Source organism: Nycticebus coucang, chromosome 9 (assembly GCF_027406575.1).
Source record: "Nycticebus coucang isolate mNycCou1 chromosome 9, mNycCou1.pri, whole genome shotgun sequence".
NCBI lineage: Eukaryota > Metazoa > Chordata > Mammalia > Primates > Lorisidae > Nycticebus > Nycticebus coucang.
In genome coordinates, this window is record NC_069788.1 from 43,476,697 (window position 1) to 43,593,413 (window position 116,717).

The 116,717-nt window shown below is 40.6% G+C and overlaps 2 protein-coding genes and 1 non-coding gene across 4 annotated transcripts; all 3 read right to left on the reverse strand.

The window, feature by feature from the left end:
• Nucleotides 1–889: 889 nt before the first annotated feature.
• LOC128595101 (U6 spliceosomal RNA) lies at nucleotides 890–995 on the reverse strand. The gene has a single exon (XR_008382784.1). It is a non-coding gene; the product is annotated as a U6 spliceosomal RNA (small nuclear RNA).
• Nucleotides 996–16,506: 15,511 nt separating this feature from the next.
• MAPK14 (mitogen-activated protein kinase 14) lies at nucleotides 16,507–114,907 on the reverse strand. 2 transcript variants are annotated; one of them, XM_053603810.1, is made up of 12 exons: nucleotides 113,864–114,907; nucleotides 69,915–70,044; nucleotides 64,213–64,271; nucleotides 50,564–50,675; nucleotides 49,873–49,902; nucleotides 49,504–49,551; nucleotides 47,910–48,024; nucleotides 46,945–47,016; nucleotides 29,327–29,406; nucleotides 25,554–25,632; nucleotides 19,628–19,801; nucleotides 16,507–18,826 (listed from the first exon to the last, which is right to left on the reverse strand). In XM_053603810.1, exons 1-12 carry the CDS (start codon nucleotides 113,977–113,979, stop codon nucleotides 18,759–18,761), a joined length of 1,083 nt encoding a protein of 360 aa, XP_053459785.1. In that variant the 5' UTR covers nucleotides 113,980–114,907; the 3' UTR covers nucleotides 16,507–18,758. The 2 variants fall into 2 exon arrangements, with proteins under 2 accessions (XP_053459785.1, XP_053459784.1); XM_053603809.1 differs by lacking the exon at nucleotides 29,327–29,406 and adding an exon at nucleotides 33,947–34,026 and having other exon boundaries at nucleotides 113,864–114,903.
• LOC128594903 (acyl-CoA-binding protein-like) lies at nucleotides 19,814–24,671 on the reverse strand. Its single transcript, XM_053603811.1, has one exon. The coding sequence runs from the start codon at nucleotides 20,543–20,545 to the stop codon at nucleotides 20,204–20,206; it is 342 nt and encodes a 113-aa protein (XP_053459786.1). The 5' UTR covers nucleotides 20,546–24,671; the 3' UTR covers nucleotides 19,814–20,203.
• Nucleotides 114,908–116,717: the final 1,810 nt, after the last annotated feature.

Below are 116,717 nucleotides of genomic sequence, written 5' to 3' on the forward strand. Positions count from 1 at the left end.
AGGTAGCAAGAGTAGAGGAGATATGCTTGAAATCAAGTCTACCGTGGGGTGTCTGGGATATGGTCACTGTTCACTCTGGTACAATCTGTCTTGCGATATTTTGGGCTTTGTTCTGTTCTTGCCTTGCTCCCTGAGGCAAGGCCTATGGGCACTATGCTTGTGTGGCCATCCACTCCTAGCATGAGGCTGGACCTGTGTGGGGTGGTTAGAGAACCAGGGTGTACAATTTTATTGGGGAGGGGGTCTTTTCTCTCACCACGAACTCGCATCAAGTTTCCATTCCAAGTCAGGTCCCTCCCTGCTCCCACTAGAGCTCTGGATAAGCCAGATCCTCTCCTTTTGGAGTTGTCCTCTCTCCCTCCCTTCATTTCTTCTTCACTCTCTCCTTCCCTTCTTTCCAAGTTCAACTCTAAACTCACCCCTTCAGGGTGTTCTGAAATGAACACTCGACCTGCTCACCCCACGACCTAGGCTCACCCTTCTCACCCCACAACACTGACTGCCCCCCCACCCCCCACCCAGGCTTCATGGGATCCACATCCTTTTGGTTGCTTGTGCATCTGTGGGCCAGTGGAGAGGTGGCTGAGGATGGGGAAATGGAGCTGATCTTGACTCTCGGGCTATCAGACTGTAAGTGGAAGCAGGTAAGCAGGTGAGCAAGCCCTCTGAGCTTCCTTGTCAGGAAGATAGGAGAATACCAGCCACCTAGCTGGGGACAGCAGGAGGATTTAAGGAGAGGACACAGCAAGGCTGCAGGCATTATGCATGATGCTCCCTCTGGCCCTTCAGGACTGCTCCTAAGTCACCTCCTCTGAGAGTCCTCCCTAACTTCATCACAAGCCATGACCCACTTGCCTTTTCTGGTCACATAATTTTACAAGTCTCTCTCTCTGTAGTGGAATGCTTCATGAACTTGCGTGTTGTCTTTGCTCAGGGCCATGCTAATCTTCTCTGTATTGTTCCAATTTTAGAATACGTGCTGCCTAAGCAAACACATATAGATAGCTCTTGGTGTATTTGTCTATTTCCCTCTGCTAGAATGTCACAAGATGGATGAGGGCAGGGACATTGTCTATACTGTTCATCACTCAATTCCAGGCACCTTGAATAGTGCCCGGCAGACAGTGACTGAGCACCAGGGTTGTAGCAGGGGCTTTATAAATTACTGTGCATCTCTGTCTAGTTTGCTCCAATATGTAAGCCCAACTCACCTTCATGCCTGAAGGAATCCCAGCTCAAATGACCTGCCTAATCCAGTAGTGGGAGCACAGCCCTGCCTGGGCTTCTGTGTGGCCTGCCTCAGGCAGGGGAGGCTATGCTGCCTAGAGGCACCTTATGACCTGCTCTTCAGGGCTCAGGCCAACAGGGCTGCCTGTTCCACTCCTTCTACGTAAATATCTGACATCAGGACTCATGGATCCTGGAGCTGTACAGACCCTGGTCAGGGTCGAAGACATCCAAACAAGATCTATAGGGATACCTGTCATGGCAGAGGCTTGGGTTCAGATTCCAGCTCAGTCTGTCATCTGCTGTGTGACCTTGGGTATCAGACTGGCTCTGTGGATATATCAGTTTTCTATTATATGTGTTTAACAAACATTGACAGGACATTAATGACTTGGCAAATGTTGTTTTAAGAGCTTTATACACACGTAATTCATTTACTCCTCCCAAGAACTCTGAGAGATGAATTAATAGTATCCCCCATTTTTTTTATTTTTTTGAGACAGAGCCTCAAGCTGTCACCCTGGGTAGAGTGCTGTGGCATCACAGCTCACAGTAACCTCCAACTCCTGGGCTCAAGCAATTCTCCTGCCTCTGCCTCCCAAGGAGCTGTAAGTGGCTGGGACTACAGGCACCTGCCACAACGCCTGGCTATATTTATATATATATATATATATATATATATATATATATATATATTTTTTTTTTTTTTTTTTTTTTTTGGTTGCAGCCGTCATTGTTGTTTGGCGGCTCGGGCTGGATTCAAACCCGCCAGCTCAGGTGTATGTGGCTGGCCCCTTAGCCGCTTGAGCCACAGGCGCCGAGCCTAGTATACCCCATTTTAAATATAACAAAAATGGGGCGGCATCTGTGGCTCAGTGGGTAGGGTGTGAGCCCCATATACCGAGGGTGGTGGGTTCAAACCCGGCCCCTACCAAACTGCAACCAAAAAAAATAGCCAGGCGTTGTGGCGGGCACCTGTGGTCCCAGCTACTCGGGAGACTGAGGCAAGAGAATCGCCTAAGCCCAGGAGTTGGAGGTTGCTGTGAGCTGTGTGAGGCCACGGCACTCTACCCAGGGCCATAAAGTGAGACTCTGTCTCTACAAAAAAAAAGAAAGAAAGAAAGAAAAAGAAAATATATATATAACAAAAATGAGGCAGGCATAGAGAGGTAAACCGACTTTCCCAAGGTGTACAGGAGGGAATTCAAGCCCGGATGGTTCTGCCCAGAGTCACTGTTAGTAACCACTACCAGGGGTCCTCAAACTTCGGCCCATCGGCCACATGTGGCGGTGTGCTTGTATTTGTTCCTGTTTTGTTTTTTTACTTCAAAATAAGATATGTGCAGTGTGCAAAGGAATCTGTTCATAGTTTTTTGTTTAAACTATGAACAGCCCTCCCATGGTCTGAGGGACAGTGAACTGGCCCCCTGTTTAAAAAGTTTGAGGACCCTGCAAGCCTTGCTGGGGAATGCTAGGGAAGGGCCAGTCTTTGCCTTCCAGGAATTTGAATTTACTTCTTGTGATGGTGCCTCCCTTGTTTATCTACACATTCACCTTCCTGAAGGTGTCATTTGGCTTTTCTAAGCAAGATTCTCCCCACCCTTCTCCAAATCTAATCATGAACTCCCCCTTACTTCCAGAAGGAAACAGCTACCAGTGTGCCAGAAAATTGGCTCATTAGATGCCAACACTAATAGAGAGTTTGTTGATTGCTGTGGTGTGAATACTCCTGCCACAGCCAACTTCCGGCTACTAACCTGATGTCACTGAGCGGGCAGCTACAAAGAGATGCTCAAAGTCAGATCTCAAGAGTCACAACGAGAGAGCTCCAGCACACCACGTGGCAGCAGAGGTGAGTAAGGGGCTGTGGTGAGTACCAAGCACCAGCTCATCCCTGAACCTGGTGACCATGCTTCCATTACACACAACTTCTCCCTGCCTCACGGGCTCTGCCTGGTCTACACCCCTCACACTTGCCTGCAGCTGCCCTTCCTAAGCCACCAGGACATGCGGATCTGCTTTGGTCACCTGGAAAGAGGGTGTACCAGCTAGGCAGTTTGAGAGCAGCACAACTCTGGTGTGACAGGCAGCCGGCAGCAACTCAACTGCGGCTCATCTTCCTGTTTAGAGCAGCCTATCCTCCTTGCCCCACCCTGGTATCTCCTAGATGCTTCCAGGATAAAGTTCCAACTATCTTAGCCTGCCCCTGTCCGGGCCCTATCTTTCTTGCAGGCCCTTACCCACCAGCAACCTCCATTCTAACCAGCCCATAGACATGTCTGACTCTTCCCCATCACCACTCCTTTGCTGGAATTGTGTGCTGCCTGTCAGGAATGCCATTCCTCTGCCTTGCCGAGGATGGGGAGGACCCTCATGGCTCTCAGCTGGCCCAGTTTTTCCCTAGGCTGGCTTTGCAGGGCACTCTCACCCACAGGGCTTCCTCCCTCCCGGGCCACCTGTGGGATTTATGGCCCAGCAGGCTCTCAGACCTGGAATTTTCAAATAAAACTCAATTGTGAGTTTCTTGAGGGCATGAGTGTCTTATTTTTCCCTATCCTCTGTACCTACTTAGCAATGTGTTATAAAGCCTTAATCTATTCCCCCAAATTTTGCTGAGACCTGTGAAGACATTGAGAATACATGGACAGATGTCACAGTCCTTGTGTTCAAGAAACTCATAATGAGGGAGGCAAAAGGGAGTGGAAAATGACACTATCATCTGCAGGTGGGAGCGCAGATTGGCTCAAGCTTTTAGGAGAACCGTTTGGCAGGGTTACCAAAGCGATAAACAGGTGCACCTCATTTATCCTGATGATTCTGTAGATATTTCGGAAATAAATTGAAACAGACAAGGGAGCATGTACTTATTACTGTATTGTTCATTCTCTGTATCAATAAAGAGAATTTCCAGCATCACAGGTAAAAAAAGGAAAAGGGAAAAATGCCCAGATGGGTTGTTCCAGATTTGGAGGGTATGTTTGGGATGGCCTGGCTTAAAAAATACACTAAGTAGGGAGGGATGGGAAAAGGAAGAGCAGAGAGAGGGAAGGAGCGAGGGGGTGGGGTCTTGGTGTGTGCCACACCTTTCGGGGGCAAGACACAATTGTAAGAGAGTCTTTACCTAACAAATGCAATCAGTGTAACCTGGTTTCTTGTACCCTCAGAGTCCCCAACAATAAATAAATAAATAAATACACTAAGTGTTCAGGATGAAATTCACTTGGCTGATGGGGGTGACAGGAGGGGTAAAGGTCCTCTTTGAGGCAGGCTACTGACCTCTTTCATACCCATGCCATATCCACTTTTTATATTTTAATATTTATAGATATGAATAATCATTATAAAAATAGTAAAATTTACATAGTCCTTACTATGAGCCACACACTGTTCTACACTGGTTAACTCCAGTGTGAAGTTATATGTGAAGAAGGTACTATTATTATTATTGTTGTTATTATTATTATTTTTGAGACAGAGCCTCAAGCTGTCGCCCTGGGTAGAGTGCTGTTGCGCCACAGCTCACAGCAACCTCCAACTCCTGGGCTGAAGGAATTCTCTTCCCTTGGCCTCCCAAGTATCTGGGACTATAGGCATCTGCCACAACGCCCAGGTATTTTGGAATGTAGTTGTCATTGTTGTTTGGCAGGCCTGGGCTGGATTCGAACTCGCCAGCTTTGGTGTATGTGGCTGGTGCCTTAGCCACTTAAGCTATAGGCGCCTAGCCAGTACTATTATTATTATCCCATTTTACAGATATAATAATGGATGCTCAATAAGTAAGTAATTGCCATAGTTACACAGCAAGTTAAGGTATGGAACTAGGACTCGTCCAGTTCATACCCACGGAAGCCCTTTTGTACCCCTCTCTGACCCCATGCCTGCCCTTCCTCCCCAGAGGCAACTATTTTGTGTGCTATTCTTATAACTGCTTTTTAGTTGTGCTGTATATGTACATATCTAATAGGGGTGTCCAATCTGCAGCCCTCAGGCTTCATGAAAATTATATGAGGACTTTTTTTTTGAAGCAGAGTCTCACTATGTTGCCCTTGGTAGAGTGCTGTGGCATCACAGCTCACAGCAACCTCCAACTCTTGGGCTTAAGCGATTCTCTTGCCTCAGCCTCCCAAGTAGCTGGGACTACAGGCACAATGCCTGGCTATAATTTTGTTGTAGTGGTCATTGTTGATTTTAGCTGGCCCAGGCCGGATCTGAACTTGCCAGCCTCGGTGTATATGGCTAGTGCCCTACTCACTGAGCCACGGGTGCCATCCTATATAAGGAGGACTTTTTTTCTTGAAACAGAGTCTCACTCTGTTGCCCCTAGTCTAGAATGCTGTGGCATCATAGCTCACTGCAACCTCCAACTCTTTGGCTCAGCCTCCCAAGTAGTTGGGACCATAGGCAACTGCCACAATGCCTATCTAGTCTTTTTATTTTTTTTCAATTTTTAGTAAAGAGGGGGTTTTGCTGTGGCTCAAACTGGTCTCAAACTTGAGCTCAAGCAATCTACCTGCCTCAGCCTCCCAGAGTGCTAGGATTGCAGGAATGGACCACCGCATCCAGCCAGGACTTTTTTGCTTGTCTGTGGTAGTGGACATCATGAAAATTATGCACAGATCTTATTCTTTTTTACTCATCAGCTTTTGTTAGTGTTTGTGTATTTAATGTGTGGCCCAAGACAACTCTTTTTCCTCCAGTGTGGCACAGAAAAACCAAAATGGTTGGATCCCCAGCTTGTAAACGATACCAGACTGGATCATCCTGCAGCTTTCTTTTTCACTGAAGATTGCCAGGAAGTTCTGCCCATGCCGAGTCATCTAACCCAGGGCTTCTCAACCTGGCACTACTGACATTTTGGGCTGGATAATTCTTTTGTTGTGGGGAACATCTTGCCGCATTACAGAATGTCTAACAGCATCCCTGGTTTCCCCACCCTCTCCGAAGTGTGACAACCAAAATGTCTCCAGACAATGCCAATTACCTCTGAGGCACAGATAAAATCAGGAGCACGGAGGAGACAAATTCATTCTAGTTCATTGGTTTTACACTGTGTAATATTTTGTTGTATGAATGCACTATAAATTATTTTCTGTTGATGGACTTTGAGGTTTGTTCTCTTTTTTTTCTATTACAGTGGAATACATGTATTTGAGTGAAGATCTCTATACTCAGTTCCTTGTGAACATGAGAAAGTTTTTCTAGAATAATTATTTAAAAGTAGAACTGCAGGCTCTCAAGCTTTGTGCAGCTTCTATCCTTACCAAATCCAACAAAACTGCTTCCGATGTATGGTAGTTTTGAATTTTCAGATAGGCAAAATCATTAATTAGCCTTTTCCTGTATGGTTTCTGGTTTCGTGACATGCCTGGACATACACCTCCATTTACATTTTGATCTGTCTGGAAATGACTGTAGCTGAAGGAGAAAAGTTGCTAGCCAGATGTTTTAGCATTACTTATCAACACATCATTGAACAATATGCATTCATTCTCAAAGCTAGGTATTTTTACAGATTTAGGTACTTTTCTAGGACTTATATCAACCTGTCAACAGAACTATTTCCAGGTAGTAGAACAATGGGTGTCACCTAGTTTTTTTCACAACAAACGTTTTGTGTCATCAAAGAATAATAATAGTTAGAAAAAGTGTGTTGACACTAAGAAGCTCAGTCCGTACAAGTTACACAAACACCTGACTTGACCAGAGGCTGGGAGATCAGAGGTGTAGGGGGGATGTTTCCAAACTGTGGAGCAGGGTGAGGTTTGTTGAGGGCAGAGCGATGGGACACTCCCGCCATGAGCACTCTGTCACCAACCATTATCAGATAGTCATTGCCTCCGTGTCACTGGGCAGAGCTGTGGGCAGGTAAGCTTTCCACACAGGACAATTGGCTCTGACATGCTTGAACAATGGCCTGGGGGAAATGGTTGTCATGTAATGGCAGAGGATGATGACCTCACACCTCATGTTGCAGACAGACCATGGAACCAGCTGATCAAGTCAAGGTAACCTAAAAGCACACACGGGCTTGGACTCCCGCACACAATCCTGTTGTCTGTCAGCTGACTTCCAGGGAGAGAGATCAAAGGTACACTTGGCCCAGAAATGGCCTCTAGCAACAGGCACTCACAAGTTCTGTTTTAGGGGTGGCACAGGGAGATGGCACAGTCATTGCTTACCAATGTCTTCCCCCACCAGAACAGCAACTCCATGAGAGCAGGAATCTTTTATTCTCTCCCATCTTTTCCATGCCTCACACAGGAAAACTACATAATAGGTATTTGCAGAATGGTTGAATCACATCATGACTTCCAATTCCCTTTCTTTTCCCTTGATATTTTCATCTTAAAGTGGGCAGATAGATGGGGAAAGAGATGGATCGCGGCCATCTACTTGTGTAGAATATGCAGGGAGGTAAACTGCCTAACCAAGAGTGTGTTGGTTCTAGTTCTACTTTATTAAACTGGTGTACACCCAACTTGAATCACAAGGCCAGACATAGCAAAGAGAATCTGAGCCCAATTCTTCTAACACGCTCTTCTTTTTTTTTGTTTTTTTAACACTCCCTTCTTAAACAATGAACTTCCCCACAGTACCATTTCTTGTTTTTGGAAACAGTCTCAAGTTGTCTCACAGCAACCTCAAACTCTTGGGCTTAAGTGATTCTCTTGCCTCAGCCTCCCAAGTAGCTGGGACTACAGGCACCCGCCACAAGGCCGGGCTATTTTTTGTTGCAGTTGTCATTGTTGGTTAGCTGGCCCAGGCCAGGTTTGAACCTGCTAGCCTCAACGTATGTGGCCGGCACCCTACCCACTGAGCAGTGGGAGCCGCCCGCAGTACCTTTTTTTTTTTTGAGACAGAGCCTCAAGCTGTGGCCCTGGGTAGGTGCTGTGGCCTCTAACTCCTGGGTTCAAGTGATTCTCCTGCCTCAGCCTCCCAAGTAGCTACAGGCACCCGCCACAACGCCCGGCCATTTTTTGGTTGCAGTTGTCATTGTTGTCTGGCAGGCCTGGGCTGGGCTCCAACCCCCCAGCTCCAGTGTATGTGGCTGGCGCCCCAGCCACTTGAGCTATAGGCGCCCAGCCCACAGTACCACTTCTTTTTTTTTTTTTTTTTGTAGAGACAGAGTCTCACTGTACCGCCCTCGGGTAGAGTGCCGTGGCGTCACACGGCTCACAGCAACCTCCAGCTCTTGGGCTTAAGCGATTCTCTTGCCTCAGCCTCCCGAGTAGCTGGGACTACAGGCGCCCACCACAACGCCCGGCTATTTTTTGGTTGCAGTTTGGCCGGGGCTGGGTTTGAACCCGCCACCCTCGGCATATGGGGCTGGCGCCTTACTCACTGAGCCACAGGCGCCGCCCCACAGTACCACTTCTTAAGGCAGATAAAGCTGTACATATATGGCTGCTTTTTATTTATTTATTTTGAGACTGAGTCTCACTATGTCGCCCTTGGTATAGTGCTATGGCATCACAGCTCACAGCAACCTCAAACTCTTGGGCTCAAGTGATTCTCTTGCCTCAGCCTCCCAAGTAGCTGGGGCGACAGGTGCCTGCCACAACGCCTGGCTATCTTTTTGTTGCAGTTGTCATTGTTGGTTAGCTGGCCCGGGCCTGGTTTGAACCCGCTAACTTTGGTGTATGTGGCTGGCGCTGTAACCACTATGCTACGGGCACCGAGCCTGGCTGCTTTCTTTGTATGGTGTTTTCTTCTAAAGATTGTTGATCATAAAAACAGGAAGCAGAAGACAGGCTGATGTGCAAGGGATTAAAAGATGATCTACTGACTCGGTGGATAGAGACTGAAGGTCTTCTGTGTGCCAGGTACCATGCTAGGCAATAGGGACATAAGACACAACCTTGGGCGGCGCCTGTGGCTCAGTCGGTAAGGCGCCGGCCCCATATACCGAGGATGGCTGGTTCAAACCCGGCCCTGGCCGAACTGCAACAAAAAAATAGCCGGGCGTTGTGGCAGGTGCCTGTAGTCCCAGCTACTCGGGAGGCTGAGGCAAGAGAATCGCTTAAGCTCAGGAGTTGGAGGTTGCTGTGAGCTGTCTGATGCCATGGCACTCTACCCGAGGGCCATAAAGTGAGATTCTTACTCTAAAAAAAAAAGACACAACCTTAAGCTAGTACTTACTGAGCATTTACTATATGCCAGGGGCTTTACATGTTTAACTCATTTAATCTCACAACAACCTTATGAAGCAGGCTCTGAAAAATTAAACAATTTGCTCAAGATGGTACCAATAAGAGGTAGTGGGGCTGTGTTCTGAACTCATGCAGGTAGACTTGTTCCAGAGCCTGTGTCTTTTTTTTAGCTTTTTATTTATTTATTATTTTTAGAGACAGAGTCTCACTTTGTCGCCCTTGGTAGAGAGCTGTGACATCACAGCTCACAGCAACCTCTAGCTCTGGGGCTCAAGCAATTCTCTTGCCTCAGCATCCTGAGTAGCTGGAACTACAGGTGCCAGCCCAGCCATTTTTTTGTTGCAGTTTGGCCAGGGCTGTGTTTGAACCCGCCACCCTTGGTATATAGGGCCAGCACCCTACTCACTAAGCCACAGGCGCCGCCCTCCAGAGCCTGTGTCTTTAACCTTTGTATGTTTTTCCTTTTGAGCAGATGCTACAAACAGCAGGCAATGATAAAGCAATCAAGGACATCACTGATCAATCAACAGAACACAGGGTACACACAGCAGACCATACCTAATGCCCGCCTGGGAGTAATCAGGAAACATTTACAGAGGAAGAGAAGTCAAGGCTGAATGGAACAACAAAGAAGTTAGCCCACAGGAGTGAGGAATCAGAGGAGGGTTCTAGATAGAGGGACTATCACATGCATGTAGTGACCTTGTACATTTATAGCAGCACCCCAGAGAACCAGAGGGAAGTGTATTAACCTTCTAGGAGATATAATAAGAGCGTTGGCTTAAACCAGTGGTTCTCAACCTGTAGGTCGCGACCCCTTTTTAACAATGAAAATACATTGTGGCATTGGAACCCTTTTGGCTGAAGGGAGGGAAAAAGTGGCTTCTCTCCAGAGGACTGGGGCAGCACTTCTATCACAGATGAGTAAGGAAGGGAGAGCGCCCAAGCATATGCTCAATGAGATAAGGCTCCAAGAGCCCAGCTGTGGCTGCCACAGACTCCTCCCTCTTTAGCCAGCAGCAGCCAGAAAGTCTTTAGGGAAATGACGCTGACTATTTTTCTCAATTTTCTTTCCAAAACCAAGAGAGAAATGTCTAACATCAATACTCTCTGGAACCAGGATGGTCTTTGAACCCAGCCTCAGTTGTAATGTGACTCTGTATGAGAACGAGGCATTACTTATGTAGAATGTGCAAGGCGGTAAACTGCCTAATATATAGGAGTTCAATGACATTAACTACTCTTCAGTAGGGAGGGAGGAAAAGGAGGGGAAAGGAGGACAGTAAGTTAGGTTTGTTCTTCAATGTGGAGGTTTTACTTCTTAGGGCCCCATATATCCTGTGAGTTGTGTATAGTCTATATGGGCAATTTGCAACAGGTGAACTTTGGAAATCTGTGGGGTCATTTTTGGTTGTCCCAATGACCAGGGGTATTGCTGATATTTACCACACAGGGGTTACTGCACTGAGTGGGATTCTCAACAAGAATTGCTTCATATCACAAACATCCTGCTGTTGAACATTCATGTAGTGAAAAACCCTATTTATGATGACCTGAGCCTAGACTGTAACTTGCTTTTACCTATAAAACACAGCTATTTTTTTGCATATTGATATACTTAAATTTCCCAGGATCACAACTGAATAAATTAAAAGACCGTATATTTTTTGAAATTTTACCAAGAACTGTATGTCAATTTCAGAAAAAAGTCATGACTGGCAGCCGTCATGGTACTGAGTTGCCAACACAACTGTATAGCCTGCATTACCCTCAGGTGACTCTAAGTATAGGTGCAAGTACCCAACTGCTTCAGTATGTCTGTTATGTGGCTATGCTTGAGCATTTACATATGGAAATGTTATATGTATTTTCCCTTTATGCATCATTTCTATTAGCTCATTATACGTTCTTTGAAATTGTATGCATGTTGATTATCTATGATTTTCACTTCAGGATTACAGAGGGAGGCTATAAAATATTTATGAAGCAAAGGGTGTTGGATCTGATAAGAGTTTAAAACTAATAATCAAGGCTGTGCCTTGTGGTTTTACATCTTTTTATCTTTTGCTGCAACTGACATTTGAAAGGTGGTGGTGTAATTTTTTTTTTTAAGTTACAAAATTAGGCTTAAGGTTACTTCCTCATTTAACATGTAGTAACTTCTAAACAAAGCACTTTCTCTAAACTGAACTAATCAAAGTTGGGGCACCTGTGACCCCAGCACATTGGGAGGCTGAGGCGGGAGGATCCCCTCTAATATAGCGAGACCCCCACCTCTATATAAAAAGAAAAATATGGGCGGCGCCTGTGGCTCAGTGAGTAGGGCGCCGGCCCCATATGCTGAGGGTGGCGGGTTCAAACCCGGCCCCGGCCAAACTGCAACAAAAAAATAGCCGGGCGTTGTGGCGGGTGCCTGTAGTTCCAGCTGCTCGGGAGACTGAGGCAAGAGAATTGTGTAAGCCCAAGAGTTAGAGGTTGCTGTGATCCGTGTGATGCCACGGCACTCTACCTGAGGGCGGTACAGTGAGACTCTGTCTCTACAAAAAAAAAAAAAAAAAAAGAAAAATAACCTGGCATGGTGGTACACAGCTATGGTCCCAGCTACTGGGGAGCCAGATGTGGGAGGATCACCTGAGCTCAGGAGTTCAAGGTTACAGTGAACTGTGATTGCACCACTACACTCCAGCCAGGGTGACAGAGTAAAACGCCATTAAAAACAAATAAAGATAGCCAGGCGTTGTGGTGGGCGCTTGTGGTCCCAGCTACTTGGGAGGCCAAGGCAAGAGAATCGCTTAAGCCCAGGAATTGGAGGTTGATGTGAGCGGTGATGCCACGGCACTCTACCCAGGGTGACAGCTTGAAGCTCTGTCTCAAAATAAATAAATAAAAATAAAGATAATCTTGTCTTATCTATTTAATTACTAGATTTTAACCAAAGAGTTTCTGGGCAAGGACAACTTAAGTCACTTAACATCCACCTCTGCTGTTTTTTTTCTTTTTTGAGAAATGAAACAGACTTCATCCAGTCCCAAACTTACTTTTTTTTTTTTTTGAGACAAGAGTCTCACTATGTAAGACTCTTTTGGTAGAGTGCTGTGGCGTCACAGCTCACAGCAACCTCAAATTCTTGGGCTTAAGTGATTCTCTTGCCTCAGCCTCCCAAGTAGCTGGGAATACAGGCACCTGCCACAACACCCAGCTATTTTTTCTTGCAGTTGTCATAGTTGTTTAGCTGGCCCGGGCCAGGTTTGAACCCGCCACCTTGGATGTATGTGGCTGGCACTGTAACCAATGTGCTATGGACACCAAGCCTAAAAAAAGCTTTCGAATTTGTACTTACCCTCTGAAATACCAAGCTGTGCCTTTAAGTTGGTTGGTTAAGTGTTAACATTTATTTTTTCAAGAGAAGAGGCTTTGGTATTCTGCAACACCAGGAGGGACAGTTTTAGATTTGTGCTTTTCAACCCTGAATGATTTGGCCCCTTAAGGGGCATTTAGCAACATCTGGAGACATTTCTGGCTGTCACAAGTGGAGGGAGAACGTGTGCTACTTACATCTAGTGGGCATAGGCCAGGGATGCTGCTCAACAATCTACAGTGAGGAGTTTCCACAACAAAGAATTACCTGGTCCTAAATGTCAATAGTGCCAAAATAGAAAAATCCTGCTTTAGGTCCTTAAAATATACCCTTCTACAGGGAAGAAACTACCAAGTCATCCCTGGTGGGTGGTGAATTCTGCTACAAAGTACTGATGGAGCTCTGTTTGCCAGGCCGCAATCTCTTTCCACCAAATGTTCTTTCGCCTTGAAAAGTTGGGCTCTACTCTTAGGAAAGCTGAAATTTGAGAATAAGTCCCCATGGTATAAAAACTTTAAAAATCTTTCTTATCATGGCCGGGTATGGTGGCTTGTATGTACCTGTAATCCTCGTGTTCTGGGAAGCCGAAATGGTGGATCACTTGAGCTCATGAGCTCAAGACCAGCCTGAACAAGAGTGAGACTCTGTCTCCACTAAAAAATAGGCAAACTAGACAGGTGTTGTGGCAGGCATCTATAGTCCCAGCTACTTGGGAGGTTGAGGCAAGAGGATCACTTAAGCCCAAGAATTTGAGGTTGCTGTGAGCTATGATGCCATAGCACTTTACCAAGGGTGACAAAGTGAGACTCTCTCAAAAAAACTAAATTTTCTCAACAACAAAAGTTTCTGATTAAGAAAAAAAGATATTGCATAAGAAAAGTAAACATTACAGAAATAGCACAAAAAGAGCCCACAATCCCACTTCCTAGAATTGGGCTGTGTTCCTTTAGGTCAGTGGTTCTCAACCTTCTTAATGCTGTAATGTATTTTCATTGTTAAAAAGGGGTCGCTACCATAGGTTGAGAACCGCTGCTCTGGGTTCTAGAGCCATATACTATCTATCATTAAGGGGGACAGTATATTACAGTGTGCCACTGTTTCTCCTTCATTTTTTTTTTTTTTTTTGAGACAGAGCCTCAAGCTGTTACCGTGGGTAGAGTGCTGTGGCATCACAGCTCACAGTAACCTCAAACTCTTGGGCTTAAGCGATTCTCTTGCCTCGGCCTCCCAAGTAACTGGGACTATAGGCGCCTGCACAACGCCCAGCCATTGTTTGGTTGTAGTTGTTGTTTGGCAGGCCCTGGTAGGGCTGGCACCCTAGCCGCTTGAGCTACAGGTGCTGATCCTGTTTCTCCTTCATAACGTATCTTGTGTATCTGTCCAAGCCTAGCTATCTGGTATTCCACTCTACAGATGGCCACCTTAATTTAAGCCCTTATTGATAAATTTGTGGTTTTGCTATTACAAAGAATGTGGCATTGAACAATCTTTTACTTTTTTGCTTGTGCAAGTGTGAGCTGATTACTTATAAAATCAGTCCCTCCTTGCTTCTTAAGCATCTGAATCCAGAGTATCCATCCTGTCCATTGTATTCTAGTCTTCTGTTAGTCTCTACAATAATCACAAATCTTGCAAATGATGGTGGATCTGATGAAGTTGATGAATAATCTAGAAAGCTGCTCAAATCTTAAGTCACTGAGCAATGTGGATCTGACAACCTCAGACCAATGAACAATAAAAAGGTGATAAGGTGATCACCAGTAATATTTATAAAAGAGGTTGAGTATCAAAAGTTTGAGAAGTTCTGGAAAAACTAACAAAGCCCTCAAATATTTTTGCAAAATTTCCCTCTATGATTAGGTTGCAAAAAATCAAATGAGAAGGATGTTCTGAGATACCAAATCAGTTTCACCTGAAAAACTTTTATTCTTTGTTCAAGAATATACATTTAAAATTATGAACATGCTTTTATAATTTTGTTCATTTTTGTGATTAAAGCCTCAACTGGACTTCCCTGATCCCTCCATCCCCACCAAATACTATAAAATTCTGGTCCCCATTTTAAGGGACCTTTCTCTGGTCACCTTAGGGGAACTTTCTCTGGTGTCAATTCTTGAGCTAAGCAGAGAATTGACTCGCTCAGAAGCCTAAGAGAAAGGCTGTGCTCTTGTCTGGTATATGAAGGCAAAATATTCCATGCAATAACTGTCTGATCCTTACAGGAGCTAAAGTACCCCATGTGACAACTGGGGCTCCTTTTTCTCACCCTGTTAAGTCACAACAGGAAAGAAGCCTGTTATTGGTCTGCCTTCTACCACTGCTATCATTTCATTCCCAGCTGCCAGCTGGGGACCAGCCAGTGTAGGACAAAGCCCATGCTGCAAGCTCTCAACATCCTCACAGGCTGGGCCTCACGATCTACTCTGGCACACCTGTCAGGTGTCATTTCTATGACACTGAGAAAGGAAGCATACAGCACAGTCCCTGAGAATTCAGCTGTGAGACCTCATGGCTCTTTAATCTCATGATGCCATTTAGTAATTCTGTTTGTTTGAGATAGCATCACCCTGTTGCCCAGGCTAGAGTACTGTGGCATCATCACAAGTCACAGCAACCTCAAACTTCTAGGTTCAAACAATCCTGCTTCAGCCTCCCAAGTAACTGGGACTACAGGTGCCCACCACAATGCCCAGCTACTTTTTCTATGTTTTAGTAGAGACAGGGTCTCGCTCTTGTTCAGGCTGGTCTTGAACTCCTGGGTTCAAGCTATCCTCCTAACTCAGCCTCCTAAGGCTGGATTACAGGTGTGAGCCATCATGCCTAGCCACAATTCCGTAGTTTTGAAGAGTATTTTCAAGGCCCATAGCTAGCTAAGACAGAACAGTCATAAAATACATTTGCTTAAAGGCTTATAAAAAATGTAAGCATATGTACATACCCAACCTTCTTTCTCTCTGGCAATTAATGGGAAAAAAAATACACTATGCATAGTCAAGAATGTCAAAGCTAAAAAGAACTTTATATTGTTGGTTTTATTTTTTTTTGGCCGGGACTGGGCTTGAACCCGCCACCTCCAGCATATGGAACCGGCACCCTACTCCTTTGAGCCACAGGCACCCCCTAAAAAGAACTTAAATATTAACAGATGAAGAAACTTAAGCCCTAGGCCAAGGGTCGGCAAACTGTTTCCAAATGGTAAACAGTTTACATTCTGTAGGTCCTATAACCTCTCTTGTGACTACAACTGTGTCACTGTAGTACAAAAGAAGCCACACACAATATATGAACAAATGAGTGTGGTCAAGTTCCGATAAAACTTTATTTATGAACATTGAAATTTGAATTTTACATTGCTTTTCACATGCTGCAAAAATACCATTCTTATTTTCTCTCTCCCAATCATCTAAAAATATAGAAAGCATTCTTAGCAGGCTACACAAAACAGGTGGTAAGTAGGGTTTTGCCCTTGGGCCACAGTTTGCTGACCCCTGCCCTAGCCCACTCCCACACCACGTGCAGTAACACAGACCCTACCATGTAATACCTTGTTTACCTGCTCTTTGCTTTACCCATTCACACCAAAGACTGGGTTCTCTTCACCAGAAAATGTACAACTAAGGAGCATTATAAACTTTCTAAATTTTAAGAGTAGTATTAAGATCTATGAGAAATATACGCCAGGCCACAGATGAAAGAACATGGATATAATGCCATAGTGTGCATTAAATAAAAGCAATCAAGGAAAAAGTATAATAAATTTGAGAAACTCACTAAATTTGAAAAATAGGCTTTATTTTAACCAGTGGTATTGTCTGACATCCTATATGGCATAACCGATGACAGCCAAGTTCATGAATACAAATAAAATAGCAGTTTCCCTCATTCTCTCCTTTGTTTTCTGTTCAGAGAAGTCAGGAGATGGGAGCATTATGCTCAGAAACCAAAGAGCTCTTCCAAGAGCCCCAGTTTAGAGTCCAGGCTCCTGGAGCAGGCAGTCTCCTAACACGTATGTGGCCACATGTGCAAAGACCTTTATTAAAAATATTCAGAGCAGTATTTCTATAGAAAACCACACTAGCATTGACAACCACACATGGCTGATAAAAGTCATCTTGCTCTGGATGGTGAGGATTTGAAGTGCATATAAAGAAGATGAGGCCTTTACATTCACTTTCCTTGAAAGAGGGGAGAATCCCCAGTGATGTGCTATCACCCTCAGCCTGCTTCCTTCCTTCTTGCTCCAGTTGATTCAGGGGTCCTACCCTGGCCTTCTGGAGTGCATGCATCACCGCACTGATAAAGAAATGGAAACATCTTGGCTCAAATACAAGATTTTGTCACACAGCCAACACTGGAAGCGGCTTTACACTTTCTTATGACACAAAAGACTTAAATACGTGGGCCCTCATGTAGCACTAAATACCTAAAATTCAGAAAATTATGAAAACAACTCTTCTCCACCCCTGAGGATATTTCACCTTTACAAAATTGAAAATACAAAATATTAAAATAATTTGCCCTTTCTCCCCATCAAAAGGAATCACATTCTCAAAAGGATTCCTACACTATATAAGATTCTGAAACAAAATTTATTTCTCCCCAAACCAAGAAGTCAATGTTAAGCTGCCAAGAGGAGTGGAAATGATACCTCATTTCTATTTTTTTTTCCTTTACATAACTACATGTAGAGAAAGATAGCAAAAGGAGTTTCTGGCTTCCCATGTTTATTTTTTACTTTTATTTTCAGTATTTCCTTAGCACTGATTAGTGGGAGAACAGAGAATAACTTGTTTTCCAAAGTTTGGGATATTCTTAAGGAAAAGCCCTGATCTTTCCCCTGATAGCTACCCTAAAACAGTTTGTTGGAAGATGGCAAGAATGAAAACACTGTACATCCATCTGTTCCATTTTTCATGGGTTTTCACTTCAAAAGCACCTGGAATATCAATTGTGTTCAACACAAAATAGCACTGGGGGCTAAAGAGAGGATGATGCCACTTGCCCATAACATCAGCTGAGGTGACACAGGATCTGAACTATCCAAGAAGTCTTCACTGGCAAACTTGCCTGGCACCAGGGCCTCCCGAAGAGAACAGGACAGGCAGCTGTGCATGCTCAAATAGCAAGACGTGCAGAACACATCCTCACTCTGCTAGAAATAAAGAGCACATAGGATGCACATTGGCAGCAAGGACCTGCTTCTGACCATTAGGGCCAATACTCATGAAACTCTGCACTGAAGGTGAGAGGTAAGCAGAGAAATGGCAACATCAGCTGGGGGTGAGGAGAGGGAGATGCACACAGAGGCATGCGCACACATGGCTGCCCAGCTACTCGGGGCCCACAGCAGCCGTTCAACAGCCCTGGCTCAGAACTTCAGCAGCTGTAATCTTTTAACTATCTACATTTTCTTCTCTCCTTTTAAGGCACAAACATATTTACAATTTCAAATATACCTGTCAAGTTCTGAGAACTGTATTAGGCAAGTTAACATAGGTTAGTGCAGAGGCCAGTTGGTCTTGGCTGTATGCACTGCTGAGGGTGTGAAGCAACCAGAAAGTGTGAGCCTTCTCTCTGCCACTGTGGGATGTGGGCAAGCCTACTCCCACTGTCAAGGTGGGGGTCACAGAAGCCAAAGTGGCAAAGCATGACTGAAATAGGGAACGTTCAATATTTTTTTACTTTGCATTTAACATTTTCCTAACAAGGCAGCTCTTATCTGCCTGAGCTGAGTCTCAAAATGAAGAACAAGTGGAGGCTGCCAAGGAGCATCTGCAATTCCATGTAAAGTCACTGTGATCATAGTTTACTCATATTCTCTCACCTTCCCACAAAGACAGATACACACATGTACATACACTAACACATACACACACACACACACACACACACACACACACACCCCTCTTCCACCATGAAGGAAATCTTCGTAACAAGAGGCACTTGAATGATATTTGGAGAGTTCCTATGAAAAGGCCTTCCCCTCACAGTGAAATGGGATCAACAGAACAGAAACCAGGTGTTCAGGACTCCATTTCTTCTTGGTCGAGGGGTGGTGGCACGAAACTGATGACTTCGTCATAGGTCAGGCCTAAAAATTGGGAAGGAAAAGTAAGATGTGAGAATTCAGATTATTCTCTTTGCTGGCAAGCACTATGACTTCTAAGCTCAAGAATCCTCCTATCCAGGATAGTGGTATAATGGGCTACTTCAAATAACTGCCACCTTATTAATTGTGTGTGATATTCTAATGGAACATGATTACACAGAAATTCAAGGATACATATTAAAAGAGTGCTTTTCTCATTTCTTTCATTATTTCCTCTTTAAAGCCCTCTGGAGAAAGTACTCAGAATAACAGAGCACTCTCACGGGGGCCAACACATAGTCCTGGCTTTGGAGACGTAACTGGAGTTCTGAACTTGTGTTTTATGTAAAGAATAGGATGAGACTGGACATAGGAGACATGGGTTCCATTTCTGGCTGTGTCCCCAACCAGATATGTAACAGATAAGATATAAATTCTCTTTGCCCTGGTTCTATCAATTGTAAAACTATAAAAAGTACAATATTTCCCTACTTATCTCAGATGTTGTAAATGCAAAAATTCTGAGAACCCCAAAGCTCTATGCATATTTGTGAGGGGCTATGCATAAAATCAGACCAGACATAAGCATCCAAAAGGTCCAAAAAGTGCCATCACTTACAACAGTTTCTATCAGAGGAGCACATTGATTCTGCATTAGCCACCACAACTGTAAGCTTTAGCAAGTTGGTTATAATCATTTAGTTTTTATTTTATTCTTCCCATTGCTTTTGGTTAGTGGTTCATCTAGGGAAGATTTTAAAATCTAAGTTCTCAAGCTAGATGTTAATTGACCTTAGGACTTACTTTTCCACTCATCTATGAGAAGGTCCCTGCTTTCAAAGGACTGATCATAAGGGTCGGCCACTGGCTCATCATCAGGATCATGGTACTGAGCAAAGTAGGCATGTGCAAGGGCTTGGGCTGCTGTAATTCTCTTATCTGAGTCCAATACAAGCATCTTCTCCAGCAAGTCAACAGCTGTTAATATTACACAGCCAGAGGAAAGAAGAAGAGTCAACAAAAATTATGCCTTATCAAGCAAACATAGTTTTTTTTTTTTTTAAGTAACAAATACACTTTTAATTCATCTCAGATAAAAACTACTTGGGGGGGGTGGACGGCACCTGTGGCTCAAGGAGTAGGGCACCAGCCCCATATACTGGAGGTGGTAGGTTCAAACCCAGCCCCAGCCAAAAAAAAAAAAAAAAACTACTTAGGGAAGGTCAGTAATCATTTTAGCCCCTAATCTGTTGGAGCTGTATCCGCAACAGCCTTGAGGAACTGGGTTAACTGGTTATTTTACATCATCCACAGTATTAGAAAAAACAAGGCATCATATCAGTTTAGGTTAACCACATGGCTGCAACCAAATCCAGTCTCTTATATTCCATATTTTTTCTTTAGCTCTTCGACTTCATTGATGTCAGCTTTCATCTTGTTAGTCCCAGGATCTTCCTTGTTAGTCCCTTTCAGCTCATTCCAGGCATCGCACTTGGCCTTGCCTTTGAAGCCCAACATCCCAGGCTGTTCTGTATTCACATCTCCCATAGTCGCTTGTTTGTAGTGGCTGCAGATGAACAGCATCTCATCATCTGCAGGCTTGGTCTTGAAGTGCTTAACCTCCTCTGCGGCTTTGTCAAACTCAGTCTGAGACTTGCTGGCAGGGTGGCAAAGATTCTTGGAACTGGCGTAGGAGGCAAGGAGCAGGAAGCGACAGCCCATAGTTTTGATTCTTCATACCCAAACAAAGAATTCTACTCCAAAATATATTTTTCTCCTTTATATGTGTATACATATTTTGTCTACTTTAAGTATACATTACTAAAAAAGAATTTTAAGAATAACTGGGATTTTATTTGAACAAACTTTTATGGAACAGCAATGTCGAACTGCTACCAAGTAGTCGAACTGTACCAAAATAGACTAATTGAGGGTTTTACATGATGATGAGGGCAAGATGTGGCATTTGGAATACAGAAAGTGAGAATATTTCACTATGAAAAATTTCAAATATATATAAAAATAATAGTAAAGTGAATACTCACAGGCCCCCATGCAGATTTAGCAATAAACAGTATATTTTTTTATTTGAATTGTTTTAAAGTAAAATTATGAACATGACATTTTACCCCCTAAAGATCTCGTACAAAGACATCTTCCAACATAATAATGCTATTATGATATCTGACAAATAATTTTTTTTGTTGCAGTTTGGCCGGGGCTGGGTTTGAACCCACCACCCTCGGCATATGGGGCCGGCGCCCTACTCACTGAGCCACAGGTGCCGCCTGACAAATAATTTTCAAATATCATTTAAAATACAGCTCATGTTAAAATTTCTCCTATTATTCTCCCATCCAAATACTAACCAATACTAATTCCGACCCTGCTTAGAAAATTTCTCCAATTATTCTATAGTTGTCTTTTAGAACTAGTGCCAGGATTCAATTATGGCCACCCATTTAATTTGATAAGGTTTCTTTAGTCTCTCTTAATTTAGAATAATTCTAATCCCCGTTTTTTCCTGATTTTGATCTGAAAAAACCCTCTAGTTGTCTTGAAAATACCCATCCTTAGGAACTGGTCTGACTGCTTCCGTGTGCTAGTATGTATCTATCTTGCTTTTCTCCATCCTCTCTACTTCCCCCAAACCAGATGTTAGATCTAAAACTTTGGTAAGAATCAGGTTAAACATTTTTGGCAAAAACATTTCATAGGTAATATTATGTACTTGACAGTGCATTAAGGCCATTTGTTCCATGATTAATGATGCTAAACTTGATCACTGGATTGTTTACGCTTTGCCCCAAGCAAGTTATCTGTGGGATATTTTGGTACCAAGTGATTATCAGTTCATTTTACTTCTGGCTTTTCACATCCATTGATTCTTTTTCCCCCAAAACAATTATTTCATTAGGGGGGGTTATAAAATGATGATTTTTCTATCTTTCAAATGAGGATGTTTTGAGTTTCAGCATGGTAATATTTGGGAAGTTTGCCATGAAATGTGCCATGACCATAGTTATCACTGTGGTGAAAAAGAAAGGCTTTGGAAATTTTGCTAATTCTTCCTTAAATGTGGAGGGTCTGGGGGATGAATAGTGGATAGCTTTCTGAAGAGATCTGCTGTGTACACTGGAGGCTATAAAAAACCTGTCTTGTGGGGCTACGAGCCAAGTACACCGAGTCACTCCACCCACTTGTCCTTTGGGAAGGTCTGAGACTAGGGCCGGGAAGCAGCCCTAACAGGGCTTTCATGAGTCTTGAGGAGGTGAGTTCCCGAGGGCGGGGGGCTCTGGGCAAGGTCAGACTGGGCGGGAGATGCTGTAGACCCCCCTTTCCACCCTGGGAGGGGCCGGCAGATGTTTCCTTAGCCAGAGCTTGGAACAGACTCATGGCCAGCCAAGTGAGTTCAATGGCTGAGATGAGGTATTCCGCATGGGACTTCATGACCTGATTCAGACTACTCTCCCCTGTCCTTTAATGAAAAAATGAAAAAACAAACAAACAAAAACCCCCAAATCCTATCTTGCAGCCTGAATTCCAAAGTAATCCAAAGAGGGATACAGAAACAAAATGAATATTTGTGTGTTGATTCAAGTTCATAAGTTTACACTTTTTTTTGAGACAGAGTCTTATCATGTTGTCCTCAGTAGAGTGCTGGGGTGTCACAGCTCACAGCAACCTCAAACTCTTGGGCTCAAGTGATTCTCCTGCCTTGACCTCCCAAACAGCTGGGACTACAGTGGCCCACCACAATGCCTGGCTATTTTTTGTTGCAGTTGTCATTGTTGGTTAGCTGGCCCGGGCTGGGTTGGAACCCACCAACTTCAGTGTATGTGGCTGGCGCTGTAACCACTGTGCTATGGGCACTGAGCCCATAAGTTTACACTTTAAAACAAAGTACTGGGAGAAATGCATGGATATATATTCTGATGGTACTCTCTTTTTAGAAAATGAAATCTTACTAGCTCTTTGTTTTATAATAGAACATGGGTTATATGAGCCTTTACCACCTCTAGGATAGAGTACCACTGTCCTTATAACCATAACTTTTATTTATTTATTTTTTGAGACAGTCTCATTATCTCACCCTTGGTAGAGTGCTGTGGCGTCACAGCTCACAGCAACCTCAAATTCTTGGGCTTAAATGATTCTCTTGCCTCAGCCTCCCAAGTAGCTGGGACTATAGGTGCCCACCACGATGCTCGGCTATTTTTTGTTTTGTTGCTGCAGTTTTTTAGCTGACCCGGGCCAGGTTTGAACCCTCCACCCTTGGTGTATGTGGCTGGTGCCATAACCACCGTACTACGGGTGCCGAACCTATAACCAATAACTTAATGAGGAATAAGGTCAGGGGTAAGAAAAAGATTCCTCAAGGATTTTGACCTTTATGTGCTGACATAAAGGGCAATTTAAGTTTTAATTCGTGTTTTGAAAATAGCAGTGAAATGAAGTTAGTGACTGAGAAAACAGAGATGTTAATATTTATATTGCTAGTGTACTCCTGTTCAGTTATTGTGTTGGGTGTGAGATCATAATCAGTAACACTGTGTTCTGTCTGCCAAGAAGGAGATTTTTTTATGACATTGTTTGGCAATGGGCTGTTAGCCTTGTTTACATTCCAAGTACAGCACTGAACACTAGATGGACTAAAGTCTCCATTCAACTCATTAGTAGTCTCCTTTGCAATGTAGTATCTAGTTCTTTAGACTGTTTAAAAAATGTCATGATTCTAGAGAATGGGGAACCTGTCAGGAAGTATGCAGCCTCAATAAGCTGCTGGGACACATACATTTCCCCTATCCAAAGAAAAACGAATTAACAAATTTTTTGCATCTATTAATAAGAAGTTAAGCATAAAATACCACCATGCCTAAAACTTAGGGCTGATAAGATGAAAAAAGTTCAAATAGAATGAAAGACGCCTGTGGCTCAGTGGGTAGGGTACCGACCCCATATACCGAGGGTGGCGGGTTCAAACCCAACCCTGGCCAAACTGCAACAAAAAAGTAGCCGGGCATTGTAGCGGGCGCCTGTAGTCCCAGCTACTCGGGAGGCTGAGGCAAGAGAATCGCCTAAGCCCAGGAGTTGGAGGTAGGTTTCTGTGAGCTGTGTGACACCATGGCACTCTACCGAGGGCAATAAAGTGAGAATGTCTCTACAAAAAAAAAAAAGAATGACAGACAAGAAAGCTATCAGCATACAACATATTTTCCCAACATCCTATGGTATGCAAAGTTCAAAGAGAGCTTCTCCTAGATCCTCATAGATCCTTGAACTACATAACACAGCTCAAATAAATTATAGAAAACCAATGAGAGCATGCTGGGGAAAATGAAAGCCTAAACCACTAACAATAGAATACTACATTCCTTTGATGAGTTTGTGGATTCATCCTTGGACATGAGAGTGACCCAGCTGAGATCTGACATACTCCCATCTCCAAGGCTGACATGAACTCACCCATAACTGCCTAATGCTTCAAAGAGCATGAATACCTCTGTTATTATAATAAGTATTTCAAAAGGTAAACCACCTAGCCCTCTACTTCTGAAGAGGTCATCATGGCTGTCAGCCCTCAAAAGGAAAATACTAAACCTGAAGCACAGCTGCTGGGACTCACGGCAGAGAGATGACCCACATAGATTTAAAGAAATACAGTGAGATTTGAAAATATGCTACTATTATATAATACAGTCTTTTAAAAAGTGAGAAGGCTAATTATACTAGTTATCATAGCATCACTCCCTTCCTGATTGTAGGGAGGTCTGGGTCTGAACCTTCTGTGTTTGTGTTAAACAGCACTGTTCACTGCACCTCCTAGGGTCAGGAAATTCCAGCCCCAAGCAAAACAGCCTCAGGGCCTGTTGAAACAGGGCCATATGAAGCACACATCAGTCCCCAGTTTGCAATAATTAAGCAACTTCTTTCTTAGCCAAGGCAATAAATATCTTCAGCTGCCACAGCCGCTTCCTTTTTTCTTTCTGCCACAATCATAGACAGCCAATGAGAGCACGCCTTCAACGATCCTGAAGTTGATGTGGCAGGAAGAAATACGGTGCACATTCTTTAAAGTCTGAGGTTAGCAAATTAGCTCCATAAAGAAGAGAAGATGGCTAAGCCTCTGAGGGGCAGAGGAGGAAAAAGGGAGGGGAAAAGTATGCGAGTGTGCAGGATTCACTGGGCAGCTACAGGCTGAGCAGAGCACCCTGCAGGGAGCTCCTGGGCGGGTCCTCTAAACACCCATCTGTCCTTCAGTTGTTTTTACCCTCAACTTGGGACACCATAAATCAGCAGCAGCAGTGAACAAGCCGCAGGCTTTCTTCTCTCTTTTTCCCTGCCTCTCTAATCTTTCCTCCCAACATTCCCATTACTTTCTTTCCTTTCTTCCATGAATCAGTCCAGAGGCTCCATCAAATGCTGTGATCATACAAATATATAAGCATATCATGTAATTTTTTTTTTTTTGTAGTTTTTGGCCGGGGCTGGGTTTAAACCTGCCACCTCCGGCATATGGGGCCAGTGCCCTACTCTGTTGAGCCACAGGTGCTCCCCTTATTATCATGTGATTTTTGAAAATCTGGCAATACAAACATAGATAATAAATCTTTCAAGATTTAATTAATGATACCCTATTTGGTCAAAAGGAAAACAAACTCTTCTTCAAATTTCTAATTTACGTCATAATCCAGTCAATATCCATGAGATGGGGATATGATCAACTTACCCAAAGGGTTGGCACCAATAAATACATTTGCAAAGTTCATCTTCGGCATCTGAGTCAAAGACTGAATATAGTTTCTTGCCTGTAAAAAGAAGAGTTTTCAGAATGATTTTGTTTAATAACATTATTGCCCTCACAGTGTTTGGTCCTGTTAAAGAACAACTGACAATGTTTATATTAACTCCAACGTTTATGACTATCTTAGACATTCATTTAAAGACTTACCTAAAGGGTTGATTGAAAATATGATTATCATATTTATTTATTCCTGCTATCTCTCACGGTTATATTTCAAGTGAATGAGAATGATTACCGATCAAGTTACCTTTCATTAGCTTTCTGTTCATAAGATCAGCAGTTTTAAAATGGAGGCAAGATATCTAAGATGTGTCCTTTCTGAGAAAGTTTTCCTAAACAGCTTAAAGTACAGAGGGGTTAGTATTCCTGAAGGATGTCTAGGACTAGCAGTCTTTTTTTTTTGGAGACAGAGTCTCAAGCTGGGTAGAGGGCCGTGGCATCACAGCTCACTGCAACCTTAAACTCTTGGGCTTAAGCGGTTCTCTTGCCTCAGACTCCAAAGTAGCTGGGACTACAGGTGCCCACCATAATGCCTGGCTATTTTTTGTGGTAGTTGTCATTGTGGTTTTGCTGGCCTGGGCCGGGTTCGAACCCACCACCCTCAGTGTATGTGGCCAGCACCTTACTCACTGAGCTATGGGCGCTGCCCAGGACCAGCAGTCTTGATGGTACCAACCTCAGTAGGTGCTTTTGGTACATCAATATTAATACTAAGACTTGCTAGCAAAGTAGTACTTCTAACAAAAAAGTAAACATAAGTTTAACATTTTCTAAGACACTCAAAAATATTTTAAAAGTATTAAAAACAATCTAATCAGGAGAATGAAGAATAGGGGATTAGAAGTTACATGGCCTAGCCAGAAATCTCTCCCTTATCACTTATAAGCAACATCTATGTTAGGATAGTCTCAGCTGGCACATCAATACTTCATCTATAAAATATTAATATTAAATAACAATATTTGGCTTGCCAAATCATATGGTTATTGTTGACACTTAGGCAAGATAAAACTCATGATGGCATCTCAAACTAAAATTCTGATATAAGTGAGATTTATATCACCAGCAAGCAGGTCATGCTGGTGGTAAGAAAGTTTTGAGACAGACTGTGTTAGGATACATTATTTCACTCCCAAGAAACACAGTTGACAGAATCCTTTCTGATTTCACCCATGCAAGTTTCAACTTGCTCAGCTTATTAGCCTTGCTAGGAGGGCTTCATTTGTTTCTGTCTGCATGGATTTGATGTCTCTTTTTCTTTCTTTCTTTCTTTTTTTTTTTTTGAGACAGAGCCTCAAGCTGTCACCCTGGGTAGAGTTCTGTGGCATCACAGCTCACAGCAACCTCAAACTCTTGGGCTCAAGTGATTCTCTTGCCTCAGCCTCCCAAGTAGCTGGGACTACAGGCACCTGCCACAATGCCTGGCTATTTTTTTTTTTTTGCAGTTTTTGGCCAGGGCTGGGTTTGAACCCACCACCTGCAACCATACGGGGCCAGGGCCCTACTCCTTTGAGCCACGGGCGCCGCCAACGCCTGGCTGTTTTTTGGTTGTAGTTGTCATTATTGATTGGTGGACCCAGGCTGGATTTGAACCTGCCAGCTCTGGTGTACATGGCTGGCACCTTAGCCGCTTGAGCTACAGGCGCAGAGCCTTCTTTTTCTTTTGTTTTTGAGACAGAGTCTTATTTTGTCGCCCTCAGTAGAGTGCCATGGCATCACAGCTCACAGCAACCTCAAACTGATGGGCTCAAGTGATTCTCTTCCCTCAGCCTCCCGAGTAGCTGGGACTACAGGTGCCCGCCACAATGCCCTGCTATTTTTAGGGATGAGGTCCTGCTCTGGCTCAAGCTGGTCTCGAACTGGTGAGCTCAGGTGATCCACCCACCTTGGCTTCCCAGAGTGCTAGGATTACAGGCCCTAGCCACAGTGCCCTGCCTGATTTTATGTTTCATGATTTTTGTGTATCACAATACTTTCGGAATGACCTACATATAGTTGTTAAAAGTTCAGTCTTTGGAACTGGCCAGCCTTGGGTTTGAATCTTGACTTTATTACTCTGGGTAAGTTACTTATTATTCCTTTGAATACTTGGGTTCCTCATCTGTAAAATGGGACTAATCACAATGCCTACCTCATAGGGTTGGAGTGAAAATTAGATATAATGGAGTACTTTCTTAGCACAGTATTTGGTTCCAAGTAGGAGCTCAATAAACATCATCTACTATCACTGTCACCTTTAGAAAGGTAAGTCTGCTTTCTATCTTAACCACCTCTTTAGAATTCCTGTTTTAATACAGTTCCACAGTAAAGATGTAGATGTATATTTATGGATCTACCTACACAAATACATATAAAGTTATAAAAAGTTCTGGTTGCTGGAGTGAATTAGGGAGGTCTGCTTTGAAAAGTAGTTGAGATTCTTTCTGATTTATTTATTTTTAAATTAAATCATGTAATGCATTTATGGGGTACAATGTGCTGATTTCATATACAATTTGGAATGCTTACATCGTACTGGTTAATATATCCCTCACCTTCTTTACTTAATTATTGTGTTAAGACACTTATACTCTATACTTAATAGATCCGACATGTACCCTTGCAATACGCACCATAGGTGTGACTCTTCCTGATTTAAAAAGAAAAGTCTACACTCTGGTTTCTCTTCAGATGGCATAAATCTTTTGCCTTTTACTAAAAAGAAAGGTCTAGGCTGTAATGTACACATGGCTGTAATCCCTTTCTGTTTGAACATATAAATAAATGGATGAAAGGAAACAGAGGTAAGAGAGAACTGCTTCATCCATAGAATGGTCACCCCACTTTTAGTAAAGATAAATAAAAAGAATACCTGAATATAGCTGAACCAGAAACAAAGCTGCTAAGAAGGGCCAACCTGGTCCCCCAAATAATTAAGGATACCTTAGAAAGAAGAGCCCTAATCACCTCAGAATAATAACACAAGAGTTAATCTAGCCAAGTGGTCATATTTATTTTACTCTAAACATAGTACTTGAAAAACTATAGCTGGATATTTTATAGCTTTTTTTTTAAATGAAGAATCCTCTTTTGGGGCTGGGCATGGTGGCTCACGCCTATAATCCCTAGCACTTAGGAGGCCGAGGCAGGTGGATTGCCTGAGCTCATGGGTTCAAGACCAGCCTGAGCCAGAGTGAGACTTCGTCTCTAAAAGTAGCTGAGTGTGTGGTGGGAGCCTGTGGCAAAAGAATTGCTTAAGCCCAAGAGTTTGAGGTTGCTGTGAGCTACGACACCATGGTACTCTGAGGGCGACAAAATGAAATTCTGTCTCAAAAAAAAAAAAAAAGAAAAAAGAAATGGACTTGAGGTAACTACATCTCTGACCAAGGTCATCAGAGGGCAGACTACCCTAGCTACAGGCGTAGTTCCTAGAAAGAAAGAGGCAGCCACATGAACGTTAAATTCACAGAACCAAATATAAAAGTAACATCATTTTGTGTTTACAAACCTATAAATTATAGTATTCTCGATCTCACAGGACTGGATGACATTTTATCCCCGATCTTGCAACAGAACACAGGCAGTTATTGCCTCAGTAGCCCTCAAGGCACAGGCAAGCATTCAGTGATATTAAAAACTGTTGTCAGGTATACGGTAGCAATAAAATGAGACTGGGACTTTCTGAATTAGACATCCCTGCACAGTCTGTTTGTTCTCACCTCATGGCTTGGCATCCTGTTAATGAGATAAGCAGGGGGTGTCCCCGTCAGACGCATAATCTGCTGAAGCTGGTTAATATCTTAGATGCCTAGTCAAGGGCGTTATTAAACATACAGTGAAAAAAATAACTTTCAAGTTGAATTTTTAAAAAGGTCAACAAAATTCACGCCAAAACTAAAAACCTTCTCCCCACCCACCCAAGAGCCCCAAGCCTGTATGTTAAAGTATACTTCTGTAATTGGCATGAATTATTAGGCATGTAGCCACTGACTGTCTATGCGGGTTAAGACAAGTTGATTTTCTTTGGTTGTAGCATGATCTTTAACATTAAATATTTAAAGTTCCCTGGAAATAGACCACCCCTTGATTCAGGATGCCAGCCAGAGAACTATTTTGGTACTGATGGCCAAAATCTGTTTGCCCATGGGGTAAATACAGATGATTTAAAAATTCTGACTCAACTTTAAACAAAATAACATATCCAACATATCCATTCAGAGAAGAGACTAAACTTTTGTGGCCCGGCTTCTCTAAGGTACCACCCCTCCAAATTAAGACACCATGCCTGTGGGTGGATAAGCAATGCTAAATTTCAAAGACATTAGTAGTGGTACATTTAAAATACTTGGTACAAACACAAACTGGTAAATGAAGAAAGGAGACACAGGGAGAGAGTTAGAGGCTAATGGCAAAGGCAACGCAGAAGTTACAGGCCACTGACAGTATTATTATGGCCTGCCACAACGATTTCTCTACAACTCCCTTTAACAAGAGACTAAATTCACTTAACAAACAGCTAGAAGGAAGTTTTCAAAATACTGCCATTACCAGACAAGGTCAAAACTCCAAGGTTTTCCAAATGTACAAGCACAAATGGATGTTGTAATCCAAATTTCTCTTTTAACTGTTCAATGTTAACAAAATTCCCCCTTTTCTAAAATATGAGAACTATCAGTCTATCATGTGTTCCTAAGAAAAGCAGAAGTGGTAGCCTTCTTAAAATCCTCAACATAATTCAGTAATTACCTTTTCTAGTCTCTTCTTTTTAACTATCAATCAATTCCTTCTTTCAGTAGAAACATCATTTTCAATGAGCACCATGGCCAAGTAATTTCACTTCTTTGTGACTTCTCTGAAGAATTCTCTGAACTGAACTCCCTAGTAGTCAGATTACTTAGCAGTAATCTATTTAATGCATGTTAAAGGTTGGCCCTGGGGTAAGAGGCTGGGGCAACCAGTTCCTCCCCGCCTTTCATGCTCCCTAAGCCAGAGATAGAGGCCAGCAAATCGAAGAGGTCATATAAAGTTCTTTTAATAATATGACAACAGAGTTAAGATTTACCTTTAACATGTTAACATTTACCTTTAACATGTAAAATGGTACTTTGCATACCAAAAGAAGTAACAAAAAGGGATTACAAAGTCAACCAGCAAAGGGCAGAATACCAGTTGGGTTTAAAAATGTTAAAAATCCTGTCCCATCTGCCTTAAATTCTGTGAATAATAACCTGGGCAGTACATTTTATTTTTCTGTCTCCTTTAGTCAAATATGGCCTTCCTGTCAAGAGGTTAGGAAGATGGTTATTTCTAGAAAAAAGAAGTGAGAATGAACTAGGCTTCTGTTTTCTTAATATGATTTTTTTGTACTTTTACTAATTGCTACCATAGGTACTGTGATATAAACCAAATAAATTCACTATCATTAGGCCTCCATCATGATCCATTTATCCTCTTTCCTATGCAATCCTAGCATGTTCTCCATTCATTACTGCCTTCTCTTACTTAGAACATCCTATTACTTATTGAGTGAATTTCTTTCTAAGTGGGGCGGGCACCACAGTGCTCTTCAGAAGTAATGAAAATAGCTGTTGGCTTTCTGTTTACTACTTTCCTTCCCTAATACCTTTTCTTTTTCACTTTTTAAAGAATAATTTTACTCACCTGTGTCTTTGTCACTTTTCCATTCTGTACTTCATACACCATGTGCTTTTAAGATAAACAGGTGTCACTAACATCAAATCAAGCTTATTTACCTTTTAGAATGTTTAAACTACTTTTGTCTACTCACCACAATTATGTAGGAAAAAAATCCTTTCTTATTCCTACACTCAAAACCAATATTATTTAAGTTCTGTATTCTGGTACTCAATTTCATTGTGCCCAATGTTACAGTAGAGCTGTTGAAATGTATGATGTACACACAGTGTTGTTTCTTTCTTTCTTTCTTTTTTTATTTTGAGACAGGCTACAGTACAATGACAATCATCACAGTTCACTGCAACCTCCAACTCCTGGGCTCATGTTATCCTCCTTGCCTTGGCTTCCCAAGTAGTGGGTGTTAAGGACCGAAAATGAGAAATTATTCCGAGACATGAACAGAAGGAATCAGAGTCCAGCACTCATTCCTTCCTGGGCGGGACATTTCTTTTGGGGCAGATCCTTATCAGCAGGGATCACCACACCCTGGCATGGGCCACCGCACCCAGCTAATTCTTATTCATTTTTTGTAGAGATGAGGTCTCACTATTGCCCAGGCTGATCTCAAACTCCTGTCCTCAAGCAATCTTCCTGCCTATGGTTCTGAAAGTATTAGGATTACAGGCATGAGCCATAGCACCCAGCCCAGAATTATTGTTTCACTCTGTCTGTTACAATCTCTGTGACTAATAGCATGTTTTCTATAGGTCAGCTGGTTGGGAATAGAAGAGGGGACTGAAAAGGAGTTGCTAGCAGTCATTCCCAGAAAGGAAAGGGATTTCCTACCTGGGTCTCATTAGCACTATTCATTAATTAACTGAGCTTCTTCCCAGCCCTCCCACTGCCTCCAATGTCCTCTTATTAGCCAATCTTTCTAAGCAAATGCATTTTTAAAAAAGTACTGTCCTTTTTAACTATCATCTGATACGTTTTTTGGTTCAGCTTCTAATCCAGCTTCTTCATATCATAAAGTAAAAGAAAATGCTTCTTCAACTTGACACTGTAGTCAGTAATTTTGACAATTACCTTTTTTTTTTTTTTTTAGAGTCAGAGACTCACTTTGTTGCCCTCGGTAAAGTGCTGTGGCGTCACAGCTCACAGCAACCTCAAACTCTTGGGCTTAGGTGATTCTCTTGCGTCAGCCTCCCAAGTAGCTGGGACTACAGGAGCCTGCCACAATGCCTGGCTATTTTTTTGTTGCAATTTAGCCGGGGCCAGGTTCGAACCCGCCACCCTCGGTATATGGGGCTGGTGCCCTACTCACTGAGCCACAGGTGCTGCCCTGACAATGACTTTCAAAACAATGTGTAATCACATTAGATTACAGTTTTAGATCATCTTACCAGAGCATCTGAGATCTATTCTTAGCTCTGTCTTTCTGTGCTTTTCCTTATCTTAAGTAAATGAAATAACATGAAATAGGACCAGCATACCATTTTAGGTCCCTTGGAGTGGAAATCCAGCAATATACTGGGCTTCATGGTAACTGGCCTTTAAAGAAATGCACCATTCACAGGGTGCCTATAAAGTTCGTGCCTTTAAAATAGTCGGCTATTTTAAAATGCACACGAACTTTATGGACACCCTATATATATATATATATCAGATGATGGTATTTATTTTGTCAGAAGATGACAAACAGCTCAAACTCACCTGCTCATGCCTGCCTCCAACTACCAAGCATTCCTCCCAATTGGGCAAAGGTCCCTTTGGTCAGTAATGTTGGGAGGAGAATCCAGGAACACACAACTGGAGCTTGGCTCCATGGTCTTTTTTCCTTTTACCCAACTGCCTAGTGCCAGATAGAGGAGAAAAGGTGGAAAAGCCAGGCTTTCATGGCTTCTCTCATGCCTCTGGCTCAAAAAAATCACCAACAGCAGGAAATCATAGTCAAAGAAAGCCAGAGTCACATTTTCAAGGCTTCTGTCTAAATCCCTGCAGGAAAGCATTAGCTCCAAAGTCTTTTCTCAAGTTATTCAACTTATAAAGGAAGGCTAAGGGAAGAATTTATAACCTCACTCCTATGGTTCTGAGGTATCAGGAGTGAAGGTGTTTCCTCTGAGTAGTGTGGGGATGGGGTAGAAAGGTACCTCTGTTGGGAACAGATACCTTACATAGGATATGTGACTTGTCTGTTCTTAAACAATAACGAGTAACCTCTGGAAAAGGGTAATAGCATGCAGACAATGCCCATTTCATTCCTTCAGTGAAGTTAGATTATTAAATGGTGAAGCTCATGCTCTGAGAACAAATACTATAAAAAGTGAAAAGAGTTCTTAAGTTCACGTGAAACTCTAAAGATGAAATCCGGGCTTGAGAATGGAGACACAATTTCTCTTAATCTCTTGGAATGAATTTGAATTTCAAATCTTATTGTTTTACTGGGATTCTACTGCCCAACAGAGGATCCCGTGATCTAAGTCCCCAGATAAAGAGAAAGCAAAACACTCACACATGCAAGCAGGCACATGGGCATTCACGCACGGGCACACACACACACACTCTCAAGTCTCACCATGGAAGTCAGCACACAAAGGGCATGCATGCTTACAAACACACACGGGTCAAAATACAGACTGATAGAAGGCAAGTGGCAGAAGCTCCCAGCAGGGCAGATAATTACAATCAAAGTATCAACTCACAGACTCTGAGGAGATTTTCTTCAAAAGCTCAGCCCCTGGGGTTCCAACGAGTCTTAAAATGAGCTTCAACTGATCAATATCTAATGATGGACCATAAAGGAAAATGTTGGGACAAAATAAAAGTGGAAAACAAATAATAACAAACAAAACAAAAACAAACCAAATATCCCAAGAACAAAAATTAGAAATCCCAAACCTAGCTAACATGATGAATCCATCCATCTAGGTCAAGGCTTCCAGAAGATGGCCTTTTCAAGTAGGATATGCTCCTCCTGTACAAAGATTCAAAATGCTTCCACACACATCTCCGATTTATGTTTATTTTGTGCACCTGTCACATATCAGTATAGTGAAACAACTTTAGCTGGGTACTTAGCTGCCAGACAACAGACGAAAACACAAAAGCTTCATTCAGTCCAGGTACTCAGTCTATACCTCCTTACCTGCCATCTAAGCATGAGGAGCCAATCAAGCAAAAAGCACTGGTAGTCAGAGGGCCACAAAGAAGAAAAAAACAGCAGAGCTTAGTAACTAGGGATGTACATGTCTGTTTGTGAGTATTTCCCTATGGCTTGACCTAAAGAACTTGTGATATGACAGTGGGAGATCTGCTAAGATCCCAAAGCCTAAGTGTGTCCTCTAGAAAACCTTTCTCATACTAGTCGTTGGAGGCAGAGAACAGGGAGCAAGAGTTGGCCAGCAGAGGGCACTCTGCCACTGCATGTTCTTTCAGGAAAGCTGTAATAAAGAAAAACATAGGAAGTTTCAACCTTACAAATGCAAAATGGATATAGAATGCTTAACAAACTTCACACATCCTAAAGACTCTAAATAACAGACCACAATGTCCAAACCTTTATTCTAGTAGCCAACACTTCAATATATACTCAGATGTATGTATGTCTATTAATCAGAAGACAAAAATTTCCATTTGTTCTAATTGCTTTTGGTCTTAACCTAAAAAGGAAGTTAAAAAGAGAGAAAAAAGGCTCGGTGCCCTTAGCATAGTGGTTACAGCGCCAGCCACATATACCGAAGGTGGCGAGTTTGAACCCGGCCCGGGCCACCTAAACAACTGCAACAATAAAAAAAAAATAGCCGGGCATTGTGGTGGGCACCTGTAGTCCCAGCTACTTGGTAATCATGTAAGCCCAAGAGTTGGAGTTTGCTGTGAGCTGTGACATCACAGCACTCTACTGAGGGTGACATAGTAAGACTCTGTCTCAAAAAAAAGAGAGAGATAGAAAGAGAGAAAATGTTCTAAAACAGTTTATAATTTTGTCTATGAGAATTCGAATAGTTTATCCATTATACTGACACTTGGGGAGGGGAGTAAGGAAGGATGACTGTCTTCTGACACCTGTCATGTCTGACCCCTGTCAGGTTTTTTACTATAATACTTCAAGTCTCAACTTCAACTTTACCTCCTAGGAGAGGTCTTCCCCAACACTCTACACAAATTAACACCCCACTCCCTGTTCTTTCTCTCAGGATCAAGCTTGATAGCATCGCAGTGCTTATCACAATCTAGAATTTGCTTACTGTCCGTCACCTCTACTGATCTGTATCTCTAGGAGGGCAGGGGCCATTCTGCCTGTTCAACACTTATCTCCAGTGCTTAGCCTAATATCTGGCATATGGCCCTTGAAATATTTGAGGAAAGGGTAGAGTAGGATGAAGAGAAAAGATTTCTGTGCATAATTAAATATATAAAGGCAATACAGTATAACTTAAAAATAATGCCCTCTGCAAGGCACAGTAGCCTAATTACAGGAATTACTTATGCAGTAATATGATTGGCATCTAGTCACTTTTTTTTCAGATATGAAACTGGCTTAAATGAAAGAATATTCTAGACAGGAGTCAGCAAATCCCAGCCACTACCTATTTTAAAAATGGTTTTATTACAGCACTGCCCATTCATTTGTGTACTATCTATCCTTGCTTTTACACTACAACAAGCAGAGTTACATAGAGTTACATAGAAACCATAATTCCTAAGGCCTAAAATATTTAATAGTTGGCCTTTTAAGAAAAGCTGTGCTGAATCCCACCCTAGACTCAAACAATTTGTATTCTACACAAAACAAAGATAAATTAGATTACCAAGTCCACTCACTTAAGTTATTTCTAAATTAAGAATAACAAGGAATTTTGTCCTCTACAAATGGCAAAAATCTGTGTTCTAAAAGTTAAAATTTTGATACTGGTTTCTTAGTTTAAGGTATTAACAAAGAAAAAAAAACATGTTTAAGGGGACAGAGCAAAAGTGGGAGTAGGATGGATACTATTTTTCTCTAAAATAACCATATTAATTATATTATAATAGCAATCATAAAAGTCTTCTTCGATCACTTAAAATGATTCAAATTTTAAAAAATTTAGTTCTGGGCCAGGCGCAGGTGGGCAGATTATCTGAGCTCAGGAGTTTGAGACCAGCCTGAGCAAAAGTGAGACCCCGTCTCTAAAAAGCTGGGTGTTGTGGCAGGTGCCTGTAGTCTCTGTTACTTGGGAGGCTGAGGCAAGAGAATTGCTTGAGTCTGAGAGGTTGCTGTGAGCTCTAAGACAGTCTATAAGGGGTGACAAAGTGAGACTCTGTCTTAAAAAAAAAAAGAAAAGAAAAATAAAGTAAACAAAAATTTAGTTCCTACAGGGCCTGGTGGCTCATGCTTGTAATTCTAGCACTCTGGGAGGCTGAGGTAAGTGGATTGCCTGAGCTCACAGATTTGAGACTAGCCTGAGCATGAGTGAGACTCCCATCTCTAAAAATAGCTGGGCCTTGTGGTGGGCGCCTATAGTTCCTGCTACCTGAATTGCTTGAGCCCAAGAGTTTGAGGTTGCTGTGAGGTGTGACACCAAGGCACTGTACTGAGGGCGACAAGTGAGACTGTCTCAAAATAAATAAATAAATAAATAAAAATTTACTTCCCTCACACCCACCCTCTTCAGAATCATATTTAACTGTGTAGTTACCACAAAATAAAGCATATCATATATAAGAAAAACTAGACTACTTCAATTCTCAAATAGGTGGTTTTACAATACATGCATCAAAACTAATCTCTGAAATAAAGCTGAGATTGGTACTCTCATTCAAGAGACTTTTTTTCTTTTTTCTTTTTTTTTTTTGTAGAGACAGAGTCTCACGGTACCACCCTCGGGTAGAGTGCCGTGGTGTCACACGGCTCACAGCAACCTCCAACTCTTGGGCTTACGCGATTCTCTTGCCTCAGCCTCCCGAGTAGCTGGGACTACAGGCGCCCGCCACAACGCCCGGCTATTTTGTTGTTGTTGTTGCAGTTTGGCCGGGGCTGGGTTTGAACCCGCCACCCTCGGCATATGGGGCCGGCGCCCTACTCACTGAGCCACAGGAACCGCCAGAGACTTTTTTTCTAATTACTTAAAATGAGAGTTAAATTTTATACTCAAAGACGACTCTGAACTGCGGAGTCATCATACCTATCTAAAGAACATGCAGCTCTCACTAGTCATAGTGGCTTATGACATCAACGAGCTGGAAGACTCCACGTCTTTCTCCCCTTGGGCCCATATCAAATAATCTCAGGCCTAAAGAATCAAGCCCTAACCCCCAATTTCACATTCATAGCCTGCCAAATTTGGCGTCAAGTTTATTTTCTGACTCTGCTTCAAATTATTATTACTAATGCACAATGCTTCAGCTCACACCAAATATTCCAGGAACTTCCACGTTCTTATTTATGCAAGTCATGAACAGCAATACCTTCCTTCTCTCCTCCTAACAAGCCTATTCTCTTCCTATTTGTCCTTCAAAGTCCTGCTCAAACAAGAACTCTGCCATGAAGTCTTCCTGGGTATCTTGAGTCTAAATTAATTCCCTACCTTTTTTCAGTAACTTATTTATACCTCAAAGTATGCAAATCAAAGTATGCAAATCACCACAGGTTCTCCAAAAGCTAGCAAACCCATTGAAATACTGAAGCAACCCTTCAATAGCACTAGCCCCTTTAAGACCCCAACTACTTGTCCTGGAGTTAACACCAGAAGGAGCTTCAAGTAGCTAGATAAGCAGAGTAAAGAAAAAATTACAACATCATGACAATCAGTAATTTCTATAGCTACTAGCATCCTTCATAATAAGTTCAAAATAACCTTTTTATCTCCTCAGGTAGAAGACATTTTTACTATTAGTTTAAAATATGTTTTAACTGTAATGATCATAATGTCAAAATTTAAATCATAAGTTTCCAGCAATGTTCTAAAACAAATAAAGGACGGCTGAAGACTAAAATTACTCTTTAGAGCAAGTCATCTTTACCAGAAGCAAAATGTAGTCAGATTGAATAGGTAAGGAGAAAAAAAAACAAAAACAAAAACCCAAGGATAATGGGATAATTAAAAGGAAAGTAAAAGAGGGATATTCTAGTCACTTATAAGTGCACTAGCCGACTCCTAGAAAACCTGCATGGTCTAAAGCGTTGAAGATGAATAAAAAGACCAGTTGTAGTACCTACCTGCTTATGAACAGCAGTTTTCAATGAAATAAATCCACACACAGGCAAAGCAGAACACTGATCTTTGGGAGAATAGAAAATCCTTCTGTGATAGGATGAATGAGAATGGGACTTGGCCTACTTTCTTCTCTTCCAGATTGTCAACATAGTCATTTTTACTGTTGCACAAAGAAAATTTCTTAAGGTTCCCTCAGTTTGTGGATAAATCTTAGAATTCTACTTTTTCTAAGAAGATGACTTAACTATAAGTTGAGAGTCAAGCCATAGAAGAAAAGGGCAAATAATCTAATCAAGTATTTTTCTTCTTCAGCATTTATTTAGGGTACCTACTTTTAGAGTCTAGAGTGGAATTGCTTTTTAAAAATGGGAATGAATATTTGTACCAATGACTAAAAGTGAAGGGTAGATGTGACAAGAAAAAGTCTTCCAGAAGCTTTAGCTCTATTGGCAGTTTTATGTCACAATCTGGGTGGTATGTACATAGGTAATCATTATATTATTTTTTGTCTTGTAGTATGTCTGAACATAAGTCATAACATGTTTGAAAAAGATCCCCATCAACCTCTAGCTAATATCTTAAGAATACCACAATACCACTTGTATTAAAATGAAAGGTGAGGCTCGGCACCTGTAGCTCAGCAGCTAGGGTGCCAGCCACATACACCAGAGCTAGGGGGTTCAAATCCAGCCTGAGCCTGCCAAACAACAATGACAACAACTACAACCAAAAAATAGCCAGGTGTTGTGGCGGGCACCTGTAGTCCCAGCTACTTGGGAGGCTAAGGTAAGAGAATCGCTTAAGCCCAAGAGTTTGAGGTTGCTGTGAGCTGTGATGCCACAGCATTCTACCCAGGGCAACGAAGTGAGACTCTGTCTCAAAAAAAAAAAAAAAAAAAAAAAAAAAAAAGGTGTAAGAGGTTTTACATATGAAGGAAATGTCTTCAATTACACAGGAAAAGACAAGAATAGAAAGCTAAGACAAAATAGTAACTGACATATAACAGGGCTATAAAACTCACTTTCTCTCTTCTTTAAGCTTCAGGAGGTTAAGCAACGGCAGTTAACATTTTCTAACTGGCTCGCTCATTTCAAAATCTATAGTATTTTAAATAAGCCAGCACTATACCTGAAGAGACATTCTGTGTCCTTTTCCCCTTCTAACATGTCAGCTGTGTCCACTTGATATACATAGCCAACTAGACTTATAAGGGAGGGCTTCATTCTTTAAGAAAAATAGCAATACTATTAAATCAGCATATCTTAACTCTTTAAAGGACACCAGGGATTATTAACAACCAATAGGAAAAGAATCAAGAAGGAGACTAATCACCAAGCCTGAGAAAAAGGTAAAACAGGAAGACAACTTGTAGAGATCTAAAAATGTACAATCTAATCCAATACCACTAGCCACATGTAATTAAGTTTAAATGTAATCTAAGGGCATGGTGTGGTGGCTCATGCCTGTCTGTAGTCCTGGCTACTCAAGAGGCTGAGGTGGAAGGATCATTTGAACCCTGAAGCTAGAGATTGCAGTGAGCTATGATAAAGCCCCTGCACTCCAGCCTGGGCAATAGAGAAAAAAAAAAAGGTAGTAATCTAAATAAAATTTTAATGAAATTTTAAATTTAGATGAAAATATCAGAAAACTGAATGGAAGGGAACCTCCTCAATACAATAAAGAACATGTATGAAAAGCCAAAAAACTAACATCATACTCAGTGGAATGAGACTGAAAGCTTTCCTTCAAAGACAGGAAGAGACAAGGATGTCCACTTTCATAGCTGCTATTCAGCATTGCACTGGAAGTTCTGAACAGAACCATTAGGCAAGAGAAAGAAATAAGAACATCTAAATTGGAAAGGAAGAAATAAAATTGTATTTGCAGATGACATGATCCTATATATAGGAAATCCCCAAGAATCTATAAAAAGCTTCTAGAGCAGCAGTTCTCAACCTGTGGGTCATGACCCACAGGAACTGTATTAAAAGGTTGCAGCATTAGGAAGGTTGAGAACCACTGTTCTAATAAATGAACAAATTTGCAGGGTGCAAGATCAACAAACAAAAATTAATTGTGTATGTATTTACAAACAAAGAACACACCAAAAGGATAAAAAAAAGCAATTTCATTTACAACAGAGGCTATAAGAATAAAAAACCCAGGAATAAATTTAACCAAGGAGGTGAAGGACTTGACAATTGAAAACTATAAAACACTGCTAAAAGAAATTGAAAACCTAATCAAACGGAAAGAGATCTTGTATCTTGTGTTCATAGAAAGGGTGACTTGGTATTATTAAGATGTCAATATTATTCAAAGTGATCTAAAGACATGATATATAAGCCCTACCAAAATTCCAACAGCCTTTTTTTCAGAAGTGGAAAGGCCAATCATCAAATTCATGTGGAATTACAAGGGAATAGCCAAAACAATCTTGAAAGAGAAGAGGAAAATTTAAAGACTCATACTTCTCAACTTACTATAAAGCTACAGTAATCAAAACAGTGTGGTAGGGCCATAAGGACAGATGTATAAACCCACAGAATAGAATTGAGAGTCCAGAATTAAACACATACATCTATTGCTAATTATATATACCAGATTTCTAAGAAACAGATTGAAGGTAGATGAAATAATTAACAAAGGAGCTAGCACTCTGGAAGGCCAAAGCAGGAGGATGCTTTGAACTCAGGAGTTTGAGGCCAGCTTGAGCAAGAGCTAGACCTCATCTTTACTAAAAATGGAAAAATGAGCCAGCTGTTGTGGCAAGCACCTGTAGTCACAGCTACTGAGGAGGCTGAGGCAGGAGGATAGCTTGAATCCAGAAATTTGATGTTGCTATGAGCTAGGCTGACACCATAGTGTCAACACTCTTGCCTGCTCAACAGAGTGAGACTCTGTCTCAAAAAAACCAAAAGAAAAAACAAAGGAGAAATACTAGGGTGTCAAGTCCATTTAATGGAGGAAAGAATAGTCTCTTCAACTAATGGTGCTGGGACAGATTCATTTCCACATGCAAAAGCATGAAGTTGGAACCTTACCTTACCTCATATATATTAATTTTAAATGGCTCAAAAATCTAAGTTTAAGGGTGGTTCCTGTGGCTCAAGGGAGTGGGGTGCCGGCTCCATATACCGGAGGTGGCGGGTTCAAACCCAGCCCCGGCCAAAAACAGCAAAAAAAAAAAAAAAATCTAAGTTTAAGAGTTAAATAGTCTTTAACTCTCAGGACTCATAAAACTCTCAGAAAACATAGGGTAAATCTTCATGACCTTAATTCAGCAATATATTCTTAGTTATGATACCAAAAGCATGAGAAACAAAAGAAAAAAAACAGATAAATCGGAACTTCATCAAAATTAAACATGTTTGTGTATAAGAGTATATTATAAAGAAAAGAAAACCGACAGAACACATTAAAATACTTGCAAATCATATACCTTATGAGAATCTGCTATCTAGGATACATAAAGAACGCCTACCACTCAAAAACAAAATGATAGACAACTCCATTAAGATGCTCAACATCATTAGTCATGACAAACGCAAATCAAAACCACTATGAAATACTACTTCATGCCTACTAGGATGGCTTTAATAATAAAAAGAAAAGAAAATAACAAGTGTTGACAAAGATGTAGAGAAATGGGAACCTTCATACGTCACTGGTAGGCATGTAAAATGGTGCATCCACTATGGAAAACAGTTTGGTATCTCTTGAAGAAGCTAAACAAAGCAGGGCATGGTGGCTCACGCCTGTAATCCTAGCATTCTAGGAGGCTTAGGCAGATTGATTGCTGAGCTCCGGAGTTTGAGACCAGCCTCCACAACAGCCAAAAGGGGGAAACAACTCAACTGCCCAACAATAGATAAACGGATAAACAAAATGTGGTATAAACATATAATGGGATAGTATTCAACCATAAAAAGAACGAAGTTCTAATACATGCCACAATGGATGAACCTTGAAAACAAGGGACAAATACAGCATGATTCCACTTACATGAAATATCTAGAATAGGCAAATTCACAAAGACAGAAAGAACAGGTTATTGGAGGAGAGAAGAATGGGAAGTTATTATTTAATAGGCTGAGAGTTTCTATCTGTGGTGATGATTATATAACACTGTGAACATAATTAATGCCATTGGAATGCATATTAAATGAAGATGGTAAATTTTATGTATATTTTACAATAAAAAAGTTAAAACGGTAAATTTTATGTTATATACATTCTACCACAAAAATGTTTTTCAATTCAGTTTATAGGTTATGCTAGCCACAGTTCAAGTGCTTGATATACGTATGTGGCTGGTGGCTACCAACCATCATACTGGACAGCACAGATTTAAAAATCTACAAAATGAAAAAAAAATCTGTAAAATGTTCTAGTAGATAAGTCATTACTTAGAAGCTAAAACCACCAATTCCAAATGCAAAATGATTAATTCAGATAAAGAATACTCTTTTAGGTACAAATGAACAGTAGTGCACGCCTTTCAGCCCAAAGGAAGAGGTATGGGACCAAACACATTCTACAAAGGTTTTGAAAAGAAAAATTCTAGAAATCAGAGGAATAGTAGAAAACAGAATATTGGTTGTGGCCTAAGTGACAGTTTTGGATCTATCTTCTCTGGGTCTTGATTTCCTCATCAATAAAAGAGGGGATTTGACTAGATGCTACGCTTTCTAATTCTTAACTTTCTGGTCTCATTGTTACTGTTAAAGAAATGAGAAAAGACTATTAACTAAATAACATTCATGATAAGTCAAGGTTAAAACTAAAATTCAGCTTGGTTAAACTCTGACTGTATTTAACACTGGCTGTACATCAGAATCACATGGAGACTTAAAAATATACCAAAGCCTGTCCTTGGCCCCACCCCAATGAAGTTGGGTCTTTGGGAGTGATGCTTAGGTATCTAGTTTTTAAAAGCTTCCCTCAAAAATCCTGCCACACAATGAGGTTACAAACTACTATGAACATAGTGACTGTATAGTTCAGGCAAGAAAAAAATAATGGAGAACACTTCCCTCTTAGTGCCAGGCATTCAAAGCTCTATCTATAGAGATAGCAAGTGACAAGAGGCAGGTTAAGTATTTTACAAATATAAATCTTTTACATTTGATTTTTAGAAACTAGGAGAGTATCTTTTTCTTTTTGATACAGTCTCATGTCACCCTCGGTAGAGTGCTGTGGCAGCATAGCTCACAGCAACCTCTAACTCTTGAGCTTAAGCGATTCTCTTGCCTCAGCCTCCCAAGCACCTGTGACTATAGGTGCCTGCCACAATGCCTGGTTATTTTTTTGCTGCAGTTGTCATTGTTGTTTAGCTGGCCTGGGCCAGGTTCAAACCCGCCAGCCTCAGTGTATGCGGCTGGCACCATAACCACTGTGCTACGGGCACCAAGCCTCTTTTATTTTTATTTTGAGACAGAGTCTCACTCTGTCACCCTGGGTATAGTACCGTGGCATCATAGCTCACAGCAACCTCAAACTCTTGGGCTTGAGTCATCAGGAGAAAATCTTTTCTTAAAAAACTCAAACAGAAAACGATGAATTATTAAAATCAAAATTTTGAGATGAATTCTTGTGTATTAAAAAATGAATCTCCTATTAAGAAGTTTAAATGCTGGGTTGTTTATCTAAAGTTCATGGAATAAAAAGAGGTAGGCATAAAAGGAAGATTTCCTATAGCCTGAAAGTTAGCATTCTGAAAGGGTCATGCCATCAAGATGTCTGTGAGATAGAACTTTAAGGACACAAGGCCCACATTGCTTCGAAAACTTTCTATCCTAGCCTTCCAAGGAGATCTATCCTTTATTACCTGTCACAGAATTTAAAATGATAATAATAACCATTAATGATTCATAGGTGGACAATAAAGGGGAAGGGTGAAGTGGGAAACTGTTTCCCAAAGGCCATTACTAAAGATGAAGCTGACGTTTACTGGGAGGCTTCATTCAGCCTCCGTAATTTTCAAAAATTATCTCACTGAATTCTCACAATAATTTTGTGAGGTACATACTATTATCAGCATGTCATTGTTAAGAAACTGAGACACAGATGATAGAAAACTTGCTTAGCTAGGTGCAATGGCTCACAGCTATAATCCTAGCACTCCGGGAAGCTGAGATGGGAGGACCACTTGAGGCCAGGAGTTCAAGACCAGCCCGTGTAAGAGTAAGACCCTATTTTTACAAAAAAAAAAAAAAAAGAAAGAAAGAAAAAATTAACTAGGTGTGGTAGTGCATACCTGTAGTTCTAGCTACTCAGGAGGCTGAGGCTAGAGGATCACTTAAGGCCAAGAGTTCAAAGTTACAGCGAGCTAAGATGAGACCATTGCACTCCAGCCTGGGCAATACAATGAGGTCCTGTCTGATGGAAAGGGGAAAAGGGAGGAGAGGGGAGGAAAGGGGAGGAGAGGGAAGAAAAGGAAAGGAAAAAAGGAAAAGAAAGAGGGAGAGGGAAAGGGGAAAGGAAAGGAGAAAGGGAAGGAGTGGAGAGGTGGAGGGAAGGGAAAAAGAAAGAAAACTTGCTCAAAGTTATATACCTGGAAGTAAAAGAACTAACATCTAAATCTCAGAAGTCTGATTCCAGAGAATGTGCTCTTAACCAGTATGCTATACTGTCTTTCTCTGCCACTTTGTGCATCTATGGAGATGTGAGTGTCTGTGACTGACTGAATGATAGCTGGAAATACAGATATCAAAAGAGGAAGGGAAGGAGGAACAGAGAATAGCATCAGGATAGCATTTATTCCAAAGGAAAAATCAAAGATGAAAAATCAAAATCAAGCACTGTTACCACTGTGCTCAGCGCCCGTAGCACAGTGGTAACAGTGCCAGCCACATACACCGAGGGTGGTGGGTTTGAACCCAGCCTGGGCCAGCTAAACAACTATAACAAAAAAATAGCCAGGCATTGTGGCAGGCGCCTGTTGTCCCAGCTACTTGGGAGGCTGAGGCAAGAGAATCCCTTAAGCCCAAGAGTTTGAGGTTGCTGTGAGCTGTGACGCCACAGTACTTTACTTAGGGTGACATTGTAAGACTCTGTCTAAAAAAAAAATCTAAGATGCGACTCTGGGATATGTACCTGAAGAAAGGAAGAAACATGAATTTTCCCTAATTCTCTGAAGTTGGACAAAATATATACCAAATTTCTAAGAAACCATTGACCACCTCCTTAAATTGACCTAATTTTCATAGACCAGACATGAAACATATGTACATATCAGTACAGCAGGCCTAGTTGCTTATGCTGACCACCACTGTATGTTGACTAGTTGGTTACAGTCTCGTAGGTGTTCAACTTACAGAGGTTCTACTGTATAGAGTGAATGAAACAAAGGATAAAGAAGAAACACTAGTTATTAAACTAACTTAGAATCCAGGGGTAGGGAGTAATAAAATGAGTTAATATAGGGAGAATGAATTCTGTATCAATCCAGCAATATTCAGAGAGAAATAAACAGCTTTACCTGAGAGAGGTTTTTCAGTTCACAAGGAAAGTACATTCTCTCTAGAAGAAGACAGAATACATGGACAGAGAACACGAACGTCACAGTCACTATAGGAGTATACCCCAAACTATAAGCAAATGAACTAACATTCTGGTGTATAAATTCAACAAATTTGTTTAGGTAAAGGGCTAAAACAGTTTTTAGATCTCTAAGCATGACAGAACAGAGAACTGTGGCATATCTTAAAGCCCAACCAAACCATTCAAAAGCTAGTCAGCTGAACTCTACAAAAATCCCCAAACTAATTCTAGGCACATAATTTAACAATCCTTCTCATTTAAACATGTTCCCCAAGTGGAAGTGATGAGAGTTCTAACAAACCACATTTTGATGACATTATTGTTAAACTATGAAGCAAGCATATGGCAGAAAGGAAAGGGACTAAAATAAAGGGGCTACAATAAACCATAATCTAGACAGTAAGTCTGGGAGCAAATTAAGGTTTGACTGCAATCAAGGATAAGGTTGCGCTAGAAAAAATAGTACATGACAGGTGACCTTATCACTTCTTGCTTTTACTATTTGTTGTTAAATAACAAACAGCCAAGAGTCAGCAGGTATATAGCCTTACAAGGACCAAACATAGCCTTTTTAATACATAAAACAAACATAACAGCAAGATACCTTTGATTTATAAATGGGTATCTTGTGCTCATTAAGTGTTCATACAAGTAGACTAAACCTGTCATTGGGATCTGGAGCTTCTCATGATGAATACACTTGGGTCTCAGAACGGCTGTGGGAAGATTAATAAGAGACTTGCTGCAAAAGGATCACAGATGAAAGATTTAAAGTGTTTTTTAACTTATGGGGAATTTTTCCAACTCACAAAAGTAAATTGAAGCTACTCAGCAAGAAGGAAGAACTTGTAAAGCATATCTGGACTACGTAGCTGAGAGCCTTCCCTAAGTAAAGGTAGTACACATTCACGGATACTGGAATACAAATAAGAAATAAGAATCCAAAACTTTTTAAAGGATACGGTCTGTACCAGGAAACAATGTTCTTCCAGTCAACAGCTCAGCCATTATGCATCCCACTGACCAAATATCAACTGGCAAAATTAAAGAGAAATAAAAGTACATGTAATGTCACTATGATTTTACTTAGCCACGAATGGAACCATAACAAAGGGTGAAATTTTCAAATTAATACTTAAAAGTCATCTGAGACTCAACAATCATACTCATTTTTATAGAAATAAATAAAAGCCTTTTCCCCCTCTAAAAATCTATTCTTAGGCTGTGATAGATAAGTAAAAACACACTTAAATTAAGAAAAATAAGCTGTTCATAAGGGCAAAAATTTCTTATTGGTAGAATAATGGATTATCCCAATTAGTATTAAAGAGCTGTGATTATAAACCTATTGTCTACAGATAGAAGTACTCAAGGAATATGCTGAAAATCTAAATAAATAAAAATCTAATTGCTAAATCACAGAAGTTTGAAAGTTGTGTATAAAAACTCCACTTCCCAGAGTGGCACGTGTGGCTCTGTGAGTAGGGCGACTGCCCCATATATTGAGGGTGGTGGGTTCAAACCAGACCCCGGCCAAACTGCAACAAAAAATAGCCAGGCGTTGTGGTGGGTGCCTATAGTCCCAGCTACTCAGTCACAGGCTGAGTAGAGAATCGCCTAAGCCCAAGGGCTGGAGGTTGCTGTGAGTTGTGATGCTACAGCACTCTACCGAGGGTGATAAAATAAGACTCTGTCTCTAAAAAATAAATAAATAAATAAATTTTTAAAAAATGAAGGAAAAAAAGAAACTCCACTTTCCCATCTAAGTAAGAGAAATATTTTCTATCTGTAGGTTCTAAAAGGATCATTAAGGGAGGAAAAGCTACTTCAGAGTGGGAGCACTCCAATCACGTCTACTTTAAGAATCCCAGACATACCCAGCATGGTGTTAGTATGGCCCTAAATAGCCAATGCAAGCAATACCTACCTGTCTGGTTGTAATGCATCCAGTTCAGCATGATCTCAGGAGCCCTGTACCACCTAGTGGCCACATAGCCCGTCATTTCATCATCTGTATGCCGAGCCAGTCCAAAGTCCAGGATCTAAATGAGAGAAGAGAAATAAGGCACTGAAACAAACTGACTTAGAAAGCAGGCAGGAAAAAAAAAAAAGAAACAAAAAATATAAACAAACAAACAAAACCATTGCTTTATAAAAAACGAGAATGATACAGCACTTTCAGAAAAGATTCCTGGTCCATGCTTAGAATATAAACAGGTAGTTAATCAAGAGCAATGAAAACTTTTGTCCACACAAAGTTTGCGCATGAATATTCACAGTAGCTTCACATAGCCTCAAACCTGAACTGAAGCAAATGTCCATCAATAGGTGGATAGGTAAATAAATTCTGGTATGTTCATAAAAGGAAATACTACTACAAAGCAATAAAAAGGAAGAAACGATTGACATACAACACAAATGAAAAACATTATACCAAGCAAAAGGCAGACACACAAAAAACATGCATTGTACGATTCCATTTATGTGAAACTCCAGGAAAGATAAATCTAGTCTATAACGTCAGAAGACTGAAAGCTGCCTGGAGCCAGAATTAGGGGTTAAGGGCTGGGGACTAAATAGATAAATGTGGTAGTTACAAAGATGTATAAATTTGCCACAATGTACACTTAAAATGGGGCATTTTAATATGTGTACATTATGTTTTTTAAAAGTTGAGTAAAAAGAATTAAATGAAACAAAGAAGTTTCAGAGCTACTTGCTCTTTACAGACAATTAATTCACTTTTGTTTGAATTATTTTTTTTTAACACTTCTGCTTTTATTTATTTATTTATTTATTTATTTTTTTGTGGTTTTTTTTTTGGCCGGGGCTGGGTGTGAACCCGCCACCTCCGGCATATGGGACCGGCGCCCTACTTCTTGAGCCACAGGCGCCGCCCATTGTTTGAATTATTTTAAGTGAGTGGGTTTCTGCCATTTTTGCTCTTAAGAATTATTTAATCTACTAATTACCACTTCAGGACTGCTTATTTAATATTTAGACTTAAGTTTTAGTCGCATTATGTCACCCTTGGTAGAGTGCCGTGACATCACAGCTCACAGCAACCTCAAACTCTTGGGCTTAAGCGATTCTCTTGCCTCGGCCTCCCAAGTAGTTGGGACCACAGGCACCCGCCACAACACCTGGCTATTTGTTATTGTTATTGTTGTCACTGTTCTTTAGCAGGCTCAGGCCGGGTTCAAACCCACTAGCCCCCGTGCATGTGGCCGGCGCCCTAACCACTGAGTTACGGGTACTGAGCCGGACTACAATTTTTTATTGTGATTAATATATTAATTTTCTAATTTAATTATATTTTTAAATGAAAACAAGAAACTGGTGTCACTTTCAGCCTACTCAGAAATGATTTAAATTTCAAACTCTGATATTCCTAGGACAATATGGATTTTAGGACAAAAAGTCATGGTTTATAAACCTTTTTCTTATAAAAGTTTGCCTGGTTAGTCAAACATATAATCTTGAGAGGAAGCAAAGAAACATTACTTGTCTCTTCATTTTACCTTCAGCTCACAGTCTTCATTCACAGCTAGATTACTGGGTTTTAGGTCCTACGAAGCAAGTACAGAAAAGACAGGATCAACTTTATGATATATGACAAATTCTCTTCCTACAGGTAGTAAAGAGGTTCCAGACATAAAAGTTAGACTTCATCCAACTCACAACAGATAATCTACATCCTATAGGCAGCATCTAGTTGAAATTAGCCTTAAATAGGAACTATGTATCTTCTTTAATCAGTCTAAATATAGAACGAAGTGGCAATCAATCAATATTTCAATGGCTAATGTAAGTCTAGATTAGGATCTTGGCTAAATGCCATTCTTCCACTCCCCCACCACTCCAAAATACATCAAAATCATGATACATACCCTGTGAATTATATCAGCTGAATGTATGTACTACAAAAGAGAAAAAAAGTCAGTTAAATGAAAGTTGTCTCCAACCTCCCATTGTCATATGTATTTGTTTCACATTTTCAAGAATCGTAAGAACTGTTAGTATTACAGTGGGATTAGAAATCAGAACAAGTACCTGTCAATATTCTGTACATTTACCATATCTTTAATTTCCATAGCCATAGTTCCCTCATTTGAGATTTGAATCTATTTTCTTGTTGGCACTCTAGAGCTCATTAAGGACTCCAAACTGCTAAATATCAAAGATGGTTTAATTACAAGCCTTCCTTGAGGATTTTTTAAAAATCTCAATATTACACTAACCAGGTTTCAGATTATATGAAGAAATTATTCATTTTTAGATGTAATAATGAAGAGTCCTTATCTCTTAGATATGCATACTAAAGTATCTATGGGTAGTATGATATGATGACTGGGCTTGTTTTAAAATAATTCAGGGTTTGGGAAATATAAATACAAAAGAAACATGATTGGCCATATGCTAGAAATAGTGGTCACTAAGTGAACATGGTAGTTTATTGTACTATGATCTTTATTTGTGATTTTGTGGGTATTTGAAATTTTCCATAAGTTGTTTGCTTATTTGTTCTTAATCTTTTACAAGGGAGGGAAAGGGAGAATTCATTTCTGACATTGTCTGTACCTTTAGACCTCGCAGAATTTGGTAGATAAGGAACTGAACATGGTCATCTGTAAGCTTCTGACATTTCACAATGTTGTTCAGATCTGCCCCCATGAGATGGGTCACCAGATACCTAGAAATGAAAAATTACACAATGTCCAGAACACCTAAAAAAAAAAGCTTATCTTGATAACATATTTAAAGTTTTTAAAGAAAAGGCCACCTAGTAATTACCACAATGATAGATAAAAGCTCAACTATTCATTTGTGGGGTAGAGAGCACCGCATTTTCAATAACACTATTTTAACTTTACTACCTGCCATCTGTTCTAAAAACTTCTATACTAATTTCTACTTGATATCTTTTCCTAGGTTCTCTCAAGAAAAAGAAAACAAAAAAGCAAAGATGGAGATATTAGTTTTCTTTCTTTTCTATTTTTATTTATTTTTTGTTTTGTTTTTTTTAGAGACAGAGTTTCACTTTGTTGCCCTCCGTAGAGTGCTGTCACATCGCAGCTCACAGCAACCTCCAGCTCTAGGGCAATTCTCTTGCCTCAGCCTTCTGAGTAGCAGGGACTACAGGCACCAACCACAATGCCTGGCTATTTTTGTTGGCAGGCAGTTTGGCCGGGGCCGAGTTCAAACCCACCACCCTCATTATATGGGGCTGGCACCCTACTCACTGAGCCACAGGCACCGCCTATTTTTTTTTTTTTTTTTTTGAGACAGAGTCTCACTCTTGCCCAGGCTAGAGTGCTGAGGTGTCAGTCTAGCTCACAGCAACCTCAAACTCCTGCGATCCTTCAAGCAACGTCAAACTTCAAGTGATCCTTCTGCCTCAGCTTCCTGAGTAGCTGGGATCATAGGTTCCGGCCACAACACCTGGCTAATTATTTCTATTTTTGGTAGAAACAGAGTCTTGCTTTTGCTCAGGTTGGTCTCAAACTCCTCAAGTGATCCTCCTGTCTTGGCCTCTGAGAGTACTAGGATTACATGCGTAAGCCACTTTGCCCAGCCATTTAGTTTCCTTAAAAACGTTATTCTGGGTGGTGCCTGTGGCTCAGTGAGTAGGGCGCTGGCCCCATATACCGAGGGTGGCAGGTTCAAACCCAGCCCCGGCCACACTGCAACAAAAAAATAGCCGGGTGTTGTGGCAGGCGCCTGTAGTCCCAGCTACTTGGGAGGCTGAGGCACGAGAATGGCCTAAGCCCAAGAGCCGGATGTTGCTGTGAGCTGTGACGCCATGGCACTCTACCGAGGGTGACAAAGTGAGATTCTGCCTCTTAAAAAAAAAAAAAATCATTCTTTCAGCTTTTATTGACGGCTATTTTAAAAAATTTTATTCTTGCATGAGAAATATACAGTATAACTTAGTACATGGCCGCAAAAGAATATTGTTCACTGACAGTATTCCTACATTTACCTTAAATGAGAGAGGAATATTTTATCTCTAAGCAAGATGAGACATCTGAGAACTTCTCAAAGGGTGGGGTGCTGGCTGTTAATCCCATCTTTATGTGCTAAGATTAGAGAACTATTACATTCAAGTCCAACAGGTTCAACACAGATGTTCTAGATACAGTGCCTTAAAGCACTTATTACTGTACTACACAGATACAGAAACATAAAAACTAGATCAGTTTTTTCTTTCAGGGTAACAAAGAGATTTTATTTAGGAAGAACAAAGAGAAAGTCTGCAACACTTCCAAAGAGAATCGGAAGTGGGTCCCTCTCATGGTGGAGAGAAGGTAAGAGAGATCTAGATCAGTATTTAAGAGGTTGAGGTTGTTTAAATTAGGGTAGGTTTTATCTACTAAGAATCATTCTTGGGCGGAGCCTGTGGCTCAGTGGGCAGGGTGCCAGCACCATATACCGAGGGTGGCGGGTTCAAACCCGGCCCCGGCCAAACTGCAACAAAAAAAATAGCCAGGTGTGGTGCGAGCCTGTAGTCCCAGCTACTCAGGAGGCTGAGGCAAGAGAATCGCCTAAGCCCAGGAATTAGAGGTTGCTGTGAGCTGTGATGTCACTGCACTCTACAGAGGGTGACAAAGTGAGACTGTCTCTAAAAAAAAAAATCATTCTCACTCTTGAGGTTGAGTAATAGTGTACATATCAGTTGAAGTGCAAAGAATGCTGATTGTACTTTATTTCTGTTTTTATTTTTTATAAATTTTGAGGGAAAGCAGGCTGGTACATTTACATCTTTTTTTTTTTGTAGAGACAGAGTTTCACTTTATGTCCCGTGGTAGAGTGCCATGGCATCACAGCTCACAGCAACCTCCAACTCCTGGGCTTAGGCGATTCTCTTGCCTCAGCCTCCCGAGTAGCTGGGACTACAGGTGCCCACCACAACACATGGCTATTTTTTTGTTGCAGTTTGGCGGGGGCCGGGTTTGAACCCGCCACCCTCAGTATATGAGGCTGGTGCCCTACCGACTGAGGCACAGGTGCCACCCTTACATCTGTTTTTAAAATACAATCAATGGATATGTATAAATATGTGTGACCTCTCTTTACAGACACACACACAGAGCCAACACATGATATTTATTACTTTCTTTCCTCTGAGAGGAATTAAAGTTTTTTCCTCTGTCATAATTTTCATGTAGGGCTGCCATGATCAGTTCTCAATTTCATGAAGATCAACAGGACTTAGCTTAGTCGTAACCTTTAGGTAAGCCTTTAGCATTTCCTATTTAAAACATGCATGTTTATGTTGCCTTGAGCAAAGGGTGGACTCTAAATGTAATTTAAATAGTAAATTAGACTTTCTGAAATGTTTTTGTAAAGGCAGTTTGGATCTAAAAGATGTTCCAATCTCAATACAACCAAAGGCAGGCAGCGCTCTCTCTGTGCCTTGCATTGCAGTAAGCAATTTAACGTGTCCATGTCTCGTGTACTTTCCCAACAACTCTTTATAAGTCTGCCTGTCCCATTAGTATACCATTTCATTGATGAGGAAACAGGTCAAGGGTACGTAATCTGGTTCAAGGTCAGAAGTAGTAGTGTCAGAAGTTGAATCTAGAACTGTTCTACCTCAGAAACTATGATCTTTAACACAGCAGTACTGACTCCAAACATTCTTTCAGTTGACAAGGAATTTACACCAAAAGACTGACTTAAAAAAAAATTTATAAACATCATAATAACCAGGGAAGCATTATCTCTAATAATGCCCTTAAATTCTCAATCTTGTACTTAGTATCAAAGTTAATCTTTAACTAATAAAGAAAAAAATTTGCTGCTAAAAGCACAATATCCTACCCTAAATATAGTCACTATATTTATATATATATATATTTATATATATATCTTTTTTTTTTTTTGAGACAGAGCCTCAAGCTGTCGCCCTGGGTAGAGTGCCGTGGCAATGCAGCTCACAGCAACCTCCAACTCCTGGGCTCAAGAGATTCTCCTGCCTCCACCTCTCAAGTAGTTAGGACTACAGGCACCTGCCACAACGCCCGGCTATTTTTTGTTGCAGCCATCGTTGTTGTTTGGTGGGCCCGGGCTGGATTCGAACCTACCAGCTCAGGTGTATGTGGCTGGCGCCTTAGTGGCTTGAGCCACAGACGCTGAGCCATAGTCACTATATTTTTAACCCTAAATTGGTACATAAGTTGAGGAAGAGAGAGAATCCAATTTCAGTCTCTCTTTTTTTTTTTTTTCCAATTTCAGTCTCTTAAGACTGCTTTGTAAATAATTACATTTTATGACATCAGATAATAAAAGATAAAAGTTCTTTCAACTTTTCTAATTATAAGGAAAAGAGGTAAACATAATTTATTTTGAAGTAAAACCTGAAAGTTCTATGTAATATGTCCGAACTTTTCACCAAGGTGTTAGGTTCTATCACTAACCCATAGCAATTTCAGGTATAACTATTGTATTTTACTGGTTACCAGTGACTTAAATCTTTCACAGCCAGAAGACAACTGATGGCACAGCCTAAGGAAAAGCGTATGCTTTTTTTTTCTTTCTGAGACGGAGTCTCACTCTGTCACCCTCAGTAGAGTACCGTAGTGTCACAGCTCACAGCAACCTCAAACTCTTGGGCTTAATCCATTCTCTTGCCTCAGCCTCCCGAGTAGCTGGGACTACAGGTGTCCACCACAACGCTCAGCTTTTTTTTGTTGCAGTTGCCACTGCTGTTTTAGCTGACCGGGGCCAGGTTTGAACCCGCCACCCTCGGTATATGGGGCCAGTGCCCTACCCATTGAGCCACAGGCACCATCCCAAGAGTATGCTTTTAATTAGAATATTCCACCACTGTGTAATTCCTCTCAAACCACCTCCCTGTCAGAGATCACATCCATTTTATCACTAAAATTTCCAGAGTTAGAGTCAGATTGCCAAAACATTACATAAATATATAAGATTTAGTTAATTGATATGAAATAACTATCAAGAATTGCTATTAGGCTATAGTGAAACCAACTGAAAAGGCATTATTTATGGCAGAAGTGTCTTGCAAGAACTAACCTAATCACTGTGTGTTGCTTCCATGCAGCCCAAATACCAATTCATGACCACCAATTGTCAAATTCTAACTCCCATATAGAAAGGTTTTCAAAATAAATCTTGCAACAGAGGACAAAAGCAAGCATGATGAAAAATACTTTATGGAAGACACGCCAACTTCTAAAAATAGTCAAAAGGATGGGGAGTGGGGAATGTAGATAAGTGCATTTTAAATAAGTCAATTCCCCAAAGGGGCATTAAAGGAGAGTCACAAAATGTCTACTGTTTCTGAAAAGCATACTTAATTATAATTTACTTAAGGCACACCTAATATTGTCAATATTCATAATGCCAAAAATAAACAAGAGGAGATTTAACTTGAGTACAGTTGGAAACCTATCCTAGTTCTCCCACCTTTAAAAAGGAATTAAGTAAATTGGCCTTTATTAGGCTAAAGACTGAAAAGATGATTTCTTGGTGTGATACAAGTCTTTTCACTTTTCTTGTGAAGATGGTCTCCTTTAAATTGATCCAAAGTATAAAGAGCATAAATCATATTTCTCAAAGTAACCCCTGTAAGTAAAATGTATTATACTGACAAGAAGACAGAACTCTGTAATAAATGGTTTTCAGTACTCTAGACAGTGCCCCCGTTTTAGAGCTCATTTATTAAGTACTTCTTGGATAACACTCAATTGTCAAGACCCCCTCCCCCAATCTCTTGCTTCTTTAAAGCATAAAACAATCAGAAAGAACCTACGTAGAAAAAAATTTTTTCTGTATCTATAGATTATCATCTCTACTACTATCAGTCCTGTTCAAACAATTACAAAAGGCAAAAAAGTATTTCTCCCATATTTAAATGGAATATTTGAGGGCGGCGGCTGTGGCTCTTTGAGTAACACACCGGCCCCATATACCAAGGGTGGCGTGTTGGAACCCAGCCCCAGCCAAACTGCAACAAAAAATAGTTGGGCGTTGTGGCGGGCACCTGTAGTCCCAGCTACTCGGGAAGCTGAGGTAAGAGAGTCGCCTAAGCCCAGGAGTTGGAGGTTGCGCGAGCTGTGACGCCATGACACTACCAAGGGCAACAGTGTGAGACTTCGTCTCTAAAATAAATAAATAAATAAGTAAGGTATTCAAAACCATCATGGGGGGGGGGAGATTGATAATTTGTAACCACAAGCATCTGTAGCTTATCCAATGATCCTTGGACTTACACAGACTGCTTCTTTCTTTCTTTTTGTTTCAGCCACGCCCCACCCATGTGTCAGGCCCCAGTTAAATGCAAGTCTCGTGCTGCAGCCTAACCCCCTGCCAGGAGGAAGTATGAAGGGCGCTCAGAATGTGTCTTTAAAAGTAAAACACAGGCCAGGCGCAGTGGCTCAGGTCTGTAATTCCAGTACTCTGGGATGCTGAGACTGGTGCATTGCTTGAGCTCAGGAGTTCAAGACCAGCCTGAGGAAGAGCGAGACCTCCTTTCTAAAAAGTAGCCAGGCATTGTGGCAGGCACTTGTAGTCCCAGCTACTTGGGAGGCTGAGGCAAGAGAATCGCTTGAGCCTAAGAGTTTGAAGTTGCTGTGACCTATGATGTCATGGCACTCTATAAGTGAGACTCTGTCTCAAAAAATTAAAAAAAAAAAGAAAAGAAATTACAAATATAAATGTTAACATAGTTAACTCATTCATCTTTCTCTAAGACCATATCTCTTCTTGTATTCCCTACCTTAAGCATGCATCCTAATTTCAAAGAACAGAAGTATAATACTTCTGTAAGCCCAAACAACTGGGCTGAGTATTTCTTTCAGTGACAGTAGAAAGCATTATTTCCAAGCAGATCATGTTTATTTACTAGCTAAATTAGGAAAATGATCCTACACGTACACACACCAAAAACCAGAATTCAATAATGTATGATCTTTATCCATATATAAAAGAATCAGTAATTATCTATTCATTTAATATTCTCCATTCCATACAAACCTTTTATTCACTTTACACATTTTCTTCATTCTTTGACCATCTGGAACACATCAGTCCCTATCTGTTTCTTTGGACACAATTATTACCTTCTTTAGAGGCTTTCCTTTGCTAAGCTTCTTCAATATTCTGAGTTCACTCAGCACCCTGTATGTTGTCTAGACATTACAGACTTGACTCAGTTCTTTAGTTGTTTTAGGTAAACAGTTATATATTCTCTTTTTAATAAGATCATAGCAACTGGAAGATGGAGACAGGCCTTTAGTTTTGGCATCTTACACAGAAACTAACACAGTATTTACTCAACAAGAAAGGGGAAGGGGCAACTTCAAATAATCATCATAGCCTTGGATCAAGAAAAATCTGAGGAGAAAGATTTAGAGTCAAAATACATAGCAGAGATGCAATGTTATGTGTGATATTATACAATTAAGTTTACCTCTTTCGACTTTAGTTTCCTCATGTAAAAATTAGAAATAATAATACCTGTATCACAGGGTTGTTGTATGAAAGAAAATTTACGTGAAAGTGTTTTGTACACTGTAAGATGCTACTGGAAAAAAAAAAAGTTAGTTATTATGTAATAAAACTGTCCACCCACATGCTTTCTTGGTTTCACTCACATGCATAATACCATGTTTTTAAACAAAGGACGTTTTTGTAATGTTGGCAAGAATTCAAACCAAAAGAAAATTAAAATTAGATATTAATAACAAGAAGCATCATTACATAAATTTTAGTTCCTGGAAAAGTCTTAAATTCTTTTCAGATTTTTAACTAGTATGTTCATCTAAAACATTTCCTTACATATTAAGGATCTGGGAGTAAAACTGTCTCTGATAAAATAAAATCTTTTTCTCACACATTACTGAATGTGTTTGGGTGAGGAGCAAGGGGAGGACAGTTGTAAAATTGTTCATCCCACATTAAAGTAAAACCTTTCATCCTTTTTCCAATCCCACCCTTAGTGTCCATACCCTTTTGAACTCTTCTCTCAGGCAAACACCTTAATAAGCGTAGCTTATAAAGTCCCTCCCCATTCTAGCTTCCTCCTTTGCCATATACACCCCTATTCCTACCAACCACATCACCTCTGCCCTCAGGTCACTCTTAGGCCCTACCTGAACTGCACTTTCCTCACTTTCCCAACTCACACTCATCCACAAGCTCAGTGTACATTTTTCATAAAGCCTTCTCTGAAGACCCCCCACATCTGGGTTAGGTGCTCTTGTTGTTGCAGTTTGGCCGGGGCTGGGTTTGAACCCACCACCCTCGGTATATGTGGCCAGCACCCTACTCACTGAGCCACAGGCGCTGCCCAAGGTGGCCATTCTTTTTTTTTTTTTTGGTATGTATGTATGTATGTATTTTCGCAGTTTCAGGCTGGGGCTGGATTTGAACCCTTCACCTTCAGCATATGGGGGCAGGTGCTTTACACATTTGAGCCCCAAGTGCCGCCCAACCCCAAGGTGGCCATTCTATGTGGCATTTTAGCACTATGTACCTGCCCTATCCACGGCAATTGTTATGTTCGCCTGTTTTACAAACAATTGAGTGCATACTGTTCTAATAACTCAGCAAATAAGAAAACTGTGTGCTCTAATAGAGCTTATAAATAAGAGAAGACAGACAATAACAAATATATGACAGTAAAATTTGCTAAGAATAAAGCAGGGTAAGGAGCGAACAGTGCCAGTGGGGGTACTATTTCCATTATAGTGGTAAGAGCTTCTGATAAGAAGAGCCTTGAATGGAGTCCTGAAGGAAATGAAGAAGCCGGTCACACAGGATATGTGGGAAAACTTTTCCAGGTCAATAACAGAAACCAGTGCAAAGGTCTTATTGGAAAAGTGGGTGCTTACATTCAAGGAAGAACAAGAGGCCAAAGTAATGGACTGGGATGAATAGGAAATGTGAAAAGAGGGCTAGATGAGGCTGGAGGAGAGACTACAGAACCAGATCACACAGGACTCTCAAATCTTAACATGTTATATTTTGTTTGATCCTTTAAATTGTTCTTCTCTTCCACTAGATTCTGAACTCAACAATCAGGGATCATGTTTATCTTATTTATTGTTCTCCTCACAGCTAGCACTGTGCCTAGCATAGGGTGGAGATTCAAATTTTATAGAATGAAATCAGGTTAAAATGTAAATCCAGAAATTCTCTTTACCAGTTCAGTGCCTTCAGCTCCTTTTATACTGAAATAAAAGGTTAAACTTAGTTGAACAATGATCATTAGTAAATGGAAGGCTAAGCTAACTGATCACTTGCCTATTGGCTTTCACTGTAACAAAGGCCACTGACTGACCCTGTCACAGGTCTCCTACTAGATCACGGTAGAATCCACAACTCAACTTCCACTTCATTTATAAGACCTGGATATACTGTATCTTTACAAAATTATGCCATCTGTTGACCACATCATAAGGCAGTCAAGAGCAACCTGGTATATCCAGCCCATCTTTTAACTCCACAGTTTCCAAAAACCATGTCCATCTATTAGATTCAGTAACTGCACATTGTTCCTAACCGCACTCACTGTCTATTGCTTCTTTCTCAAAGGTACGGTCTTACAAATGTATGCAGGATGACTAAAAAACAAGAAATAAAAAACACAGCAAAAATTTGAATTATAGTAATGTACTGCCTAAGATGTTTTGATTAACAATGGCCCACATATATAACAGTAGTCTCATAAATTGTAGTACTGTATTTTTACTGTACCTTTTCTATGTTTAGATATGTTTAAATATATACATACTTACCATTGTGTTACAACTGCCTACAGTATTCAGTATAGTAACATGCTGTACAGGTTTGTATCCTAGGAGCAGTAGGCTGCACCATATAGCCTATGTATATAGTAAGAGATACCATGTAGGTATGACAAAACTGCCTAATGAAACGCTTCTCAGAAGGTATCCCAATCCTTAAGCAATGCATGACTGTATATGATAAATGCCTAAGTGCTAAATGAAACAAAAAAAGCACATGGCTTGTAGACAGTTGCCTTAGAAATAAATAAATGGAACAAATACACATAATGTGTAATTAAAAGTCAACTGTAAATTTGAAAAGTAATTAGAGATTTTATTAATTAACATGAAAAATTTGTGCTCAAAATTATAGGCTGCTCTAAACATGGCAGTCTATAAAAAACCACCTTAGCCCCATATTTGGTTTGGCCAGAATAATGGGTTTTTGTTTACTTGCTTGTTTTGTTTTGATATGAATTTGAATGCTTTTAGGTCATACATATATGTTTTACCACAGATGCCCCTACTCCCACTTGTATAACACTGACCTCCATTTATGGTATTTAAATTTGCAACCTGGCAATTGCTGGTGAAGATGTTGAGTCTCTTATGCGTGTTCCAAAATGACTTTGGAAAACACTGAATCAACTTCGGTCATGAACACAGTGCTGATTTTTTTCAGTGACACAAACATCACACAAAGAGTAAATAATGAAACATTTTCCTAAGGGCAAACTTAGGTTCATCACTTTTCCTGGGCTTAAGTGATTCTCTTGCCTCATCCTCCCAAGCAGCTGGGGCTACAAGCGCCTGCCACAACGCCTGGCTATTTTTTGTTGTGGTTGTCATTGTTGTTTAGCTGGCTCAAGCCGGATTCAAACCCATCAGCCTCAGTGTATATGGCTGGTGCCGTAACCACTGCACAGAGGGGCTGAGACATCATCACTTTATTTTCAGAGACTTTCTGTCAATGAAAACACTTTAGAAGCTACCTACCTCAATTTTCATCATTTTATAGGGAAGCTGACTGAGCCTACAGTTGTAAAGTGACTTGTCCAAGGTCATACAACCAATTGGCAACTTGGATACAAAAGTATCTTGAATTTGTTTCCTGCAACTAGACTGCGCTTTTTTCTTTTTCTTTGAGACAAGAGTCTCACTTTGTCACCCTCTGTAGAGTGCTATGACATTATAGCTCACAGCAACCTCAAACTCTTGGGCTCAAGTGATTCTCTTGCCTCAGCCTCCCAAGTAGCTGGGACTACAGGTGCTGGCCAAAAAGCCTGGCTATTTTTAGAAACGAGGTCTCACTCTGGCTCAGGTTGGTCTTGAACCTGTGAGCTCAGGCAATCCACCCACCTCAGCCTCCCAGAGTGCTGGGATTACAGGTGTGAGCCACAGCACCTGGCCTCAGATTGTGACTTCATCAAAGTGAAGGCCAGTGTTTCTGATTATTCTGCACCTATTCTAACACTCTGCTTCGTGTTCTGCACTCAGTAAATATTTAGCAAATAGTACCGAGATTTACTTCCAAGGGATGAACTCAATTCTTTTTTATTAAAAAAATGCAGCTAGAGCTAAAGAGAAAGGACAGATTCCTGCTCCATAGCCACTGTTTTGGTTGAATGAATGAATGAAAAAATAAATGCAACTTTACTTCTACAAGGAAACTTGTAGTTGGTGGGTCCTCATATGAAAGAAGGAACCAAAGACACTATGCTTAACCTTTTAAATGAACCTCTTTTAAATAAGGCTGTTTCACATAGGAAAAATAATAAAAATAATCCAGTTCCAGGATATTTAATTAAGCCAATATATGGCCTGCGCCCAAGTCAGCAAATCATCAATTCCTCTGTTAAATAAATCCTTCTTCATTATACCTAAAATTCTGGGATATAGCTCGGACTTAATTCAAATGTTTCCAAAGTAATTCACAAACACATTATTTCAGTATTTTTTTCCACATTTAGGAAGAAATAGCTTTGTGTATCAAAAACCATTATTATGCAATATTCTCTTTTCCTTCCTACGGTAGGGCTCAACAACATGTAACACACATGTCCTGGGCAACATCCAGTAAGCCGGAAGCCTCCACATTCCACTACCAAGCAGGACTGCAAGGAAGCACAGTTGTTCTTAGGTACTGCCTATTTTTGTTTTTTTCCTTTGCTTGCCTCTTCAACTTTCATTAGCAAGATCAAGGTTAATGTGGCTTAGGAGTTCTTGTATGGACCAAATCTCTTCTAACTTCTCTCAGACATACCATGTTTTGACTAAATTCAAATGGTGAAGAAATATCTTTGCTACCTTTCTCCCTCTCTTTCCATTTCATCTTTTTCAATTATTTTTCCCCACCTCCCCTTCCTTAAACAGAACATACAAGCTCAAACATATCCCGAAGCATTCTGTGATAAAGGAAGAAACGGTGTTTGGACTTAGCACAGGATAGCAGTGAGAGAATCAAAACTCAAGGGTAGGGAAGAACTAGTTAGATTTAGCACTGGGGAAAATGGGGAGTGGAGGTAGAGGTTAAGGACGAGCATCCAAGATCTACAAAGTCATTCTGTTTTGGCTTTCATAGTACCATATTTTGCTGCGCATAATGTATACTTTTTGCCCAAATTTTTGAGGGAAAAATAAGGATGTGCATTATACATGGGTAGTATAACTCAGGAGCAAGGGAGCTGAGAGGGCCCCCTGGGGCCACTACACCCTCCTGCCTAGGCTGCCAGGTACAAAAGGTTCTAGTCCATAAAGGTCCAGGATGCAGTGGGAGTGAGGGGGAGCAGCCTCTGCCGAGTGCTGCAATCAAGGGAGGTGGGCAGTGGCTGGGTTGGGAAGGCAGGCAGCGACCATGTAGGGTGAGGGCCAATACCCAGCCCCACTGAGGGGACTGGAAGCTCTGTGCAGGCCGCAAGGACCTACCTGGCTGCCTGAGGGTCGAGTGACTTCTGAAGCTACCACCCTACTGGCCACACACATGGCCATTTTGGATGCAGCCCGTGACGCTGTAGGAAAGAAAGGGCTCCCAGGAGAGCGGGAAGGGGCAGACTTTAAAGAGCAGGCAGCTACAGGAGGGTGGTGTGATCTGCCTGTATATATCACAGGAGCATCAGCCCCCCTCCAGATGGCATCACTCCCAGCCACTTTCTCAAGGGGCATATTCTTGAAAGTCTGGGCCAAAAATGTGGGTGCACAGTACGCATGGCAAAATACCCTTTCTACTTAGGAATGACAAAACTTCAACAGGATCAAATGTGTAACTCTGTATATACAGGGATACATGTACTGTATACTGTAGACACAGTGCTCTTTCTTTTTTATGCTCTAGTGCTGTGGTTCTGAACCTGTGGGTCATGGCCCATAGGAACTGTATTAAAGGGCTGCAGCATTAGGAAGGTTGAGAACTACTGCTCTAGTGTATCTGTGAATTAGGAACAGGAGGAGCTGTGTTAATTCAGGTATTAGAAAAGTCACTGTATGGGCGGCGCCTGTGGCTCAGTGAGTAGGGCGCCGGCCCCATATACCGAGGGTGGCGGGTTCAAACCCAGCCCCGGCCAAACTGCAACAAAAAAATAGCTGGGCATTGTGGTGGGCGCCTGTAGTCCCAGCTACTCGGGAGGCTGAGGCAGGAGAATCGCCTAAGCCCAGGAGTTGGAGGTTGCTGTGAGCTGTGTGATGCCATGGCACTCTACCGAGGGCAATAAAGTGAAACTCTGTCTCTACAAAAGAAAAAAAAAAAAAAAAAGAAAAGTCACTGTAGTAGAGGGCTCATATATACATGGAAACACCTGCTGGAATATGCACTTATACATGTACGGCCTGAGCACATGAAGGCATTAATGACCCATGAGGCAACACTCCCAATGGGATCAAGAGCCAGTAGATAAATGCTTCCCATCCAAGATACATTTTGTACCCCTTCTAAGTTCTCAGCAGCTTTCTGTCCAACTTCCCACAGTGGTGACCAACTCAATAACATACCCTTACAGTAGTCTTCTCTCTTTCCCTGTTTCATTTTCCCTAGCTCTCCACTACTGGTTCCTGAGACTGCAAGCTAAAACAACCGAGAAGAAGTCTTTCTCAACATGTAGGGTCCACCCCTTGTCTCAATACAAACATCTAATACTTCAATGGTCAGCATATAGTGGTAGTATTGTTTTCTATACACATGGGGACAGAAGAACAACTATAGTCAAAACTCCCTTGTTTCTCTGCCTCATGGAACTCTGGTAAGGACTCAACACTGACTCTTCAAATGGGGCATAACATGCCTGTAATGATGGAAATATTAAGATATACCACCCAAAATATACATCTTCTGTATCCATCCCAACCCCCGAGAGTAGGATAATAACAGGTATAAAGAATCTTTTAAAGTCTGTATACTGCTAAATGGTTCAGGAATAGAAACAGGCTGCTCATCTTCATCCTCTAGCTCAGGAAGGCAAATGCAAAATATTTACTCACACATCATTGAATTCCTCCAGAGACCGTGCAGGTGTAAAAACATCCAGAAGACCAATCACCTATAAGAAAACATAAAAATCAAACTGTACCCATCAGTTCTTAATTATTTTAATAGGAACTAAATATAAATCCAAACCTCAGTTCAATAACATTATAATATCAAATACTTTAATAATTTCAATTGATTTTCTACCAAATTATGCTTTTTTTTAAATTTGTTAACATCAATTAGCCCCTACTTTAGCACCCCCTACTTTAGCATTAAAATTCTTCATCTCTTTAGAACTGGGTCATATAAAGCCAATAGTTAGCTTACCAGAAGCCAAAAAAATTTAAGCGTTCTAGTGCTTTATGTGTATGTACTAATGGTCTAATGAATTAAAAAACAGGGGAAAAAAAAAGCCACACTTCTACAATTACCATAGTATTTTGCTTCTTAAAATGTATTTCACAAAAAAATTTCCATATTACTGTATAGCCTTCAAACTGACATTTTTAAAGCCCCAAATATTCTCACAGTATATTCTTTATATTATACTTTTAAAAGTTATAACACTAAGATAATAAAGTCTTAGTTATGATCAAATATTTAAATCTGACAATTTAAAAATGAAACAAAGGGTTATCTTTATACAAGGATGAAGCAAAGAGCTACTTAGTAGTCAGTAATCCATGATCTTTGAGCAGTTTTCCTGGTCATGAATGGATACTGATTTATCCATATTAGCATCTTCCTCCCCCTACCTCCTGCCTAGTTCTTCTTAAAATCTAGACCACTCATTTCTACATTAAGTAGCGGGTTCAAACCCAGCCCCAGCCAAAAACTGCAAAAAAATCTGGTTATATGCCCAACCAGATATAGGATTTTGGGATATGAAAAGAGTGAAAGCTAGATGACCCTCATGAAAATCAAACCCATGACCACAGCCTTACTAACACGCTACTCTAAACCACCAAGTTAAACACACAGCTCTAAAAGTAAGGTATGTGAACTCTCAAAACATTATCATGAAAAAGAGTCCGTCTAATTAGGATATGACTCTGCATATCCAAATATCAGACTTTTAAAAGTAACTTCAATTATACAGCCTGACTTTGAACAGAAAAGGGGGAAGGGCAGGATGGAATTCAAAGAAAATGGCTTTTCTGGTCCATGCAAATCATTCCTAAGTAAAGAGATAGTCACCCTTCAGATCCTTACCTAGACCACCCTATAAAAGAAAACTAAAACTATCCATGAATGTACCACCCATTATGACTATCATTAACATTTTGAGATTTTTTTCCTTTAATTATTTTCTGATGCACATAAATTGGGGTTATATGTGCATTTTGGAATCAAACAACTGAAAGTCTGAACCCCACTACCAGTTTCTGATTTCTTGAATGCATAAGTTTTTGTCTTCTTTATTCCGACAATGCCAGCACTTGGAATGGTGCCTGGCATACAGCAGGAATGCAATAAATGTTTGGTATACATATATAATGTTTGGCAAATAAATTCAGTCTCTTCTTTGAGGTCCATTTTCTTCATATGAAAAACACAGGGATGTTATTGTTTGTTTTCAAAGTACTATGGGGAAGATTGAATAGACAATGTACCTGAAGGTGTCTAACACAAAGGACTGACCCCTTACTGAGCACCAAAAGAAGCAGTGACCATAGTCAGTAGAGTTTTATAAAAAATTATAAAATACGATGCACATAAGCAAACTACTTGAAGCAGGTACTTCTAATATCAGACTTTGAGACATAAAGCTAAACTAAATTATTCAAATGATTAAAAAGCATGACATCAGAAGAACAATGAATTAACTTGGAAAACAGAGAAAGCTGACTAGCAAAGACCCTACTGAATTTCCCTTAAAAGGGGAAATACTTGCAATATTTAATGATTTAATCCAAGCACACCAAAACCCACAATTTTATGAGATTAAAACTATCCATATAATATCAAAGTATTTTTAAATTATTTTTTATTTTTTGAGGCAGAGCCTCAGTTTGTTGCCCTTGATAATGCGCCATGGCGTCATAGCAACCTCAAACTCTTCAGCTCAAGTGATCCTCTTGCCTCAGCATCCTGAATAGTTGGGACTACAGGCGGCCACCATAAAGCCTGGCTATTTTTTTTTTTTCTACTCCTGGGTAGAGTGCCGTGGCTTCCCAGCTCCAACTCCTGGGCTTAAGCGATTCTCTTGCCTCAGCCTCCCAACTAGCTGGGACTACAGGCGCTCGGCTATTTTTTTGTTGCAGTTGCCATTGTTGCTTAGCTGGCCCAGGCTGGGTTCAAACCAGCCAACCTCGGTGTATGTGGCTGGCGCCATAACCACTGTGCTACAGGTGCCAAGCCAATACTTAATGTTTTTAACACAAGCACCCCAGAACAACCTGTTGGTCTACCATGGTGAAGTTAAATCTAAGATGCTCAAATAGAATTTATGAAACAATTCTTCAGTCATTTTTAAATTTCAAAATGTATAGAACTCCAGACCTATAAGTGGGCAATCTTTGTAGTGTCTACCCACACAGCAAAAGGAGGCATTTGGCAGGCTCCCTTTAATCTTTCCGTAGAGCAGGTGTTAATAAGATCAAGGTCACTAGTTCAATCAGGAAAGGGTCAGCTAACTTTACCCATAGTGTAACTCTCACAGTCACACAGGACATGCCCTAGTTTCAGTCACTGATCTAATAACAATGCATTATCACTAACAGAATAAATAACTCAAGATGAACTACTAATTATGAATGAGAAGCATTTTTGTGTAAAAGGTTACATGTACACTATGACACTTAAAAATTCTATTTGTTACCAACGCTTAAAAATTTTCAAGAGTTTTAACCTACTATTGCTACCTTTGGAGCCCTGACAGCTAGCTAAAAATTAAATGGTGACCCCAATCATTTTTTTTAAAAATAAGAGGGAGAGGATAATGAAATAGAAGAATTTACCTGAAAATCGTCAATTAAATTCACTGAAAGTCTGAGTTCTTTACTGGGTAAACTACTTTTACATTATAAACACCTAACAAATGTTCATAGAATAGGCTGAAATGCAGATTTGTCTATATTGAGTCAAATCTTTGTCTCCTCCTTATTCCCCTTTCAAACGCGCCAACAGAGCCATGTGTCTTCTTTTGTTCAAACAACAAATCATTAATATTTAGGTGACACTCTACTGTTAGAACCAAAGCTTTTTTTTTTTGAGACAGAGTCTCACTATGTTGCCCTTGGTAGAGTGCTGGCGCGTCACAGCTCACAGCAACCTCAAACTCTTGGGCTTAAGCGATTCTCTTGCCTCAGCCTCTCAAGTAGCTGGGACTACAGGCACCCGCCACAACATTGGGCTATTTTTTTGTTGCAGTTGTTTTAGCTGGCCCAGGCCAGTGTTGAACCTGCCACCTTCAGTGTATGTGGCTAGGGCCATAACCACTGTGCTACGGGCGCCCAGCCTTTTTTTTTTTTTTTTTCTTGAGACAAAGTCTCACCTTGTGACCCTGGGTAGAATGCCATGGCGTCATAGCTCACAGCAACCTCAAACTCTTGGGCTTACGTGATCCTTCTTGTCTCAGCCTCCCAAAAAGCTGAGACTAGAAGGGCCTGCCACAATGCCTGGTCTCAAACTCAGTGAACTCAAGCAATTTACCTACCTCAGGCCCCCAGAGTGCTAGGATTACAGGAGTTAGCCACTGTGCCTGGCCCCCAAAACATCTTAATATAAGAATAAATAGGCTCGGCGCCTGTGGCTCAAGCCACTAAGGCACCAGCCATATACACCTGAGCTGGCAGGTTCGAATCCAGACCCAGCCCGCCAAACAACGACGGCTACAACCAAAAAAAAAAAAAAAAAAAAAGCCCCGCGTTGTGGCGGGCACCTGAAAGAATAAATAGACTCTAGTAAGAGGGCTATTTAAAAGATAATTTATGTAAATTAAAATCCTATTTTTTGCTGGGTGAGGTGGTTCACGCCTGTAATCCTAGCATTCTGTGAGGCCAAAGCAGGTGGACTGCCTGAACTCATAGGTTTGAGACCAGCCTGAGCAAGAGCAAGACACCATCTCTAAAAATAGCCGGGTGTTGTGGTGGGCACCTGTAGTCCCAGCTACTTGGGAGGCTGAGGCAAGAGAATCATTTGAGCCCAAGAGTTGGAGGTTGCTATGAGCAATGATGTCGCAATACTCTGCAGAGGGTGACAAAGTGGGACTTTGTCTCAAAAAAAAAAAAAAAAAATCCTGTTTTTTCTAATACCATTATCCTTCTCTTAAAGAGTCCTATAGCCTGGCTCGGTGCCTGTGGCTCAAGCCGCTAAGACTCCAGCCACATACACCTGAGCTGGCGGGTTTGAATCCAGCCCAAGCCTGCCAAACAACAATGACGGCTGCAACCAAAAAATAGCCGGGTGTTGTGGCCAGTGCCTGTAGTCCCAGGTACTTGGGAGGCGGAGGCAGGAGAATCGCTTGAGCCCAGGAGCTGGAGGTTGCTATGAGCTGTGATACCACAGCACTCTACCCAGGGCAACAGCTTGAGGCTTTGACTCAAAAAAAAAAAGAAAAAAAAAAAGAGTCCTGTAGCCTTTCCTAAATTGAAACAATTGTATTCATCATTCTGCATCCTCCTCAGTTCTACAACCACAGAATGGTCCAAATGTAACCAGCCCTGTATCATACTCTGTGTAAGATATCTCAAAGTATTTCATTGCAGGAACTTAAACCACAAAAAACTAAACATGTTATTTACTAAAGAAAAGCTAAAGCATGGATTCAGATGACTTAAAATAATTTTGCCAAAAATACTTCCTTATTTATAAAAAACAAAAATAAAGTATAGCAGTGGTAATCTCCTAAAGCAGATGTTTTTATATTAGTATAAGCTACATAGGTAGGATCCTAGGGCCTCCCGGAGGTGCTTTGGGGTTCCATAAATGTTTGGCTTACATTCCACTTTCAAAATGTTCTTTATACTTGAAAAGCCATGACAGTATCTGTCACATCCACTAATGTGTAATGAAAAACAGCATACACACTCAGATATGTTAAAAATCAAATGCAAACACAACAGTTAACTGCCAGGCCACCTTGACTTTATGCCAACCTAGGAATGATGTTTCTCCTGCCAGCTCTTTCCACATATCTCAACTTCTTATAAACATGTCACTAATTAGGAAGGCTGCAGTTCTGCACCAAATTTTTATGAAACTCAATTTGGCCAGCCAAACTAGCTCATGGCTTTAATTCCAGCTACTCAGGAGGCTGAGGTAGGAGAATTACTTGAGCCTAGGAGTTTGATCTAGTGAGATGCTGTCCCACTAACACCCTAGTACAAGAATGGACCAAAGTTTGATGCACTCCAATTTCCATTTATAGTAATTAAAACATATATTCTTCAGTTTATTAAAAAACAAAATTTATTCTTCCTTCAAGGAATAACTTACATTTTCTTTTTTTTTTTTTTTGTAGAGACAGAGTCTCACTTTATGGCCCTCGGTAGAGTGCCATGGCCTCACACAGCTCATGGCAACCTCCAACTCCTGGGCTTAAGCGATTCTCTTGCCTCAGCCTCCCAAGCTGGGACTATAGGCGCCCGCCACAACGCCCGGCTATTTTTTGGTTGCAGTTTGGCAGAGGCCGGGTTTGATCCCGCCACCCTTGGTACATGGGGCCGGCGCCTTACCGACTGAGCCACAGGCGCCGCCCGGAATAACTTACATTTTCATGTTTCATATGTTTAAGTAACCGCAGTTCTCTGTAGGTTCTTTTGGCATGAATGATGGACTGAAATGGTCTTGATAGCTTCTTCACTGCTACACGTAACCCAGTTTTTGTGTCAAAAGCAGCACTAAGGAGAAAAAAAGAGAAAGAAGCAAAAAACTCATCATTAAAAGTGCTCCAAATACCATTTCTAAGTATTTAGAAGGATCATTTCATTTCCAAATTAAATGAGTCTACAACAAAATACAAAAAAAGTATAATACAAAAATATATTTATAATATATTATATAATAAATATAATGTATTTATAATCTTACTATCCAAGTAAAGACTCTGTTATTACTTTTGGTGTTTCCTTCTACACTTTTCTATGCATCTAAATCAGAAGTCAGGAAATTTTTTCTGTAAAGGGCCAGACAGTTAATACTTCAGACTGTGCAAGCTGTAAGCTCTCTGTCACTACTCAACTCTGTGGTTGAAGCAGGAGAGCAACTAGATAAGTTTAAAACCAGGTATGCTGTGTTCTGATAAAATTTACAAAAACAGACACCTGATCTAAATAAGCTAAAAGATTGACAAACATGGAGTTGGAGTCCACCCTGTCTTCCCTGCTTAGGCCTCACCGTCACCTCACCATCACATGCTGCCTCAACAGAGCAGAGGCCTTGGAAACCACCGTGTTTTTGACACAATGAGTTGGCACAAGTATTTCTTAAGCACCTACAAGGTATTAATATTTGGCACTTTCTAGACAGTGAGAGATGCAGCAGGAAAAGTCAATAAATCCCTGTCTTTGAGGAATGAGAAGAGAGGGGAAAAGAAGAATAAAATTATTTCAAATAGTGACGAATACTATGACTAAATAAAACAGAGTAATAGGATGAAGAGTGACAGAAAGTTAGTAGAACTACGCTACTTTAGCTCAGATGTCTGAGGAAGTACATTTGAGTACTTCCATTTGAGTAGAGAACTGAATGATGAAAGTCTCAACTATGTAAAGATACAGAGGGAAAAAGAGCTTCAGGCAGAAGAAATAATAATGGTAATGTTAACATTTATTGAGTCTTTACCACATAAAAAGAACTGTTCTAAACCCTTTAATTTTTCTTAATTTAGCTCTTTTAATCCCCCAATATCCCTATGTAGTAAGTATTATTATCATTCTCCCATTTACACACAAAGAAATTGAAGCACAGAGAGATTAATTAATTTGCCAATGGTCACAAAGCTAAATGTGGCAAAACAGAAAGTCCAGATCCGGAGTTTATACTATTAACCACCTGGCTCTGCTATCTCTCAGAAAAGCAAGTGCAAACAGATAAAAAAAGAAGAATTAGGGGCGGCGCCCATGGCTCAAAGGAGTAGGACCCCGGCCCCATATACCAGAGATGGTGGGTTTAAACCCAGCCCCGGCCAAAAACTGCAAAAAAAAAAAAAAAAAGAAGAAGAAGAATTAGGAGAATTGCAAGGGTGAGTGAGAGAAAGACAAAGTGGGCCTGTGTAAGCAGGGCACAGGGAGCATGAGGAGAGGAGAACGGATGAGATCAGAGATGGAGGCAGAGGCTAGATGGTGTGGAACGTCTACAGCAAAAAATCTGATGTGTGCTGTAATTAACTTTTAGAAATTTTCTGAGACAAATTCCATCATGCCTCATCCTCCTATTTATCTCACTCTCCAATGAACATGTTTAAGACTCTCTGGTTATGTATTATTACCAAACTCTCTTCGCCAAAGCCTCTTTTACAGCTCTGTACCTACTCCAGTTCCTCTCCTTTCACTCGCAAACCTTTACATTATGCTCTCACCTCAACTCCCAATTTGTGATAAATTCCTGTAAATCTTGAACCTCTTTTCTGAACCTGTCCTCCCTCTCTGGGGAACTAGGTCATACCTAGAAGATACTACTTCTCTCACTGTCCTGCTGTTAGAGGGCATCTCTCTCATAGCCCATGTACCACATGGCTAGTAGCTGTCCTTGCCAGTCATTCCCATTTCAAGACCATTACTTTCTGTTTGTTTTACAAAAGCCCCTGCTCACAACCCTGAAAAACTATCTTCCTCTCTGCTGCTGTCATCCACTGACCTGGAATTTTCCATCATTCACTGAAAAGTCAGTTACTATCTGACTCCACTCCCAACTTCTGTCAACATTCTTAGCAACTTCAACATCCAAGTGAAGGGCATATCCAACATCCTCCTTTCGTCACCTCTCTAGGAAACTCCACCTTATCCAGCCACCTTCATAGTCACACCCTAGATCTCTGTCCCCCCACCAAAAACTGCCCCACCTAAAACATTCTGAAGGCCAGCACTCACTTTCCATCACAAGCCTCGTTTGCTTCTACTTTACTTGGAGTGTAACAAGTTGCCGTGTTGACCTCATCATCGTTGCTTGTCCTCAGCCCTCTTCTGTCATTTCCCTTCATGTTCCACGATAATCACTCCCTTATACTCCTCTGTCTCTGATGTACTCAAATGGATAAAGTCTAACCTCAAGTGATCTTGACCATTTAATTCTCCACGTATGACTATGAGGAACTAACTATGGTAGAAGAAAAAATAATGCACAGATAGATTGGTTAAACTTTTAATTTCTGACCTTAACCTCAAACAGGCAATTGATATTGCCACTTTTTTTCTAGTAAATTCGTTTCCTACTCCAAAATAATCATGAGACATGTTCTCTCTCAAACCTCTAACTCACCCTCTTCTCTCAAGAGTTGCCCATGACTTCACTGAAAAATAAAGGAAACCATTGAAGGGGAGCTCCATCTGCCCACTACCAAATCTATAAACCCATCTGCACTTGGACCCATCCATCAACTCCATCTTCTCTCTTGCTGTAACTGAGGACACATGCCCCTTTCTTATCAAAATCCAAGACCTCAATACATGCTTTGGAGCCACCCCCTCTCATCTTCCCAAGAATTTCACTTCTTCATTCCCCTTCTCTCTTGCATCATCAGTTTCTTCCTATGTACTAGATAATTCTTATCTGTATAAATACGCTCTAGTTATTTCCCATCTTCAAGAAACACACAAAAGACTTCCCTTCATGTTTTTCCATCACAGTTAAAGGTTCTCCAAAGAATCATCTACACCAGAGGTTCCCAAAGTATAGTTCCAGACCAGCAGCATCAGTATCACCTGGGAATTTATAAGAAATGCAAATTCTCAGGTACCACCCCAGAGCTACTGAATCAGAAACTATGAGGTAGGTCTATTAATCTGTATTTTACCAAGCCCTCCAAGTAATTCCAACACAGACTGAAGTTTGAGAACCACTAATCCATACCCCTGCTACTCAAAGTATGCTCCGTGGACCAGCATTACCTCGAATATCATTTAAGAAATGCAAGATCTTGGGCCCTTTTGATCAGATCTCCAGGTCATTTATATACTTCTTTTTTTTTTTTGAGACAGAGTCTCACTATGTCACCCTCAGTAGAGTGCCATGGCATCACAGCTCCCAGCAATCTCAAACTCTTGGGCTTAAGTGATTCTCTTGCCTCAGCCTCCCAAGTAGCTGGTACTATAGGCGCCCACGACAACACACGGCTATTTTTTGTTGCAGTGTCATTGTTGTTTAGCTGGCCTGGGCTGGGTTTGAACCCACCACCTTCGATGTATGTGGCTGGAGCCATAACTACTGTGCTACAGGCACCGAGCCCACATTCTCCTTTGAAATAATCTCAACTATACCATACCTATATGACTTTAAATTAAATGCCATTCATATACTGAAAACTCCAATGTATGTCTCTCTCCGAAATCTCTTCTCTGAGCACTGTGTGACATTCCATAAGAAAGACCTACAAGCACCTTAAAGTTAGCAAGTTCAAAACACCCAGAACTGTTCCTCTCTCTGTCTCTGTTATTTCAATAAATGGACAACTGCTCAAGCCAGACACTTGATTTTCATCCTGGATTTCTTCTCCCTTTCCTCCAGTCCTCAGGCTCCTAACCAAATCTACCAGCCAATCCATGGTCTTCACTTCCAAAATACATCTCAAATGCAATTTCTCTTCATTTCATTGCTCTGATATTAGTCCATGTCATCCTCATCACCAACCTGCCTTTTTATACTGGTCTCCTTGCCTCCTATTTTGCCCCCTTCTAAATATTCTCCACAAATATCCAAAATAGTCTTTCAAAAATACAGTCCCCTGCTTCAAGTCCTTCAAGAAATTTCCTTAGTAAATAGAATAAAATGCAAATTTTTTATCATGGCCTATAAGGCCCAAGTGATCTGACCACCATGGATCATTTCCACCTGCTCCTACTATGCTCTAAACATACTGCTCCTTTCAGTTCCCTCAGCTACTCAGGCTGTTTCTGGTTCCTAGGATTCACTTCTTCTTCACCTCCATTCCACCCCACCCACTGCTAAATCTTGATCCTTCAAGTATTACTTAAATTGTTGCCCTCTTAGAGATGGCTCTAAGAGGTCCCAAGCAGTTACTCCTTGTCACACACCTTCACTGATTCCTTCTTATCCCACATAAAGGTGGGGGTTCTCTGCTCTTCTACTCCCTTTACTCCTACAAACCCATAAATTGGTAACTTCTTTCCTCTTAGAAGCAGCAAGTAAATTTATACTCCTCTCTAAACTAGCTCTGGTGATACTGGAAAAATGCTTCAACCAGTGCTCCTATGAGACCCAGCTTCTTCAACTCTCCACTTCAGAGTCTGCCTGCTACCTGTAGGCTGAAAACCTTCTCCTCTCCTCCATAGTAAGTCTACTGGGGAGAAAGGCATACTAGCAGTTTTCTAGCTCATCTGCCTGTGACTGAGCGTGTAATTTCAACTCACTGGGGAAAAAATAAAAAGCCTACTTGACTCACTTATTCAAGCCATTCCCAATGCCAGCTTTACTAGTAATAAAGTACATGTTTTTATCTCTATTTGACTCTTGAATGTATTCAGCAAAAGGCATGTTATGATTAATCAGCACCCTAGAGACTCTAACAATCACAACTTAGAATAATATTTATTTACCATCCAGCAGAGTGGTTAAATAAGGACTGGGACTTTGGAATTAGACTATCTGGGTTTTTATTCCAGTTTTTCCACTTAAAAGATATATAATCTTGAGGAAGTTAATTAAATTTTTTCAGCCTCCTATATGTAATGAGGGATTACGTTTATATCTAATCTGTAGGGTATTTGTTAGGGTTAAATGTAATACCTTTCGTAGTGGGTTTAACAAAGAGTCTGGCCCATGATAAAGCTCAAGTATTAAACATTAATAATGTCCGCCTTTCCCATTTGTTCTAAGCATCTTGAGAGAAGGAAATGTGTTTTACTCAACATAATATTACACAGGACTCTGCTTAATGCTTGGCACATAGCACATTCTCAGTAAATCCTTAACAGAAGCATAATGCAGAGTATTTTACAATGTAGCTATACCCAAAATATGAAAGAAAAAAATACAGCTATATCATTTGGTACTCTATTTTTATGTATTCCACAGCGTCTAATAAGAAATGGATATTAACGTTAAAAATTAACATTTATGCAAATTAAAACCACTTTGAGATAGATATCACCTAACCCTCATGAGAATAGCCCATATGACAAGGTCCCAAAGTTGCAAATGCTGGCGTGGGTGTGGAGAAAGTGAAAGACTTATGCACTCTTGGTAGGATTGCAAACTAATACGGCCCTTTTTGAAAGATGTATGGAGAATCCTCAAAGAGCTAAAAATAGACCTTCCATTTGATCCTATAATCCCATCACTAGGTAACTATCAGAAGAAAAAAAATCATTTTTTCCTAAGGACATTTGCACTTGAATGTTTATAAGCAGCTCAATTCACAATTGCAAGGATGTGGAAACAACTGAAGTGCCCACCTACACACAAATGGATTAATAAACTGTGTTGTGGTATGTGTGTATCACGGAATACTATACAGCTAGAAAAAGATGGAGACTTTGCATCTTTTGTGTTTACCTAGACAGATTTGGAGAACGTTCTCCTAAGTATAATATCTTAAGAATGGAAAAGTAAGCATCCCCATGTACTCAACACTACATTGAAACTAATACATGAATAATTACAGACCCACACGAGAGAAAACACAAATTTAAATTTTCTTAAATTTAAAAACACAAATTTAAGAAAACACCTGTGGCTCAGTGGGTAGGGCACTGGCCCCATATACCAAGGGTGGCAGGCTCAAACCTGGCCCCGGCCAGCTAAAACAGCAACAACAACAAAAAAAGCTGGTGGCTCGGCATCTGTCGCACGGTGATTATGGCATCAGCCACACACACCGAGGGTGGCGGGTTTGAATCCAGCCCAGGCCAACTAAACAGCAACAACTGCAACAAAAAATAGCTGGGTATTGTGTCGGGCACCTGTAGTCCCAGCTCCTTGGGAGGCTGAAGCAAGAGAATCACTTAAGCCCAAGAGTTTGAGGTTGCTGTGAGCTGTGATGCCACAGCACTCTGAGGGCAACAAAGCAAGACTCTGTCAAAAAAAAAAAAAGAAAGAAAGAAAGAAAGAAGGGGAGAAGTTTGTTAAGTTCCCACCTAACCAGTACAATGTAGGGGCATGTGGCACACTATCTGGGTGAAAGATTCAATTGCAACTGGGATTTTACCTTAGAGACACAAACAATGTAACCTAATCATACTTTTAAAAATGAAAAAAAAAATCCACAAAAATTTAACACTTATTGAGTACTTATTGCTAGGCACTGTTTTTTTGTTTGTTTGTTTGTTTTATTAACTTCTTTTTTTTTTTGGTTTTTGGCTGGGGCTAGGTTTGAACCCGCCACCTCCAGCATATGGGACCGGCGCCCTACTCCATGAGCCACAGGCGCCACCCCTTTTGTTTGTTTTTTTGAGATAGGATCTCACTCTGTCACCTAGCTAGAGTGCAGTGGCACAATCACAGCTCACTGCAACCTCAAACTCCTGGGCTCATAATCCTTCTTCCTCAGCCTCTTGTAGGTGCTGTTCTTAAATCGTTATATATATGAACATCTTTAATTATCACAACCACCTTATGAGAAGACATTATAATTCCCATTTTACAGATAAGCAAACTGAAGCACAAAGAAATTAAATAATGTGCCCAGGCTGACCTGAGGTTCAAATCTAGGTAATATGATTCAAGCATGAACTCTTAACCACTACACCATAATGGACAAACAAGTTCAACTTTACTAACAGTTCAGTCCATTTTTAAAAATTCTAATTATATGAACTCTACTTCTTTTCTTTTTTATCTTTTTTATTTTGAGACAGAGCCTCAAGCTGTTGCCCTGGGTAGAGTGCCATGGCGTCACAGCTCACAGCAACCTCCAACTCCTGGGCTCAAGTGATTCTCCAGCCTCCGCCTGCCAAGCAGCTGGGACTACAGAGCACGCCACAATGCCCGGCTATTGTTTGGTGGCAGCCATCATTGTTGTTTGGCGGGCCTGGGCTGGATTCAAACCCGCCAGCTCAGGTGTACGTGGCTGGCGCCTTAGCTGCTTGAGCCACAGGCGCTGAGCCGCCTTCTTTTCTAAAATGCTTCATTCCAGAAGGAAAAAGAGTTTCCCTGTGATCTTACACCAAACTCAGAATAGTATCAATGAAAAGTACTTCATAAGAAGGAACTTTGGCTCTATGTGTATAACTTACTATGGGTAAGTTTCTAATCCCTAAACTTCTACTATTCTCTGTGAAATCGAAAGCACTAAATGAATCAATGATGTGGTATAAATTTCTTGCAAATACTAAAATATCACTTCATAAGTATTTCTGTCATAGAACTTATTAGATGTCATAGAACTTATCATCTAATTAGGAAGATATAATATACATGAAGCAAGGAATGCCCAATAAAATATTATAACAACATACAAATAGGTTCAAAAATACACAAATTAGGTTTGAAATTTATGTATAAAAATAATAAGTTGGGTTCAAAATATATAAATGTTCACTGAAGCCTGTTCACAAGAACAAAATCAGAAATATCTAACATCTAACAGGGGATATTTCAAATAAATTACAGTACATTCTCATGTCAAATAAATTGCAGCCATTAACAAGAATTTCCACACACTTCTATGCATGTTACATTAATGACAGTAAAAATGCATTTCAGAAATAGTGACTCAAATGTATACTCATACATGTGTATGGTACATATACACAAAGAAGAAACGCCTAATATACACCAGACTTGTAACATTTTTGCCTTTTACATATAATATTTGTATTATTTGGGTTTTTTTTTTTTTTTTTTTGAAGAGACAGAATTTCATGACAGCTCACAGCAACCTCCATCTCCTGGGCTTAGGCGATTCTCTTGCCTCAGCCTCCCAAGTAGCTGGGACTACAGGTGCCCGCCACGACGCTCGGTTATTTTTTTTTGTTGCAGTTTGGCTGGGGCTGGGTTTGAATCCGCCACTCTCAGTATGTGGGGCCGGCGCCCTACTCACTGAGCCACAGGCGCCACCTGAGCTTGTATCTTTTAATAAGACCATTAGTAAAGTTAGAAGCATAAGTTATTAGTGTTGTTCTGTCACTCTAAAACGAAAAAACAGAGGTACTCTAAGTTTAAAAAAAACCGCTATTAACAATCATATTTCCTTCAAATAACACATGGCTATGAGTATACTATCCAAATATACTTCCTCTTCTCTAAACCCTAAGCATTTTCTACCTGACACTATTACACAACTTCCAAATATATCACTTATGATAATTTCATTAAATATATGTACTACAATCTATTCAATCTTTCTCTTATTGATGGATGTTATAGCCATTTCATTCACTCACACACACACATACAATATAAATACTACTACAGGGGACATCTTCATGTCTTTCATAGTTGCATGAAGTCCTCAAAACAGACTAATTTTAATTTCAAAGGACATATACTCTCACTTTAAAAACATTCTTTTTATCTGCAAAAGAGAATAAGTTAGGAGCTATTCAAAGAAACTGCTTTCTAATCCCTATATCAGAAGTTGCTAAAGCAAGGAATATATGATTCATCCTTGCCTCCACCTCTTTAAAGTATTTTATTTTTAATTTTATTTATTTTTTTTGAGACAGAGTCTCACTAAGTTGCCCTCGGTAGAGTGCTATGGCGTCACGGTTCATAGCAACCTCAAAGTCTTAGGCTTAAGTGATTCTCTTGCCTGAGCCTCCTGAGTAGCTGGGACTACAGGCACCTGCCACAACACCTGGCTAATTTATTTTTGTTATAGCTGTCATTGTGGTTTAGCTGGCCCAGGCTGGGTTCGAACCTGCCACCCTTGGAGTACGTGGCTGGCATCATAACCACTATGCTACGGGCACCTAGCCAAGCATTTTAAATGCTCTTACCTAGTTTCCTGCTTCTACCACTAAAGAAAGCAATAATGAGAGAGAATCAAAATTATAATATTTCATCCTGAATTGAAAATTATAATTCTCGAAAGCAGAAATATTTGAAATTTTTAAAAAATATTTAAGAAAAAAACAAATCACTTGATAAAACCAATGGAATGCTCAGAGAAGAAGACATTCAGATTTACTGAATACCTGCTTATATACCACATTATTTATTATTATTTGATTCTTATAACTCTTCTATGAGGTAGTTATAATTACTTCTCCAAAAAAGAAACCAATGGTCAGAAAATCAATAACTCACTGAACGTCATACAACTAGTATGCAGCTAAAATTCAAATCCATATCCATCTAATTTCAATGCTCACTCTTTTTTCTGGGATGCCACCCTGGTGCCAGGGATGAGGACAACCCTAGGCATAGCTACGGGTTTTATCTTTATTATAATGATTCACTTAACCAGTATTAACAGTTGGGAGGAGTCTTTTTTTTTTTTTTTTTGAGACAGAGTCTTATTTTCTCGCCCTCGGTAGAGTGCTGTAGCGTCATACCTCACAGCAACCTCCAGCTCTCGGGCTTAGGTGATTCTCTTGCCTCAGCCTCCCGAGTAGCTGGGACTATAGGCACTCGCCACAACACCTGGCTATTTTTTTGTTGCAGTATGGCTGGGGCCGGGTTCGAATCCATCACCTTAGGTATATGGGGCCAGTGTGCTACTCACTGAGCCACAGGTCCTGCACAGGGAGGAGTCTTCTTAATCACTTAACTTTACTTGCTTATTTATTTATTTTTTAAGGTAAAGTCCTGCAGGTCTCACTCTGTCACCCAGGCTTGGAGTGGACTGGCCATGATCATACCTCACTGCAGCCTCAATCCTGAGCTCAAGTGATCCTCCCGCCTTGGCCTCTCAAAGTGCTGGGATTATAGGCGTAAGGCATCAGGCTCAGCCAATCACATTTTTAAAACTAGAGCTACAAGTAAAACCTTGTTTTCATGAACATCAATATAAAATGAAATTTTCTTTCCAATAAGCAGGTTCTTCAAACTAAAATTCAGTTTTTAGACATACAGTTTTTCCCCAATTGTAAATTAACATTTAAAGTCTTTCTAAGCTATAAAATTAATTCACTTTTTATAAAATCTTTAGTATAGTAAAAAATATATACTAAAAGAAATATGAATTCATTAAAATCAAATATTAGGATGTCACTTTCATATCTACTGCTGTGAATCCAGGACCTAGGCACACAATAATAATCAGTAAATAAAGCGAAGTGTTCTGTTATACATTCACACTTGCCTCCCTCTGCACCACTGACTAGATTCTTAATATATCTTCATATAATTTTTTTAACTTCTGCATTTATTAATTTATATCCTTTTTATTCTACAATGGACTTAAAGCAGACTGGAACTGCATATACACATACAACCTGAAGAAAAAAAAGTAAGCGATTAAGGGAAAATAAACTAGATAAATAATAAAGTCTCCACGGGTGACATCAGCATGAATCATAAGGTCCTATCTATATACCCATTACAGGTGGGCCTCGAATTTGTCTTGAAGCCCACTAAAGGCATCAACAAAAAGTATGCACCAGTTAGGACATGAGTCACAATAAAAATAAACCAAGTATTCAGGAGAACTGAAGAGAAGCATAATTATTCCTGTAATAAAACGAGGTAAAACTCTTACTGTATATGGTAAAAATGTCCTACTTGGCATCTTTTTTTAAAACTTTGACACAGGGTCTTGCTTTGTTGCCCAGGCTAGAGTACAGTGGTATTATAGCTCACTGCAACCTCAAACTCCTGGGCTCAAGTCATCCTCCTGTCACAGCCTCCTGAGTAGCTGGGACTACAGGCAAATGCCACCAAGCCCAGTAAACTAAACAACATTTTTACAAAAATAAAATAGTAAGTTTCACATGGTTCTCTCTTTGGAGAGAGAATTATAGACAATATAGACAATATATTATATTGACAATATAATTGTCATTATAGACAATATCATAATGCCAAAATGCGTGTAGCTCATCATTAGCAAAGGGAGAGTAAGGAGTACAAAACAGCACAGTGTTACACTCTAATAGACTTAATCCAAGAGGAAATCTTAAATGTGTTAGATAATAACCTCCACATTCTTCAAACAACCCTCCAAAAAACCCAAGCGTTTGATAGGTATGGAGATGGTAGGAAGTTTGTGTTTATGTCCATGACTGGCACTTACCTTGCAGATTTTTCTGTTATAAGATAAAGGCAGACCAAAATACTTTAATCGCAGCTGAGCACAGATAGAGAGACAATCTCTTAAGGAAGGCAAGGTGGGTTACCTTGGATCCTTTTCCAATCTCTCTAGAAAAGTCTATGCTTATCTGTGCTTGACTTTAAATACAATATACTCTTTTTCTTTGTTTTAAAAAAAGTTACTCTTAGCTACTTAGGAGGCTGAGGCAAGAGAATCGCTTAAGCCCAAGAGTTTGAGGTTGCTGTCAGCTATGACACTACGGCACTCTATCGAGGGCAACATAGTGAGACTCTGTCTCAAAAAAAGAAAAGCTACTCTTTTACTTAAGAAAGAAAAAGTTCCAGCTGGGCGTTGTGGCAGGCGCCTGTAGTCCCAGCTACTCGGGAGGCTGAGGCAAGAGAATCACTGAAGCCCAGGAGTTGGAGGTTGCTGTGAGCTGTGTGATGCCACGGCACTCTACCGAGGGTTATCAAGTGAGACTCTGTCTCTACAAAAAAAAAAAAAAAAAGAAAGAAAGAAAGAAAGAAAAAGTTCCTACATCCACAAACAGAAGGTGAAAGCCCACGGCCACAGTAGAGTATGAAAGCACAAATGAGTACACGAAGATATTCCTCATGAAACAATGTGGGGTGGGTGTGGTAGTTCACATTTATAATCCTAGTACTCTAGGAGGCTGAGGCAGAAGGACTGCTTGAGCTCAGGAGTTTGAGACTAGCCTGAGCAAGAACAAGACCCCATCTCGACATCAACAAAAAAATTTTTACGTAACTGGGTGCAGTGGCATGTGCCTGTAGTCTCAATTACTCAGGAGGCTGAGGCAGGAGGATCATTCATGCCCAGGAGTTTGATGCTGCAGTGAGCTATGATGACGCCATTGCACTACAGCCTGGCAACAGTGAAAGACCAAGAGGTCTGTCTCAACAGCAACAACAAAAAAGGGGAGTCCCTCAAAAGAATGAAGAATAAGCAATCTCCTTTCTAATCTCAGAATAATTTGCAGGGATCATAACTGACTTTACAATTTCTCTCAATGTAATAGAGGACTTCTCTAATCCCTGAATGATATTAATAAGCAAAAATGAACTCCCAATAATGGTTACGAAAATAAACACAATTAGGGGGCGGATACAAGATGGCTGACTGAAGCCAGCTTTTCGCAGAGGCTTCCGTCCAGAAGGAGAGTTAAAGGACAGAAATTTAGCACATAACCTGGTGGATTAGAGCTGCACCAAGAGAGAAGGTTGAAGAACGCACATCAACCCTGCACATCCTTGCGACCCCAAGGATATAAACAAAAGGTACAAAATCCATCACCAAGAGGACAGGAGTCCCCTCCCCCATGAGAATGGCTTGGAATGCTCCACAAACAAATGAGCAGAGTTCAAAGGTCCTCCCATTACACTCCACAGGAGAGACCCTCTAAAAACTGGACCTACCTCCCCTACTAGGGTGCCACGGCGTTCTCCTACCAGGCATAAAACTGTATAAAACTGTATATATTCTCTACCTGCAATTCTGAGCTCACAGCACTCCCCTCCACTCTCACTCTGAGGTCTGGAGGCCTGTCCCCCAGCAGTACAGATTCTTGGGTGATTTCTCGAGGGGTGTGGACAGAGCCTGGACTGCAGCTGGTCTAGTGCTGATTCTGCAACATGGGGAGTGAGGAGAGGACAGTCAGCTGAGAGGGAACCACACCCTGAGGCGCAGAGCAGCAGCCGTTTTTGGCAACAATAGGGCTCACCCCTGGATATTCCAAAGCCACACCCCCTGTCTCTCTGGGCAACCAGAGGAGGCCAGGCATCTTCTCAGGTGGCAACCACAGTGGAACAGATCTGGGATGGAAACGCAGGCCTATGAGTAAAGGGTTTGCCTGAGGTGGTACCGGCCTGGATAGAGCACGGGGACTAGAAAACGCACGTGCAGTGCCGGCTGACTCCTAGGGTAGGGCTGACCCAGAGAACTGCTTTACTTAGCCTAAGACGCACCTGGTCCTCAAGGGACCGTCAGCCTAGACAAAGGAGAGCAGGAGGACAGAACTGACAGCTAACCGAGCTGCGAATACAAACCTTTGCAGCAGCAAAGACAGAGCCTGAGGCGCAGGTTCTGTGAACTTAAAACAGCTTCTCTTCTGCAGGGGAATTTAGCTGGGACAGAAACAAATTCTGCAAAACTGTTCTGTTCTATCAGTAACATCGATAAGGGGCAGGGCTGGAACTGAGTGAACACCCCCCATCCTCCATCAAGTGCCGGAGGTTGTCAGGCCTCACCTCCTTCTGCTGGATAGAGGCAGAGAGCAGCGGCCTGGCTGAGCAGATACAGATTTCCTTGTGATTCAGGCAGGTGCAAACCCCTGGAGTATCTGCTCGTTGAAGACAACTGGGTCACAGCCCTGTGGGCCTATCAGTCACTGGGTGTGACAGAGGTGCAAGGTGGGGAAGGAGGCATCAACCTTCCCAGACTAATCTATTTGCTAGGTGGGTCCTCCTGACTTCCCGGAGCACCGGAGCAAGTCATACTTGAGTTGTCAGCAGACCCCTGTGATCTGGTTGCCAGAGATCTTTTAAACTATCCCACCTGAGACAGGTGCTGACTGAGACAATTGATTTGGACCTTTTGAACTGAGCCAATCGCCCGAGGACTATCCAAGTGGTGCCCTGGGTGTGTGGTTGTAGGAAGGTTTGATTTTCCTTTTCCAATTGTTACCTGTGGGGGTCGGGGTGACTTAATTGCCGGTATTTCTCCACAGCTGAGACTTCAACCCAGAGTAACTGTTTCACTAGAGTCGGACAGAGGCCAGCTGAAAACAAGACAGAACCACTTAGCCCCATCACACCAAACAGGTCCCCAGTTTCTCAGGCTGTAGCACTGTACGGGTCCTTGACAAACCTCCAGGGGAAAAGTCAAACGGAGTAAAATAATCATGGGGCAGAATCAGTGGAAAAACTCTGGTAACATGAATAACCAGAAGATCAACCCCCCCCAAGGAAAGATACAGCAGATGTAACTGAAGATCCCATTCATAAACAGCTGCCCAAGATGTCAGAAATCAAATTCAGAATTTAGATCGCAAACAAGATTAACAGAATGGAGGAAAATTTAGAATTAGAAATTCAAGGAGCAATTCAAAAGTCAAAACTCGAAATTTGAGGAGAAATTCAAACATTGTCTCAAGAATTTAACAAATTTAGAGACAAAACCACCAAAGATTTTGACGCACTGAAGCAAGAATTTATAGCCCTCAAAGATCTGAAAAATACAGTAGAATCCCTCAGTAACAGAGTGAAGCAAGCAGAAGAAAGGGTTTCTGACAGTGAAGATAAAGCTTTTGAACACTCCCAAACTCTCAAAGAGGAAAAGAAATGGAGAGCAAAAATGGATCATTCTCTCAGAGAGCTCTGGGATAATTCGAGGAAGGCTAATATCCACCTCATTAGAATCCCTGAAAGTGATGAAGTGGCCTACCAAGGCACAGAGGCCCTTCTCCATGAAATTATGAAAGAGAATTTTCCTGACATGCCAAGAGATTCTGAAATTCAGATAGCAGACAGCTTCAGAACCCCAGCATGACTCAACTCGAATAAGACATCCCCCAGGCATATCATAATTAACTTCACTAAAGTTAATATGAAGGAGAAAATTCTCAAAGCAGCCAGACATAAGAAATCCATTACCTTCAAAGGGAAGAATATTAGAATGACTGCAGATCTCTCTGCTGAAACTTTTCAAGCCAGAAGAGGGTGGTCATCGACTTTTAATCTCCTGAAACAAAATAACTTTCAACCCCAGATCCTGTATCCAGCTAAACTGAGTTTCATTTACGATGGAGAAATTAAATACTTTAATGACATTCATATGTTGAAGAAATTTGCCATAACCAAACCAGCTCTTCAGGATATTCTCAGACCTATCCTCCATAATGACCAGCACAATCCTCTACCACAAAAGTAAACTCACTCAGAATCTTTTGATCAAGGTCCAACTTCCACAGTGGTGAAAGGATTAAAAATGTCCACTGGACTTTTGAAAAACTCGATATCCAAAATTTTACCAGACTTATCAATATTCTCCGTTAATGTGAATGGCTTAAACTGTCCTCTAAAGAGGAACAGGTTACCTGACTGGATACAAAAACTCAGGCCAGATATTTGCTGCATACAAGAGTCACATCTTACCTTAAAAGATAAATATAGACTCAGGGTGAAAGGATGGTCGTCCATATTTCAGGCAAATGGTAGGTAATCAGAAAAAAGCAGGTGTTGCAATTCTATTTGCAGACACAATAGGCTTTAAACCAACAAAAGTGAGGAAGGATAAGAATGGTCACTTCATATTTGTTAAGGGTAATACTCAATATGATGAGATTTCAATTATTAATATTTATGCACCCAACCAGAATGCACCTCAATTTATAAGAGAAACTCTAACAGACATGAGCAACTTGATTTCCTCCAGCTCCATACTAGTCGGAGATTTCAACACTCCTTTGGCAGTGTTGGATAGATCCTCCAATAAGAAGCTGAGCAAAGAAATTTTAGATTTAAACCATCCAACATTTGGATTTAGCAGACATCTACAGAACATTTCATCCCAACAAAACTGAATACACATACTTCTCATCAGCCCACAGAACATACTCCAAAATCAATCACATCTTAGGTCACAAGTCTAACCTCAGTAAATTTAAAGGAACAGAAATTATTCCTTGCATCTTCTCGGACCACCCTGGAATAAAAGTTGAACTCAGTAACAATAGGAATCTGTATACTCATACAAAAACATGGAAATTAAATAACCTTATGCTGAATGATAGCTGGGTCATAGAGGAGATTAAGAAGGAAATTGCCAAATTTGTGGAACAAAACGACAATGAAGACACGAAACATCAGAGCCTCTGGGATTACCGCAAAGGCAATCCTAAGAGGGAAATTTATAGCACTGCAAGCCTTCCCCAGGAAAATGGAAAGAAAGGAAGTTAACAACTTAATGGGACATCTCAAGCAACTGGAAAAGGAAGAACATTCCAACCCCAAACCCAGTAGAAGAAAAAAAATAACCACTATTAGAGCAGAATTAAATGAAATGAAAACAAAAGAATTATACAACAGATCAATAAATCCAAAAGTTGGTTTTTTGAAAAGGTCAATAAAATAGATAAACCTTTGGCTAACCTAACCAGGAAAAAAAGAGTAAAATCTCTAATTTCATCAATCAGAAATGACAAAGACAAAATAACAACAGAGTCCTCAGAAATTCAAAACATCCTTAATGAATATTACAAGAAACTTTATTCTCAGAAATACGAAAATCTGAAGGAAATTGACCAATACTTGGAAGCACGTCACTTTCTAAGACTTAGCCAGAATCAAGTGGAAATGTTGAACAGGCCTATATCAAGTTCTGAAATAGCATCAACTATACAAAATCTCCCTAAAAAGAAAAGCCCGGGACCAGATGGCTTCACGTCAGAATTCTACCAAACCTTTAAAGAGGAAATAGTACCTATTATTATTCAACCTGTTCCAAAATATAGAAAAAGAAGGAAGATGGGCGGCGCCTGTGACTCAGTGAGTAGGGCGCTGGCCCCATATGGCGAGGGTGGTGGGTTCAAACCCAGCCCTGGCCAAACTGCAACAACAAAAAAAAATAGCCGGGCGTTGTGGCAGGCGCCTGTAGTCCCAGCTGCTTGGGAGGCTGAGGCAAGAGAATCACGTAAGCCCAAGAGTTAAAGGTTGCTGTGAGCCATGTGACGCCACGGCACTCTACCTGAGGGGGGTACAGTAAGACTCTGTCTCTACAAAAAAAAAAAAAAAAAGAAGGAAGACTACCCAACACGTTCCATGAAGCAAACATCACCTTGATCCCCAAACCAGGAAAGACCCAATAAGAAAAGAAAATTATAGGCCAATATCACTAATGAATATAGATGCAAAAATATTCAACATGATCCTAACAAACAGAATCCAGCAACACATCAAATTATACATCATAACCAAGTCGGTTTTTTTCTTTTTTTTTATTCTTGGGGTTTCATTGAGGGTACAATAAGCCAGGTTACACTGATTGCATTTGTTAGGTAAAGTCCCTCTTGCAATCATGTCTTGCCCCCAGAAGGTTTTTTTTTGCAGTTTTGGCCAGGGCTGGGTTTGAACCTACCATCTCCAGCATATGGGGCCAGCACCCTACTCCTTTGAGCCACAGGCACTGCCTTGACCAAGTCAGTTTTATCCCAGGGTCTCAATGCTAGTTCAATATACGTAAATCTATAAGTATAATTCAGCACATAAACAAATTCAAAAACAAAGACCATATGATTCTCTCAATTGATAAAGAAAAAGCTTTTGATAATATACAGCATCCCTTCATGATCAGAACACTTAAGAAAATTGGTATAGAAGGGACATTTCTCAAACTGATAGAGGCCATCTACAGCAAACCCACAGCCAATATCGTATTGAATGGAGTTAAATTGAAATCATTTCCACTCAGATCAGGAACCAGACAAGGCTGGCCATTGTCTCCACTGTTCTTTAACATTGTAATGGAAGTTTTAGCCATTGCAATTAGGGAAAAAAAGGCGATCAAGAGTATCCATATAGGGTCAGAAGAGATCAAACTTTCGCTATTCGCAGATGATATGATTGTATATCTGGAAAACACCAGGGATTCTACTACAAAACTCTTAGAAGTGATCAAGGAATACAGCAGCGTCTCAGGTTACAAAATCAACATTCACAAATCGGTAGCCTTTATATATACCAACAATAGTCAAGCTGAAAAAACAGTTAAGGACTCTATTCCATTCACAGTAGTGCCAAAGAAGATGAAATATTTGGGAGCTTATCTAACAAAGGACGTGAAAGAACTGAGTTATATTGGAAACTTATCTAACAAAGGACATGAAAGATCTCTATAAAGAGAACTATGAAACTCTAAGAAAAGAAATAGCTGAAAATGTTAACAAATGGAAAAACATACCATGCTCATGGCTGGGAAGAATCAACATTGTTAAAATGTCCATACTACCCAAAGCAATATACAATTTAAATGCAATCCCTATTAAAGCTCCACTATCATACTTTAAAGATCTTGAAAAAAATAATACTTCATTTTATATGGAATCAGAAAAAACCTCAAATAACCAAGACATTACTCAGAAATAAAAACAAAGCAGGAGGAATCACGCTACCGGACCTCAGACTATTCTATAAATCGATAGTGATCAAAACAGCATGGTACTGGCACAAAAACGGAGAAGTAGATGTCTGGAACAGAATAGAGAACCAAGAGATGAACCCAGCTACTTACCGTTATTTGATCTTTGACAAGCCAATTAAAAACATTCAGTGGGGAAAAGATTCTCTGTTTAACAAATGGTGCTGGGTGAACTGGCGGGTGACCTGTAGAAGATTGAAACTGAACCCACACCTTTCACCATTAACTAAGATAGACTCTCACTGGATTAAAGATTTAAACTTAAGACATGAAACTATAAAAATAGTAGAAGAGAGTGCAGGGAAAACCCTTGAAGAAATCGGTCTGGGTGAGTATTTTATGAGGAGGACCCCCTGGGCAATTGAAACAGCTTCAAAAATACACTACTGAGACTTGATCAAACTAAAAAGCTTCTGCTCAGCCAAGAACGCAGTAAGTAAAGCGAGCAAACAGCCCTCAGAATGGGAGAAGATACTGGCAGGTTATGTCTCCAACAAACGTTTAATAACCAGAATCCACAGAGAACTCAAACGTATAAGCAAGAAAAGAAAAAGTGATCCCATCGCAGGCTGGGCAAGGGACTTGAAGAGAAACTTCTCTGAAGAAGACAGGCGCATGGCCTACAGACATATGAAAAAATGCTCATCATCCTTAATCATCAGAGAAATGCAAATCAAAACTACTTTGAGATATCAACTAACTCCAGTAAGATTAGCCCATATCACAAAATCCCAAGACCACAGATGTTGGTGTGGATGTGGAGAAAAGGGAACACTTCTACACTGCTGGTGGGAATGCAAATTAATACATTCCTTTTGGAAAGATGTTTGGAGAAAACTTAGAGATCTAAAAATAGATCTGCCATTCAATCCTATAATTCCTCTACTAGGCATATACCCAGAAGACCAAAAATCACATTATAACAAAGATATTTGTACCAGAATGTTTATTGCAGCCCAATTCATAATTGCTAAGTCATGGAAAAAGCCCAAGTGCCCATTGATTCACAAATGGATTAATAAATTGTGGTATATTTACACCATGGAATATTATGCAGCCTTAAAGAAAGATGGAGACTTTACCTCTTTCATGTTTACATGGATGGAGCTGGAACATATTCTTCTTAGTAAAGTATATCAAGAATGGAAGAAAAAGTATCTGATGTACTCAGCCCTACTATAAAACTAGTTTATGGCTTTCATATGAAAGCTATAACCCAGTTATAACCTAAGAATATGCGGAAGGGGGAGAGAGAGGGGAGGGAAGGTGATTGGTGGGATTACACCTGTGGTGCACCTTACAAGGGTACATGTGAAACTTAGTAAATGTAGAATATAAATGTCCTAACACAATAACTAAGAAAATGCCAGGAAGGCTATGTTAACCAATGTGAGGAAAATGTGTCAAACGGTCTATAAAACCAGTGTATGGTTGCCCCATGATTGCATTAATGTACACAGTTATGATTTAATTAAAAAAGAAAAGAAAAGAAATACAATTCTACTTATATTTGGAGATTAATGGAAATATTTAAATATATTAAAATCTGGAGTTACACTGAATTAGCAGTCTTGTTAATACATCAAATTCATTAAAATATCTAAGTGGGGTACTAAGTGGAGGACTCACACCTGTAAACCTAGCAGTTTGGAAGGGCAAGGCAGGAGAACCTCTTGACCCCAGCACCAAAACCACAAGACCAATCTATGTCTAGGTAACAGGACAAGATCCTGTCCATGCAAAAATCAGAAAAATTAGCTGGGTGTGGTGGCACAGGCCTACAGTTCCAGCAACTCAGAAGGGTGAGGAAGGAGGACTGCTTGAGCCCAGGAGTTTAAGGATGCAGTGAACTACAATGATGCCATGCACACTAGCCTAGGCTACAGAGTGAGACCCTGTCTCAAACTAAATAAATGGATTAAAATAAAATATTTAAGTATAAAGAAAAAATTTGCAAAAACATTACATTTCTTCCAGATCATATAATTTTTTTTGTTTTTTGCAGTTCTTGGCCGGGGCTGGGTTTGAACCCACCACCTCTGGTATATGGGGCTAGCACCCTACTCCTTTGAGCCACAGGCGTCACCCCCAGATCATATAATTTTAAGGTTACTTGATAGCAGCCTTTGAAACTTGCCTTCTACATAAATAATTTAGACTATTAACTTGGAATGTTCTCTTTACCTGTAGGGCCTGACACAAATTTCAATAAACACCATACTGAAAATGTTTCTCTGCATGTATCATACTCTGCTATAGAATCTTAGTTTTTCTTTATTCTAAATTCAGACAAATCTGCAAGTATCATTGTAGTTCTGATGTAGTTGTTCTTGTCCCCTCTCCTTTGGAAATAATATCAGGAAAATAAAGCCAACTTTATGCAAAAACTGGAACTTAAGTTTTGATTTAGGAATCTTAAAAACTGTTCTTCTGAATATCAGGGGATTTAAGATCAGCTTTAAAATTCAAAATTTAAAACACTGTTAGCTTTCTTTTTTTCTTTTTTTTTTTTTTCAGGGTAAGAAAGAGATTTTTATTGAGGAAGAACAAAGGGAAAGTTCAGAACACTTCCAAAGACAGCTGAAGTGGGTCCCTCTCCTGAAGGAGGAAAGATGAGAGACGGAGATACAAAGGTCGGCAGCAGTATAAATATTCTGTTTGAAATTGGCTTCTCTGAGTTAGCTTTCTTTTAATATCTTCACCAGCTTTCAAATGCTTTGTTTTAATGTCTACATAACATTGACGTTTTAAAAATCACAAAATGGGGCCAGGCATGGTGGCTCATGCCTGTAATCCCAGGACTCTGGTAGGCCAAAGTGGGTGGATTGCCTGAGTTCAAGACCAGCCTGAGCAAGAGTGAGATTTCATCTCTACTAAAAACAGAAAAACTAGCTGGGTGTGGTGGCAGGCACCTGTAGTCCGAGCTACTCCAGAGGTTGAGGCAAGAGAATCACTTGAGCCCAAGAGTTTGAGGTTGCTGTGAGTTATGACACCACAGAACTCTGTGGAGGACAACAGAGACTCTATCTCAAAAAAATAATAAAAAATAAAAACCACAAAAAGATTTGACTATTTGTACTTACTACATAATATTTCTTCTTCTTTCTTTTTTGAGACAGGGTTTTGCTCTATTGTCCAGGACAGAGTACAGGCATCATTATATCTCAGTACAATCCCAAACTCCTAAATTCAAGTGATCCTCCTGCCTCAGCATCCTGAGTAGCTGGCTTGCTCAGGCTAGTATCAAACTCCTGGCTTCAAGCAATCCTCCTGCCATGGCCTCCCACAGTGCTAGGATTACAGAACAGGTATGAATCACCCTGGTCAAAATATTTGTTAATGGAACTTTGTTTCTCACTACAAATCATTCACTTCTATGGGAAGATAGACGTGAAAACTCTGGAGTAGCTCAGACTACAGGTGCCTAATAACAACAGATGTTATTAATATAATTATTATAAGTATGTGCAATATGATCCGTCATATTTTGAAACTAGTTTGCCAGTTTCTAAAAATTCCCTTCGAAGAGGCCTAAAACCTAAGTGACATGTGACAAATCTTATCAATACATAAGGAGCCCAGAATGAAAAACACAATTGACATTTATTTTTGCAGAACTTACAATTCAAGGATGTTTATGGGAAATTCAGTATCTTTATGAAAATCTCATTCAGACAGGAAAATGTATTTGTGATAAGATTTACTAGGGACATTAGTCATGCATGGGCCTGGGATTTAGGGATTGGCAACACAGCATACATGCTAGATACTCATCATTCCTGATTTGGTCCAATTTTGCTGCAAATGCATCAAAGATACTGAAGCAAAAATGTTTTTTACAACTGTTTCAATTTTTTATTAAGCCTCATGAAAACTAGTATTCAAACAATGTAGAAATTCACTTATGATTTGCTATCTAAAAATCCAAAACCACTTGTGATTAAAATGTGAAATGCAATTATTTTTATTTGCTGCAAGTTCCATTTAAAAGGAGAATGAATTTTTTTTTTTTTTTTTGTAGAGACAGAGTCTCACCTTATGGCCCTCGGTAGAGTGCTGGGGCATCACATAGCTCACAGCAACCTCTAATTCCTGGGCTTAAGTGATTCTCTTGCCTCAGCATCTGGAGTAGCTGGGACTACAGGCACCAGCCACAACGCCCAGCTATTTTTTGTTGTTGCTGCTGTTGTTGTTGCAGTTCGGCCAGGGCTGGGTTTGAGCCCGCCACCCTTGGTATATGGGGCTGGCACCTTACCAACTGAGCCACAGGCACCGCCCAAAAGGAGAATGATTTTTACGGGATACAGAACTTCCGTAGCTGACCACGTCCCTACACTGACCACCTCCTTAAGTTGACCTAATTTTCATAGACCAGATATGCACCACATGTATGTTAATAGTACAGCAGGCCTAGTTCCTTATGTTAACCATCTCCATATGTTGACCAGTTTGTTACAGTCCCTTGGGTGGTCAACTTACAGAAGCATTTCTTCACTGTAGCTTACAGTGGTATCAGTTAGCACTTTATTTTTTTAACTGCATGAACTCTTTGTCCACGTTAATTAATGTACTTCTTTTGACTTCCTTGTGAAGTGATATATTTCTGCACCAAGAGCAATGGCTATCTTATACAGACTATAAAAATATTAGATGTATTTCTCTTTCAAAAGGGATTATTTTCTAAAGCCTCATTAGAATGTTACCACTACTTTGGTGTGTTTGAAATTTTAATAACAATTTTTTTGTTTGTTTTTGAGACGTCTCACTATATATCTCAGACTAGTCTGGAACTCCTGGGCTCAAACAATCCTCCCAACTCAGCCTCCAGAGTAGATATGACTACAAGCATGCAACACTACACCTAACCAATTAAAAAAAAATATATATATATATATACTTTTTTTAGAAATAAGGGTCTCACTGTGCTGCCCAGGCTGATCTCACTTCTGGCCTCAAGCAATCCTCCCACCTCACCCTCCCAAGTAGCTAGGACTACAAATACGAGCCACCGTGCCCAGCAACAAATGCTTTTGAAGTTACCACTTCAAAATAATTTTTAACTCCTCTCAAACAAATCTGAAAATTAAATAGACTAATCATATCTTCCATTGTGACTACTTAATATTACCATCAATCAACTTTGCCTTGTTGTTACAATTAAAAGGCTTTTACAGTACTAGCATTTTATAGGCTTCATATGCAGAAAAGTACTCTACAAATACATGCTATGAACATGACTACATATGTACATAACAGGTATTGTTAGTATATTTTCACAAGTTTTGCTATTTCCTCAGTCTGTAATGCCTTCTTATATAATGTACTACATATACATTTTCCTGGTAACATAATAATTTAGACAAGATAATTTATTATGCCAGATAACAAATCATCCCAAAATTTGATGGCATAAACAGGATTTATCAGTTTTTTCTCTCATGAGTTTGCAGTCTAGATGTTGATTGTGGCAAACAGTCATCTGAGGGCTTGACTGATGCTGGAGGATCCATTTCCAAAACGGCTCACTCACAGGGCTATTGGCAAGAGGCCCGTTTTTCACATGTAAACTACTTCAGTATCTTTCCAACATGGCAGCTGGCTTCCTCTAAAGCAGCTGTTCTCAAAAGAGGGCAATTCCTCCTGCCCCAGGGGACATTTGACAATGACTAAGACATTTTTGGTTATTACAACTGGGGGAGGGATAAGTGATATTAATGCTACTGGCAGCTAGTGCGTAGAGGCCAGGGATACTGCTAAAGACCCTAAAATACGGAGGACAGCTCCTTATAACAAAAAATTATTTGGCTCAAAATGTCAATTAGTGCCAAATTTGAGAAACTCTGCCCTACAGCAAATGATCTCAGAGAAAGAGCAAAACAGGAGGCTCAGTATCTTTTATGACCTACTCTCAGAAGTCACAGTTCATTTCCACCACATTCTATGTATGAGAGAAGTGAGTCACTAAGTACCGTCCTTACTGGAAGGGAGGGAAATTAAGATCCACCTCTCAAAGGGAGGAGAATCAAATAATTTGTGAATATACCTTAAAACTATTATAATTAGCATGTTGATTCTTTTATTGAAATACTGGCATTTTTCAAGACATCTCAATTACTTATGGGACTACTAGATAAGAATCTCTTTACTGCTCTAGAAAAATCACTGAAATTTCAATTTAACAACGCTGCTTCTGTATCCTAGTGAACAGTCTTTGTTTTCTGTATTTTAGTGACCGTATCTCAACAAATACTACTAAACAGAAACATATGTAAGTGTGATACAGAGAAGAATAAACCAGTTGTCAAAAGACTCAAGTTCTAGTTTTGATTTTGGCACTTCTTAGCCAGCAATCTTGGTAAAGCTTCTATAAACCTGTTTCCAAATCAATAAAATGAGGGTGTCAACAATTCTTACATCACAATCCTCTTTTGAGATTCAAACAAGATAATTATGTGAAAGTACTTTATAAACTATAAAAGGGGGATAGTTTTGAATATTCCAAATCAAAATGATCACACAGTACTATTACAAAATAACCCCATGGTCAATGCTGTACCTGCAACTTTCAGCATGGAGGCTTGTCAGTACAGTAAAAGGGCATGTCTCTACAGTAAAAGAGGACAATGTGGTGTTTTTTTTGGTTATGTTTGTTTGTTTTTGAGACAGAGTCTAGCTCTGTCACACAAGCTAGGGTACAATGGTGTCATCATAGCCTGCTGTAACCTCAAATTCCTAGGCTCAAGCAATCCTCCTGCCTCAGCCTCCCAAGTAGCTGGGACTACAGGTGTGTGCCACCACACTCAGCTAAAGAGAACAGATTATTTTTAAAAAATACTGAGAGGGCGACACCCGTAGCTCAATGGGTAGGGTGCCAGACACGTACACTGGGGCTGGGTGGTTCCAACCCTGCCCAAGTCAGCTAAAACAACAATGACAACTGCAACAACAACAAAAAATAGCCAGGCATTATAGCGGGCGCCTGTAGCCCCAGCTACTTGGGAGGCTGAGGCAAGAGAATCACTTAAGCCCAAGAGTCTGAAGTTACTGTGAGCTGTGAAGCCATGGCACTCTACCCAAGGAGATAGCTTGAGACTCTGTCTCAAAAAAGCAAAACAAAACATATATATATATGTGTGTGTGTTTATGTGTGTGTATCCCAAATCCTTGTTGCCAATCTGTGGATAAGTACAATGTACTTTCTATAAATTAAAATGTACATTCACACATTAAAAGGACCTACTATCAACCAACAAATATAATGCAGCCAATATTTTATGCCAGCAGTCCCCAACCTTTTTGGCAGCAGGGACCAGTTTCATGGAAGACAAGTTTTCCATGGACCAGGGTAGGGGGACAGTTTTGATATGAGTCTCTAAGAGCAATTGCTTTGTTATGGTCTCTGTACACTCAAACCTGTCTGCTACTGATAATCTGTATTTGCAGCCACTCCCCAGCATCACTGCTTTAGCTCCACCTCAGATCATCAGGCATTAGATTATCATAAGGAGTGTGTGTGCAATCTAGATTTCTCCCATGAGTAGTTTATAGTAGAGTTCATGTTCCTATGAGAATCTAATGCTAACACTGATGTGACAGGAGGCAGAGCTTAGGCAGTAATGTGAGCAATGGGGAGCGGCTATAAATACAGATGATGTGTCACTTACTTGCCAGTGTGCTGCTCATCTCCTGCTATGTAGCCTGGTTCCTAACAGGACATGGACCCATACCAGTCTGCACAATCAATTGAAAGCAATCATTCCTTTATGTATGTTTCCAAATTCCGACTATGAGAGCAGAAAACTATCATTTATGTATCTTTTTATCCTCAGAATCTAGTCCAGCACATATCTAGCACACAATGCAAGAATAAGAAATACATACCAAGAAACAGATAGTTACTGACCTTACAGAGCTGAGAAATTTAGCTAAAGAATAAGAATGAAAATAGGTACACATAAACAGATTACCAAAGAATTTTTACAACACAACACATTGCTTCTACCAATCCATTCTGTACACTCAGTGAGACTACTTCATTTCATTCTTTTTTTTTTTTTAAGAGACAAAGTCTCACTTTGTTGTCCTTGGTAGAGTGCTGTGGCATCACAGCAACCTCCAGCTCTTGGGCTTAGGCGATTCTCTTGCCTCAGCCTCCCGAGCAGCTGGGTCTACAGGTGCCCGCCACAATGCCCGGCTATTTTTTTGTTATTGTTGCAGTTCGGCGGGGCCAGGTTTGAACTTGCCACACTCAGTATATGGGGCCAACGCCCCACTCACTGAGACACAGGCACCGCCCTCATTTCATTTTTTTTGAGACAGAGTCTCATATGTTGCCCTTGGTAGAGTGCATCATAGCTTACAGCAACCTCAAACTTGTGGGCTTAAGCAATTCTCTTGCCTCAGCCTCCCAAGTAGCTGGGACTACAGGCACCTGCCACAACACCCGGCTATTTTTAGAGATGGGGTGTCGCTCTGGCTCAAGCTGGCAGTGAGACCAATTTTAAAACACTTTTTTTTTTTTTTTTTTGAGACAGAGCCTCAAGCTATCACCCTAGGTAGAGTGCCATGGCATCACAGCTCACAGCAACCTCCAACTCCTGGGCTCAAGCGATTCTCTTGCCTCAGCCTTCCAAGTAGCTGGGATTACAGGCGCCTTCCACAACACCCATCATTGTTTGGCAGGCCCGGGCTGGATTTGAACCCACCAGCTCAGGTGTATGTGGCTGGCGCCTTAGCTGCTTGAGCCATAGGCGCCAAGCCCAATTTTAAAACACTTTTTGCCACTTTACAACTCAAGAAACTCTAATTGCTCTCTACTAACTAAAGTGGTTCTGCAAGTCAGAACCACTGGTAGACTTTTAAAAATGCAGCTGCCTGAGTTCTACTCCAGATCTCATTCTTGATTTCTAGGGCTAGGATCTCAGCATAAGATTTAGTAAGTTTAAAAGTTCCACAATTGACTCGGAAGCATAACCTGAACGAGAATCACAACTGGATTCACTCTTCCTGAGATGTTCCTCTGGTCAGGCCAGTCCTTTTTATATTTATTCTTAGTTTATGTTTTCTCCTGTTATCTAAAAATGTTCCCCTTTCTCCTCTACAAAACTACCTATCCTTCTAAATAATGTTCAAATCTTTCCTCCTCCATGAAACCATACTAACCATTATAAGCCACAATGCTACACACATCAACACCTCCTTACTAATATAATTTATAATAATTTTATGTCTCTTTCTCCACACAGTAAGCACTTAACACTGTCTTGATGGATCACTGACAAATTTCCTTCACTCTACCGGATCTAAAACATAAGCATCAATACACAGACACATATATTTCAAAATTATTTTTTCTTAATACCCGAAGTTACAGAAATCTTGAGTAACAGGCCCATTCTCTGATTGCAATTCTCATGATCCCAGTCATTCATCAGTACTATTGATGATACCAGCTCCAGGTATATAAGACTAAACCATACAAGTGTTTAAGATGAATCCATTCCAAGGGAAGTTAGTGCTACATCTCTGAGAGTATCCTCAAGAAGTGTACAGGAAACTAACAAAGGGAACATATGAAACATTACATTTCAATATATTTGTAATCCAAAGTTAACTATTCTTAGGATTAGACTTGAAAGTATAAATCTGAAAGTACAGTACATGAACAAGGCTACTGTTGAGACTTACCAGGAAAGAGAACTTAAGAACATGGAGCAGAAAGAAGAAAAAACTGACCAAAAGATAAAATAAGAGAATTGGAGAAACACAAGGAAAAATCTGAACAGCAGAGTTTAAGAGGGTGTTAAAATAGAGAACATACTTGGTGATTCCTGAACTGAAAAAAAAATAAAGAGCACATTAAATATTAAAATGTACATATTGTGACACTAAAATCACTGCCTCACAACCTCAAAGTTATTAAAACAACACCACAAACTGGGCGCGGTGGCTCACGCCTGTAATCTTAGCACTGTGGGAGGCCGAAGCAGAGTTTGAGACCAACCTGAGCAAGAGCAAGACCCCATCTATTAAAAATAGCCGGGCGTTATGGTGGGTGCCTGTAGTCTCAGCTACAGGAGAATCTGAGGCAAGAGAATGGCTTGAGCCCAAGAGTTTGAGGTTGCTGTGAGCTGTGACACCACCGCACTCTACCAAGGGTAACAAAGACTCTGTCTCAAAAACAAACAAACAAAAAAAACAGTACCACAGATACTTTGGGAAACTTCATAGTATCTCATAAAGAACTAGAATATATAAGGTGTCTGTGTGACACATTCTGAATCAAATAAGCGTGATCTTTCTTACTGCCACAAAATTCTGAAAAAATTTAGTCTATTTTAAAAACTAAGCAAAGCCTTCCCAGATGCAAGAACCTTTAAAACTGTCAAAAAAAATTAATTTGCAATGTACTATTCTTGCTCCTTAGTTTATCTTTGTGGTTTCCTAAACAGCATTATATTTCTAGAGTTTGAAAAGGCTAAATACCCAAAGATGATAGGAGAGAAAGGACACACAACAGAATACCAGAAGAGACACTGGGGAAAATACTACCTACCAATTTGGACTTTATGCTATATCCTAAAACAATTTTCCTTTCCAGAAACATTCAATATCCTAAGTAAGGCAAAAACAATTATTCATGAAAATCAGGTCTCCCTTATCATCATTAATTGTTTCTCAGTTGTGCCAGTAGTACACCTGGTCTTTCACAAACACGCTGGGCAAGTTCTCCCATCCATTAATCTTACCAGGTTATCACTAGGAACTTAACATTATGAATGCTGTTACTCTCCCAGAAATAATGAAAATCAACTTATACAGCAGAAGGATAGCATTTCTATGTTTTTGCAGGTAGAAAGTTCAAGTTATTCTATCCAGTTTTTACTCAGAGCCAATTGATCCAAAGACACAGGATTATGTAAGTGATTCTCAAATAAGAGTGATCCTCCTCCCAGGTCCTGGAATATGTGGCAATGTCTAGAGACATTTTTGATTGTCACAACTGGGACTTGCTATTAATATCTTGTGAGTAGGAGACAGGGATGCCGGTAAACATATTACAATGCACAAGTCAGTCACCCACAAGAAAATATTATTCCATCCAAGGTGCCGACAGGTTGAATAACCCTAGATCGTACACATTGAACATCCCTAATCTGAAATGCTCCAAAATCCAAAACTTTTTGAGTGTCGATGTGACACTTGAAGGGAATGCTCATGGAAGCATCTCGGGTTTCAAATTTTTGAATAAGGTATGTTTAACTAGTGAGTATAATATGAATATTTCAAAATCCAAAATCCAAAACACTTCAGGTCTCAAGCATTTTGAAAGAGGGATACTCAACCTGTACTATATTTGGGAATATAAACACAGCTTGGTAGATGCTCACAGTACTTACTGCCTGTTCTCTCAATTTGTTCATGTTTTTCTTTCTTTCTTTTTTTTTTTTTTTTTTGAGACAGTCTCACTATGTCGCCCTTGGTTGAGTGCTGTCTCAACACAGTTCACAGCAACCTCTAACTCCTGGGCCCAAGCAATTTTCCTGTCTTAGCCTCTCAAGTAGCTGGGACTACAGGCGCCCGCCACAATACCTGGCTATTTTCTGTTGCAGTTGTCATTGTTGTCTAGCTGACTTGGGCTAGGTTTGAACCTGACAGCCTCGGTGTACATGGCTGGCGCCGTAACCACTGTGCTATGGGCGCCGAGCCCTAATGTTTTTCTTTTTTGCTCTGGCAGCAATATAATACTGGGATTACTCATTTCAAAGCAGATCATTTAAAGCATAATTCACTAGAATACTAAAACCACCAATCAGAAAATGAGGCAAGCCAAATTTATAATGTCAAATGAGAGAATGATATAAGTATATCAATCTAAGATGACAACATCAATACTCTACACTTTAATTTAATACTATGATCATTAGGAAGTCATATTTTACTATAGTGAATGAGGAAGATAACTAAGAACTAAGATTGCCACCAGCATTTGGTAGCCTACAGAAGAAAACATAAATAGAAACTACTTATTCAAAAGCCTAAGTTCAAGAAGGTTTAAGCCAGCTGAAGTCCTAGATGAAGGATTTGGTAAGAGGGGAGAAAGGAAATAGCTATTTTACTACACTGAATGAGGGAGATAACTAAGAACTAAGATTGTCACCAGCATTTGGTAGCCCACAGAACAAAACATAAATAGAAACTGCTTATTCAAAAGTCTAAGTTCAAGAAGGTTTAAGCCAGCTGAAGCTCTAGATGAAGGATCTGACAGAATGGGAGAAAGGAAAAAGCTATTAGAGATATTAACAATAGAGCAACTATTTCTGGAAATCAGGTTAGACCTACTATGGAGATAAGGAAATACAGGAAAGATGAGTTCAGTGTGCACTTGCATAAGCCAGGCACCTCAAGCTGAGTGTCACAGGAAAGAGCAAGGGCACGATTAAGGGTTCATGATTATAGGCCAGAAGACTGTCACAGCAGAGACATCACCCCAAGTGGACGTACGGGGATGGACTAAGGATTTAGGGGATGCTTACCCTCATAGTCCCTTTTTTCTCTTAAAACAGTCTCCCCAAAGTGGAAGGTCCAGGAGGGTGGCTCACACCTGTAATCCTATTACTCTGGGAGGCTGAGGCAGGTAGATTGCTTGAAGCAAGGAGTTTGAGACCAGCTTGAGCTAAAAACAGAAAAACTAGCTCGTTGTGGTGTCACGCGCCTGAAGTCCCAGCTACTTAAGAGGCTGAGGCAAGAGGATCACTTGAGCCCAAGAATTTGAGGTTGCTGTGAACTATGACACCATGGCATTCTAGCTAGGAGGACAATATGAGAGGGTCTCAGGAAAAAAACAACTACAAAACAAAACAAGAAACAGCCTTTCTGAGCCCTTGGCTGATCAAAAGAAGTTTTGACTTCTTGTGGGGACATGCTGATGTCATCACTTTCTAGATATGAATCATCAGATGGGAAGGCTTATCTGACACAGATTTCCAACACATTTCCTTAAAATTACCCTGAATGTAAAAGTAACCAGTATGTCATTGTCTTAGTCCATTTTGTGTTGCTATAACGGAACACCACAGACTGGGTAATTTATAAAGAAAAAAATTATTTCTCACAGTCTTGGGAGCTAGAGTCCAATATTAAGGTGCTGGCATCTGGTAAGGTCCTCTTTGCTGCATCATCCAATAGTGAAAGGCAAGAGGGTGAGAAGAGATGAGAGTTGGTGACAGAAAGAGGGGACTGAATTTGCTTTTATAACAAAGCCACTCTCATGATGACTAACTCACTTCCTTGACAATGACATTAATAATCCCTCCAGGAGGGCAGAACCCTCAGAATCTAATCAATACTTTATTAGGCCCCACTTCCCAATACTGCTGAATTAGAAATTAAGTTTCCAACAACAAACCTTGGTGGACATATTCAAACCATGGCAGTTGCCAAATTTGAGAGAGAAGACTATCTAAAAAGATTCCAAGAGAAAAATAAGCAATATAAAGGTAGATTTGAGATGGCAACTTAACTAAAGGATGCAGAAGAGAAAAAAGATACAGAGGACCTTCAAAGCAATCTATGAGGAAACATAAGTATGTCCCCACTAGACTGGTATTTTCAAAAGCAAGGACCTTTCCTGCTTTTTCATTTTTTAAATCTCTACAAACACAACACCTAGTACAGTGCACTGGAAATACTAAATCAATGAATTTCTGAAAACAAAGGGAACAACTGGTGTGCTTTCTTTGCATGGTCACGTGTTGTGTGATATCTACATTCTGAACCATAAGCTTGCAAACCAAATCAATCAAGTACACTGACAATAAGTCACCCCCACGCACCCTTCCTTCATGTCATAGTCATAGTGGCAATCTAACCAAGGCCTAAAAGGAGTAGATTTTTGAGGAAAACAAGGGAATCTGTAACCATATCATTCAAAGGAACAGGAGCCAACATGTTCAGGATCTAATGTTACTCAGACAGCAGGTCTAGACAAAATAAACATTTGGTCTATTACCTTTTTGTTATGTTGCCATGGGAATCTGTATTTGCAGGAAAACTTATTTTCTGCAACCAGATGATAAAGCAGTGAAAGGGGGAGAGTGTTGATGAAAGAGAAGAGTTTATATCTACAAAGGCAGGGAAGGCAAAAAATAGTGTGGGCTTTTATAAGGCCACATTTCTGGGGAATCTTTCATGTCTAAGAACTATTCAAGTTATAGAGAAGAGAGTCATTGGGGCTTTGTAGCCAAGATGTTAGTGACAAGAAACAATAGTCTGACCTCTACTAAAATTATTGTAATGGGGAAAGGTAGAAGAATCTAAAGCAGACAAAGGGCCCTATATAACAGAAAATAAATGGTATCTTAAATGCTTAAATGTTGAAAGAAGGTAAAAATGACTATTAAAATATGACCCAAGAGGGCAGCACCTGTAGCTCAAAGGAGTAGGGCGCTGACCCCATATGCTGGAGGTGGTGAACTCAAACCCAGCCCTGGCCGAAAACTGCAAAAAAAAAAAAAAAAAAAGACCCAAGAGTAAGAAAAACTCCAGAAGCCAGGGAGTGGGGTGGGGCCTTGGTGTGTGTCACACTTTATGGGGGCAAGGCATGATTGCAAGAGGGACTTTACCTAACAATTGCAATCAGTGTAACCTGGCTTATTGTACCCTCAATGAATCCCCAACAATAAAATAAATAAATAAATAAAAAAGAAAAATAAAAAAGAAAAACTCCAGAAGCCAAAGACGTTAAAAAGCACTCAATCTGGCAGCCAGTTAATCTTCCTTTTACAGCTAAACTAATAAACTCTAGAACTAACCTCTTTGCTCCCCTCCTTTTGGTAACAAAACCTTGAAAAATTAAAGTTAGTCCATGTTATTTAAAGAACTGGACTATAGGACCTTGAATCTCTAGGGCAAAACAAAAATACTGGCTCTGGCACTCTGAGCCTGCTGGAATCAAAGTTGTGGGTATGGGTCAGGGGTCTGCGCCAAAACATCTAACTCCCCATTCTAGCCTAAACCACAAGAGTGCCTCTAATGGGTAAGGAACAGAATGAAAAAAACAGGGCAACGCCTGTGGCTCAGTGAGCAGGGCGCCGGCCCCATATACTAAGGGTGGCAGGTTCAAACCCGGCCCTAGCCAAACTGCAACAAAAAAATAGCCGGGCATTGTGGCAGGCACCTGTAGTCCCAGCTACTCAGGAGGCTGAGGCAGGAGAATCGCCTAAGCCCAGGAGTTGGAGGTTGCTGTGAGCTGTGTGACGCCACGGCACTCTATGGAGGGCAATAAAGTGAAACTCTGTCTCTACAAAAAAAAAAGAATGAAAAAACAGGGACCACAGAGCACAGTGATCTATTAAAACATAAGTTAGAGCATGTTTTTGCATGGTTTCTCCTCTCAGAGGTAAAGTCATAGTCCTTACAAAGCCAAATAAGACCCTACACTATCCCTCCCCGTCTACAGCCCCTTACCCACTTTCCACTCTGTATATGGTTCCTGGTTCATTGAGCTCTAACCACATTAGTCTCCTAGCTATTTCCTGGTGCACAACACCTTTGCCACAGGCCCTTTGCACATGCTAATCCCTTATCCTGGAATTATTTACCATTCACTCATCTATGTCCAACCAGTGTCTTAACATAACATCCTTCAGGTTTTTGCTCAACTGTCATTTAATCAATGAGGCCCAGCCATCTCAGCCATCCCAGAACTCTCTCTCTTTCCCTTGCTTCATTTTCTTCACAGCACTTAATATCTACCATACTATAAATTTTATTTTTTTATTATCTACTTCCACTGCCATGCCTGATAGAATATAGCTTTGTAAGGGCAGAAATTTGTGTCTGTTTTGTTCACATTCAATCTCCAGCACCTAAAGAGCAACCCACATATGGTAGGTGTTCAAGGTACAATATGCAGAGTCCTGCCCCAAGGGACTCTGAATTCCTGAACCCTACAACACTCCTCAGTTCAGAAAATGCGATAAAATGTACTCATTTGCCCAAGGCCAAAATAGGAATCATCCTAGACACCTCACTCTCTAGTACTTTCCTCTACCCTCCTACCCCCCCTCCCATTTAGCCTGAAAGACAACATGCCCAGAATCCAGGACCTATTTGTCAAGGGCAGAATTTACAGACCACCCCATCTTCTTCTACTCTATAATAAATTCTTAAAAGGCTGGAATGCTGAAAATTTGGCTAAATGTATAAATTTCATGTACAGGCATACCTGAGAGATGTTGTGCATTCAGTTCCAGATCCCCACAATAAAGTGAACTTCACAAAGCAAGTGACACAATTTTTTTGGCTTCCCGGTACATATAAAAGTTATGTTTACACTATACTGTAGTCCAAGGGGGCAAAAGCACTGTCTAAAAAAAAATTATATACTTTTATATAAAAATGCTGTATTACTATAAATGTTCATGATCATCTAAGCCTTCAGCAAGTCAGTCTTTTTGCTAGTAGAGGATCTTGCCTTAATGCTGATGGATACTGACTGACCCAGGTGGTGGTTGCTGAAGGCTGGTATGCCTATGACAATTTCTCAAAATAAGACAAGGAAGTTTGATGCATCTATTGACTCTGACTTGCACAAAAGAATATTCTGCAGTATGTACAAAAGAATATGCTGTAGTACGCAATGCTGTTTGATAGCCTTTTACTCACAGAACTTTCAAAATTGGAGTCAATCCTCTCAAACCCTGCCACTGCTTTATCAACTAAGTTTATGGAATATTCTAAATCCTTTGTTGTTATTTCAATAATATACATAGCACCTTCACCAGAAGTAAACACCATCTCAATAAACTACTTTCTTTGTTCATCATAAGAAGCAATTTCTCATCAGTTTTATCATGAGATTAAAACAATTCAGTCATCTTCAGGCTCTGCCTCTAATTCTAGTTCTCTTGCCTCTTCCACCACATCTGCAGATACTTCCTCTACTGAAGTCTTGAACCCCTCTAAGTCATGCATGAGGGTTGGAATCAACTTCTTCCAAATTCCTGTTAATGTTAATATTTTAATCTATTAGGCCCAGCATGGTGGCTCACACCGGTAATCCTCTGGGAGACTAAAGAGGATGGATTGCTTGAACTCAGAAGTTCGAGACCAGCCTGAGCAAGAGGGAGACTCCTGGCTCTACTCAAAATAGAATAACTAACCAGGCATGGTGGTGCACAACTGCAGTCTCAGCTACTTGGGAGGCTGAGGCAAGAGGATTGATTAAGAGGATTGAGGTAATGTGAGCAACAATGACACCACTGGTACTCTACACAGAGCAACAGAGACTCTATTTCTCAAAAAAATATTTTTTTGACATAAAAAGTATATATTTTGACATACAGCATGAATATATATGTATATATACATTTTTTCCCTCCTCCCATGAACCACAAATTTCTTAATGTCATTTAGAATGGTGAATACTTTCTAGAAGGTTTTCTATTTACTTCGCCCAGATTGTTCAGAAGAATCACTATCTACAGCAGCTATGGCCTTATTAGTCAAAATTACCCCTTGATCCACAGGCTGCAAAATCAACACGTGATAGGTGGCATGAAAACAATATTGATCTCCTCAAACACCACTATCATAGTTCTTGGGTGACAGTTCATGGTAGTAATATTTTGAAAAGAATATTTTTCAGCAGGTCACAACAGCAGGCTTTACAACAGATGTAAACATATGTTTTGTTGTTCCACTTATAGACCACCAGCAGAATAGAGTTAGCATAATTTTTAAGGGCCCTAGGATCTTTGGAATGGTAAATGAACACTGGTTTCAACTTAAAGTCATCTGTCCTTTGAAGCCAGGCAATGACTTCTCCTCTTTAGTTATTAGAGTCCTAGTTGGCATCTTCTTCCAACAGAAAGAAGGCTGCTTCATCTACCATGAAGATCTGTTGCTTAGTGTAGCCACCTTCACCAATTATTTTAACTAGATCTTCTAGATAACTTGCTGCAGTTTCTCCATCAACTCTTGTTGATTTACCTTGCACATTTATATTATATAGAAGCCTCTATCCTTAAACCAACCTCATTAACTACCCTCTGCTAGCTTCATCTCTTCTATAGCTTCCTCACCTCTCTCAGCCTTCATAAAACCAAAAATATTTAGGGCTTTGCTGATTAGCCGTTGGCTTAAGGAAATGTTGAAGCTGATGTGATTGTCTATCCAGACCACTAAAACTTTCTCCATCTCAGCAATAAGGCAGTTTCACTTTCTTGTTCATGTGTTCACTAGAGTAGCACTTTTAATTTCCTTCAAAAACTTTTTCTCTGCATACACAACTTAGCTGTTTGGCACAAGAAACCTAGCTTTCAGCCCATCTCAACTTTGTTTTTAAAATTAATTAATTAATTTTTTGTTGTTGCAGTTTTGGCCAGGGTCAGGTTTGAACCTGCCACCCTTGGTATATGGGACTGGTGCCCTACTCCCTGAGCCACAGGCACCACCCAGCACATCTCAACTTTTGACAAGCCTTTCTCACTAAGCTTAATCACTTCTTGCTTTTGATTCAATGTGACTGTTCCCTCCACTTGGACACTTAGAGGTCATTGTAATGTTATTAACTGGCCTAATTTCAATATTGTTATATTTCAAGAAATAGGGAGGTGCAGGGGGAGGGAGAGAGATGGGAACAACCCATTGGTAGAACAATTGGTAGAACACACAGTATTTATCAATTAAGTTTGTCATCTTACATGGTCATGGTTTGAGGTGCCCCAAAACAATTCAACAGTAACATCAAAAATCATTAATCACAGGGGCCAGGCACGGTAGCTCACGCCTGTAATCCTAGCATTCTGGGAGGCCGAGGCAGGTGGATTGCCTGAGCTCACAGATTCCAGACCAGCCTGAGCTAGAGTGAGACCTCGTCTCTAAAAATAGTCGAGTACTGTGGCAGGCGCCTGTAGTCCCAGCTACTGGGAGGCTGAGGCAAGAGAACCGCTTAAGCCCAAGAGTATGAGGTTGCTGTGAGCTGCGATGCCACTGCACTCTACTGAGGGCTACAAAGTGAGACACTGTCTCCAAAAAAAATAATAATAATAACATATTGCCATAACAGATATAATAATCAAGTTTGAAATATTGCAAGAATTATCAAAATATGACACAGAGACATGAAGTAAGCACATGCTGTTGGAAAAATGGTCCAATAGAGTTGTTCAAAGACAGGGTTGCTATAATCCTTCAATTTATAAAAGATACAATTATCTGCAAATTGCATATAATAAAATGGCATGCAATAAAACAAGATACGTTTATACTTAATTTATGGGAGCACTATAAAAGACAAACTACTTCTAATATTGATTCTTTTACACACACAAAAAAAATTCAGCCAGATTTGATGGCCCACGCCTGTAATCCTAGCACTCTGGGAGGCTGAGGCAGGATTCCTTGAGCTTAGGAGTTTGAGACTAGCCTGAGCAAGAGCAAGATCCCATCTCTATAAAAAATAGACAAATTGAAGCATAAAGATCACTTGAGCGCAAGAGTTTGAGGTTACTATGAGTTATAACAATGCCCTGGCATTCTACCCAGGTCAGCAGAGTAAGAATCTATCTCAAAAAAACAAAACAAAAAAACATTTCCAGTTTAAAGAGGTTTCTGTTTTTTGTTGTTGTTGTTGTTGTTTTTGTTTTATTGAAGAAACATGTGCATGACTTCTAAGTACATGGCTATCATGAGAAGAAATCCCTAGGTTCCAAATCAAGGGATTCTACCTAATAATGAGGTTTTTCTGAACACTATCATTACCTCTTGGATATGAACACACCAACTTTATACCAGATTTTATCATAAAGAGCAAAAACCTTACGTATTGTCTAAAGCCTGGAGGGGCAGTTATTTCTATTTATACCTGGAGAGAGATATTTCTATTTATATCCTATACTTATAAATTTATACATACAGTCTCTTATATAATACAAACATATACATATAGTTTCAACTTTACATAAATGTACATCAAAAATTTTAAACCAATAGGATTCATAAATTCAGGAATGAACTATATGCACTGCCTAATAATTCTTTTAGAAAAATTTTTAATCTGGGCAATGAGTTCATTTTTGGTTTATCAATTCTGAGGAAGACTTCAGTTAATTAGGTTAAATCATTATCCCTCAGATTAGTTGGGCAATGAGACTGGTAGGATTGCTTTTCTATAGTCATAGCTCTATTGCCAAGTGACTTAGTAACTCCTTTCTGCCCAAAAGGAGGCAACTTGCACAAGAGAAGGTGCCACCACACAACTCAATAGCCCACAAGAAAGAAGTCTGCTACAGTGTTGAAACCCAGAACCAAAACCAAAGTAGCACTGACAAGTATACTATTCCTTAAATGAACGAGTGCAGCTCCTCATCTAAAAAAATTGGTTAATAAATACTGGCCCTCAGAGGGCTAGTGAAAACTGATTGATAATGCTTTGAATGAAAACACTTTATAAAAGCAAAATCCCATAAAAATGTCAGTTAATTCTAAAGTGAGAGTGATTTAGCCCAGGGAATTCTTCCACCTTTCAAACTCAAACCCCAGAGACTCAGCAATATTTGCACTGCTGCCCATGAAGTCAACATAGCTCATCTATGAGGCTGAACTAGAGGGAAATCAAGAGGAGAGTACTTCTCAGTATCAAGAAATTAAACTGTCAGAATTGAAAAGTTAGAGGTCCAATACACTCTTATTTTAAATGGGAACCAGTGGAAAACTATTAGAGAAAAAAATGGGATTTGAGAAATAAAATATGGTTATAACCAACTTGAATAAACTTTTTTTTTTTTAAACAGTCTCACCGTGTTGCACTCAGTAAAGTGCCATGGCATCACAGTTCACAGCAAGAGCTCTAACTCTTGGGTTTAAGTGATTCTCTTGCCTCAGCCTCCCAAGTACCTAGGACTACAGGTGCCCGCCACAATGCCCAGCTATCCGGTTATTTTGTTGTTGTTGTTGCAGCTGTCATTGTTTAGCTGGCCTGGGCTGGGTTCGAACCCGCCCGCCTGGGTGTGTGGCCAGTGCTGTAACACTGTGCTACAGGCACCAAGTCAACTTAATAATGTCTTGTTTTTATTTATTGTGCCTTTGCTCATTCTAAAACAAACAAAAAAAAGATTTAAAATGCTGAATGGGGGGACTGGGAGCAGTGGCTCGCTCCTGTAATTCTAGCACTGTGGGAGGCTGAGGTGGGTGGATTGCCTGAGCTCACAGGTTCCAGACCAGCCTAAGCAAGAGTGAGACCCCACCTCCAAAAATAGCTGTACATTGTAGCAGGCACCTGTAGTCCAGCTACTGGGGAGGCTGAGGCAAGAGAATTGCTTAAGCCCAAGAGTATGAGGTTGCTGTGAGCTATGATGCCATAGAACTCTACCAAGGGTGACAAAGTGAGACTCTGTCTCAAAAAAAAAAAAACCTAACTAAAATAAATAAAATGCTGAATGGCCATTAATACTAAAATAAAAATTAGCTTCATTTATTTTTATTATATTTATTGGAACAATCTTGTTCTACAAAGCACTACGAAGTTGGATTTGGTATCTTTGCCATTCTCTTACTAAAGGTTTTGTTACATACTTTATATGTTGATGATAAATAAAAAGTGCAGCACAATTCCTAGAAAATGGTAAGCAACTCACAAAATGTAGCTATTAAACGTACTAGGCTATAAGCTCTATGAGAGAATGGATTGTCTTGTTTTGTCTTGTTCAGCATTAGGTTTCAGATCCTACCTTGCTACCCAGAGTTGGTATTCATTAAAAACTGTTAAATTAATGGTGGAATATGATCTAAGTAATTCTCAACTCTCACCTCTTATTTACAATTACCTCCTCCAATGAACAGCAAAAAAGGAGCTGGAAAAACCGTACCCCAGAGAAAAGGCACTTAAGTTCCTGTTTATATTTCCTTGAACTCACCACAAAGATTCTCCCCTCTGTCCCAAAGCCACAAAATCAATGCTTTGCAACAATGTGTTCTTAAACAATTTTACTTCATTTCCCCTCACAAACTGATTAAAGTTCCTTAAAACTGCAAGACAGTTTAGTTTAGTTCCCTTTACCCTTTAAAAAGAAAAGGCATATTTGTAAAACTTTGTCAATTCTCAAATTTCTAGCCTGATTCCTTGATCTTTTATTACAGTTGGGTACTTACACAGGCTGCTACTTTTTTTTTTTTTTTTTTACTACATTTAGTATAAATTGAAATAATAAAATAGGGTTAATATAAAAATGTCTTAAAAGTTATACACCTGGCTGGGCACCTATAGCTCAGCGGCAAGGGCACCAGCCACATACACCAGAGCTGGTGGGTTCGAACCCAGCCTGGGCCTGCCAAATAACAGTGACAACTACAACCAAAAAATAGCTGGGCGTTGTGGCAGGTGCCTGTAGTCTCAACTACTTGGGAGGCTGAGGCAAGAGAATCGCTTAAGCCCAAGAGTCTGAGGTTGCTGTGAGCTGTGATACCACAGCACGCTACCAAAGGCGACATAGTGAGACTCCCTCTCCAAAAAAAAAAAGTTACACACCCAAGTATACCATACTTCAGAACAGCGGTTCTCAACCTGTGGGTCGTGACCCCTTTTTAACAATGAAAATACATCGCAGCATTAGGAAAGTTGAGAACCACTGCTTTAGAGCAATAAGAATCAAAAAAATTTTCAATAATGTTGCATTTTTTAAATAAAATTCAAAGTTTTTTTTGGAAAAAATGCAGGCCCAGTTCAACAAGTCCCACAAAAAACTGTCATTACTGTATAGTTATTACTCTTATCGGACCTAAAGCAGTATCACCAACCTTATTGCTTAATCTTTTTCATCAGACTTTAGTCCAAATTCCCTAAATTACTTAGATTCAAATTGACTTTGTTATTCCCTAAAATCAAATCTGCTGTCAAAGAATGAGAATGGAGAAAAGTAACATATGCTTCAAAGTAGATTCTAACAGAAGTTCCAAAAAAATGTTTTCTGCCACACCTCAAAAGGCACTAATCCAAAGAGCAACTTCAAATTAATACTCTGAGACAGAACACTTACTTGTAAATCTAAATTTCAGCAATATGTTATAGATTACATCTTAAATCTCTTTGGTAGAAATTCTACTAAACAAAAACTCAGCCTGCTTGGAAAGATACACAACATACCTAACAGTGGTTGTGTCTGAAGAAGAGAGTAGTGTGGCTAGAGAACAGAAAGGAAAGGAGGTTTTAACCGAATACCCTTTTATACATTTTGTATTTTATACAGTGTCAATGTATTATCTATTTTTAAAAAATTATTGAACAAAAATACTTTCAAGTGTCAGATACTGCTAGCTTCTTTACCACAGAAAAGCTTAGCACTAAAGAAATGTGGATTTAATTTTAATGGAGCTTTACTACCAATCTGGATCTCCTGTTCCAGTGCAGAGCTAGTCAAAACAACTATTCAGGCTCAACCAAACTCCTTATAGTTGAGCTATTCTTCTGTATCACTCCATTAAAGTTCAAACAGCATTGGAGAAAATCCCTGATACCACAGAAATTAATATGTCAATGAACTATTAAAAATAGTAAAAGAGAAATGATCCAAAAACATCTTTGAAAATTAGCAAATCAATAATGATTATACTTAATGAATGTAAAATGCTACAAATTCCTTTTGTAAACAGCCATAGTGTAAAATGGGAGAAAGATGTCAAGTGTGGTGCCATCTGCAACATAATTCAAGCAGCTTGAACTAGAAAACGCAATATGATCCACTGCTGGACACAATTGCACAATCTCTATTACCCAGAAGATTCTACCAAACAGGAAATTCATGATGTGACTTTAAGGAACACAGGAATCATATTTAAAGATTAACACATGCAAAACCCTGAAATTTGTTCCAAAACAAAAAAATCATTTCACAGGCCCCAAACGATACATACAACATAAATTACTGAAACCTAGAAAAAGTTGACAGTTAAATCTGATATTTAGTATCAGATCAGGAACTTCCAAATTATATAAAAGCTAAAATGTTGTATATAAAATCTTGGAAGTTAGAGAATAGTCAAATATTTCAGGACCGGAAATTTTATGGCATCGGTTTCATTTAAAACACACAGTGTAAATTAAAGCTGAAAAGTATCTATCTTCCCTTCCTTTTCTACGTGCTGTTTCACATCCTTATGAAAACCATCGTGTACTTCAGGCCATAAATGTAGAAAATTCCCTGCAAACTCTCTAAGGGTCTTTAAAAACGCAGGAATTACCTTAATTAAAAAAAATGTTTACAATACCTCCCAGCACTGTTAATACCCCTTTGATCTTGAAAGCGCTCAACGGATCTGAATCTCTCTTGCTCCAAATGAGAAAATTGTTTTGTCGAACAATACTTAAATGAGCAGTGGTATGTTATGTGACTAATCGGTGAGGCCACCAGTTTCTCAAGCTACAGTATTCTTGCAGGCACTACCACCACCCTCCCTCTACATAAAGGAAATACGCTTTCAACCGAATCGGAAACACACCACTCAAGCTGGCACAGTGCTAACTGAGATAAAGTCGGTATTTTAAGCTCTATGGGCTGCTGCTAATTCAAGTCCAAATTGAAAAAGAACGCTTCTCAAAACGGATTTCGACAGAGGTTTGGAAAAAAGCCCTGAGAGCGCTCCCTTCCCGGTCAGTTTTGTTCAGAAGACCTGCAGTCTCCAGGTAGGGCTTTGCCCTTCGCTTCCTCCGGCAGCTCGCCGGGATTGTCTGCTCAGACCGCAGACTCCAGGGTCCCAAGGTGGGAGCCCCCGGGGAGAGGGACCTTCGGCTCCATGCCGCGAAGCAGACCACCAAGGAAGCCGCCCCTCCCTCGGTGTCTGCCCCTGGAGCTGCAACCCTCCCAGAAGGGAATGTGCAAGGTAGGAGCCAGAGCCGAACTCCAGCACCACCATCTACCTCCCACAGAAGATCTGAGTCCAGCACACCGTGGACCACACACCTGCGTGTGCTGGGTGAGGGATGTAAGGGGCGCAGGACAGGCAGGGCACCAAGAAGCAGCTATGCCCTCCCCCGAGGAAAATTCCTGCCGCTTGGCGCAACGCTGAGCGGAGGAAGGCCTGGGCCTCAACTGTGAGGGGCCACCCCTGCCCACCGCGGCCCCAGGCCGAGCGACACTCACCACACCGAGCCATAGGCTCCGGAGCCCACCGGAGACAGATTCTGATAACGTTCGGGCACCTCCCAGATTGTCTTGTTCAGCTCCTGCCGGTAGAACGTGGGCCTCTCCTGAGACATTTTCCAGCGGCAGCTGCGGGGCAAGAAGGTGGCCCTGAGGGGCCCCCGCCTGCACCCGCACCCGTTCCCGGCCCTAGTTGCCCGCCCGGTTGGGCGGGGACCTAGCGCTGGTCGCCCGCGCAGGTGCGGCTGCCGCGACCCCACAGACTCCCGCGCGCTCGGCCCCTGTCAGCTGCAGCTGCTGGGCGAGCCTCAGTGATGGGGGTGAGGCGGCTAAGAGCAGGGGCGCGCTCCGGGGCTCAAAGCTACGACCGCCGCGACCTCCCTGCACCCTCTCTCCACCAGGCCGATTCCGGGGCGCTTCGCCGGACTCTAGCTCCAGCTGCTGCGACCGCTGAGGCTCCAGTGGTCGGGGTTCCAGAGTCAGCGAGCAGGAGCCTGCCGCTGTACTCTCGCGATTACAGTTCCCGGGACTCTCCGAGAGCCGAGACTTTACCCAATATGGAACCTGCCCACAGGAGGAGGGGTTGTGTGGGGGAGAGGATGGGTGAGCAGTTCTCGCGAGACGAGAGCAACAACTGGAGACCAAAGGCAGAAACTCCCAGGGACTGGTCTTAAGAGCGAAAAGGTGGACGAGGAAAGAAGGGATAAGAGGGCACCACGCGTCGCGTGCGCCCCACCGTGGCCGGCGGTGCAAATGCCTGGCTCCATGATGGAAAGCAACAGTGACAGTGTGCAAGCTGTCAGTCACCAGCAGCAGAGCACTTGCTTAGCAGAACCCTCAATTTCCAAATAAAGCTTGCACCAAAAAGAGACAGGTTCCAGTCAGAAAGCTGTTTCATTCCCATCTGCTAAGGACATACGGCTTACTCTTCGGAATTTTAGTGAAGTCTGTCCCAAAGGAAAATATTAACCCTGCATCAAAACTGAGGTTTTTCACCCAAACTCTCCTAGCAGTTCTTAAAATTTTATGTGAAGAATCCCCCTGGGACTTTTTTTTTTTTTTTGAGATAGAGCCTCAAGCTGTTGCCCTGGGTAGAGTGCTGTGGCTTCACAGCTCACAGCAACCTCCAACTCCTGAGCTCAAGCGATTCTCCTGCCTCCGCCTCCCAGGCACCGAGCCACTGGGACTCTGTTTTAAGATGCAGATTCCCAAGACCCACAGGGAGTCTGACTGGGTAAGTGTGGGCATCAAGAATTTGTATTTTTAGGGTGGAGCCCGTAGCTCAGTGGGTAGGGCACCAGCCACATACACACAGGCTGGTGGATTCGAATCTGGCCCAGGTCAGCTAAAAACAACAATGACAATTGCAACAACAACAACAAAAAAAATAGCCAGGCGTTGTGGTGAGCGCCTGTAGTCCCAACTACTTGGGAGGCTGAGGCAAGAGAATCACTTAAGCCCAAGTTTGAGGTTGCTGTGAGCTGTGATGGCACAGCACTCTACCCAGGGTGACAGCTTGAAACTGTCTCAAAAGAATTTGTATTTGTATTTGTATTTGTATTTTTAGAATACATCCTGGCTAGTTCTGATTCAGGAATGTCTCTAGTATCTTCCTTTAAGAAGCATTTAAAAAAACATTACATTGAAGGTTTGAAACTGACTTCTACCCTGAAGAAGGATCCAGTGCAATAGATACGTATATATTTTTTAATTCAAGCCTCTTCAGGTAAAAACTGGGCAGGGAGTGGTCTTCTTGCACTGTTGCATTTAAGCTAGTCAGTTGACTTTTCTTTGACCTTAGTTCTAGCTTCTGCAAGAGAATTCCTGCCCTACATTCCCAACTAATGGGGTAATTTGTAAAAACTTAACAAGATAATAAATGTGAATGGTTAAGGTATTAGAGCCCACACCCACTGTTATCAATCTATGCCTACAATAGAACTTGTCACCAGGAGGAGAAGCATCAGATTCTGTCTTGGGCACTTCTCATCACTTCCCATGATCATTCTCTTCTGTGTTACACATTCCTTGGAGGGCTCAAACTTTGCCCCCCTTGTCCCAACATCAAGCATGATATCTAGAACATAAAATGTACCCCATAAATATTTGTTGAAAAAATTATGAACAACAACCATGATCTCAATTTAAAGGGTGGTACAGGATCCTCATTTCTCCTCAAAGAAAACAACAAAACCAAAAACCAGGGTCATGAGTGACTCATAGAAAAGCTCTTTTGGATCCAATGTGGTTTAGCCTGGATTCTCTTGCCTACAAAAACATGCTGCTTGAGAATGTTTCAAGCCAACCTGTGGGTTAGGGAACTTTCTAAGAAATAATGGAGGGTGAAGGGGGATGTGAGAACAAAGACATGACTGTGAAGAAGTGAGGGGTGGGAGTGGGGAGTCAAGGCAATGAGTGGATGGATGCAAGGGGTAAAGAAGAAGCTTGAAAGCAGGAATCCTAAGAAATGCACATATTTATCCAACAAACTGGTATGATGAGGTAAGGGTGAATGAAAGGATAAAGATGAAGTATGCAGTACATTCATTCGCTCATTCAACCAGTATGTATTAAGTGCCTTACAGGTACCAAGTACTTCTGATAAAAAGATGTTTAAAAACCAAAAATTGCCACCTGTGGAGCTTATTCACAACAGGAAGGTAATCATTCAACTCAAATTTATTGAATACTTTGACCACACTGTTCTAGGCACTGGTGAAACAAAAGTTAAGGCAAGAGATAAACATCCCTGCCCTCATGGGGGAGACAATTCACAAAGAGGAAAGTGTAAAGTGAATAGTAAGTGACACATCAATACAGTAATCAAACAAGTGTAAAACTGCAACTGGGCCAA

Coding starts and splice junctions, on each gene's coding strand:
- LOC128594903 (XM_053603811.1), bottom strand. CDS start 20,545: ATGGGCTGTCGCTTCCTGCTCCTTGCCTCCTACGCCAGTTCCAAGAAT.
- MAPK14 (XM_053603810.1), bottom strand. CDS start 113,979: ATGTCTCAGGAGAGGCCCACGTTCTACCGGCAGGAGCTGAACAAGACA. Junction 70,045..113,863: donor GGAGCCTATGGCTCGGTGTG/GTGAGTGTCGCT, acceptor TTTTCTCCTTAG/TGCTGCTTTTGACACAAAAA. Junction 19,802..25,553: donor TATTGGTGCCAACCCTTTGG/GTAAGTTGATCA, acceptor TAATATTAACAG/CTGTTGACTTGCTGGAGAAG.